The sequence below is a fragment of the Scomber japonicus genome, chromosome 14 (genome assembly GCF_027409825.1).
Source record: "Scomber japonicus isolate fScoJap1 chromosome 14, fScoJap1.pri, whole genome shotgun sequence".
In the NCBI taxonomy this organism is placed as follows: domain Eukaryota; kingdom Metazoa; phylum Chordata; class Actinopteri; order Scombriformes; family Scombridae; genus Scomber; species Scomber japonicus.
The window spans coordinates 16791661-16921248 of NC_070591.1; the positions used below are offsets into that span (position 1 = coordinate 16791661).

The 129588-nt window shown below is 42.4% G+C and overlaps 2 protein-coding genes across 7 annotated transcripts; both read right to left on the reverse strand.

Moving 5' to 3' along the window:
• Window positions 1-247: 247 nt before the first annotated feature.
• Window positions 248-2366, reverse strand: ppifa (peptidylprolyl isomerase Fa). Its single transcript, XM_053333407.1, has 6 exons — window positions 2190-2366; window positions 2035-2065; window positions 1836-1924; window positions 1640-1736; window positions 622-697; window positions 248-529 (listed from the first exon to the last, which is right to left on the reverse strand). Exons 1-6 carry the CDS (start codon window positions 2331-2333, stop codon window positions 394-396), a joined length of 573 nt encoding a protein of 190 aa, XP_053189382.1. The 5' UTR covers window positions 2334-2366; the 3' UTR covers window positions 248-393.
• A 1830-nt stretch (window positions 2367-4196) lies between these two features.
• On the reverse strand, window positions 4197-106850 carry zmiz1a (zinc finger, MIZ-type containing 1a). Of its 6 annotated transcripts, XM_053333397.1 has the most exons (24): window positions 106761-106850; window positions 81433-81544; window positions 68384-68458; window positions 37462-37569; window positions 34519-34632; window positions 31797-31902; window positions 15054-15189; window positions 13346-13460; window positions 12991-13211; window positions 12681-12882; window positions 12250-12531; window positions 11981-12160; window positions 11665-11733; window positions 11382-11547; window positions 11140-11281; window positions 10600-10810; window positions 10303-10408; window positions 9981-10141; window positions 9802-9869; window positions 9637-9705; window positions 9247-9530; window positions 8768-8958; window positions 7616-7885; window positions 4197-7414 (listed from the first exon to the last, which is right to left on the reverse strand). In XM_053333397.1, exons 4-24 carry the CDS (start codon window positions 37528-37530, stop codon window positions 7307-7309), a joined length of 3270 nt encoding a protein of 1089 aa, XP_053189372.1. In that variant the 5' UTR covers window positions 37531-37569; window positions 68384-68458; window positions 81433-81544; window positions 106761-106850; the 3' UTR covers window positions 4197-7306. The 6 variants fall into 6 exon arrangements, 5 of the variants coding, with proteins under 5 accessions (XP_053189372.1, XP_053189373.1, XP_053189375.1 ...); XR_008322933.1 differs by lacking the exon at window positions 7616-7885 and having other exon boundaries at window positions 8768-8951; XM_053333398.1 differs by lacking the exon at window positions 68384-68458.
• Between the last annotated feature and the right edge of the window lie 22738 nt (window positions 106851-129588).

Genomic DNA, 129588 nt, shown 5'->3' on the forward strand with positions numbered 1-129588 from the left:
ACATATTGGATGACCTTCAGTGTGTACACAAAGTGGACGGGTCAAGTTAAAAGTTAGAATTATGAGGAATATATCACAACTGTGGTAAAAATGTCTTTATGTATTATATAGTTTAGTGTATTATATAGCTTTAAATTAGTATTATTTATACGCAAACTCAAGATATAACCATTTTACACCTGATTTTGTGGATGAAATAAATCAATAGATATTTTAACATCATAATCAACAGTAAAAAAAATAATAATCAGATTTTAGTGAGGAAATGAATCACTGAATCACCTGTGACAGTTCCTCCTTGGAAGTGCAATAAAAACATGAGCAAAGGCAAAGTAAATATTAAACTGTTACACGCTGAGTCACTCTACAGAAGTCCATGTGTGAGTTTAGGTGTTACTTGAGTTCCCCGCAGTCAGTTATGACAATTTTCTTTATCACACCGCCATCGTGTAAACCAAAGGATTCCATCTTTGTGACCACGTCCATACCTTCTTTAACCTGCCCGAACACCACATGTTTACCATCAAGCCTGTGAGGAGAAAGACACAAAAACTTTAAAGGCTAATAAGTGATTACATTTGAATGTGGTGAGTAATAATGGCAGATTAAAGAGTATTTTACCAGTCAGTTTTAGTCGTGCTGATAAAGAACTGTGAGTTGTTGGTGTTTGGCCCTGAATTAGCCATTGACAGGGTTCCTGCAGGAAATGGAAAGCCAATAAATAAATCAATTAAATGTGATGCATTCAACAAGATCTTGACCTTTCACCAGTGACCCAATAAAAACTGCATGTTCAGGCTTGACTGCAGCACAATAGAAGCATGACACAAGTTAACAGCTGTGTTAGATGAGGGCCTGTTTCTCTTTTCTGAAACTGACGGAAAAATGTAACATGCAACAGTTTAAAACGAAGCACCAAATAATCAGCATGTGGATTAAGTTTATTCAAGCAAGAGTTATTTTGATTAGTGCCTGTTGACTCTCTAGAAAGTAGGTCATTCACCTGGGGATTGCAAAATCCATATAGCTGGTGGTTTTAGTGCTGCATGAGATTACCACTGCCATCTAGTGGAGAGGTTGGTATATGAAACACAGCCAATACAAAACCTGACAAAGTGACACTCTGCCATAATTGTTCAATCTGCTGAACTTTTTTTTTTTCAATTGACTGATCAAAAAAAATAGTAAGACATTTTAAATCATGGACTTTGACTTGATTGTTCTGTGTGAACAAAGAATAGAAACCTAAATATATTCAATTTACAATTATATAAAAACAGAATAAAGTGGCAAATCCCTATATTTGGAAACTGGTAGATCCTTGGCATTGTTGCCTGATGAATTATGATTAAATCTGTATCAAAACTGTTGGTGAATTTTCTGTTCATCTGGTATTTGTTAAATTCAGTGGCTCTCAAACTTTTTCACATAAAGAACTCTAAACTGACACAAAGACCATGGATCACCTGGTGAGGACCCCTGGGCATCCCCAGACCCTACTTTGAAAACCACTGCTGCTTTTTACCACTACACAAGACACTTAAAAACACAGACGCATGAAAAGATGAATATGAATCATGGATGGATGCAGGGTTGTCTGTTTCATCCTGTAATAGAGATAACTTAGAGATGTAGGTACCTGACTCAGTGTGTTTTAATTTGAAGTTTTCATCTTTGAAGGATTTCCCATATATCGATTTCCCTCCTGTGCCGTTGAAGTTGGTGATATCTCCCCCCTGTGACAGAGGACATGCAGGATCAACACACAATATAACACTAGACCACCACACACACACACACACACACACACACACACCCCTTCACTATGATCTCACCTGACACATGAACTCAGGTATGACTCTGTGAAACACACACCCCTTATATCCAAAGCCATACTCCCTGGTACACAGTGCTCTGAAGTTTTCTGCCAAATGAAAACAGTTATCTGTCCATTAGTATTAAAACAGTCTTTAACTGGTGATTTTGGATATATTTTTGGATATTTTGGAGCATCTTTGGAGAAGTTGAACGTACCTGCAGTCTTTGGCACTTTGTCTGCATTCAACTGGAAGATAATACAAATCACAGTGAAATGAATGAGTTACACTTTGCAATGCACTGCTCATATCTCTGCATGTTTGACTCTACAGCTGCAGGTGGAGAGGCTAATGCTAAAGCTAGCCAGCTACCTCGATGATTATTCTTCCAAGAGGTTCTCCGTCAGCCTCGATGTCCAGAAACACGACCGGGTTCTTGGCGGGACCGGAGGAAGTCAACCTGGCAGCGGCGATACCCAGCGGGCTGTATCTCATGCGGGTTTTAATCTGATACATCACTCATTAGCTGACAGGGTGACCTGCGGCCCATGGGTGCTGCTGCTGCTGCTAATGTTTACCCGTGACGTCACACAGATGCGGTGCTCAACAGCGACACCACGTGGTAGATTTAGAAAGTATAACCTCAACTTTGATCAAGAAATCGGACAGAAACAGAAACCCAGACTGCATTTTCTTTGTTCTGTCTTTGAGTAGCTTGTTGTGTTACCATGTGCATCCTTTAACCTTAATCCTACTGCAGACCCCACAGGTATAATGTTTGACATATCTCATCTATCATCCAAATTGTTCAATTATTTTGTCAATCAGTTTGCTCCCAATTATTTAATACCATTGTTTTAACTATTTCTGTTTTAATTCGTGCTTTTTGAAAATATGATTGAATTGGGGTCATTTGGGGCCCAATTCCCCCTATGCACTTTTGATTGATGGATGTATTATGAGTTAATTTTTGCCATGGGTCCTAATTTAAAGTTTCACATAGTATAAAATAATAATAATCTGTTGTTTTTGTTTTTTCAGATGACATTAATTACATAACTGATACCATTTTGAAAAGAAATAAGTTAACATTGTGCTTTTATGGCTGTTTCTTATGGTAGTTTATTCTTGGGGTCCCTGGTAGTCTTTGTATGTTAAATATATTGGTCAGATGAGGGTTAAACAAGAATATTTTACTTTGTTTTTATAATTTGACAATAAAAATTGAATTAATTCATTTAAATTATATGAAAATTTTAGCAGGTCAATATTTATCTATTTAAATATACTCTCAGTTTTGAGAGACATAAATGCTAGACTGCAGGGATCACTGATAACATTTACAAAGCATTCAATATTTATCTCCCTCAGTCATATTACATTTCACTTAGTTGGCACCAGATGTTTTTTTTTCATTTCTGCTTTGTTTTGTTTTTTTACATTTTTTTCTGTTTTCCTGCTTTAAACTACTGAACATGAAGAGAAACAACTCCTTTAAACTAATTTCATGTTGTACAAATACCAAACCTAACTTGCACTATTTGTGCCTAAAACAGGGTTGGTAATACATCCAAAAGAAGGATTTTACAACTTCCAAGTTTTCCTGTCAAGTGGTCATCAGTATCTGCATCAGAAACTGTACCTGCATCATAACATAATACCAAAAACGCCTCTGTAACAGTTGACACAGTATGTTCTTCTTTATGACCCTTACCCAATACATTTATGATCTATCTAATAATCTATCTTATCAAAGTTGATTAGATGCCAACTATTAGGGAAATGTATCATCAACATCATTAGTCTAGTTTAGTAATCTCAGGTACACTGAACTGATCAAACAGAATATGACACAGACTGATGGTTTTTCACATTCCTCTTCATAGACCTTTTTGGTTTTTAAAATTTACCTCAAGAATCCTGATCCAACCATAGAAAAACTAAGTCGTTTCTCACAGTAGTTTTACAGCTCATGTCTGTGACTCACTACTGTTATCTTATGAATTAATTATTTAAGTGGTGAAATAGACATTTCTCACAGCAGACATTTTGACTTGTAATAGTAGGAAAAGAACAAGTGCATGCACAATACCAGGACCCTGGGACTGAAGCTGCTCAATGGAATTCAGATATTGTTAATTTAATTAATTACTTCCATACTTTTTCCCTGTCACATGTCAAAATGTCCTCTGTTAAAAAGGGTTATTGAAGTTATTCTGTGCTACTCCAGCTTGTAAATATTTTTGGATGTATGTGTGAGTCTAATTGCAAAATCTATGTATCTTTTGTTTTGATGATTGTGGAGTATGTGCTGGCTTAATTATGCTGGTTGCACTTTGTATGTCAAGAGACACAGGACATTGAATATGTTTCATCTGAATACATATTTATTAGATAAATATTAGGATGTCACGTCATCTAACTACATACAGATTTGCAAGACTAAAAATCACAATGTTTTTCTGACCAGTTTAGAATATGAAATGATTGTACATAGAATGTACAAAACCAAAGAGACAACTGCCACTTGTTGTGCCAATCACTTCAGATTGTACCTTTATAGCATATTTTGCCAAATTGCATAAAAATTATAAATTTGACAATTTTTGTTTTTTTTACAAACTGTAAATTTGGAAACAAACACTAGGAGCCACTCAAGGCTCAATGTCTCCAAGTCCCAATTATACCTCAAAAGGTTTTAATAATTTTGTAGCACCTTTATAAAGTACACAGGTAATAGAGAAATACACAGAAGTTTAATATTACACAAAGGAAAACTGTCTTTTTTCTTGGAAACCCCACGTGGAGGGGTACATAAAGTATTTTACATAAATGAACAGGCGTGGTTAGAGAGGTCTGCACAGACGCAATCAAACACAGACTCATTTTCCCAATTCAAAGTCTGACAGGAGGATGCAAGCTTTACAAATTCTAAATACACTATGCACACTCCCCCTGGAGAAAATGAATACATTTCTGTTAATGTGTCTCTATTTGTCATTTACATTATATACACATATCCCTTACATCCCCACCCCACCCTTTGCCACAATCTCCCCTTGTAATGCAAACAGGAGGAAGGCTCCCCCACATTTCATTTTACAATGTTAATTGCATTCTCTTTTAAATCCTCAAATGAATTTCCGCTGTCTGCAATCAGACAGTACCAATTTGTATCGCTCAAATTTCTACAAGTGATGTGAAAGGTTACAGTTACACACTGTGTAGGGAGATAAAATATCCCAATGCGGCAGTGCATTGTCTTTAACAAACATACAAACAGAGAAAAACAACGTCTGATCCTTCAGCTGTGTCATATGCAGGTGATTTGATCAACTTTAAAGACCAGTAAAGACATATTTGGTTCTTCTAAAGGATTACAAATCTCAAACTGGGGAACTTTTTAGCTTCCAACACACAGCATATTTTAAGTTGACTATACTGCATAAAACTGTGTAAACCAAATTATATCTGTCATTAAAAACACTGGACAAAAATAATAACTTAAAACTTGAAACAATATAAAATGTGATGAAAATACATGAATCACGTTCACACATTTTTGCAAAGTATGGTTATCAAAAGTTCATATTAGGCCTCGAAACAATCTGAAGGACATTTGCAAATTCTCACTTTAAATAACGAGCATGTTCCAATGACATTAAACAAATATTTTTGGGATAATTTGGACCTCTAAGCTGCATCAATCAACAATCTTTTTGGACAGAAAAATCAGCTCATGTAAAGATGACATATTTTTAGATACAAAAAAACAAAATGAATAAAAAAATTACTAATTTTTAACTCGCCTGCTGAGTAATTTAAATGTTCCTTTTCACTGATGAGTTACCATAAGGTGATGGAAAAACCCTACACCAATACACAGGTACTCAACACAAGGCCAGTGAGAGTGCATTTGGATCAATTCATTACAATATTGGATTGGTTATCGGGGATTGTGTGCGTGTGTTTGTGAGAGTGTGTGTAGTCCTTAACAGACATACAGTACCGTGTAGTTGCCAGTCATAGATAGGTACAGTACTGTACAGTCACAAAGTATTCACAAAGGGTATATACAACAGCTCTGGAAACACTGTTGGATCATGCAGGATGTTTTTTTTCCCCAAAACAGGATGCAGTTCAACAGTAACAACAAAAGGAAAAGTCAATAAAATCACACAGATGTTTTCTATAAAATACAGTAATTTAAAAACTTCTGTAGATGTCTGTAAGATGTTATACCAACATACTATCCAGGCCCAAACCCTGTACAAAAAAAATAAGAACTTTGGTGATGTGTATTTGATTAGTCTTAATGTGGGACAAAGATAAAACACACAATAAAAGGACAACAATAAAAAAAAAAACAGATGAGTTTGAAATAAAATAATAAATATAAAGACGTGAGAAAACGATTTGATCGAGCACATTTAGGCTGAACAAAGACAACAGGAGCCATTGGCACACATGCACAAAATGGTGCTGAATTGGATGAGGAAGAGCGAAATGTTACAATAAATACCACAAGAACGACTGCAGACCCAGTGGAGAAAAAAAAAGAGGACTGAGACAGCTCTCAAGGTGGATTGTTTTCTCGTTCTTCCATTCAATGTTTTTCTTCCCTTTTCTGTCTCAAACTTTCTCTCCCCGCTGCCTTTAACAATCGCTCGCAGGCAAACCAAAGAGAACACAAATACACACACGCGCACAATCACTCACACACTAGATTGCGCAATGTGCGCTCGTTTTCCTCTGTTGACACTCGAGGACATTTAAGCTCATCCTTTCACTGCTCTGATTCTGATGAGGTCGTGCTGACTTCCAGTTAGTCAACTGTCACACGCACACGCACACACACACACACACACACAGGGAAATAAGGGGTCAAAGGGCATGGCATGTGCCAAAGTTTTGGAAGAACACATTTCAAATAGGATAAAAACACTCTTAAAAAGACGATGTTTTTTCCCCTCAGATTCTTGTCTTTTTTCACAAAAGGAAAATCATGATAATAATATAAAATAAAAAGCTACAACACTTTACCTCGAGCTCACAAAGGCTCCTGTCTCCTCTGTGTTGTTCACACATGATGATTATAGCTGCACAGTTTTCAGTTGAAAAGTCACAAATATCATATATGTATATATATAATATCACTTTAGTGCCCGCCAACATGGCTGTAAATGGTGTGTTTAGAGTCAGAGGCGGTGGAACTGGTGAGTGGAATCTTTACACAAGGACAAAAAGGGAGTGTAGGGGATGAGTGGCATTCCTGCCTTCTCCCTTGAAGTTCCCATACAGGTGCCTCTTTTCAGCCGTGCTCCTATGTCACACATTATCTGTTGAGAGACTGTGTGTATGTGTGTGCGTGTGTGAGCACAGGAAGCTGCTTGAAGTGTCGATCGGAGGTCAGTGACGTGTGTGGACGGACAGTCAAACATGTCATGACTCCTGTAGGTGAGAGGAGGGTTTGAAGGGGAGGTGAGGGGCTAGTTGTTCTCGAAGAGGGAGAGAAGGTCATCGTTGCTGTTGGCGGGAAGGTCGGGAGGATCCAGGTATGATAGTAACTCGTCTGGGTTGGCCAACTCTGGAAGCAGCTGTGGATAAGAGGTAGAAAGAGATGATGAGTGGCCAGACTAAACAACCTGAAAACACCTTTATCTTACTGACGCTGGAGGAGTGTGAATAAAAATTGAGAGTCCACAAACAGAGCAGGAAGCAAAGACGTGACAGCAGCTAAAGCAGACAATGTTAGCTGAAAACAGGTAGCTTATGGTGCCCAAAGCAGATACACTTACATCCAGCGAGGGTTCAGGCATATCCTGGGCTCCCTGACCCATCTGCCCATCTGAGGAGGGGTTAAAGTTCAGATCGCTGTGGGGGTGACTGTTCTGCCCAGGCTGCTGAGGCTGCGACTGGCGAGGCGGCTGCGATGATTGGCCGCTGTGATGCAAGGGCGGCCCTGACTGGCCACTGTGATGCAAGGGCGGCCCTGTTTGGCTGCCAGGGTGGGGAGACGCATGCAAGCTCTGCTGCATGGAGTTATGTGACTGATCGGGATGGGACATCTGCAGGTGCGAAAGGAAAACAGGGAGCGACAGAGATGGAGAGTGAAAAACAAGGAGGAAGATACAGTGAGAGACACAGAGAGAGTGAAGGAGAGAGTGTTAAGGAAGGGGAGGAGGGTGTGTGGAAAGAAAGGGAGGAAAAGTGAAATGATTCCCAGCGTGAGTAATATGGAACAGGCCTTTCGAAATGGAAGCTGTGATCAGCAGACATGTACAGCTGCAACATTATACAGTGACATGAGCATGTGAGCATGACTGAGAACACATGCTGGCTAGAGGCACAGGCTGCACCTTGTTCACATAACAGATCTGAGCCTTAATTCTATTTAGTTTGGAGCAGATTCTTCGGAGATTTGTTCTCCAGATTTATTCTCAAAATAAGCAGAAGAAAAAAGCTTAGAAATGAGACCAAATGTATCTTAAAAATGAGACCAAAAGTATTCCTAATTTAAGATTATTACTACCTCAGCTGATTTATTATCATCCCAGTGGAGACAAAAATGTATCCCCCGATGATTTACGCTGATTTACCAACAGACCATATAAAACATCTAAAATAAAAATAGGTTATTTAAAAAAAGATCTAAGTAAGTATCTAAGCTTTCACTGTCAGCTCTTGTATGACATGGAGATGACATCCAACTTCACATAATGATGCAAAAAGATGACAGCAGTAATAGGCTCCAATAGTAGTAGGTTCCACAATCTATATAGGCTTGCTGTGGTTCTGATTTGGGTTTTTTTGTAATCCACCCCTATCATTTTTTTTTAACAAATTGCACCCTGACTACAAGCTATTGGTCTACTTTTTTCACCACTATTATACTGGCATAGCATAAAGGCAGAGGAAAGGTATCAGCTCTGTAAGTCAACCCTACTTACTGCATCATTCATGCCGTGGCTGAGGGGCTTGTCTTGGGAGAGAAGACCACCAGGTCCATCTGGAGGGTGGGAGAGCTGGGGGCCATGGATGAAGTCATTCATGGGGGGGCCGCCTCCACCTCCTCCAACTCCACCACCAGCAGGGTTTCCGTGAGGGAAGTCAAAGTTCCCTTGGCCATGGTAGCTATTGCCTGTAAGGACCCAGAACAAACACTTTTTTGTCAAAAGGGTAACTGCGGTTTGGCTCTGCTGACTTGTTTGATAAATCCCTAATGTTGCAAAAAAAATCTTTTATGAAACATTTATCAGGGCAATGAGGTTCAGCATAAAACTCTCCCTGGGGCTGTTTCTTTGTTTAATGCACTGGAGACACATCAATAGTTCCTGCTGTAAAATGCTAAATAGCTCACTTTTCCTACAAACACGCTGACTATCCTGTTATTTGTCTACACAGTAGAATCCTGGCTGCTTTTCATTACCTGCTCCTGGGTAATCTACCCCGTTGCCACTGCCATGTTGACCTGGGTGAGGGGGGTAGGGGCTGGGACCAGGGCCAGGGCCAGGACCAGGTCCTGGGCCAGGGCCAGGCCCTAGCTGGGCGATCATCTCCATCACATTGGGCATGGTCATCTGACTGGGGCTCATAGTCTTAAAGCGCTTGGCAAGTGGTCCGTCAGGGTCCTCTTTGATGTGTAGCTCAGACTTAATGGGGACAGGTCGCCAGCTACATGTTGGATCTATAGTGACTTCCTCGAACTCTGAACTGTTGAAGGAGAAAGTGGAATGTGTTCAGAACACTTAAATCAAAGTAAGTGTTCTGAACATACTTTGAATCTGAATTCAGCAGATTAAATGAAATAAAAACCTACTTTTGAATGGCGTTTAGGATTCCCCACATGTACTGGTCCACCTCCAGACCTTCTAATAATGCCGTTTTACTGAAAGTAGACAATAAACATTAGATTTCATTCCTTGGATATACTCTTTAACAATCATTCAATTTTACATCCCCAAAAAGTAACTTTTTCACTTACTTGCATACAGGACACCTCCATGTCCCCCTCTCACAGTTGAGCTGCAAGTAGGATTCCAGATCAAAGCACTGTGGAGAAGAGCACCACAAACACTCATCACAATTAATCCCACTCTTGGGAACATGAGACCATTTCTCATTAACAACAAATGTTTACTGCCTCCTTATATCTGAACAAACCTGGACATGTTTGCAGTCATGCCCTCGTGCAGGTAGCTGGATGCGCCGGAAAGTAATGGGACATTTCAGCGACACTTTAATTGCCGTCTGTTCCACGCCATCTTCCCCGTTAAGAGTGGTGTTGCCTGCTGAGGCCGCTACGCTGCTGAAGTTCCTCTTAACTGAAAGGAGACGAGTTTAAGAGGGAAGGTACAACTTTGTGAGTAGTTGCAGATGTATTTCAAGATATGTTTAAAGAAAACTATGAAAAATGGGTGTGAACTCATGTAATTGAGATGTACTTATGCATTTTAACTATGCTAAGAGACAAAATGAGCCATACTCTTGGTGATGCAGTGTTCTGCAGGAAGGAGTCTCTTCTTTAGGAGCCCCTGGAGGACGGATCGCACAGATGGCCTGTGGACCAGCTGCAGCACAAACAGGTGGGACTGCAAAGCAACACAAGAACATAAAAACAAACAGAATTAGTACAGACAGCTGCACCTCTAGTCTATTTAGCACTATACGAATACCAAGTTAATTCATCTGTGTGAGAATCATCACAGCTGATCTTTTTTGTTGAATGGAATAATAACATACTGCACTTTAAGTGTTTCTATATTTAAGTGTGCACACTCACACAGCAGCAGGCAGTGACGGTTATCTGGATGGTGTTTCTTCCCGGTTGGCAGACGTGCTTCAGGTGCAAGGGTTTGTGGGAGGTTTTGTTGTCCCCCCTCTCGATGGTGAGGGGCGTGGCGTTGACACTGACCTGGACGGAGGCGGGCCAGTTGGTGTTCATCTGCCTGTCTTCATGGTGGTAGCACTTAAACTGGAGCTCAAGGTCTGACCTACGGTGATAGCAGGACAAGTGAGACAAAGGTAAGCTATCATGTATATGTATATACATATATGTGTGTATTTTCAATAGTTTACATGAGATAGTTACATAAGTATATGTATGTACTGTATGTAGCTATGTCATAGTATGTTTTAGGTGAAATGGGAGTCACATTCTTGAATGTTGCCTTCAGAGCAAGTTGTCTTAAAGATATATTACTGAAAGTTGCTTTTTTGCATACATTTTATGATACAGAACATGTGCTTGTGGTGCCGACTGTGCACTGACAGGTACAAATGTGCAAACATAATGAGAATGGAAGGCTTGTGTGTGGCTTACCTCCACATGAGGGTCTGGTGGACGGACGGTCGAAGGTGGAAGACGTGGTTACTGACAGCCAGATTGTGCTCCAGGCGGAAAGGCTCCAGCACCACCCCGTCTCTGACTGGGAACGTCAACCGCAGCTCCTCATTGGGGTTAGCTGGGAGAGAAGAAAAACAAGGTATTCGTTTTCTGAAATGAAAAGAGCATGAAGATAAAACAAATAAGTCATAAAATGAACCAACTGCTGTGGTACTCACATGGAGGGGGCGGAAGTGCTGTCATATTTGGCTTCATGTCGGGTGGAAATGGGGGCTTCACATCCTGGTTTGGCGAAAGGTACGGAGGAATACTACTTCCTGGGGTCATAGGGGGTGTGGGGTTTCCAGGGACTGGCGAGTGAGGGTAGTTACCCGGCCTAGGGGGCTGTAAAAGACAGGAAAGTCAGATGATGAAAACATCTGTATAACCCATTTTACATACATGCCTCGAAATAAGTTAAAGTAAAGCACTTTTTCTTTTGGATAGGAAGTTAAAACATACCCCATTTCCTTGGCCGTAGGAGTATCCACCACCAGAGAAGTTGGTACTTTGACCATTGAAGGGCTCTTGCTGTAAAGGAAATAGAAAGCAATAACAATTTGAAACACATCCTTACAGCCCAAGGCATAAACCATGCAGTTGTTTTTGAAATGTGCTGCATTCAGGGTCAGTACTATAACAGTAACTGGTGATTTTTCTGCCTTTGCTTTACACACAATGCATGCTGGGATAGGCTCCAGCCTCTCCTCAAGTACGAATAAGTGTGTATAGAAAATGAATAGATGATTAGTTGGCATTTATAAAGATGGTTGCAGACCTTGTAGTACTGGCCCATGGGCATGCCAGGTGGGTATTGTCCTTGGCCCTGCTGCCCTGGCATCCTCTGTCCCGGGTAGTTAGGAGAGGGCAGCGGCCTGGTGGCATTTGATGTGGGGTACTGCCCCTGCTGTGGTGGGAACTGACTGTTAGGCCCGTACTGCTGGCCTCCATAACTTGCCTGAAGGAAAGATAAAGGAAAGAAAATGTAAAAGAAGAAGTAAAGCACACATTAAGGTGCTATGTGACACATCAGAGCTCTCCACTCACCTCCCCAGGATATGGCCTCTTCATCCCCTGCATTGGCATGCCTTGTCGAGGTCCTCCAGGATAGCCTTGCTGAGGCATCCTTTGGCCATGAGCACCAAAAGGTCCCATGCCTGGGGTTCGAGCCTGGTTCATGCCCATGGGAGGCCCACTCATATTAGGATTGTTCATAGCTGATCCCATGCTGGCTGGATTCATACCTCCAGGGGGGCCTCGTGGGCCTGGCTGGTTCATGAACTGGCTACTGTAAGCCTGAGTAGGGCCCATTTGGAACGATGAACACATCTGGAGGAAAAACAGAAGGAGTATTTAATAATATTATTTTGAGTCTTCAGCAGGTGGTTGGATAATAGCTTCCTGTGTATATTTGTATTTACAAGCTATTTGGGAAGTGGACACAGCTGTAAACATCTGTCAGCAGGTGTGTGCCATACCTGCCCATACTGGTTCATATCTTTATTCTGGGTCTCCTGCAGAGCTGCCACAGTGGCTGTTGCTGTGGCTGTTGCCGTAGCAGCAGCAGCAGCGACAGCAGCGGCAGCAGCAGCAGCAGCTGGCTGTGCAAAGTCACCAGGAGGACGTGTATGGGAGGTCATCCCCATACCTCCTGGAGGCGGGTTAGGGCCTCCAGAATAACTGCAAAAGAAAAACAAATAACACATGTTTTAATCGTTATACTAAATTTTATTGCTTTCATTTGAAAAAAAAAAAATACAGAAAAGAGAATGGTATCCAGGCTCTTACCTCCCACTGTATCCCCCAGGACCTCCAGGGTAGCCAGGTCTGCCGTACATGCCTGGTTGCATGTATGGCTGGTTGGAGCCTCCTTTTGTGGGGAATTGTTGCTGCTGAGTATTGAACTGGGGAGAGTTGAGGCCTGCTGCACTGGCAGACATACCCGATGCCATAGGGTTACCCCCAGGATTCATGGGGTTATTGCTGTTAGCCATTGGGTTACCCAGCACCTGGATTTAACAAAGCATCAAACAGGTAAATAAGTATCCATTTGAGACAAAGACAAATCTTCAGAGTGAACCATCTGATTGTGTATAAGAAGTGATGTCAGGACAGACTGATGGCAGCTCCTGCAAAGACGTACCTGACTCTGTGATGTATTGGTTACACCCCACACTGTTGTAACCACAGACAATGACCCAGGGGGCTGGTTAGTGTTTTGTTGCCAGGGGACAGAGTCATAGGGAAAGGATCCATCACTGGAAAGTAGATCAAAACACAAACATGTGCCTAATGTCACTTGAAGTTTCAAATGGTCAAGAAAAGAGCCAATAAGAAGGCCAACAGAGTTGCATATCCATCCAAAAATGAGAATTATTTGGGATTTTTTTCTTGCCAAAGTGTTAGGCAATTTGAAATGTTTGGCACTCAATTTCAAAACATGTTTTCAGCCAGGATATGTGCTAATGGCTGCACTGTGAGATGAGTAAAAAGCCCCAAATGAGTTGATAGGGTTGCATGCCCACACACATCACTAAAAACTAAATGTGAGAAAAATATTTCTTTGACTTGTTGAAAAATCTTTGGATATGAATCGTTAGGGTGCAGCTGGAATGTTTAGCATTCAGAATCAAAACAAATATCAGAGCATAATATGAGAGTCGGTTACATATGATAAACAAGCTAAATCCTCATGGGAAGAGGCAAGTGGCCAGTGGAGTTGGAAGAAACTGCTGTTTTTGGAAAGCAGCTTGTTTTTACTCAGAGGTTAGCACTTGGAATGAACGACATGTTCAATATTTCCTCATAAAGGCACAACATTATCCCAAGCTCCTCAGTAGAAGCAAACAGGACTCTTGGCTAAATCCAGACTTTCTTAGAGGGAGAGAGAGAGAGAGAGAGAGAGAGAGAGAGAGAGAGAGACAGAGAGAGAGAGAGAGCGAGAGAGCGAGAGAGAGAGAGAGAGAGAGAGAGAGAGAGAGAGGGAGGCATGAGCACACAATGTTCTCCAAAAACATTACTTCACAGCTCTCTTCCCTGTCAGTTTGTTCCTCCACCCCAAATAACCTCATTTCCCCTCAAAGCAATTCTGGCTCTTCTCCAAACAATGGAAATCCTCCTTGTCTTTGCATGTGAATTACATAAGCACTGAATTCAAGATAATAGCTTAATAAAGACTGACCCACTATTGCACACCGTCTCTAAAAAAAATACTACAGTGAACCTTAAATGAACTTGTCTTTTAGATTTTGTGAGAATGCATGTTCTAAAAATACTTTAAAGGGAAAAGCAGAGAAATAGGGCAGCAAATGCTACCTTAAAAAAGGTCCAGGACTCATTGTCATGAATAATGTAAAATAACTAACTGCATGGATTATATTGTTCAGTCACTGTGTACTGTTTTGATAGGAACCATATGACTGAATCTTCAAAGTACAAAAAGAAAATGAGGTATTCAATCAGTACTACTCCACAGTTGTTATTGAGGCTGTAAGTTGCTGTAGTTTAAAACACAAAAAAACTGTAAACTAGGGACAAAAAAACCATAACACCAAAAGGCTTGTATCAGCCTAAGAGACTGTTACTAGTGGTATTAAAATTAATATGTGTATCCGGTGTGCACGTTCAGTGGGGAAAACAAGTGGCAAATGGGTAGAAACAGCTATGATAATATGCTAACCAAATTTATTCTTAGTTGTCCTTCAGGCTCTTATTTTAACTTTTCTTAATACCCTCTGAAGTGGAAAACAGTAACCTTGACCTGATCTGAACATTATATATATATATGGATAACCATGGATAACCAAAGTCTTGACTCATGTGACAGGAGACAGGACATACTCCCCACTGACCTGTGTGTGAGGCCGGGCTTCATGCTGTTCATACTGGGCTGCATAGGGACTTTTCCCTGCGATTCGTTCTGCCTGCTCTTCTGATGACGCAGCAGGAGGAGACGACCCAGCTCCTCGCACCACGACGACAGCAGGGCTGCAAAGGAAAACATACAGACACACAAACACACGTGTTAAGTCTTCCCCTCAGCACACACACATAATTGCCTGGTGTGTATTTATGATGCATGTTTATGGTCCTATAAGTGAATGATCACATATAAAATCACATTTTCTTCTGATTTCAACTTCAGTTACATCAAACTTTTAAATGAATAGACAAACAAACCTTTGTTGTCAGGTTAACAGCTCAGTACAATGAATTGTACTGTACACAGTGTCCAGAGCCTGAAGATATTACTAAAGCCTCCAGGGGGCAGCCTTACTCAATAAACCTAGATTGATTATTTGCCTGTGTGGATTTCACAACAGCAATATCGCTACCTGCAGTGTAAAATATAAACTGAAATCTATCTGCAGCACAAAGGACCTCCTGGGTTTTTTCTGCCACAGAGAGGGAGAAGCTGAAATGGAGCGTGAGAGGCAAACACAATGATTAGAGTTGAAGATATCATCTATGTAGGAAGTAAGAAATGACAATATCTTCACTCTCCTCCACTCACCACCCACTACTTTATTCTTCTCCTCACCTCCCATGTCACCTCATATCTCTCAGACAGTGCAGCCTTCTGATCCTCTTAATGAAGACATGAGATTTTTTTTGCTCTTGTGCAATATGCCAGTTTTATATATGTATTTGTCCAATGCCAATTAACTTGTCTTTTTTGAGTCAATCATTTTTAAATGTTTAGCTTGTTTAAATACACTTCCTCTTGATTGCAGAAAGTTATTTAACTGAACTTCAATTTAAAAAAGAAAGTCACTTTTAGTAATTAGATAATTTGCCTATTTTAGCATTGTGGACCTAGATACACCAGCATTTACTGTAGGTAGTACTGTTAACAGGTTTTAGGGGCAAACGTTTACAAAGCTACAACCAGCGTCTGACTTGCAAATCAAAATAATAACATGGCTGTCAATGGAAAAATCAACCAATTATTGTGATTTTGAGATTAAAACCTTGTTTATATTTTGCCATCTGTACCCTGTACATCATGATTTATACCACATCTGACATTGCTTCAGCTCATAATGTATGATACTTTGAGTGATTTATAGCTTAACTGAAAAGTGACTATTAACAAAGACAAATAAAAAGGAGAGGTGAGAGGGCATGGAAAAGAATGAAGAAAGAAAAAAGTAGAGTGGAACATTTTCTTGTAGAGGGTGGAGAGAGCCAAGCCTCCTAGTTAAAGAGGAATTATTCCACCCTGCCATTACAGAGAGCTTATCTCCCCACTAAATCACCACCTCCACACTGAGGGACTGTCTCTTCAGCTGGCAACCCACCATTTAGACCTAAAGATCAGCTCCAAGCACAAGTGATGGAGCCACTCTAAGAGACAGGGAGAGAAAGAGAGAGTGAGGCAGAGGAGGAAGGAGAGCTGTGGTGACTTATCATATCAGTGTGACTACGAGCCACCAAATCTAACAAGCTGCCAAGGCCAGAAGTCATTCATAATAAAGCAAGCATCTGCTCTGGGCATTGCGCATATTTAGCAAGCTTAGTACAGTACATGACCTTGTTTTCACCTCACAGTTCCCTGTGTTAAAACCGCTGCCAACACCATCAAATACCCTCAACTACGCTACCTCACTGCTCTCACTTTATCGGTTCACTCTGCATAAACACCCACATTCCTCTCTGTCATTTTTTTTTTTACATCTTATGTTGACAACTGCAACTTCTGCTCTGACAGGTCTGTCTAAACTATTATCAATTAAGATATTTTGTTGACTTCATTAATGGCGAACAAGAAGAGCAGATACTAAGAGCTCAGACAATCCAGCAAACTAAAGGGCTCGAAATTATTAACAGCCACCAATCAAAGGCTGATAAAATAGCGGCTGTTAGATTTGCTTCACTCACTAACCAAAAAAAAAGGTCATCTACTGAGTGTTGGTAGTATCTGAAGGTTCACTAGCCATTTGACCAGTGGACTAAAAGGTTAATTTTGAACCCTGAAGGAAGGCCGATCTCCATTTAATCCCATTTCATTTACACTAAAGACTACTGAAGGCTCTAACAGCTACCTGCTAGAGACAAGCCAAGGTCCACTACTTATAGAGTTCTTTGTTAAAACCTTACTCTCTCTATATCGTCTTTGCATCAATCGCTTCCACAGTCATAGAGGCCCATGGTCCTTTTGACTTTCAAATAAAACTATGCAGAGTGTAAGGCAGTAGATGACAAAATGCTAGAGTTGAACTGTTTTGAACCAAATCCTGTGAATTTATATTCAAAGATTTATTAGTTCAGCATAATCTGCAACAGGCCAAATCAAAGAGATAGTTTGGAGGATGCAGTTAAATGGCGAGTGCATCTTAGCTTTGCCCAAATGTTGGATATCTAGAGGATCAGGTAGCATCTCTGCTGAATGTCAGTGCTATTTGATAATGTGTTGACATGCCAGTTTACAGTTGGGTGGAAAAGTAAAGAGATTGTAGCTACATTATGTAACATAAGGCTTATCTGATGCTTTTGTCAGTGCTGAATGGAGGCACCTTCTCCAGCAACAAGGGTTTTTACTATTGGCAGTCTATATTTACAAAACTTTTTTCTTTTTTTAAATCTCTTGACAAAAGACACAATTGTAACACTTACATTACAGTCTAGAGCAAGTGTCATTAGGAGCCTGTAAGGAGGAACTGGTTGTTTGCGTCTCGTGTTTTGAATATAGAAATGACATAACACTTTACTCAGACATGCCATTGCTCTTTGGAGACGTTTAAAGTTGTTTTTTCCCCTTCCTTTAAAAGATGCAGCTGCTGATCCCACTGAAATCCACTAATAGAGTTTATCTTGGCTAATCTCAGCATTCTAAGCTTTAAACTGTAGGCTGAGACAAAACAGTGTTTTTATGACAGGGTAAGAAGAAAAAGAAAAACTGAAAAAGAAACTACCAACACAGTTCCTGCTCTGGGTGACTAATGTCTACAGACTACAGTGGCACTCCTCTGCAGTGCAGACTAAAGCTACTGTGTGATGTTGAGTTGCCTGTACTTGATTCTTTGTAATAGGCTTTGACCTCTGTACTGTCCACTACCAGTAGAAAGAGAGAGAGCGAACATGCAGTAAGCTGATTTTTCAGGAAACTCTCCGGAAGCCTCTGAGTGGCTTGATTTCTTAGAAGCCGCAGCTTTTAATTGAGTAAAGCCTAGAGACATCTGGGCCATCCTCATCCATGCTGTATTTAATGCTGTATGGCTTACTGATAGCAGTAGCCCCGGCTCAATCTCACCTCACCTCAGCCCCTCTGGGAGCAGCAGGCAGGGAGAATATGCCCTGGTAACAGGCTGTAAGGCCCATTAACTAATGACAGAGTGTGTGTACAAGTCCTCTTTTACAAGGAAACCCCAATGCTAATTACTATGAACTCTGACAGTGCAGTGTGTGTGCAAGCATCTGTGTGTGTCTGTGTGTGGTAAAAGCCTTCTGCTGCTGAGCATATCATTTGCCAGTTAAATCATGACAGATTGCAAACTATCTGATTCTAGGACACTTTAAATGTGTGCACCCCAACTTAATTCAGTTAGAGGCGCACTTGTGACTCCACTTTGTTGATAAACACCTGACACATTTTAAAGGAGCAGTGTGTAGAATTTAGTAGCATCTAGCTGAGTGAACTTGACAGAAATGAAATATAATATTCATAATTATGTTTTAAATTGTTTAATCACTGGAATCACTGTATTTTTATTATCACAGAATGAGCCCTTTATATTTACATAACCACGGAAGCCACCATGTTACACCGCCATGTTTCTACAATAGCCCAGAAGGGACAAACTTAACACTGGTACTAGAGAGGGCCTTTCCCTTTTTTTGTTGGTTACAATCTGCAATCAACTGAGAGTTCCTCTTGCCCCTCAGTGAATAACTGCTATGCCCTTTAAGAAAGGCTCTTAACACTCAACTTGGACTGCTGTTGCCCTGGTCAGTTCCTGTGCATGAATCACTGAACACAATATACTATGTGACTACACAGAAAGCTTAAGTTTAACCAAGCAATTGCCCATACAGTAGAATAAAATACATAAGCTCAAATGGTCTCATTTTGTACCACTGCATGTCAAATGCCAGTGATGAAGTGAATCTACACCCACTGACATGGCAATTTCCCTGGATGCAAACAGATTTTATTCGCACTCAATCAGTAATTTTTTTTTAGGGCAGCAGAACTCTTCTGAAGGGAGCACAGAGCAATTTTAGGAGAAAAAGAAAAACAGTTGGACCAGGTCTTAGTGTAAATGTTGTAAATTTGAAGCTAACTACTATTGACTAACTAAATGTGACATTTTAATAAATGAAATATGACAAATTACAGGAAATGTGGTTATATGCTACTGTATACATCAACAGCAGAACCGCATGACCACAGAATCTTACACAAACAGTTGCATTTGTCTGTTTCTGGAACTCAAACGCAGGAAAAATGAGACACTCCACTGTGGAGTGGGAAGAATCAAATTGACACCTTTCTGCATGAGACCTTCATTAGATTGCTCCTGAATTTGTTTTAGGGAATCAAACACATTGCAGAACCAAAGTGTAACTCAGTGTGAGAGGAGTACCTGTTTCCAGTTAAAGTAGACATATCTTGATATCAATATATCAGTGGTATGATATGTTACTGACATGGTATTATGGAGCAGCTACAGGCTTTGCTCTCATGTTACATAATTAAATCCCATTTTTTAAAAAGATGTTAGATGTTACTGTTGCACTCTCATGTGTTAGCAATGAATGGTGTCAAATCAGAATGAAGAAAGAAATTATGTCTTGTAGCTGCTGAACAAACAAAAAAAGAATTTTGTAAAAAAAAAAAAAAAAACGATGACTAAATATGTTAGTCAACAACCTCTTTTCCATGACTAAGACTAGACAATGACGAAATGGCACAAACATCATTAAACACTGATTAAAAACTGTGACTATATCAACATGAAATAGACTGTTTTGTTGCTGTTGTATCTAAATATCCTCACTGTTTATTGGATGGCATATGTAGCAGTTCTGTTTCCTGTGCTGTACACACCACATTAAGACCACACCAGCACAATGAACACAGTGAGGAGTACATTATCTATTTTATAGAATTCCAGATAACATAAGTGTGTCATGTACAGCTCTCATTGTTTTATAATAGTTTTAAAGAAAGAACTGGGCCCCAGCTGTTGAATCGTGTTGGTTCATGATAAACATGCAAATCACAAAGTGTCTGGAGATATTCCATGAATTGATACCATCAGACGAGACACTTTCTGCAAAGCTGCATTCTTAATCATTTAACCTCAGATAATGAGATAAAATCTTATGTTAGACAAGTTTGAGTAATATAATAAAAATCTATTTGTTTCAGCTTGACTAGTTTAACTGAAATGTTCAATATAATCTGATGGTTAGAAAAGACTAAAACATTATCAGTTTTCATTGACTAAAACAATACTATAACAGTTATGGTTTTCTGTGACTAAGATAAGGCTTTAATTGCCACTGTCAACTGATTTAAAAAACTGTTGATGAAATGTGATAAAAACTAACCAGGACAGTTGATACAGGATTAAGACAAGACTGAATTTAAAAAATAGCTGAAAACATGAGCACCACTGCTGAACTACTACATTTAATGCAACTCTGGGATGTCACTGTTCATGCTCCTCTTCCTTTGATGTCAACAATGTAAAGTATACACTTGAAAGTTTGGTTATGACACTGAATAAGATATTTTTCACAAAAGTTTTTCTCGTATGCACAGCATGATGTTAAGTGTGCAAGAGTCTAAATATATTTTATAAATCCTGGCTCTCATACTCTGCATCTTCACATCACCTTTGGTCGAGAAATAACCAAAAATCTGTCTGTCAAACCAAATTCTTATCACCAGTTCATCAGTGTTTGCACATGTTCCTTTACTTTCTACAGTAACAATATTTGACTCCACAAGCCACACTGGTGATGTCAGGCTTTGATAAAGACATTTAGTACCGTGCATGCAGCTCTACTGTAGTTCCGTCGATAAAATAATACAGACAAAAGAGGAAATGCTACATGAAAAAACACTGCAGCACTTGACGTAGAAGCCTTCTGAGACAATGTGTGGGATGATAAAAAAGAAGCAATTTATAAAAGATAGAAGCGGAGGTCTGTATAACACTGGCAGGTAGGTCTGTGCTGTGTGGGTACAAAATATTATGCAAATGACGAATATGGAGGGGATAGTAAAATCCTGCGAAATAAAAAAGTCATGCTTTTTGCAGAAGAGTAATGGAAGCCATTTAAGCAGTCAATGATATCCCCCATCCTGCCCCCTCTCTGCTCAGCCAACTTCTTCTAAGTGAAGAGCATATCAAATGGGCTTTAGTCTCAACAGCTTGAAGGCAGAACAACTCAAACATGCCCTGCAGAGATAGCTCTGTCAGAAATCACACTGAACCAAAACCAGGCCTAAAATATAACTAACTACTTACAAAATATCAGAATATAAAAAAATCTAAAATGGCTTCATATTAAACTACATTTTATCAAATCCGCTTTTAATTGTCTGTAATTGTTTTGTTTGTCTGCATTAGTAAAACAATGCAGTTTTTTTTTCCTTCATGGCCTGTTTTGACAGAATTTCATCCACAGCTTCTGGTCAGTACACCAGACCTGAGCGGACAGAGGGGGGGAGAGGATGGATGGAAGGATGCTAGACGGACAGGTGGAGATGGAGGGAGTGGGCGGATCCCCTCCTCCCCGGGATGTGTGTGGGGGACATAAGCCAAGAGATGCTGCAGCCCAGAAGAGAGGGTAGCTCTACCTGAGTCACTCTGACATCTCCTGCAGGTGCTGGTTTCTGTGGGGGTTCAAATTACACATTTTTAAACGGGGCAGAGTTATAAGAATCAGCATGAACACCAAACATAATGCAGTATGACGGCTGTATCTGACTAAAAGGTGCGAAATGTTGAAGCTTGAGTGGGAAATGTGGGGTCTCTGTGTTACATGTGGCCAAAAACAAACGATTACATAAGACACTTCAGCCTATTACAGTCTGGATGTATTGTGGAACATATCTCATTGAACTGAGCTTGACTGAGACTCACTGCTCTGATGGACATCTCTTGGCATAGTATTTATAGCAGCTTTTAAAAGGGTCATTCTCATAAATCAAATACTCTAATCTGTGTGTCATACAAGCAGTCAAATGGGCATCACTGCAAAGGACAAGCACTAGGATGCAAAGGTCATTTGTACAGTATGTTATTTAATGTCCATTTCCCTTTTACTTATTGTGAAAAAGAATGAGTGGCCATTTTCCAAGATGTATTTACAAGCCCAATGCCATGTTTATATCCTAAAATGTTCCTTCCATGGAATTATAATAAATAAATAAAAAATAGAGGTAATACAATAATAAAAACATAAAAATCATACTGTGGCCTACACAGTCCCGTTTATATTAGGATTGTGACTGACAATTATTTCCATTATTGATTAATCTGCTGATTGCTGAAACATTTATAGTGATGTCATGTTTAGTGAGACCAACAGACCATAACCAAACTTAATCAAATCATGAAATATTTGCCATTTCTACTTGAAAATAACTTACCTAACCCTAACCCTAACCCTAACCCCCTAACCCTAGCCCAATCAAAATAATTGCCAAGTAACTTCCTTTTGATAGACTAATCTTTGCAGCTCAACTTCCTGTGACATCAGCACATCGAGTGACATATCAGAGCACATCAGCTACACAGTTAGCTTTGGGTACATTTGTAATGACAGGAGTTACGGCACTGACCTATGGACTTGACCTGCATCCTAGCTGCAATATGAAAATCAGGTGGCTGCTGTATCTGAGTCAGATTCTCTGTGAGTCATTGCTTACTGGACACAGAAATAAGCTCTAGGTCACGACATTTCCACATTTGTACTGGAGAACTGTTGCAACATTCACAAAGCTAGATAACAATACTATAATAATTCCTTCATCTTTGATAAAACTAAGTTCACTCAAAAGGCATGTGAAAGCAGGGAATAGGGAAGTAATGCACATGTCGGCACAAAGGCTACGTGCCACACAAGCATATGTGCAAAAAACTGAAAAAAACAGTAAGGTAAATATTGCAAACTGAGGTCTGTATTAGTGAGTAAACAAACACAGTCAGTGTCTGCGTTTTGTGAAGATATGCTTATACAGTAAAGCACTTTGCATGGCTAGAAAGAACATCAGAGAACAGCAAGCTGTGAATGAATTGCTCTTATCAGCCACGCACAGCTCCCCACCACTGGAGGGGAACTAGTAAATATCACATGCCTAATTATAACCAGACATGCTACTTGTCTCAACTTCTACAATGTGTCTTTCATCTCACACTGTTGTTCCTTCAATGAAATCATTAGGGTGAAAAACACAATCAAAAATTCTGAGATTTCCTGGGGCTGCTGTTTCATAATATAAGGGTGTGATTAAAAAGTAATCCAATTCCAGCTGTGGCTCTATTACAGGTGAATTAGTTAAAGGAGAAATCATTGATGAGTGGCCATGAGGAGACGTCAAAACACCTTAACTTATGCTGAAGAGATATGAAAGCCAATAACAAGACTGAGGAATCTTTTAAATGTTTCCTGAAACACATCCTGCAAGAACACTCTATTGCTCGAGGCACTGAGAGCTCCACCCTCGCTGTTATCAATACCTGACATCAGTTTGTCCAACCAGAAATTTTGTTTCTGAATTCTCAAGTGACAAATAAAACTTCACTTGGCCACTTTATTTCAGTGGAAGGATGGAAGGATTGGAAGCATGGCAATGATTCACAGAAAAAGCAGAAACATATTGCGAAAACAAACGCAAACCACACACACACACACACACACACGCACCCACACACACAGACATACACACGCTCACGCAGTTCAAAGTCAAATGTCATGAATGAGTCACTCAACAGCCTGATGGGAAGTATTCAGGAGTGCAATCACAAGAGGTCACTTAAATGTGGAGTAAAGTGATATAAACAAAGTGTTGGAGCCAAAGAGGAAGGAGGAAGGCCAGAGTGGTTGCATGTGGCCGTGAGGTTTAGGATGCAGACAGCTTCAGCAGTTTGCACCCTGCTCGGCCTAACAGGAAGTGCTGCAGCTCCCCCACAGCTAACTGGAAGTCGTACTGTATCATAGTGTTTTCAACATGTCAATGGAAGATTGTGTTATTGCTTCATAACCATTTGCTAATTAGATTGTCAGTTTTAAGGTTAGATTAAAAAGCACTGATTGAACAGCCTGCAGCACATCATCTTAGTTTTATGGCCTAACTTGCTGTTATTCATTCAAGTAAAAGGAAGTGCTGTTTCCCTTTATGAGACACACCTTTGACCATAAGAAGATAATTCCTATTCGGTTGCTGAAATGCATTCTTAAATACTTGAAAACCCCACTAAAATGCTGAAAATCAGGCATTTGCTGCACTGATCTTAATGCTATGTCCTTCTATGACTATACTCCCCCCCCTCCTTTCCCTCTTCCTCCTCCTCCTGTCCTAATGAGTGGACAGGCAGACAGGCTCTGGCTCCAAGCACAGGTCATCAACTTAAAAAAAGAATCCACAGTGGAAAAGTGGGTCATCTTCTCCTGACATAGAAACACATACACTTGCAGTCTTCACACCAACATGGATAAGTAATCCTTCAGGTGCCATAAAGTGGGATAAGTTGTTGAATGTTAAGTGTGATGCTGCCTTGTTACCTGGTCTTAATATTTATTCTTTACATAGACAACCACGATGGAAACAGTTGTGTCATTAAGACATAAAAAGACTAAACTACAACATAGGTTTGTTCTTTTATCTCTTTGAAACCCAACTAATTGTTTTACAATCAAATCTGACTTCCCTAACCTGAAACATAACCAACATACCTCAACATTTAACCCCAACTCAAAGCCCAAACTAAACTGTCTTAATACTCAGCCTTCATACATAACAAGATAGACACACAACTACAACCTCACCTGTAACTCTGACCCACAAAGCCCAGAAATAGCCCAAAAACATATGATTGTGCACTGTGCACACAGACACAAACCCACACAGAGTGACAGTTTGACACAACAGCATGTAGGCCAACCTGTGGTCAGCTGATCCGTTCTGATCCCAGTGGCCAGTGTTTTGGACTACAATCACACAGCAGAAGCCCATATTATTTGTGGCCTAATTTGCAGTTTAAAACAAACACAACAATGTCAAAGCACAGTTGCAATTAATACTTCTAACTGACTAAAAATAATGCTGTTTCTATTACTGCAGTTCAGCTGGACTCTGTTAACCACTCATCCTGCTTCATGAATGCATATATGCTCAAATAATATACTAGATAGTTTTGTGCAGAGATACACACATGGGCAGCCAGCACAGACACACACACTTACCCAGAGCCAAGCAAAGTCCCTGCACATCTCATCTCATTCCCTTCATAGCGCAGCGAAAAGACTCAAGTGTCACAAATGCTCCTGTTCCCGCAGAGGCCAGTGGAAACTCTCAAAGCTTTTGCTGCTTCCAAGCCTTCTGCCTGCACCTTATCACTGTCACTCTCTGCACATATCCTTTACTCTGCTGACTCTTTCTTCCCTTACTTCCTCTCCCCTCTTCTGTCTTCCTCTCTCTTTCTCTTTTCGCTCACTCTCTTTCTCCTCCCCTGCTCTCTGATCTGTCTTTTTCCCTTGTCCGGCGTCTGCACAATGCACATCAATTATTCAGAGGCAGTCTCCCGGTTCCTTCTGGCTTATCCAATCAGAGCGGGGCTCCGCACTAATGGGCTCCTGCTGTACCTGCTACCGGCTCCAACACACTCTCGAGACAGCGGGGGAGGAGGGGAGAGGGGGGGGGATAGACAGAGGGAGCAGAAGAGACAGAAGGAGGAGGGAGGATGAGAAGGAGAGATAAAGACAGCGAGCCGACGCAGACAAACAGTAGTAAAGATAGAGGAGGCAAGATATTCCAATGCTTCTCACCTCTGTCGTAAGGTGCTGTTATTAATGTGCCTGGTCTGTCTAGCGCTCAATTGCCCTGTTTCTCTAAGATGCCATTAGACACTTAGACAATGCACACAGAAATGCACACAAATGTATTCTAGCAATGCGACAGCCATTTGTCAGGAAGGACAAAAAACCTAAGAGAAGAGGAAAAAAAAGCTGACAAACTCAGATTGCAAACTTGCAGAAGTGGGTGGAGCTAAATATGCTAGGCAGGCTGGCTGGAAGCCAAAGCACAAAAGAGGAAGTGGGAGAACAAGACAGTACGAGATGTAAAGATCAATCTGTTCAAAGACAGACAAGTAGTAAGACATCAACCTTATCAGAGAGGCTGATGGGACAATCTAACCTGACAACGTCCCCCCTGTCTTCATCAGAGGCCACTTTGTAAATCCAACTAATAAGACACATCACAGACTACCAGAAGAATATCTGAGTGCAGCTGAATCAAAGGAGGAGCAGGTCGAGGGTGAATCTGAGTTCATCCTCTCGTTGCCTGCCCCTAACATAACGTAACATGCAAAAAAAAAAAAAAAAAAGCAATCTGGATGAAAGAACAAGAAAAGGCCTAACCTGTCATTGTCCTCAACCCTTACCTAAATGTTGAGATGTGCTGTGCAGCTGAGGAGGGGGAAAGCCCACTGGCCTTGTGACAGCAGAGGGAAGTTGTCTTTTGTGTGGCTTTTGTGTGACAGACACACTCAGTCATCAACAGTTTCACAAATATCCCACGCAGAAATGAAACGCGCACAACGGAGGCATTGTTGGACAAAAATATAACTTGAACAGGGTGTGTCAAAACCCCCTGGGGGTATGATGAGTGAGGGGGGGTGGCAGAGGCCTGAGGTGTGGGTGCCAGATCAGTCAACCCTGAACAAAAGGAGGATTTAAGTCATTTGCTCATCCGGTTTTTGACAAGAACAAAGTCTTCTGTGTTTGGAGTACAACTGCAATGCTGGTTCAGCTGGGATATTAGCTAAATGAATTTACTTGCAACTGTGTAAATCAGACCAATTAAGAAGCAAGTGATAGAAGACCAATCAGCCAGAGGCTGGTGATGCAGCTACCCTAATAAGTATTTCCCCATGAGCTTTATTTCTATAAACTTAATAGTGAAGTTCTGAAGGTAGTTTTGTGTTGCAAAGGGATTTCATCATCTAAGGCGAACCGCTGGAGAGTGTCAGAGGAGAGGCCCGTCTGCTAAAAATAAACTCAGTTTCCTGTTAATAATTCAGCGTGCTGCTCTTACTCAGCAGTAATTAAATATAAAAGTCTGTAAGGTTGATTGGGTCAGTAACAAAGGATGCCTACACCTTCCTCTGGTTCTACACACACAGCTCAAAGATGGAAAGAAAGACAGGGTGCGAAAATCAATCAAGTGAAAGTAAATTGAGACAGATAAGTGGAAGACATGTCAGATTGTCAAAGGCCAAAGGTAGAGAGGGAGGATGTGTGTGTGTGTGTGTGTGTGTGTGTGTGTGTGTGTGTGTGTGTGTGTACTTATAGACACTCACACAGTGTGCATTGAGTCTACACAGGGTCTAACGGGAGCACTTACTTTCAGTTGTTCATTCTCTTATTATGGCAGTTTTGGGTTGGTAAACTGCTCTGTGTGTGTGTGTGTGTGTGTGTGTATTTATGTGAATGTGTTTTTCACTCGTGGGGTGAGTTACAGCCACACCCTGGAGGTTTAATGTCACTGTTGACACAGCAGTGGTTGTTTTCCTGATTGCCCTGTGAGCATGCTCTGTCGATTGACCGAGCATTGACAATCCTGCACTTCTCCTGGGACTTTTCTTTTTTTTTTTTCTCATCAGGTGTGTTGTGGTGGGAGGAACAAAGCTTAGGTCTTTCCATCATATTATCCCTATTTACCTTCCCTGCTACCTGGGAACATGCAATGCTAACATAAATGACTGAATCATTATTTCTTGGAGCAACACAGAGAAACAACAAGCAGCAACCTGCGTCTCACTTAAACATTAAAGCAGGTCTCTAAGAACATAGCTATCATTCCAGGAGCAGCTGCCTTTAATCCACAGCGTGTCAAGTCATGTCCCAAAACATAACACACACATTCAAAACAATCTGAGTCACACTTTTATCTAATTAAAACTTTGGGATATTGTCAAGGAGAAGACAGAGAGAGTGAATGGCGACTGACAATCAGAAAACTTCAAAAATATGATAACATCTCCCAATAATACATTTTAGGGTTTATTAGTATAACTGTCGTGAGCTTGGTGATGGTGACAGAGTGTGTCCAATACACTAGAGAAGGAAACAGTAAAACCCTGGATAGATTATGTGGTTAATCTGATTTGTGGTCTGCTCAACTTCACAGTCAACCAACAGCTCAGAGTCCATTAGCGTTGTGTGTGTTTGTAGGGCAGCAGCACACCTATTATCTAATGAACCTCTCAGCAGGACATCTGTTCATAGCTAACTCCGGATTACTACGAATAAAACATTAACAACACCAAAGCTACGTTTTTAAACAGAGTATGAATTTTAAAATGTAACATTAGCAAGAAACAAAGCTAAAAAACCCAAAGCCTAGTGTTCAATAAGTACAACTACACAATAACTGAACTTGGAGAGTGTCAGCTAAATACAACACTGTGAGCTGCTAGTATGCTATCAGCGGTAAAGCCCTGTATCCTCCTCGCTGGTGCTGAGAGTTAACAGTGCTAATGCTAGCTCGCCTAACAGCAGATAAGTCTCTTCACCGGCTGATTCCAGATTAGAGCAACACACTAATCCCCTAGACCACACTGCAGGGTCACAATCTCCAGACAGCTCATCAGCAGCAGCCTGCTGTTGCTAAAAATCTCCCCACTCCACTCGACAGCTCTCGCACAGCATTAGTTCATACTTTTTATACGGGTGTTCAACTTTGGGCATTTTTGGTTTGTTAATGGGCTCAAATGCAAAAAGAAAATTATGGACGCAAAATGTTCTTTCCTCTCCCTGGAGATATAAAAGTACCAAAACTATCAAATGAATCACTGGTCAGTAATTACTAGATGACTTACAGGAAGTATTTTATTACTTTCTAGTAAAGTCTCTGCTTGGTTACACAGTATTTGCATACACTCTGCAGCAATGAGAGGATTTTGTGGTTGCAGTGAGAAATACACGCATGAACTTCATTTTGCAACAACTCAACTTGTCAAACTGTAAAAAATAAAATAAAAAAAATGTGTAGCTTTAATTATTTCCTCTTTAACTGATGCTGTGAAAGATTGATCTGCAATCTTAACAGCCTGCCTCTTCCCCTGAGGAACCCACAGAGAGCTTCCCAGACTCCTTGGCCATCGTCTGGGCTCTCAGGTGTCAGATTTGCGTCCCTCTGTCGCCATGCAGGCTATCAGACAATTGTGCTGGGGCTGCACATTTAGACACACATTTGTGTATGCACACACACATTAAAAATACACAAATATGACCGTACAGCAGTAAAAGCTGCTTGCTTTTCTGCATTTTTGTTAATACATTATATGAGCGCATGCATGTTCCAGTTTGCATCACGTCTCCTCTGTCGCCCTCCTGTCTGCTTTCACAGACAGACGTCCTTGTAAAGGAGGTAAGATGGATGCTCAGTGAGTCAGATCTGCCTTGAGTCACATCTGCCTCCCACCCCAACAGCCTGCCTGCCTCATTTGATGACTGGACGCATCATATCTCCCAACCCCCCCTCCCCCCTCCCCCCCACCCGCATAATTACACTATAGTTCCCATTTGTGCGCCGTGCATAAACAGCCCTTCCTGAAACCCAGTGCTGTCTTCTATTAGATCCCAGAACCATCAGCAGGCCTGAAGATGATTCTGACTGTCAGTCGGGCCCAGACAGCCAGCCAGTCCGAGCCATGGCTGGACAACAATCACATTACCCCAACACAGGAACACAGACAGAGGGAGAAATACGGCAATCAATATTGTACACTGACGTCTGTCTGCCCACTTAAGTTCCTCCCAACAAGATGCTTCCCACCACAACTGAAAGAGGATATTCAGCTTGAGCAAATGTCCATATCATAGGATCATGTGAGCAAGAAAAAAAGAAACTGATATATTTCAGACATTGTAGCTTGTATGAAGAATCATGAGATAAGATTTCAGAGGGTAACTGTCAGTATTGTCAGCGCAGTTCCTGTTATGAAAAAGTGACATGGTCGCTTTGTCAGAAAGAGAAATCAGACAGTTTAAAGCTGGATTGCGGGACTTTTCTGCCCCCATTCTGGCAGTGAGAGTAATTACAAAACACTGTTGACACATGCTTACATCATCCACTGTAGTCTACTCCGTCACTTCTGTTGTGGCTGTAAAACGGTGGACAAAATGACTCATTTCACTATAAGAATTTGATCCATTTAGTCCAATGAATTTGTAAACAGCCGCACGATTAAATTATTTTATCCCCATTCTTGTTAGCAGAGGGCCAACCAGGAGTTAATGGCTCAGCCGGTGGAAATCTCTATTGCACATGCTCAGCCCACTGAGCATGCGCAGTATGAATTCATCCTGCCAGCGCGGGAATGTCAAATCTGCCACCGGATTAAAAACTCTGGCATGCTGTGAGAAACAAAGATATTGATCTGTGGTGATGTCTAATCAGCACTGAACTTGTGGCAAGGGCTTGAATATAACAAACATTTATTTATTAGCATCCGAGGTTTAAACTAAATATCTGACTCTCACTACTGCCACCTATGTACCTGCTGAACAAAGGTTTATCTGTGTTCTAACTGACTCGCTGCAGTTTTGTCAGGCCTGTCAGGCAGTGAATGGTCCAACACACATCAGCAACACCTCTCCAGTCATCCATCTCTTTCCCCCACCTGCGTCTGCACATTTCACTTTGACAGATGTACAAGCACGGGCGGCTCCAGCATGAGCGGGAGGCGGGGATGGGAGGTATGGATTGTAGGAAATTGGATTTGATAGGTAAATGTCTGAGGATAGCATTACTGCTCTCTCTCTGTAGCTGCATGTGCGTGCGTTTGCGGACTGCACATACAAGTGTGAGTGTGGGTTTTGTGTAGAAAGACTGTTGAGTAGACTGTTTTTGTGAGGCTACCCAGACAGCTCATCTCAATAGCACATTAATGTTTAATGGGGACTAAAAATATCTGACATTATAATTCTCTATGGGCTTTTTGTGTGATGTCTGTGGTCACAGTCGTTTGTAGAAATCAAAAATTTCCAAACCACAGATTCATATTAACTTAACAGACACTTTTTATGTTTAAGTATTAAAAGAAAGAAACACAGTCATTTGAAAATTAGCTGCCTGTTGGAACAGTAATGAGATTCTCTGTGTCTTACCAATAAAACATCCTAATAAAGAGCTGAAAACATGTGCAGCTACATTGTGCATTCATAGCCTGAGCAGAGCAATGAAATGGATCAGGACTGCAAGTCACACAATGATTTGATTTGCTTGTAAACACAACATGAAGAACAATGCGCCATGTATCGTCCACTGTCCTGCAAGTCAACAGCAGTAAATGAGATGATGTAAGAGCATGTATCTGCCGACGTTTTAGGAAAGCGGAGGGTCTTACCTGCTGACTTGGGAGTGAATTTATCCCTGTTGGCGGCACATACAGCCAGCAACCTGTAGCCCAGGTCCAAGTCAAACCCCTGCTGAGCAGCAACACGACTCACCACCTGGAGAAGGAGCAATGTATAATGAGTACAATGCTAAAACGATTAGCATTATGTAAATTATTTTTAATTGCATCATTAAAAGCAGCAGCTTAAAGCAGATGTAGCAAATTCTGAATTATATCCATCCATCCATCCATGCTAACTGAAGTAAAGGCATCTTAATCCCTTCTCCTTCTTAATAGTGTTAATATTCTGAGCCAATTCTGTCATTGAAACTTCACTTATCTTCAGACAGACACTTAATATAAACACTCGCGCTCACACAGACACAGTGAGATTAATGTGGAGCCTGCAGTCTGGAGTGCTCCAGTGATCCACGGTCAGGACAAGTCTGATGACTGCATCAACCTCCAAGAGAGGTGAAGGGAGCCAAGCCACAGTCGCTCTGCAGAACGAGCAGTCTCTGAAAGGTTATCCTCAAACAAGCCTGCCCTGGCCCCAAAGAGAACAGAGTTTGTCTCCCAACTAAAGGTTGCTGGGTCAATTACCCATGCAGGACTGGGAAAATGTGGAAATAAAAGGTATTGGGATATCTCTCCGTAGTGTGGATGTGAGATTATGTTCAGCAAAACAGTGAGAGTGCACAAAAAAGAGGGTAGAGTAGAAAAAGACTGAAATTTAAAGTCTCCGCTGGGTGAAAAAAACAGTTAAAAACTGTGTTTCTTCCTCCAATTTTGAGAAGGACCAGTCCCCATCTGTAAGGCTTTAATAATCCTTTTGTGTTAATGACTTCAAAAAGGAGGTTGACCATTTATGGGACATGAGCAGGAGCCTCCCAGACTCCAATATAAAGTTAAAGGGGATGCTGAGTAACGTTAAACAGGGCCCAGGAGACAGGGCTAAATCATTATTAAAAGGGAAACCCCTTTGCTTTTATCTGCTAACAGATGACAACTCCTCTGCTCCCTCTGACCTCGAAACACACATTACTATTACATTACTAACAAGGTCAGCCGGGGTGCTTCTTAGAGCGCCAACATAACAGCTAGCAGTGATCATAAAGGGCCTCTGTCGCAGGTTATATGGCTGCTTGAGCACCGAAAGAAAAATTATGCAGGTTATGCTCAAAAATGGGGTTTTAATCAAGACAGTCTCAGTTAATCATGTTACATTTGTTTGATGCTGTGCAGGATACATGAGGAAACTTCACAACCTAATCTATTCAATCTGACCAACTGATGTGAACGATGATGACTCTCACAGATTGTTGAATCATGTCGTTGTCAGTTGTTTCATTTCCTGCATGACCGTGACTGCCTTACAGTTTGTACAAGGCAGACAGCCAGCTACAGAGGCAAGCATAGATTCAACATGGATTTAAAAATGTTTCACCTCATAAGCCTTTTTCAGCTTAGTCTCCCTGTGAGGATGTACATCCAACCCCATATTCCTGTCAACATGCAAACAGTGCAAGTGCTACAAGAGGGGAAGGAAGGTTACTGGGCTGTTTAACAAAAATCAGCTCTGTTGTTTATTTCTGCTCATTGTAAATGAGATTCAGCTCCTTGTGAACTACATAATATAGATGTCTACATGCACTGACATTATCCACACTCTCAATATATGAGTGAAGAGAAAAAACAGACACACAGAGTTATCAGGACAGCACTGACAGCTCTGTTATGTCATATTTTATTGGCTCTGGAGCTGATGTTCCACCGGGGAATAGAGGATGACCTCCACATGTACAACATGCCACAGGGAACAGGCGTCTCTGCATGAGGCGGTTTCATTCAGCTATGACAACTCTCATGGGCTATAATTTAAAAAGAAGATGCAGAGTTACCTTTACATGTCCATTCAGTGCGTGGATATTGCACATAAAGTAGTAGTAACATCATGAAAGCAAAATCCTTGAAAGAATGTGAGGACTTGTTGCAGGCTGTAAATCTCCTGATAAGAAGCAGTGTGCTCTGTGAGTCTGATGAAACAATTTAGCTGATGGAAACAGCCCCATGCTGAGCAGGCTCTCAGTGGTGGGCTCCATTGTATGGCTCTTTATCAGCCGTTAAGAGGCTTTTATTGTGATTTACACATTAATGAGCATTTATCTGTTTGCTCACGCTACCACTTCTGCTGGGAACACTGTTAACTTCAGTGATTCAAAGGCTGATCGTAGCGATAAACACGTGAAACTTTCAATTATCTGCTTTAAAGCCTCTCTTCCATATATGTGACTGTGTATGTTTGTAAGTATATGTGTGTTTCTTTTCACACACACCTTGTGCAGATCTGCAGACCAGCTCTTTGGCCCAGTGCCCAGATCGATGAGTGGGAGCTGGTGAACTAAGAGGGGATAGCCAATACCCACAGTACTACTCAAGCTCTTTTATTCATGTCTGTGTTTGTATGTGTGTGTGTGTTTGTCAAGCACAAAGTGGAGAGGGACAGTCGGTCACGAAGACTTTGGCACGGCATGAATATCAGCACTTTGCTTCAGCTCCTGCACAGTCACAGGTTCACTTGCAGTAACACAAGGGGATGTAAAAGCCTCAGAAGTGGACACATCATCCCATTTTTCTTTTCTAAGTATCCAAAATGTAATTATTGTTTTGCTCACATCTCCTAAAAAGCACCTGAAAAACCCAGTGAAAACCATAATTAGTGTTTGCATACCGTCAGACATCCCATGAGGCTTTGCTCAAAAGGTCGCTGGAAGGCCCGGGGATCTCCGCACCAGTCTAGCAGCTCTGTGGCTGCTGAGTGGAAGTTGGCCGGGTTCTGTAAGTGCTGTGCAAACACAGGGAAAGCAGACTGCCATTAGAAACAATGGGAAATAATGGGCGTTATTTTTTGTTCACATTAAGTACAAATTGGAAAAACACTGAAACCAAATAGTTCTGTAGCCTTGCGCTCTCCCTCCAAACTCGCCTGATTTAATGTCTTGTGTTTCTGCACAACCCTGTGAGGACCTTGACTCCTTCCAATGCACGCCCACTCAGGGCTCTGTTGCATTGTGGGAAGAAGATCACACCCATATCAACAATGATGCCAGTGTTTCTTGTTAATCTCTCTTGGCAACACCCAGCCCTCACCCTCATGACCCACACAGCAACCAAATCTTTCCCTCCAATCCTCCTCCACTCTCTTTCCCTCATTCATTGCCTGTTTTCAGAGTGTAACAGAGCCTCAGCACCAGAAGTCCACTGGCTGGCTTGGCTGTGCACAAAGAAAACAACCTCGGTCCTGGCAGCTATGTGTGCAGACTCAATACGCGCCGTTGGTGTGTTGTCTAATCTCTTTCAGTCTCTGTCTGTCTCTCTTGCTTGTTCACTGAGGCCTGAAACAGTTGAGTCTTTTCTTCCCAGTGTCTGAAGGCTACTCAGGCTGGCAGGACACAATAAGCGGTTTTTAAAATTGGGCTCCCTTTCTTCACGGCTCAGGAGGTTAATAGCTCTGAAATGGCGCAGAGCTGCAGTGAGTTCAGTCGGTGAGATTGAGCCCACTTGAAAGCATTTATTATTCTCATCTGGGCTGAAGCGTCTTGTTTTGTGTGTTCTTCCAGAGAAGGTAGAACTATTGTCTTTAGGGGGCAGCAGAGGTGAGCGTTTCTGAAAAGGCAGCTTTTTTGGCAGTGAGCGACAAAGGGGCTCTTCGGTGGAAAGCGCAGCCTAACATATCAAGCCTGGGTACCCGCCCACAGAGAAAATCTCTGCGAGCTTCCAATGATATCATGAGCTTCAAGAGAGGCCTTGAGTGACTCATCTTTTGTGATGTGAAGATTAGCCATTATAGAGTTAGCTTGCAGACTCTCACAGGGGTTTGACTGATGGTGAAGAGAAGCAGAGAGAGTGAGAGAAAGCGAGTGATGATCTTGTTGAGTGAGAGGGAGGAGAAGAGCCTGTTCTAGATGAATGATATAATCTAGCATTATTGCTGCTTGATGGGAGGCATATCAGCCTCAAGCGCGAGAGGAATCAGAACTAGCACAGCAGGGGCTGTCTGTCTAGATCTGAACTCACAGCTCCTCCTGCTGCAGCGATCGCCACCGACTCTGCCTGACAACCTTGACTCTGGTTGGGGAGGACAGCAGAGTGAAAGAGCTTCGCTCTGTTTCGGGGGAAGAGAATGGGCCCTGAGCAGTTCTTGTTGTTGTTGCTGTTCAGGGTTGGATGAGGACAAGAGCAGGGAGGTGGAGGGGGGAGAGGGTTGAGCAGCAGCAGAGATGGGGTTTCAGCAGACGAAGAGCCAGACGTTTGACAGACTGTCCTCTGTGAGATGATAGACTGACTTGCGCCTTTTCGGGCCAGCCAAGGATCAGTCTGTTCAGAGTCTACCTGGCTGTATGAAAAACAGCATAACACCTGGCTCTCTGCCAGCGGCTTTCCCCAAACCAAAACAACACCCTGCTGGCAGAGCCGCCACAAGCTCAGAGCTCACAGACTAACTCTGCGCCTTTGAAGTGTGGTTTACTATGAGCTGCAAGTATATAAACCAAAGTACAATTAGTGCATTTATTAAGCTTGACGTGTTAACTCAGGCTATTTAGGGATGTGTCAGTGACGCCTACAAAACGAAGGAATCTTTGTGAAGTGAGTGGTTTCAATTCAACCAAATTTGTTCTTTTGTAAAAAGCTAACATTTTCCAAGATTTTGACATTAAGCTGCCTGCAATCACAGAGAGAGAATCATGGCAATCAGAGCCAGTTTGGATAAAAGGTTATTATAGAGGGTGCTTAGGAGACAAAGTGGGGGTGGGGTGGAAAGAGAAAGGGAAATGCCACCTTACAATTGCTAGCTCAAAGCCCTATCAGTCACCGATTCAATGTAAGGCCTGGTGTCATATGGATGTTGGGAGATATAAAGGATCACACCCACATAGCATAAACAAATAAGTCCACAGCCTGCCAGCCAACCAGCCACTCAGCTCTTGAAGACTATTAATCACAGGCAGAGGCGGTAGCCCTGGGTTATGTCTGTCTGTCTGTCTGTGTGTGTCGCTCTAGCTGTATCTGTCTGTGAGGAGTCTCCTGAAAGCTTGCAGTCAAGGAAGCATTTAAGCAAAACCACAACAAGGGCCTGCATACGTCAGGAGTCAGGAACGTGATGTAAGGGAACACAGGACCAGGGGAGTTGGGGGTGGAGGGCGGGGGTAAGTTGAGTCTGTTATGTTGATAGTGTCTTTGAAGTCTTTTCTTATGTTCACTGCCAGATTTGCCTCTCTCTCTCTCTCTATGACCCTGTGCAACATGATCTGTGTGACTGGAGCTAATGGCCAGAAAAGCTGATGTCCATATAAGGTGCTTAGAAGAGAGGAGAGGAGGGGAGAGGAGAGGAGAGGAGAGGAGAGGAGAGGAGAGGAGAGGAGAGGAGAGGAGGGGTGAGGAGAGGAGAGGAGAGGAGAGGAGAGGAGAGGAGAGGAGAGGAGTGGAGAGGAGTGGAGAGGAGAGGAGAGGAGAGGAGAGGAGAGGAGGGGAGAGGAGAGGAGAGGAGAGGAGAGGAGAGGAGAGGAGAGGAGAGGAGAGGAGAGGAGGGGAGAGGAGGGAAGAGGAGGGAAGAGGAGAAGAGAAGAGGAGAGATTCATGTATCTACATAGTACTGAAAGAAGTTAAAAGACACCTGTTTGATGCACAGCAGCCTGTCATTGGTCTGCTGGATGTGCCGGTCCATTGATGGTAACGTGTTCATCTTGATGTCTCTACCGGGACGCCATTAAACTTCTGTACTCTGAAACACAAGAGGAGAGGTACATCTGTTAGAACACGTTTCTGTCAGGTCGCCCATGTTAAGAGTTTGTAGCCTGTGAAGTTCAAACAGCGTTTTAGCAGCTTGACAAATTATGTTACATCTCAAACAGGGAAGCTAGCTTGTTTATGTACTGACTCATCGAAGGGCTTGATTTGCCTCAAGTCAAGAGCACTTTTTTCTTTTTCTTTTTTTATTGGCGAATGCGTGAATCTGAGATGTTCCACAGCAGCACGGAATCATGATCAAACTGGAAGAAAACTGCTTCATGTTAACAATGGGAGAAAAATCCACAAGAGAAAGGACATCAACTGTTATCTCGTTCAAAGATGCACACCTCCCAGTCAAGGTTATCAGCGTGGCGAGGCAACTAATTCATGTCCACATCTAACAGCAGATAAAGCTTGACTTTACAGCATCTCTTTCTCTCTGCGTATCTCTCGTTTTGATCCAACAACAAGCAACTGCAACAGGACCAAATTCAGCCCCCCACGCTCGCTAACTCTGACCATCTCAAGAAAATGGGCTGAAGCTGGATTAATAGGTATCGTGCTGGTTTGCCAGCAAGGCCTCTGTCCCTCACTATCCCTCCATGTTTATCTCCATCAGTGTTGGTCAGACTCGCATTCCTCCACACAAAAGGCGAGCTGAGAAACCACAGGTGGGGGGGGGGGGGATACAGGCCTGGGCTCTAGAAAGCTGCTCAGTGCTGATAAAGGGTCCCCCAAGATCCCCTGCTGTGAGAAACAGAGCAAGAGAAAGAATACTATGGAAGCAGAGTGCTCAGCCAGGGAGTTTTCATGTGTAATGCTCAGTCTGGTGCGCTTATCTTGGAGAGAGTATTGCAAGTATGTGCACTCTTTCTCTCTTTCACACGCGCTGAAGAGCATGTAAACACAAAAGCTTGAATTCACCACTTTGATTAAGCGTAAAGGTAAAACTTCAAAGGCGCACTTGGAGAATAAGAGTGTATTACTAATCCTCTGAGCTTAAGCATTACCAGAGTAGAATTACCTGGAGTGCACTTCGAAGTCTTAAACATCAGCGGATACATTGCTCATTTGAGTGAAGGGGAATTCTGGAGTGGAAAAACGGGGCAGAACGTGGTCAAATGACGGGCAGCCAAATGTTTCTTTTCAGGTTGTTTAGACATGATGCTGCTGTGGTCGCTGATGTCTGTGAAAAGTCCCTAAAACAGCAAACTTTACATCCTGCAGGGCACAAAGCCACTCTGACCACGGATGATATGACCAAAGCTTGTGGCCTAATTCTGCTATGCTGTGGTGTCGCCTAGCGCCCAGTAGATGTCTCCCTTTCCTGCTGCTAACCAGCATGTCTCGTTCACACACTACACCCAGAGCAAGTGGTCCAGAGAGGGCTCCTTTAAGCCCTGACAAGTGCTACAAATCCCCTTCAGCAGTCAGGCAGCTCCACGGACCACTAACAGGGCACACTCCAACCCAGTGCTGGCTGTCTGACCTTGTGGCTATTGATTAACTGTTTCTCCTCCAGCTCCCCTTCCTGCTGTCCTAACACACCCGCAGCCAAGACCCGAGAGGAAGGAGGAGGGAGGAGGGGGTGGAGATAGCTGCTTCTTTTACCCTACAATCTCCTTTTTCCCCCTCCTTCCCTCTGTTGTGCTTTAACAGGGGCCAGCACGCACGCACACACGCACGCACACACACGCACACACACACACACACACACACACACACACACACACACACACACACACCTCCTCCTATGAGCGAGCAGTGCTTTTGTTAGTTGTTGAAAAGATGGGCCCTCAGGTTCTGAAAGGAAAATGAGTGAGGAGGAAATGTGACTGCGGCCGACCAGGCCGTGTTCAGTCAGTGACGTTTGTCACGGAGATAAGAAGTCAATCCACCTGACTGACTGATTATCCAGGCTGACTCCAGCACCACGCCCCCTCCTAACCCTCAACGTTCAGGGGAAAAAATGTGTTGCATAACAGACGATGCTTCAGTGAAAACACGGCCGAACCCCTCTTCCTGCCCCACATCCTCACCTCCCCCTGTTTACTATCAAAACAAGACGCTAATCTGTCATCTCATCATAGGAAGCTGAACGTTTTACCAGCACAATGTTGACACCTGATTGACTGATTACAGCTGGGCTGAAAAAAAAAAAAAAAAAAAACTTCAAGGAATTGCAGCAGTGTGTGATTTTTCTACTCTTTTTCCAGAGTATTATTTTCTGTTTAAGACTTTCTGTTCTACTGCTGTTGTTATTTGAGCATGCTCACACTGAGGACGGGCCTGCTTAATCTTTATTGTCTTCCAAACATCTTAATCAGCTCCATTCAGCACTGCTTACTGGAGGTGCAAAGCAAAGGATTACACATCCAATTACAGTATGTTGTGCATATTACAGCCTCCCTTTAAACAGTGGTGGGAGGATGTGGCTATGAATGACAGCAGAGTAACAAATCAGAAATAATACTAACATCCGAGGAAGCTTCACTCACTCTCACTCTCTCTCTCTCTCTCACTCTCTCTCACTCTCTCTCACTCTCTCTCTCTCTCTCTATAAAAAAAAAAACCCTCACTTTTCGTTTCCCTCCTTCTCTCTTTCTGGAGCAAAGCAAGCTGGGGGAAGTGGGGCAAGAAATAAGCGCTCAGAAACAAAAGCACAGTAATATGAAAAGCACTGGAGTATGGCAGGAAGGGGGCAAGAAGGGCCAGCCTCAGTGGGGGAAAGAGACAGGGAGAAAGAAAAAGAGAAAGTATTGAAATTATCTCTTAATTATCAGCAGCGGCACGTACACACGCCCACATATTCATACACACACAGACACACACATAGTGTATGATCAGTCATAGCATGAGTGATTTCTCATTTCAGACATATGACTACCGCCTTTGTCAAGTGCGGCTTGCTTTGTCAGTGTGATCCGTGGGTTTGTTACAGACGAGCTCATGATACACTCCAATAATGTGCACTGCATAGGAGCACATGAGGAGAAAAGCTGGGCTACTGTACATACTTTAAATTGATATCAGCATCATGACATTAATAAGGATATGTTCTGTTATCAATACATATGCAAAAGTCACCTCAAATTGATGCTAAAAGCTAAAAATGTGTTCCACTGTGACAGATTATACAAGACTAAAATCTTCATATCTTGGTTTGTTCTAAATTAAAGCATGTTCTGAATCACATCATCAGCCATATCTGAACATCATGACATGATCTTGCTGAAAGCTGATAAACAATGTCCTACAGCCACCTGTTCAACACCGACAGTTCAGTTTAAACATGGGCCAGTTTTTTTCAGGATTTTTCATTCAAAGTTTAGATGGAAACTATGAAAGTCAAAAGTTTTCAGTTTTCATTATATTTATGCTGGAGGGCTGGATTTGGCCCACAGGCCGCTATTTGCCACCCGCTGCCCCAGGATCACATGGGTTACATAAATATTTTCCTAAAATGATCTACTACATTTTTCAAGTGTACTGTTTCACTTGGTTTTACAGGCCCTGAAGGGATCACATGTTTACTGTTTATCAATGATGTTCATGTTAAGGTAAGAAATTAAGGCTTTTCATGCAGAACTGTGGAAAATAATACATTTTGACATGTTTGAATATTCAATCTGCGGTCTATCCAGTATGTAAAGTGTAGAGGGCAGTGCTGAACAGAGTGAAGTCTGGTCATAGATCATCTTCATTATTCATCAACAACAGTCTGAAAAAAGAGAACATAACTATCACTCCTGTTCTCTGGTCACAGTGGGGGATCTTCTCTCCTCCTCCTCCACCTCGTCTTCAGTTATATGGCCAAAGCTTTTTTTTTTTCTCTCCTCTCACAGATACTATGTGCTTTTTGCTCCCCTTTTCTATAGCCCTCAGACATCATTAGAGCCACCCAGCATGCGACTCCTTTCCACCACCGTCCATTTTCCATTCTATCATTTTCTTCTATTCGCTTTACCCTGTCCCTCATATCTCAACCCTCCTGCCACTCTTCCTCCCTCTCTCCCTCTCTCCATCCCTCCCTCCCTCCCTCCTCCTTCCTGGGGCCCCGTGTGGGAGCTGCCATAACAGGAGGTGGAATGGATTCATTTGCTCTAATGTGGTTTGGGCTGCAGCGTGGCACGGCACAGAGCGACACTTTCTCCCAGTACGCCGAGCTTCTCTCCCTCTCTTTCCCTCTCTCTCTCTCTCTCTCTGTCTCTCTCTCTCTCTGTCTACAGTTCATGTGTTTTCAAACAGGCCAATCAACACCACTCAGCTGTGCTGGCCTCTCTCTCCCTCTCCCTCCTACAATCTCTGCTCTCAGTGTGTCTGTAAAAAGCCACCAGCCCTCTCTCATACACACTATTATCTCTAGTGGAAAACTCCCATGGTCAGACAGTCCCCCTTTTTTGCTCTCATTGCCTTTATTTTCTCTAGTCCACACCACTCTGCTCAGCCTCACCTACCACTTCTCCATCTTTTTTACAAACCTACTTCCATTACCATATCTCCGTCTTTCTCCATCTCACACTGCCTTCATTTGTTTTGTTCTTTGCATTATTTTGTAGGCTGTGCTGCTAATCCTCTCCTCCACTAATCTCTCTCCCTCTCTCCTTTTCCCTCCCAGCAAAGCCAACCAACCATTAGTCATATCGCTCCCTCCGGCCTTTATAAAATTCAACCCCTCTACACAGCATCATAGCCACGAGCCTTTATGAAAAAAAAAAGTGAAATGACTTCTCCCAGGGGTGGAAGTAAAAAAACTCTAAATGTTGCTGTTTGTTTATCTTCTGTTTTAATGTGACAACCACATGAGCACCAGGCAGCTATGTGACACCCAACACTGCAATGCAAACAGCTGTGATGTGGGGATATGTGAGCTGCTCTGTTGCCGTCTATAAATATGGAGCTTCAGTTGTGGAATATTGCAGGTATGCGCTACCAGATACCCCCGGGAGCAGCCGATTATTTCACCACTCAATGTGTGAGATCAAAAAAGGAGCATGATGGTGAGCGCAGAGGTGCCTCCCTTTTAGCCAATAGTGCACATTAGGGTTTCAGCTGAAGATTGGCCGCATTATATTACAGTTTTTTTTTTAACTGAATACATCAACATAAGTAGCATAAGCAATACTTTGGGGATGATAATTGATTTAACGAGATACTTACACACCTACGCATACGATGTTACTGAATCAAATGATAATTAGGGCACATAATAATAAAAAATGCTCATCATGACTTTCCAGATTCATGGCATTAAATTTACATAGATACAAATTCTCATATTTGAGAAGACAGAAAGCTCAAGTGTGTGACTAATGACTCTCAATCAATAATCAACACTGCCAACTAGGAGAAATAAAACACAATTAAATAGGTATAATCAATAATCTTATTTAAAAAATAATCATACAGCTACTTGTATTCGTACTGTACATGGTTGCTGATTGTGACCAAAGTGATAGCTGATGGTGAAAATGATCATCCAACTCTGCAGAATGTTTCACTGATCCGCAACTTTACTGTCACCGCTGTCACTGTTTGTTTTCAGCCACGGCAAACAGAAAGTAACACCACAAAACCTCTGATAAACCCTCTGCACGCTACCTATCCAGCACAGACAGAGTTAGTGACAGTCATGTGAAGTGAAGATAATGTTATTGTGTATCTGCTGGATGTGTAAAACCTACAGGTAACTGTGTGTGAAAAGGTAACTGTTAATAAGTTCGCTGCAGCAACTCACAGTAAAAAGGTGATAATATGTCAGTGTTGTGTTTACAGCTTGTGGCCAAAAGTCAGTTATTGCAGCTTTAAGTTCTACCGTGTTATTACTATAATGAAATCCAGATGATGCCTGATCACATACTGTACTATGGTACAATATTTTATCAAAAACTAGTTTCAGCAGACAGACATGTTTCTGTGTGTGGTCCTCTGCTGGTGCATGCGTCTGTGTTTTTGTTTTGATTGTCTGAAGAGCATTAATGGCGAAAGGCCATCTATCAAACCATGAGATATGAAATCAGGTCATCCATGAGCAGAACGGAGCTTGAGCATCACATGATGAATGAATGAACTCCTTATTCCATACAATGTTCCAGTTGCCGAGGACTATAAATACCAGCTGGGGAAGATTGTATGTCCTGGCTGCCACATACGATTTTCCACTGTCACGAAAGGCAAGATTCTATCACTTGTGATGCACAAGGGATGATGTCTGTGTGTGTGTGTGTGTGTGTGTGTGTGTGTAGAACACAAGGCCAATGTCTAGTCTTTATCACAGCAACAGGTCATCAGAGGACTACCTGAAATACTGAGCTCTTTCAGTGAGAGAGTGCATAAATCTCATAACCTTTATTAAGTGGAATAACAGCAGTCTAGTGCATTTTTAAAAGAATTTTGGAGAGGAGAGGAGAGGAGAGGAGAGGAGAGGAGAGGAGAGGAGAGAAGAGGAGCAGAGAGTAGAGGAGAGGAGAGGAGAGGAGAGGAGAGAAGAGGAGCAGAGAGGAGAGGAGAGGAGAGGAGAGGAGAGGAGAGAAGAGGAGCAGAGAGGAGAGGAGAGGAGAGGCAGATTGTGATTGACAGTGGAGTCTGACAGGCTTGTGTAAAGCTAACCTTATGGGCCTGACTCCAGCAGAGCTGTTAGCTCACACACCGCCCCCCGTGACTGCTGAACGGGTAAACTGACAAATTCCATGTCCTTCGGTTTCAGTGCCAGCAAACTGCTGACCCAAACGCAATTAAACAACATCCACCCGGGGTGAGTGTAACACATCAATGTACAGTAGCATATGAATGTGCATGTGATAGTCTATGTGAGGAAAGTGATGAAGTGTGTTCAGCAAAGAGAAACAGGGAGACAGGAGCAGAGAGTGAGACTTACAAAGAGTGAATGTGATTCAATCTGCTCAGTAAGCCATGAAATGGTATTGGTGTCATTAGGGAGAGCAAAATATATCTGTGCCAGTCTGCCCTCCACTCCCCTTGTCTTTGACACTCCAAAAGCAGAATTCTTACAAAAGAAAAGAAAAAGAAAAAGAAAAAAGCAACCAGACGAGCCTCTCTACACTTGGTGGAACAAAACGTCCTACAGTTCTGCAGCTCCTGTCGAGAAACCTTTATTTCTCCCTCTGATCCTTTATGGGACAAATCCAATTGACCATAAAAAAGTATTTCCAATTAGGAATAATTCTGAAATCAGTGTGAAATAATACACACAGTGCCAGACTCTCAAAAGGCTATTACACTGCTTTGCAAGGACAGACATGACAAAAACATTCTCCAAATTAACTGTCAATTAGGTGACTCTTAATTGTTTTCTTCTTTATTCAATAATGATGGGATTATTATTATTATTTATCCCTACAACAGCTTTTCTTTGACAAATTAAGGTGACATCTGCATCGATATGCAAAATTAGGATGTTACCTTTTTAAAAAAGGAGCCATACCCTGCCAATGTAACTTACAAATGTTGCATTTTAGGATTATGTACTGATTTGATCAAGTGATTACCGTGTATTGCTGAATGGCTACAAATGTGAGCTTTAATTAATGGTAGGCAGATTAGGAATATAACTAAGATATTTAAAATTCTAAAACAATTTACAGAAACCTTATTGATTTTTCCACCATCTTGCCTGCAGAATAAGAATATGGGACTTGTTCAAGGATGCTGGAAGAAGACTGATGTTTGCCGGTCCATGAACCAGGTCCTTTGATAGAGGAACAGCCTGTGTGACCAGCGATGCAGACAAAATACAAACAAATCACGCTTTCAAGCCTGGCGCACAAGTTTAATCCTTTGACAGTGGATTTTTACAGAAACGTCTAAATAACCTTAGAGACAGTGAGACCTTACTACACGGGGGCAAAGGGGAGCATGATGCACTCATTCATCTCACTCTGTGTGTGTTTGTTTGCCACTGCGTGCCACAGTAAGGGTATGAGTAGCAAAGAACACAAAACATCTGCTTGCTGTGAAAATGAAACAGCCTAATGGCGTACGCCGAGTACCAGTTTCATTCTCTGAAGGGACAATCCACACAGGTACTATTTGGCACAGTGAGCGCAACAACCAGTGTTGAAAGGCTAATGTGCTTCACTGCAGCTTTTACAAAACACCCTCTTTGTGCCACAAAGCACTCAACTAGTGTGTGTGTGTGTGTGCGTGTCTGTTTGTGATCTCAAATATCGTTACACAAAGTCCATCCTATCAGCTTATCTTTATGCATGCATGTGTGCGTAACATGTCGAAATGATGTTTGACATAGCAGGCAAACACAGAAACACACACATCTTCAACCCTGAAGAGGCTTTAATGTGTCTATTTGTGATCTGATCTACTTTCCCTCTGAAATGTTCTGCCTCTGCTGCTGAGATTCGAGGTATGTAGAAGGGAATGCGGCAGGATGAGACAGACAAATAGATGGGAAAAGAGAGCAAGAGAGAGAAAAACACTCACGCAACATATTACATGTAGTGGGAGGCAGGGAGAGACGTGCAGGGAGAGATAGGGGGAAATGGTTGCAGAGCAGGAGAGAACGATGGTGAGAGGTCATCCCTGGGTAATTTGTTTTGGTCCTCTCAGAGCGCAGACACACAGGGAGCAGGTAAACCAATTACAGTGTGACATGAATCACTAAGACCTACAGGCAGCCACGCAGCTGGCCAGCCAGCCAGCCAGCCAGCGCAGCCAAACAGCCAACCGAGTGCACGCTGTCTCTTTCCCTAAGTGCTGGTCAATCACATGCCACAGCCCTCGCTCCTCCCTTGACCATGATTGCACATCTGGAGGGAGCTGATGAGAGAAAAAACATAATTTCCCCATGGCTTCAGCGCTAAGAGATTTTGTGAAGCTCTGACGGTCTTTTCTGTTCATCTTGAACAAATCTGGATGTTCTTCTTAAGAAAATGCTTGACCCCAGGACAAAAAAACTAGCGGTGAAGTAACAATGCAGCAAGAATCTCAGCAAAACCGACACTTCTGCGGTGATGGCTCCATCTCCGATAAATCTAATCTAATCTGACAGTGTGTTTTGGTTCTTCTACTCCATCCCATTTCCAAACCACAAACAATAATGATAATGATACGGCTCCTTTGAGGAAGCACAAGGTTGGATGTCAGATCCCGATGGATGTCAAAGCCAAGCCAAAGTATTTACAAAGACAAAGACTTAAGCAATTACTTTAATTTCCTTAATCGCCCGATTGCTGTCAAAACGATGTTTTGTTTGGGTTTCAGTCCCATCAATACCACTGGCTATGTAACACAGAGACAGCAGAACAGAAACAACTTGTAAATAAACAATCATCTAAGTCCCTTTCTCTGTGCCAACAGTCCTAATCCTCCAGTTGACGCTAAACTGACAGGAGTGTCATGAAAATCCGCCCGACCATAGAAGAGAATGGAGTTGACAAGGAGAGTGATTGGACAAGGATGCAACGATTTTAGATTCTGATGGTACAAATATAATCTGAGGGGGGGGAAAAAATCACAGTTTCACAGTTATTATGCACTCATTTATTTCACAATACTACGGATGGATAAAATCATACGAGTGTGTTTAGTTTTGAAGAGGGAGCAGAAGACAAACACTTTGCCGAGGATTCTGCAACACAGGGTTGAACTGCAGCAGTACAGCGGAGGTCTGAGGCTAAAAGTGAATACAAAAAATGAAAATTAATAATCCATGCCATGATAGCGCCAACTGGACATTGCAGTAATGACTTGAGTTGAATTCTAATACAGTAATTTTAATTATTATTATTACTGTAAGATTAAGATGAAATGTATTGATCCCCTAGGGGCAAAAGAAAATACTAATGTAGGGAATAAACTGATGTGTTTTATTATCATCCATACCTGCAGTTTCATTTTTAATTATCTGTTTTAATAATTGATCTAATTTTACATGTGCCATGAGAAAATCCTGTCTATTATAGTAAAAAAAAGAAAGAAAGAAATTGAGAGCATCTCTTATGTGGGTTTTATTAATCACTGAAATGTAATTAATTGGATCCCGTGCTATAGTGCTCCTTTTCCTGCTTTGTTGCAGTCGGTTTATGTTGCACTGAAAGCCTAACTCACCTCTACTTTATTGATTACAAGTGACACTTTTATATTTTATTAAGTAATTGTACTTGGTCAGTATAGCTGCATGGTGATCTCACAGTTGTATAAAGATAAAGGTGTTAGGTGTTATAAAGGTGTCCTTTGACAAGTTTTACAAATTGGTGATCTGTCATCTTGAACCTGGCCAGTCTTTACATTTCCAAATACCTCAAAACTTGTTGCGGCATGGCACTTTAAGTTGGTGTGCCAGGTTTGTTTTGGTTCCACTGTGTAACTTCTGCCACTGTGACATTTTTAAAAAGTGTGTTTAATGATGAAATTGGTTAATCGCTTCATCCCTAGACTGTACTGGATTACATATCGCCTTGGCACTTCACTTGCTATTTTGTTTGATGTGGCCTTGGTGCACGTTGTAGATTCAGGAGGGGTAAATATTTGATGAAGGGCGTTATGGTGTCGGGGCCTGCTGCTGCCAGGGGCTGATCTGAGGCAGTGACTAATAAAGACAGCAGAAGGCAGGTTGTCGATCACCGCTGGGGCGCTGGCTGGGCAGAAGTGGCTGGAGTTTACCAAAGCACCAGGTCTTCTAATGTTAGCTCACCAGGCAAAGATAGCCTATCCCTTGCCAGTACATCAGTATGCAGTCTCATGCATTTACACACACACACACAGAGAGAGAGAGAGAGAGAGAGAGAGCACCAGTGGGGCTGTAGTTAGACACAGTTAGAAGAGATTCCCTAAGATGTTAAATCTACCGTCATGCTGCCCCTTGAAATTAATAAGGAAATGCTCTCTGAGAGCCACTAACTGGCCATTTGCACTGCCTGGCTCCACTGGAAAAGACACTCCCTGCTTCCTCTCATGAACCCTTCACTCTGTCTCCCCTTTTTTTTTTTCTCCTCATCTTCTCTCCATCACGCCAATTGCTTTCTTTCCTCTCTGCCCATTTCACCCTAACAATGTCCTATTTTTCTTCCCTCCATCTCTATTGTCTTCCTTCCATCTTCACACTCTTCATCTCAGTCCCCTCTCTTCTCTTTCCGCCACCCCCACTCCTTGTTCCCCTCCCTCCCGCCCTCCCTACTACTCCTGTTTTCTTTCTCTCTTTCTCTCTCTCTCTCTCTCTCTCTCTCTCTCTCTCCATTCCTCTGGCCCTAAAACCAGCCCCTCGGCCGCCCGCTTGTGCTCACTCAGATGGCTGTTACCATGACAACCCTGTTCTTTCAGCTCTCGCAAAATAATGAAGACAATGTGTTTTCCATTTAGATGAGTTTTCTGGCGCAGCGGGGAGATATGGAGTGTCCATCTTGCCTCCTCTTTCACTGCAGAGGAAATGTAATAAAAAAGGGGCTTCTAACCTCTCTCCTTCTCTCTCTCTCTCTGACACTCTTTTTGCTCTGCCTCTATCCCTCTCTACACACTTGCACACACTTGCAGGTTAGGGTGCAGTGTAATCCAGTTGGGTGGTAAAGTGAGCTCAGTGTTTTTACCACCATGGAGAGAATAGCAGCGAAAGGTAAGACATGGCTAGTAGTGCAAGAAAGCAAATCATCTGCAGCAATCTGTAACACATCTGCAGTGTCATGAGTGACAGGTAGAGATGGGACTTTGTTGATTAAAAAAATAAAAAACTGCATGTAAATCATTGTGGCCAACTTGTCTTGGCGATAGCAGAAGCTGATAGATTACAACATCCTGCTCCCTGTTGTCAAATCTGAGCCCTGACAATGATAAACTGTGAACATTTCAAGTCTTATTTGGTGGTTTTTGGGACTTAGCGATGATATTTTCACAGCATAATGCTCCAGCGCGGGAATAAATGACATGACAACTAAAATTGATGGAAAGAGTTTTTTTTTTCTTTTTTCTTTCTCTCACTGGTGCAGATTTATTAACTTGCAGCGCACAAGAGAGGGAACTGTGAGCCAACCACTTGTTAAGGAATGAAAAGTAACATTTACGCTGCTCAGAGAGGTAATTCACTTGCAAAGTAGCAGCATTTTCACCTGGGGGGGGGGGGGTTCAACATAAACCAGCAAATCCTGATTTTTTTTTTTTTTTTTTTTTTTTTACACAGCTTCATTTTCTAGTGACAGCAGTGTCGCAATAAAAAGCTTTGATGTGAAAGGGTAAGTGTTGCATGAGTTAAGGGTAACCTTTTGTCTCTACAAGCTAGTAGTTTGTGTGCATAAAGAGTGTCAGGACTTTGCAAAGCCTTAAAAAGTTGAGGCAGCTGATCCTCATAAATCAGGATGTGGTTTTCTGTATCGCGTACACTGTATGTTCCTCTGAGAAACTATACAGCCTTCTGACCAGGAGAAAGAGAAACAGAGAAATAGAGAGAGGGAGCAGTATAATATGTGTATGTCTGCGTGTTTACAGTGGAAATAGTGAGTCTGGGACATTTTCTTTGGGACTCTTTTCCAGTGTTTATGGAGAGCGGTGAGGAACAACACTTCCTGAGAGGAAAGCCAGCTTTCCAAGCCCAAACCCTCTTCCAAGCCCCGCAGACGGGGAACGCTCTGTCTCCAATTTATGTTTTCCACCCAGTGCCGCGTAAACACGAGAAACTAGTGTGTGTGTGTGTGTGTGTGCGTGTGTTGTGTACAAGCGGGTGTGCGCACACACACACACACACACACACACACACACAAAACAAAGGCAGGCAGGCAGACTAATCATGGACAAATGTGCCAAAACATCTCAGAATGCAATGATAGCCCAGCGCTCCCAGTGTTTACCAGCTGTAATGGACCTTTCTCATGAAAAAGGTGTTACAAGAAGATGACACGCAGAGGGTCAAGCTTCATCTACATCCCACTCCACTTACTCTCTCAAGTTTTCTCTTCCTGACCTGTCAACACCGGCGACAGAGGATTTAAAAAAAGAGAGCTGGCAGGGGAATCTCTCCACCTCTCCTTCTCATTTTCTCTCTCTCTCCGTGCCTGCTTGCCTGCCCTCCGCTCATTCTTAATTACATCCAGATCAGACTATTAATGAAGTCAGTCTGATTTTAACAACACCTACAGGGAGTGAAGGAAGGCTTTCCTCAGCCAGCGAACATATCAAATCAAATCTGGCTCCTGGCCTTGACAGCTTTTGTGGCCAATTAAAATGACACGCTGAAGCAAAGAAAGGCTGCGGCTGAGGATTATTGTCACTGTCGATTAATCTGTCGATAATTTTTATGTGTACAAATTGTCGGAAAATAATAATACACAGTGATGTCTAACAATCAAAACAGAAAGTAAGATATTAAATCTACAGTAATGTGTGTAAAACTGGGATGAAAGACACACTTCAGAAGTTGGGAACAGTGACTGTTTGTTTTGTCAATGTGTTTGATGAATTAGTTGATCATGAAAACTGCGGATTATGTTTCAGCACTAAAGTAGATAGTTGGCTGCACTGTGGCAGATTTTAGTGCACTGTAAATCCATCACTTCTTTGTTGTTTGAAGTGGAGGAAGGTGGTGACAACTCGCCCTGTGCACTGATGTATACGCTTAAACAAACATGATCATTAGCTATGGAAACAGCATCACATCACCTTTCTTTTCTTATGCTGTTTACACGCCTGCTGTGAAGTAAAACTATCTGCGTTTGATCCTCAAAGGGTATACGTCCAACGATGCACAAACAAACATGTACAAATACAAGGTGGGGGTTGTACGTTATAGAGTTCCATATGTATGCATATGGTTGTGATGGCAGCCGTTTGATGAGCAGGTTGCCTGTATGGAGGCTTTAAAATGCTCCAATGATGCAGTTGCTTCCCACACGCATCCATATTTGATGTACGGTATGTGGCGGGAAACAGCCTCTGTGCTCCAGGCGCTCTGATCTTCTCAAGACACTCCTGTCAAAAAGCAGAATGTGCACAGTAACAGGCTCATCTATATTATTTTCCACATATGAACCTGTATGTTTTTCGTGTGTGCCATGTGGTTGTGTGTTTTTGTCTGTGTGCGCACACTCCAATGTCTGCCTCTCTGTGATACCATTGTCCGCTGCCACCTGCAGAGAGCAGCAGCATTAGAAAACCCACATACGTACACGCGCAAATCCCAACAGATCAAAACACTGCACTCCATCAAATCCAGTGAAAAGCCTGTTCACTGATGATCTGGTGTGAAGACAACAGGCGGCTGGAGAGGGAGATGGAGACTGGAGAGCGAGGGAGAGAGAGAAAGGGAGAGGTGAGGGGTGAGAGTGGTTGAGGCAGTGAAGCAATCGGGGAGTGGCCGACTGCAGGGGCTTTATTATCAGCCATTGTAAAGGAGCTAGGTGGGATAATTGGTCTCCTAAGCTCAATGCGCAGCATGCATTTTTAATGAGCCCACACTGTTGCTCATTTAATATATAGGCAAGAGATTGTAGATAAGGAAGAAATGCTGGGCACCTCTATTTTGACCATGTTATTAGTAGTTTGTTGCATAACTACTGTATTAATATCTTTACCATACTAGGAAGACTTATTCTGAACAGACTGCGTGGAATGACAGTGATGAAATATAATAAGTGTGCATACTAACCTTGACTCCAATTACAGTGGGGAGAACAAGTATTTGATACACTGCCGATTTTGCAGGTTTTCCCACTTAGAAAGCATGTAGAGGTCTGTAATTTCTACCATAGGTACACTTCAACTGTGAGACATGGAATCTAAAACAAAAATCCAGAAAATCACATTGTATGATTTAATTTGCATTTTATTGCAAGTTTTTGATCAACTACCAACCAATAAGAATTCCGGCTCTCACAGACCTAAGAAGCCCCCCTGTTCTCCACTCATTACCTGTATTAACCGTACCTGTTTGAACATGTTACCTGTATAAAAGACCCCTGTCCACACACTCAATCAAACAGACTCCAACCTCTCCACAATGGCCAAGACCAGAGTAACCAGTGTAAGGACATCAGAGATAAAATTGTAGACTTGCACAAGGCTGAGATGGACTACAGGACAATAGGCAAGCAGCTTGGTGAGAAGGCAACAACTGTTGGCGCAATCATTAGAAAATGGAAGAAGTTCAAGATGACGGTCAATCTCCCTCGGTCTGGGGCTCCATGCAAGATCTCACCTCGTGGGGCATCAATGATTATGAGGAAGGTGAGGGATCAGCCCAGAACTACATGGCAGGACCTGGTCAATGACCTGAAGAGAGCTGGGACCACAGTCTCAAAGAAAACCATTAGTGACACACCACGCCGTCATGGATTAAAATCCAGCAGTACATGCAAGGTCCCCCTGCTCAAGCCAGCACATGTCCAGGCCCGTCTAAAGTTTACCAATGATCATCTGGATGATCCAGAGGAGGAATTGGAGAAGGTCATGTGGTCTGATGAGACAAAAATAGAGCTTTTTGGTCTAAACTCCACTCGCCATGTTTGGAGGAAGAAGAAGGATGAGTACAACCCCAAGAACATCATCCCAAGCATGAAGCATGGAGGTGGAAACATCATTCTTTGGGGATGCTTTTCTGCAAAGGGGACAGGATGACTGCACCGTATTGAGGGGAGGATGGATGGGGCCATGTATCACGAGATCTTGGCCAACAACCTCCTCATGGGTCATGGCTGGGTTTTCCAGCATGACAACGACCCAAAACACACAGCCAGGGCAACTAAGGAGTGGCTCCGTAAGAAGCATCTCAAGGTCCTGGAGTGGCCTAGCCAGTCTCCAGACCTGAACCCAATAGAAAATCTTTGGAGGGAGCTGAAAGTCTGAAGAAAACCTGCAAAATTGGCAGTGTATCAAATACTTGTTCTCCCCACTGTATAGAAAAGTAGAATATACAACAATTATGCTTCTGTATGTTCTCCATGATTCACTTTGTCACCCACTAAGATTTAATATTATTGACTTTCAGGAAAACCATTGAATATTGATGTTTTCAGACCATGTTAAATTTCAGTCGTCCAAATGAATGAAGAAACATTTTTTGCTGTCATGTGAAGCACATGTGAAGAGTTTGGTCTCATGTACTGCAACAGATTTCAGATTCATGTGGTGTGAGTATTCTGTATACCAAAATCAGATAACAATGATATTATAATTATCACATAAATAATACAGCGATATTGTTTTGGCCACAACTAGCTATTATTTTAATCATCAATTAACCTGCTAATTATTTTCTCAATTAACCGATTAATCATTTAGTCTATAAATACCAAGATTATAGTGAAACATTTCCAGGGTGATGTCTTCAAGGTGCTTCTTTTGTTTGATCGGCAGTCCAAAACCCAAAGATGTTCAGTTTAATATCTCTATTTCTATTTAATATAGAAAAATGACCTGAATGACTAACTGACGATTATCAAAATTATGATTTTTTTTTCTGCTCAATTTATCAACAAATAATTTCAATTCTAACTGATCTCAGCCATGTGGTCTAGCCCTATTCTCCTACTCTTACAGACAGACAGCAGATTATATCAATCATTCTTCCAATAAACTTAAACACAGAAAAAAAACAACAACTTTTCATTATGTTAAAAGGGACAGAGAGGAAGGATTAGCTACTATGGACTTAAGAGGGTGATTGAATCTCTTCAGCAGTCCCAACTCCCTCTGTGACACACTACGGGTCGTGGCCTACACGTACATGTCCACTCTACTATGACACTGCCCGTAAGCCGAGAGGCCAATCCTCCTTAGCCAGACTGTGGTGGGAAAAGTACAGTTAGCAAATAAAACACAGAGGCAGCTCAAGAGACTTCTGACCCGTCAAAGCACCTCATAATGTTCTTACTGACCTCAAAGCGACACAAAGAGCAAACCTTCGCATTACAGTGGTCTGAGGCGAGCATTAAAGGGTTGCTCCCACCAGGAAATTAAGAGGTCTGGTGGTAGGGAGCAGAAGCACCCGAGTTTAAGTGAATTAAGAAAACTAAGTCGCGTTTAGCCCCGGCACAAGTCCATCTCTCCTTGTTCGAGGGCATAGTGCCTGGGCTGCCACCTCGTAATAGCATTAAACACCTCCCAAAGTGATGTTTGAGCGTGAGTACGCTGCCTGCAACTCGAAGGCTGTGAAAGGCTGCTTATAATGGAGGACAATGGAGCACTTGGACTTGGAACAAAAAATGGTTAGGAAGAGGGGGGGGGGGTTAAAATGTGGGTGACAGGATGGATAAAGAGAGGACAGGAGGTAGAGAGGAGAGGTGGCAGGTGGAGGGAGTTTGATTAATGACAGGTCTATTTGCCTCTCTCTCTCTCTAGCCCCCCTCCTTCCAACACTACTTCCTTCAGGGACCACACAGACCTCCTCTAGCATCCTGCTCTGAAGCCCTCCATGAAATCTCCAGTCTGGGACCATCCATCAATCCCGTTCCCATCCTGGATGTATGAAGTAGCCAGCCACAACAAAGAACCCCACTCCCTTTCTAGTAACCCCAACACTGCCTGTTAACACTGCCACAATCTGCTCTATCTGTCTTCACTCCAATTTTATTTCATAAAATATGCCCTTTACACTTTCCCACATCTAACAAAAGAGTGGTGTTAAATCAGATATTGGTGGATAAAACGATAAGAAAAGTACGGCTATGAGCAAGCACTCAATGTCAGCTTTTTGTATTGAAAGTGAATATTGAGATTTTACACTACCATCCTCTGAGAACCTGGAAACAGCAAATGTTTGGCGCCTTATCCTTGATAAATGAATGTTATATCAGTATCATAGCCAGAAAATGAGCCTATAGAGTTCCTATGAATGCCAAAGCTGTTTATAAGTAGAGAATAAATGGCCATGCTGAGCGACACACCATTTGTGTGCTACAAGCATACATCGTTACACATCTTTGTGTATACTGTACACTGCCAGGGTGGCTAAACAGAGCAAGTAGACGTCAGGCCGTGGACGTTCTCTTTGATGCGAGTACAAAAGCTGCCTAGCGGATGTGAGCTAGCCCCCTCCCCACCTCTACCCCACCACACACCCCCCACCCCTTGCCCAGTGGCCAATCCTCTCCTCTGACTGAGCAACACACACACAAACAGAGAGCTGAGCATAAGCATCTGGATCACACAAATGAATTCTATTTTCTGACGGCAGACAGACGGACCCGCCGGACGGCAGCCGCTAATCTTTCGCCCTCCCCTCCTCCTCCTGCCACCACCTATAATCCCTATCAGAGAGACAGGCAACAAGAAAGAAAGAGTTTAGGACAGTGAGAGAAAGAGAGGGACACTTGCATAATGGCGAAAATAGGCTTGATCTTATCCTCGTGCCTGAAATGAAATGGACTGCCCACTGACTAAATAAACACTTGTCGGCCACTTTGCCGATGCTACTCAACACAATGGATGACGGATGATGTTTCATTCACACTCTTGGCTGCCTTGTTTGATTTGCTGGCACAGTGGAGTGTATGTAGCAGGAGAAATAATAAACTTTGCAGTCCGATGCAAGCTGCGGCACTGTAGGTCTCACTCACGTCTTGTTAGGTGACAGAAGACTCGGCTGCAAACACACTCCGAACGAGAAAACACATGCCAAGAGCCATATTTCTTCCAATTACTTGTAACTGACTTGTTATTTAGCCCAATCTCCTGTGGGTCTATGTGTGACCTGCCACAGTAGTGGAAAGGGGAGTGGGACACAAAGATGAGGTGTATGAGTGTGTGTCTTGTGCACTACAATATGTGCTTTGTATTCATTGCAGATAACAGGAGACCGTTGGAGGAGAGAAAACAGCAACCATTGATTTTGTGTGCTGGGCAGGCGTTTCTCCATTCCAAAGTCTGGTCGATACACACACCAAGAGCAGGGAGCACCGGGGGGATGTTGGAGACTGGGGGGGGGGGGGGGGTTGGGGGGTTATACACCACTCTGGACACAGCATACACACACATACATATCTGAAGTCAACAGCGAGTGGACACAAGCACAGGCTGTCAGGTAATCACAGCTATCTTATTACCTGCCGGCACATTCAATTCAAACACACACACATACACACACACACACGCGATCAGAGGCAAATACCGCCACTTTGCAAACACAGGCAGGAATGAAAGCAAAATGAACAAATTAACTCAATAAGGCAATTTCTTTACTGTGAGCAGGGCAGGAGAAGGTGGGGGCATGTTTCAGCATTAAATCCTTTATCAACTAGCCGGCAAATCAAACATTGATTTTCATGAGCCACTGTGCCGGGGGCAATAAGGATCTCCCACATCAACTGAGGCAGCACTGGCCCCACACACACACATACACACACACACACGCAACAAATACACAAAAACATGCCGCCGGCAGACAGTAAAAGAAGTTTATGTCGAATAGCAATTGCTTCAATCTGAATAGGAAAACCATTTGCAGGCCTGTTCTGTTTGTTGGTCAGGTTTGGAGGTAGAGGGAACACCGGTCAGCTTTGACCAAAGCTGGTCTGCCACAGCTGGCTAAGTGGCCGTTATAGGAACACACTGATGAGCGTGACAGTTCAACTCATGCTTATGTTTAATGAGGCTAACACACAAAAAAATGACACTGCTTTCTCTATAATAGCTTGAGTTGAGTTTTTCTATACTGCTGACCAGTGCTTTTCTGCACATGTGCCATAATTTTCCATCAGTGTTCCATAAAAACCTTGCCATCCATGAAATCAAATCCTCAGTCAAAAAGCCTTATAGTATATGATCGTTTGTATATATTTTACAATACTTCTGCAAAGTCTTAAACTACACAAACTTCTTGCGAACTGATGGTTTACTTGAATACCACCTGTTCATGAGTAAATGTGTTCGTGAGATCTGATTGTTTAATTGCCTCCTAATTACTATCATGTCAGGCTACCTGTTTCTCTGCTTGAGGGCAAGTTTCATTCACAAAAACGAGTGAAAAGAAGAATTTGTACTGCAGAGCTTGACATCCTGCTGTTGGAAATTTGAAGTGTCAGTAGCACTATTAGGAGACCCAGAAAAAAAAAAAAAAAAAAGATAAAATACTGCTCCAGCTGTCAACGCTATGTCATTGCATCGCTGTGCCATGATATGAATAAAGACAGGATGGTCTGACACGTGAGATTAGATGCCCAAAATCTTGCTAAAGCAAAAGTGGTTCATGGCTTAGGTGGGAGACAGTCAAGAGGATGTGACAGTTGTGTTGATGGATGACAGAATACCATCTCTGGACAGATTTGCACCAGAGACAGGCGTGTGAGAGAGTGAGAACATGATTTTGGTAACATTTTATCTCAAATCTCTAAGGTCATTCAAATTAAGGCTTCATCAGACTCTATATGACTCATGCAAAAGGCCTGTACTAATTTTATTCATAGAAAAAATTACAAGTCAAAGACTGTAATTGCAATGTGTTGTCATACATAACTTAAAAACAAATCTTTCCATACAACAGGACACTCCAATGTACTGTTAAAAAATGTTACTAATCATTCTGTCAAATATTCTGACCTAGGAGCACGAAGCTGAAAAACTCCAAACCTGACTCAAACTCCACTGAGCTCACTGGGTCATTCTCAAACCGGCTCGGCCCCATGAAATTAAACCGTTGTGACATTTTAAGCTGTTAGCTGAAAGCAAGTCAGACACAGAGGATGACGAAGAGGCACAAACAGAGGAACCCAGAAACATACGCGTGTAAAAGATACATGCACAGGGAAGCCAAATGGAAAAAACAGGCTCAGGAAATTGGCCAGTTCCTGTATGAGAGAGAGGTAGAGTAGGAAAGAGTAGGAGGGGGAGGGTGGAAGAAAACAAGAGGGAGAGAAAGACTGACAGAAAAAGACAGAAAATGTGCCCTGCGTGACTTCAGTGTCACTGTACTCTTATTTTACTGATGCACACACATGTCAGATTGACGAGAGTTTCCACTAATTATTTAAGCCTGCGAGTCCTCTGAGGAAACAATCACTTGTTACAATGAAACTGTCAGGATGTGGCGGCATGTACATTACAGTATGAGCAAGTAACTTTGTACGAGCACACGTTATATAAAAGCCAGATTTGTCAGCTTTTGTTCAGTTGCAAGAACATTTATACATTAAGAACATTCAGACCGAAAGATACATTGGTATGAATGCATCCACCTGCATTCATAGCCTTTGGGATCAAAAACTTCAGAGATCTGAGTGATAAAATTTAATTCAGAAAGACCAAGAACAAATCCAAGTTGGTAAATCTTTGATGAATACCCAAATATGTGTAATTCTCTTTTAACATTTTATACAAAAATAAATGGAAGATGAGTTGAGTCTCAGTGTGTTTCCAGTCCCCTGTGATGCTGAATAAGAATAAGCAATGAAACATTATAAATGAATCGAGTAATGAATGAATGAATGTATGTCTGCAAGGGATTATTTAACATTTAATCAATTACAGTCATTAATTCATCTACCAACAGAAAATTAACCTGCTATAAATAATACTGAACAATTGCAAGTCTCAGTTTCTCCAGTGGGGAAAATGTGCTGCTTTTTTCTCATCTTATATAATAAGTAAGATATCTTGGGGGTTGATGTATTTACTTTTTTAAACATTTTATATATTTAACAACTGATCAAGTAATGAGCATCAGATTGAACCTATACGGAAAATATTTGTGAGTTGCAGCACAGAGATGATTTGTTAAATTTAAGCACATGTAAGGGTAGAATGTGGACATTTTCACCAATAAACTCAAGCTGGAGGACAATATTTACAGTATTTGCGGGGGTGTACGAGTAAATGCAGTGTATTCATTGTAATGTTGCTTTTGAATATAACTTGAACTTACTGTAAACAACTGAAAAGTGGAATAGGAAAAATATGTTTTGTACTAACAATGAACACAAATTATCCATCTTGCATTTTTGGGGTTACACGACTAATTTGACCTTATACATGTTTTGTATTTGTGTATTTTGGGTGTGCGGTCTGTTAAAGGCTACATTTTAGGATCAATTTCAGACTAAGGACCAGTTAATTGGAGATGGCTTGTCTAACAGGGGACAAAAGCTGTGTCCCCAAATGGGAAAAAGCTGATTTTTGGGTCAGTGGGTTATATTAAGGTTAGGGTTCAGGTCTGGGATGTAGTGGTGATGGTTATGAATGCAAGTCTATGAAATGTTCCCAAAAGTGACAATGATCTGTGTGTGTGTGTGTGTGTGTGTGTGTGTGTGTGTGTGTGTGTGTGTGTGTGTGTGTGTGTGTGTGTGTGTGTGTGTATGTGTGTGTGTGTGTGTGTGTGTGTGGCCTGTCTAGCCTGACCACTCCATCCCTCACCATAAATCAACAGTGTAAACTTTAGCTTCAGAGGCCCATGGAGAAGAAGGACAGATGACCCTGGCTGAAATCTGAGACTTTGGATTTCCACTCTGACATGAAACCAGACAGACACCTGACTCTCGGGATTCTCGTTGATGCATGTGGATACAGACACACAAACATAAAACCCCACCACACACACACACACACGTACAAAACACACAGACACACGCAATAACACTGGGCACAAACAATTCCACAGGCACATAAAGGCGCTTTCAGTGACATACAAAACCCGCACTCAAGCGAGTCTTGTGTGTCATTTTATACACACACACACACACACACACACACACACACACACACACACACACACACACACACACACACACACACACACACACACACACACACACACACACACACACACACACACACACACACACACACACACACACACACACACACACACACGCAGCTCTCACTTTAAACAAGCATTTCACAACATGAGCAGCAGATATTAAGATGACTGTCTATTGTGTCTGCTGCAGTGGGCGAGTGTGTTTGGAGACAGTAACAAAAGAGACACAGTTAGAAAGCACTGCTCATGATTCTACAGTAGACATGTCGACTCTTCTATGTAGAGAAAAAGTGGAGGAACAAGTAGCTGAACTGCTGCGTTTTTTTACTTCTGATTCATTCAGATTCTTGGTATTGTTTACAAGATCTTTTTTTTTTTTTTTTTTTTATAAAAAGCTGGAAACAGTAGTTTAAACAAACATTACTCAAACAGGAGTTAACAGCTTATTTATTTGGGACTATTTTCAGCTGCAGATTTGGTGCACTAGTGAGTATTTACAGGACAGTGTGTGTGGAATAGAGTCGAAATAAACCACAGTGCCCAGATTCATGGCAATAAAGGGACATGTAACCCAGGGCAACAGTGTGGCTCATTGATGTGTTTTTAAAGAAATAAGCTGCATGAGGCTTTGGCTACACAGACATCATCAACAGTCGTATTCTTTAATATTCCTGTAAGAAACTAATTGGGAAAAGTATCATTATGCTATTTGTATCAAAGCTCAAGAATTTTATTGACACAATATCTAAACATTTTAAACAATACCAGTATTTGTGCATGACTCCTATCTACTGTATATGTAATTAGCCCTAATAAGGAAATAGAAGGACAGTGGTTAGAGAGCCAGGATGCACGTAAAGCAGTGAAAGCTGCACTCAAAGACTCTAACAGCACATATATTCACTGGATAATGAACTGAAGTTGATAAAGCAAACATATGTACTGTATAAATGGCATGTCTATGTGTGCACATGTATGCAAGCATGTCCTTTTACTTTTCACAGTTCATTAAGACAAGCCACTTCACCACTGGCTGTTGAATGGGGGAGTAGCAGCTCTAGGCTCATTGTGGATCCACTAATCCTTCACTTATCTGAACTACGTCAATACTGCTGCTACATCCCCCACCTTCCACTCCATTCTCTGCTTTTCTCTCTCTCTGTCTGTCTCTCTCTCTCTCTCTGTTTCCCCTCTCTTCAATTCTCCTCCTCACCCTCAGTCTTCCTGCCCTGCAGCTCTCATTCCAGTCTTTACCCCCACCCCCATACCCTTACCCCACAAGGTGCTGCTTGAAATCCATCCTATCTCTTTTCCCTCCTCTGGACAAAACAGAAAAGGTACAGGGAGTAATAAGACAGAACAGCAGGGGTGGGATGGCCATAGTAAGGTTATTAAGCCTCACACACAAACACACGGCTCACCACAGGGACACTGGGGTGAGGCCCTAGGCGGTTGGGGGCCATTCCTGCTTGTGCGTGTGTGTGTGTGTGTGTGTGTGTGTGTATGTGTTGAGAAGGCACTCATGCTGAGAGGGGTGAATGATGAGGCCACCCACCATTTATTGGCACTAACAAACTAGTGTTTGCTTGATATTGTTATCTGAAGGCCAATGCTCATATCAAATACTGTACATCTTTTTACTAAAGCTGCCAATATTCAGTGCTTTGTACTGCTACATTATCTCTTTAAGTAGAATCATATATTAAAGCTGAAAAGGATCCAATCTCTGTAGGTCCTTTAAATCTGTATTCTTAGAAAGGAAAAGCCTCTTACAACAGCATTTAGGCCATCGTGTAATAGCAAAACTCTCCACTGAAACCTAAACAAATTAAATTCATTTAAGTGGGTTAACAGCTCCTTAAGGCAGAATGAGACATGTTTCATTGCAGGTTTTACAGACTGTCAGCCCCTGTAGCTGGTTGAGTAAAAAAAAAAACTCCCACATCATGCTGTGAAGATTTCTTTGGTTTCCTATCTTGAATAAAATACTAAAAGAATAAGTGGAAGTTATTGATGGAGTCAGCTGCATTAAACTGACCTGGACTAACTGTGGTTGCTGTAGGTAGGCGTTTCTGTCATAGAGGTGAACAGAATTTATGGAGCGAGAGGAGAGGTCTAGTTGGAACTAACTCTTTCTTTACAGCAATAGGGATAAAGGCTCTTTAAACAGGATTTGGCCTGACCCACCACTCTATAGCTGGGAGCTGATACAGCAGTGCATGGCCAGCGGTGGATCATTTTTCATCTCCAAATCTGCTTTGGCATGGTCAGGAGTGCCAGTGTGTGTGTGTGTGTGTGTGTGTGTGTGGCTAGGGAGGTGTGCATGGCACATCCACAAAACATTAAGGGGGTTTGAGTGGGGAGGGGCTGCCAGCCAGGGTGCATTGTGGTCCATCTCTTGTGGTTTTTTATTGGCGCAACTCTGACAACACGAGGCTGGGTCTTCCCTCACTTGCTCAGCTGAGCAATCAGGTCACCTCATCTTGACAGACAGTAACACACGCACACCCCCGACGTAAACACACAGACACACACACACACATACACACACACACACACACACGCGTGGACACACAGTGCATGCAGCCCGCAGCTGTTGCCAATGATGTCAGTCCTGATTTGGCCAAACTAGGCTTTTGTTTCACAGCGTGAACACAGAAGAGAGGAGGAGGCTTCATTTGGCAGGGGAGCAAGAGTTTTTCTGGCTTTAAGATTGTTTGGATTAAGGATTAGCTACTGGTTGCTGACATGAAAATCTGAATGCAATATAAAAAGACATTTGTTGAGCTCAAATTAATAAAACTGACAATTTTAATAATCAAGTCATCTTTGTGGTCATTTCTCAACAAAAACGAGAAACATTTGGTTTTACCATCTCAAATGTGAGGATTTGCTGATTTTATGACCTAAATAATATTAAATATCATTGGGCAACAAGCAGACAAAACAAATCAGATTTAAAAAAATCTACAGGTTAATCAAAAATAATCATAAATTAACTTTTTTTTTTCTACAAACCAGGTAAAATAAAATATGATATGTTTTTGCATGTATATTATATTTGATGCCAAAGCACTTCAATGTCAGTAATACTGTGTGTGTCATATCTTTAGATGTGGTGTGAACCATGTTATATAAACGGCAGAGAACACACAGCATAATTTTACACCAGTCTCAGTGCGCTAAACTGTCAAGAGACAAACGAATATAAAAAGCAAGCATCTTCAGCAGGTTACTGACACCTCACTGTAATGAGTTGTTTAAAAACAAGTACAAAATCGTTTCAGTAAAACACAAAGTTAGAGACCGTTCCTCTAGTCAAATGCCCCCCCACATCCCCTCCCACCTCTCTGCCTTCACCAACATAAACACACAACAGACAAACACCCTCTGCCTCCAACCCCTTGATGTCTGTTGGCAGAACTGTCTGAGGAGCTTAATTGGTACTTTCTCATTTTTTCCTCTTTCTCACTCTTACTTTGTCACTCTCTCTCATTCAGCTGTGTGTGTGTGTGTGTGTGTGCACGTGTCTGCTGCAGTGTAGAAAAAAGCATGTATGTCTGTGTGTTTTCATGGCAAGAGGACAAGAGCGTGGGTGCCACTAAATGAAACAGAGGCCGGAGCAACTGCACACTCTGTGGCAATGTGATAGGGTGAGCCAACTCGGTTAACCAAATCTTGGAATGAGCCTCAACTGAATTAGGCGTACGCCACAAACGCACGCGCATACACGCAGGCGTGCACAGACACGCAGAGAAGTTGTCCCGGTGCCCAGGCAGCTTTCCTGCTGCCGATAATGAGGAGGTTTGGAGATGTGCGTTTGTTTGTGCGGATCTAAAACACACACTATAATGGCTAACTCAATGGCTTGCACACTCTGCCAATCACACACCAGTTTCAGTCAACAGAAGCAGCATTCTGCTTACTTCCACATTTGTGCACAGTGGCTTTCATTACTACACACTCAGAAACACACACAGAGTCAGATATCGCACCTGCTGACATGAGATAAAAAACATAGCATGAGGCACTCCTCTACTGAGCTATTATGCTACCAGTGACATTTTCGTAAATAATCCTACTTCTCCTGACATTTCATGCAGCAGCTGGTTACAGTACATACTGCTATACAAGCGAGCCTGCCTCTTGATCTAAGATGTGTCTCGTGGAAGCCCTGCAGCCAGGGCTGCTTGTTGGAGCAATGATTTGATTAGGTTTGCGCTGATTACAGTCTTGTTGGTTACAATAAACGGCACTATCAGAGAGAGCAAGAGGGAGTGATTGAGAGTGGGACTGTCAGTTTGTCAGGCTGTCGAGAGCAATGTAGTATTGTATTTGTGTGTTTAGCAGAGGTGTGCGTGAGATGAATCAGCTGGTATCAACGAGCAACAGCAGTGAGGGTAATAATACAAATCTGTTAGCAGTTACCAGCGCTCGGGAGAGCAATACGATGCCGTGCACAAACTGGGCCCTATGAGTCCAATCACGGCACAGGAAAAGGAGCAGCGTAAATCTGAGCGGCTCCCATTTCACAAATAAGGCTATCACAGACAAACACTTTTAATGGCAAGTGCCTTGTCTTGGCATTGTGTTTGAGAGCTGTAGACGTTGCAGCAGCGGCGCAGCAGCTCAACCGCGGTGTGCAATATTGCCTGAGAACAAATAATCTGAAAAGCTTCAAATGCCCTCTGCCTTTGTAAGCTTTATGAAATATTAACCAAATTAATCTACAGTCTATTTTTTTTTTTCTCTGGAGAACATACTGTACTGCCAATGATTACCTGGAAACCAACAATCATTCCTGAGATTCATTCTAGAAAATGCTCCAACATTTTTGATCTCTGAAAGCCAGGGGTAATTATTATCTTGCACATATCATGTTTTTATTAATTAGGTGTGGGCCAGTTGAGGTGACAGCCACAGAGGCACCGGCATCTCTTAAACACAGTTTATTCCTGACAGTGTTGGGTGGAACACGTCATTATAACATTATAGGGCTTAACAGCCAGCAGTCCAGCATCTGATCGGAGGTCAGATTTGTGTACCCCATGAAGATATTTTTAAAGACTGATATGATACCCTGTTTAGTAAAGCAATTTCTAGAGGCCTCAAGGCAGAACAAAAGGGCAGAGTTCACCGAGAGCAGAAAGCGCTTCAAATATGTGGCCAGAAAAAGAGGGCTGTAAAGTAAAATAGAAAATCATTTGAAGGGATTTTATAGATTGCAGATTTAATGTCCCTCTGATGGAAAAAGAGAGAGAGAGATCAGGATTAATCCTCTTAGCTGTTTGTTTGGTAATCTGATTTAGTCTGATTTTTAGGCTGCTATCTCTGGTTGTGGTTACTGATGCTGTCTCTGGATCGACCATGGCCATTTTCACCTTCAACACCCCCCATCTTCCCCCCTCTGGTATATTAGGGTTTGGGCTTGACATATTAACAAAATATCGGTATAAGTAAATCCCGAGCGCAGATCACCAAATCCAGCAATGTGTCTGCTTATGAAATGATTCCCCACTCTGACATCGCTCCAGAGAGGCACGCTACGGCTGTCCCTGCTCCAAATAAATGACCTACTTTGCACATTAACACACATTTACATGCAGGCAAGATCCAGGGCAGCTTCGTAGTTTCTGTTCCCAGCTCAGACACATCTCGCTTTAAGTGCAACGTGGCTGCTGTCCAATTCTTAGAAAACGCAGCCCCTTTCTTGACTCTCCAGCCATCTTTGAAGGGATCAGTCAGGCAGCCCAGCTGAATGGAGGCAGGGCGAACCATATTTCCTTTCAACCAAGCTGGAAAATAGGTGCATAATATGCGCCAGGTTCTCTGGCAGAATTGTGCTTTTGTTGTGCAAGCGTGTTAATGGAAGGTGAGGCTGGCACAGAGGCCCACCTAAGGTGCTCCCGGCCTAGGCAGAGTTATTTCCAGACCACTAGCCCCTCCCGTCTCCTCCACCTCCACCTCTGGTGGGGAAACCACACCACTGCACAGGCCCCAGTCACAGACATAACTCAAGAATGGATCCATTATTCACACAAGCTGTTAGGGGACTGGTACACAAGGGTGGGATGTGGTAGTGGGACACGAACAATCACTTTTACTTAACTAAGAATTGCTCAAGCAGGCAAAAAACGTAATTAGAGTCAATTTTTTTTGAACAAAAGAAAACTGTTCTCAGCTTCTTGTCGTGCATCTGTCATATGAATATCCAGAGTGTGGTTTGAGTGATGTCAAGTAGTAAAAGACGACCCCTGCAGAAAAGAATTTGCAGTGTGTCCACGTGCATGTTCAATGATAAAATGATATGTGTGAACTATCGCGGGCCATGTGACTGTGGACACACACTGAGACACACAATGCAAATAAACGCAACATCAATAGCAGAATGAAAGTCAACACAGCTTTAGACACACGTCATATCAGCTTTAAAGGACATTTGACGGCACAACACAGCTCCACACAACTCGACATGGATGAAAGTACAGGTGCTCTCTCTTTCACTCACACACACACACACACACACACACACACACATAAACACATACGCACACACAGACACACACACAGACACATACACACACAGGCCAGATTGTATACAGGTTTGCTCATGGACCATGATAAGAAAATGTGGTAAATGCGTAATCTGATATGCATGACTTGAGGTTTCTCTCTGCCTTTCTTTTCCTCTTGGAAATCGCAGGTTGCATCCATAATTTACACCAGCCTCCGTCTGTTTCTCTCTTTTCCACTCTGCTCCCTCCCTCTTTTTTCTCTCTCCATCTCCCCTTCTCTCTCCTGGCAATCTGGCTTTTGCAGCTTTGCTCATTAGCATATTGCAGAATGTGCAGATGCCACCAAAAATTATTCACCTTCCAGCGCTTTGATGCCGTTTCACATGTACACAAACTACACTGTCGACATTTTGCACAGTCTCCCAAACAAAAGCAGAGGGACAAGGTCTCCTTTTACTTTAAAGTGTTGGGAGGCATAATGGGACATCCTTTAGTCTGATGTTTCCTCTCATCCTAATTCACCCCAATTACAGTAGGCATCACGTCAGTCAAAGGTTTTTAGATGCTGTGATGAGGATTGATGGAGTGTTTCTTCGCAGCCAAGGTTTAAATGAACACTTAATATTCATGCAGTCTGAGGGATAACTGAATTTATAATATTCATGCTGTTCAAAGGCTAATTGAACACAGTATTCCTGCATGTTTCTGCATGAAGTGGAGCCCTGTTCTGCAGAGGAAGGAACATGACTGGAGGATGGGGATATGGGGATTTGCAGTTGTCCTCCTTTTGGAGATTGATATTGATATTGATAGAGGCAGATCAATAGCTACACATGGTATCTCACCATTGGCTCAGCTTTGCTAACAGTGCTGTTCAGGTATCACACCCTAGGGACAGCTTGAAGAGCCAGACCAGTATCACCACTGTAGTACACATGCATGGATGTGGACTTGTAAACATCCTTCAAATGGGCTTTTTTCTCCTGAATCGACCACATCAGAGGAAGAAGAGTGATATGGTGAAGTGCGGAATGACTTACTATATCACTCTTCACTACTTGTTATGTGCTCTTGTGACTGACCGCCCTATTACCTGACAAGCACCAGCTGTCTGCCATGCTAAGGGGGAAACAGCATCAATCCCAATCAAAACCTCAATCCCGATCATGTAAATCCTCGTGCTTTCATTTATAACAAATGGCAATGGCGTGGCAATTAATTTAGTATGTAGGGACGTGTATGTGGTCCAACATTGTTCTCAGAAAGCATTTGACAGCGTAGTATCAATTTCAGTATCAAAGGAAAATGGAATGCCTTGGCGCTTTTCTTCAAAGATGATTTAAGTCCTTGTGCCTCAAAACTGAAAAGTCTGTATGTTTCTCGGCTCTTCTGAATCTATATATGTTCTGTTTTTCTTTCATTCTTGAAAGCACATAGCACTCCATCTCAGTTACTGTGTAACACGATCATCAGCGCTTCCTGTCCAAGGACAAAACACCTGTGTGTTTAGCAGCTGGTATGACACAAGAAAAGACCAAATCCAAACTGCAGACATCTTTATCTTGTTTGCAGAAATCATGCTGAAGCATATCTGTGACACCCTACAAGCTGATGCTTGGATGAAAAAATAGGTGATAAATCAGGATCCTTACCAGCGGATGAGGATGTTCCTGTGTTCCCTATTAGGCAAAATCCGTCTCTTAATCCTCATCAATCAGAGAGCGAGTCTAAAATGAAACAAAACAGAATTCAATGCACATCAGGGAGTGTGGCAAAACACAATCTGCTTTTTAGTGATAGGAAAACAAGACTTGGGTGGCATCATTTATCGAGATGTAATAAAGCACCCTGTCGTGCATCTGTCAGATTGGAAGCGAATAACAAGGACTGACAGGGCTGGAGAGAATGTGCATCTCTAATCCCCGCCAAATGTGAAACATAAAATACTTAAATGACAAATACAAGTTGATTTCTCGTCTTCCTCGTGAGTGTTTTGCACCCATCTAGTTGCAGAAGCAGCTGTCTTTGAACTCTCCAGGCTCTAATCATGGAGGAATATTTCTACTGGCTCATCCCTAACTAAAATGTGCAGATTTGCTAATGGAACGACCATTCGCGGACTATTACTGCACTAGCCTACTTTACAGGACTGCATCTGTAACTCACTTATTCCTGTGTTTGAAACTCCCACATTCGTGTCATTAATATTCTGCTAGACTGCTTCCCAAAAAACGTCTGGCTCACAGTTTTTCCACATGTGTACAGTAGACGGAAAGAAAAGACTTGAGCTATCTTCACAGGCTACAGATTGCCCCACATTTAATTACTGTTAACACCAGCGCTAGCAAGCTAAATACGCCCCCATGATTTATTCATTTTCCCCCATATTTCAGTCAAATTAAATTAGTCATATGGGTTTAATTAACTAAATATGATCTGATATTGTAATTTCACACTTGGATATGGGATACAGAGAAGGGTACTTGAGCACAAAGAAACCATGGTAAACCAGTACTCATTAGAGGCTCTTATGTGTAGTCATGTTGGCATTACCAACAGCAGCATTAGCTGAATGATTGCTCTTAATCAAGGTTTACACGCTGGGAGGTTACCTTTATTCCTAAAGAACTGGGATCACTGTGCTCACACCATTATTCATTGTTGCTATTAGTCATTGAACCATAGCTAATACAAGTAGCTCCCCTCATATTGTCTAGGAACCTTCGTTGGCTCATTATTGTTATTGCAGACCACTGAACTGCAATTAAGGAAAATAACTTTTGATTTTTCCTGTTTAAAAAAACACCACAATAAAACAGTTCTGTTAATGGTGTCTCACCACACAGATAGTTTTGCTTTTATTTGCCCACGTTTTGAGATATCTGTATTATATCCAGTTGTAAAAAGAGACTGGAGGGAGGGAGAGATGCTGCTGAACTTTTTAAATGTCACTTTTGTAATGATGGGAGGACGACAATCTAAATTTTACTCCTATATTGTTTTGAGGGTGCAGGCTGAAATCTCAAGAGACAGATATGTCAAAACCTGACCAAATAAAAACCAAAAAAAAATATCTTCATGGCTACCAGCCGGAAGAGGAAAGTGAAAAAGAAATCTTTTGTAATTTGGGTGAGGCAAACTATTTGAGTCAAAGACTTTATCTTTTTCCGTGATAAGAAAAATGGTTTATGCTAAGATAATGTCACACAATGTAACAATTTTCATCCATTGCAAACATGCTTGAGAAAACTCTGGTAAACAGCGTGTCCCTGAACACAGTATTATATCTATTTTCAATCATTTGTCAGTGTTTGTGTCATTGATGCTCACACATTCAACACAGGATCTACTGTGGGGTTTCCTATTCAATTGCACCTGGTTATTTCTATGCCAATGTGTTTTCTGTTGTCTGAGTAGCTCTAAAGCACAATATCTAATGCTGGTGTTATTTCCCACTCATACAAAGGCTCACTGCAGCTAAATGAGCTGCAGTGAGTAATATAAAAAAACAAGCGGTAATTTACTGATCTCCGGTAATGAAACATGAGGCCGGTGTGGCATGTTTTCTCACTCTCACAGAGAGGAAATATGGCTGCTGAGAGCTACGCCTGCTTGCAAAACACTGTCACACCGCCTCGCGACACAGTCAGAATTATCAGAGAAAAAACAAATGGAGGCACTGATTCACTAGTTGTTTATTTACAGCCCTCTCCGGAGAAGAAATAAATTCCCCCGTTGAGGCTTTGTTTCCCCATCACACGACACAACGGGATGCATGAGAAGAGAGGTGAGCAGGCCACACACACACTCAGAAGGAGAAGCACACATACAAATGCAAGTACACACGCACACACACAAATGTCTTACATCTGGATTAATCTCCAATGGGCGTCCTCTTCACAGATGCCATTAAACGTAGCAGAAGGCGAGAATCATGCAGGAAAGAGGCTGCCATCTGAATAATTTATTCAGAGGCTCATCTTGTCTCACACCAGGGGGATTTCTGCTTTCAATTTACACTGTTTTCCTCCCCATATTCAAATCAGGGAGCAGATTTGTTGTGATTGGCACACGGAAGGTCAACGTTAGCGAGCTAGCGTCAACGCTTTCCTTGTGGGCTGGTGTGCTGGTCTATTAGCACACTAGGATAGTGTGTGTGGCAGTCTTTGTTTACCTCAGTGTGTGCTGGGTGACACTGGAGAATAGGCCTATGGAGCGCAGAGACAGCAGTGTGTGTCTGAGCTTATTAGGCTGCTTTCCAAGGACACAGGAGGCTCTAGACATTACACTGGCTGGGGAAAAAACACCATTGCTAATCATGGCAGGAAGATGTTAGGACAGCAGACAAGACAGACAGAGACAGAGAGAGAGAGAGAGACAGAGAGAGAGGAGGAAGAGAGAGAAAGTGGAGGAGTCTGGGATGATAGCAAAAGGGAAGGAGGCAAGGAAGAGTTATAGAAAGCGGGGAGAGCGCAGGATGAAGTCATGGCTCTCATGCATGTCCTCACTCTGTGTGTCACAGTGGGACTGAGAAGAGGACGGAGAATGGTTCAGTAAGGCACAGGTCATCTGTGACAGGATGAGCTGCCATTAGCCGAAGGCGCACAGAGCAACTGACAAGCGGGGGGAGGAAACTCCTGGTGACAAACTGCATTTTCAAGTGGTCTGTTTGAAATTTCCACCATTTGAAGCAGCACAAAGGATCCGTTTTGTTGTTTTGTTGTGTTGGTGCTGTTGTTGTATGATTCTTTGGGGAACAGATCAGTCTATTTTACTTTATACTCAACGTAGGTGGCGTACACGCAACAGAGACTGGACATATCTGAGACATGAACGTGTTTGTCTAAAGAAACTTACTCTGCTTAAAAAAGGGGCATCTCATTCTCGGAAATGTAATCCAAAAAAAAAAAAGGTTACAAGGTTTGCTCGAGGGAAACTGTGCTTACCAAGCAAAATGCCCTTGTCATTTCCAGTAGTAAATTGGTATGTGCTAGCAAGCGCTGATGACAGGACTTGGCTGTTTCTGCCGTTACAGGCATGAATGGCCCTGTAGTAGCCGAGCACAGTGCAGCAGTTCAACAAGGTCTCTTTAACCAGCTGAATGACAGGCAAGCAGACGGGCAGCAAGCCAACCACAGACATTCAGCTCTGGCTGCTGTAATGATGCCAATTCAGCCAGACCAGAGAAACCATGTGACGAGGGCAGAATGAGAGTGGGAGAGGAGAGTTGAAATGTATGAGCGCATCTCGTGTTAGGTCACCAGGCTGTGTCAGTCTTCTCTTCCAAGTATCCCTCCTCCATATGTCTCCACTTTATCATCATTGTCTAACAGTCCGCTTATGTTGAGCCTTTAAAAATGTTATGTTGTCTTTTTGTCACTACGGGTAGTCTATGAATGTGTGGCTTGTTGCCTTGTTAAACTTTAAATGTCAGTGTCCACAGCCCTGAGCGTTGCATCAGTAGCCCTTTGCACCCTGCGCCTTGTGGAAATCTCCGTGCAAACTGAGGGGAAACTCAGCGCCAGTATGACACAGCATGGAGGAATGCACCAGCGGATGTGGCTCTCTCCCTCTCTTTCTCCTTAGCAGTCAACCCCCCCCTCTCCTCCTCCCTCTCCCGCTGTGGGAAGGTCCATATGCACCCAGTAATTATCAAGGTTATTTTCTCCGGAGGGCCAAATCCCTGTTTATGGGCAAGAGCGTGTGTCACACGGCCCTGGCTGTCAACCCACAGGACGCTGACTCTGTAGACAACCCCGGAGAAAATCGGAGTTTCAGCGACACTGCGGTTGGCAGACTGTGTGCAGTTGCTCTGCCTTTGCTCCTGTTTAACAAAAACATTTGCGATCTTCAGTATATGTGTCATGACCTCAAGTGAGACTGCAAAAAAATTATGTTTCGTGTGAGCTTCGAACCTTTGCTCTTGCCAAAACCTAAAAGCTATTTCTGAAAACCACCGACTAAACCGAGAGTATTCAGCAGCAAAGAGAAAAATTAATACTCAGACAGTGAACTTAAAAAAAAGAGCCCTAACCCAACATAAATGTCTTTGATTTAAATCAGTGTTATTTATTTGTTGCAGACATGAGGGTAAAAGAGTGCAACGTTTTATGTTACTAGTTCTACTGAACTGTGAAAGAAAGGGAAAAAAAGGAGAGCATTTTCTACTATTATTAGTTCAAGTCACTACCTTCCCAGAGCCAGACACTCTGGAGAGTTGTGACCTGGGCTACAGAGCACATTTCCTTTTGGCAACAGCTACAGAGGAAGTAAGATTGTAAAAGGCCAGTGGTTAACAAGCCCTGTAAAAAACACTAACCAATCCAACAAGCTAGGTATTATACCAGTTAGTTAGAGGCAACTTTGTCTTGTGAATGGGAAACAGAGTAGGGTTGTTCTCATGCTACAGTAGGCTTGTCAGCAAACAAGAGCCTGGAGCAACCTGAATTGCGAGCTCAAAAGTAAATTTGCATGTAACAAACTGTTAGCCATGGTCAGCAGTGCACCCCTGCCACTCCCCCCAGCTCCACACACACACACACACACAAATTGGCTGCTCCCTTCACAAAAGCTGCTTCCTCTCTGTTTCATTGCGCGGGCCGGGCTTTGTTAGTGTGCGGAAATGCCTCCAGAGGGAATGAAAATACTGGCAAGTCCCTGCAGCTCTTTCTGGAGAGCAACGCAGCGAAAAGAGATGGGCCCTGCAGCTGTAAGATCACACACACACACACACACACACACACAACCACACACACGTATGCCAAGTGCCCATGTAGGTGGAGGGCTCAGGTTACGTTATGTCGTAGGTTATGTCCTAAAGTACATAAACACTGGTGTGTGGTTACAGGGCTGTCAGGGCACCGGAGGAGCAAGAGGAAGCCAACAGTGACAGTACAGAATCTAAAGTTGGGACTAATGTTGTCACGGCTGCCACAAAATTACAGGCAACGTCACTGTGAAAGCTCATAACACTGCTAAAATCAGGGGTTTTCCAGCTTGGGAATTCCATTTAGACGATGAAGTGACCCCTGTATCCTATGTTCATTAAATCATGAGTATTGCCTCGTTGAGAGATTCCACAAAACAATCCGGGAAAGGTCAAGAAAAGTTGAGATGGGGCAGAAGTGACATCTTAACTGCAGATCCTCCATCTATCCATTTTCTATACCCACTTATCCCACTCAGGGTTGCACACATTCACACCAAAGGTCAGTCCAAAGGTCATCTTACCTGCATGAGCACCCTGAGAAAACACAAGCTTACACTTCAGCCGCCCCAGTGGGTACAAATCTTCAACCTTCATCATAACCACTGCGCCACTGTGCAGCACAGTACTTCCCTATGCTCTTAAATTTTTTTAATATTCCATTACCTCACTCCGTGACCATGTCGGTTGGCCATAAACACGTGTTTGTAATCAGACGACAGCCCTCCAACAACAGATGATTGCAATCAAACAGTCAATGGCCAGCACTTAAGGCAAAAACACTCCATATTAGTAAGAAACAGGAACCAGTGATTTAAAGGAATACATCATGTTTTCAAGAGATTGGTCAATTGTTCAAGTAACGAGAGCACACTGAAATCATGCATGTGCTTCACCCTGTCTCTTCAGTATGTTAAATTACAGCAGCCATTATGACTATTATTATAATGCAAGAAGAAAAAGCTTTTAGTAAACAGTCATCAGTCACATTTGGTTGTGTTGCCCTGCAAATGAATAAACCATATAACATTAAATATATCTAATACACACTGTAAAGATCATAGCAGACCAGTGCAGGTTACCTTTTGATACTACTGTGGCTGAGAATCCCCTGCAAAGTGATTTTTCAGCCCTCCACTGTCTCTCTGCACCACCCACACTCACATTCAGTTGACCCAGGAAATTCAAAACAGTACGCTATTTTTGTTTAATATTTCATGTAAATTGTACCTCCTACACAAAACTGACAGACTTAGCCGCCTAACGCCATGTCTTTTCAGTACAGCTGCTGCAAGTTTTTTGGAGATAACACTAGTCGCCTACTATCAGTCAACACTCTGTGTTTTACAACCTGGGTCTTATTGTCTTATTAGAGTTTGACTGATACACAAAATCATTATGTAAACCTGCAGTAGTTTCGTATTGGGAAAGATAGCTGCTGTAATAGACAATTGGGATAAAAACTTTTGATGTATCCTTTCATTAAAAATAACTGCTTTTGATAGTTGGTTTGGAGAGGCTTCACTCAAGCGGTTTCCAGTAAAGCACTTGTATCTATTATCTCTATAATGATGTGGTTAGCAATAGATATGTTGGCTATAAGAATTACAATTAGATCCACTTTCTAAAAGTAATGTTGCTTTTACAGCCAAAAGGTGGACTTTGGACCAAACGACTGACTGCAACTGTCTCACCAGGGGAACATATCAGGGGGAAAGCAGATTTAAGATGCACTGGCAGAGCGGAGGAGCTTTCAAGACAGCTGCTCGAGTTTCTCTCTCTGTCACTCTCGCTCACACACACACACACACCCCTGCAAACACACACTCCACTCCCTCTCTCCTTTTTAGCCAGTGACAGCAGGCACCCAGCGATGACATGAGGAGTGTCTCTGGCAGCCAGTAAGGCAGCACTAAACAGACAGAAATATCTGCTCTGACAGACGGACAGACCGTCACCCACTACGACATGCATGCAGCTGTCACTGAGTTTACCGCTCCTCTTCCCAACCCTCGGGTTTGATTTTCCTTTATGTAACTCTCTCTCTTTCTCTCTGCTGAACAGTGTTTCCCTCTTTTTTTTTCTTTGTCTTTCTGATATCATGAACTATATTGAAAAGCTACTCATGGCCAGAAAGGAGGTGGAGGGAGGTGAGGGGGCGTGGAGGGGTCAAGGGGGTGGAGAATCTGGAGCTGGAAGGACCCAAAGATCAGCAGCAACAAGAAACCACTGCTGCAATGTGCTGCGTCAAAAACTGGGCTGTGGCCGCCTGTGTGTGTTTGCATGGGTGTGTGTGTGAGAGTGTGGGCATGTTGCATAAATCTGCTCTGTGTCAACAGGTTGTCAGTGACCTCTGAACTCTATGTTTAAACACACATGAATATGACTGAACCGCTAATGTTGTGATTGGTGCAGTGCTGTGTCTGCTGGCATGTAGATCTTGTTGCTGTTCAATTTAAAGATCCCGGCTTTAAAACTATAGAAAATCATTTGCACTCATGCATTTGCAGGCACACCCATGCGCCAAATCTTCGCTCCATGAAGAGAGATACTTTAATTGCTTTGTTTCAATGGTCCCCTCTGAATGGGAAGAGAAGCTGGGGGCTGTAGTTTACAAGACACATCTGCAGGTGTTGCATTTCAAACTGAGAAATTCCAGCTGTGAGAAAGAAAACATACACTAACACAGGCACACAGATAGCGGTATATACAGGCAGATTGTCTTTCTGTCTCTTCATCGCTCACATACACACACTGCAGGTGCAGCGCTGTTCAGTACGTTCCTCTGTGGCATCGAGCCTAAAAACGAAATCTCTTAACATCTGTGTCTCTTTCTATACAAGTATTGACTTCAATCTGAGACAATGCAAAATATAAATATACAAAGCTGAAGCAGTATACTGAGCACAAGAATGAGAAAGAGAGAGCATGTGCTTATAATCGGAGCTCAATCAATGTGGCTGACGCTTCGTAGCAAGCTTACAAGCTACAGGTCTGACAGAGCCATAAATACCCCAAAATAATGTGGCTTAGGGTCATGTAGGTTTCAGATAACCTCTCTGTGGCCAGTTGTGGAAAGACTACTTTACTTTGCTGCCATACAGCCACTTGTATCCAGTATCTCACCCATACACACATTATAGTGACTGTTAAAATAGCTCATTTAGAACAATTTGCAACCTTTAAATTCAAAAACCTCTTGGAGCAATGTCTTCTATGAGAATCAAATCTGTTTGTTACAGCTGAGACTCAAGTAGTTTGGAGGATCTTTGGTAGCATGTCTCCTAATTCACTGAAAGAAAGAGCAATCAGCTAAGCTTCAGATGGCATCCGACATACGACGGATTCAATCTCCTTTCTTCAAGCGCCTCTATTGTAATGTTCTCACACACTGGCGTGTATGCCGCATTGCACACATTCTGGATAATCTATGCAAATATGCCACAGATGGACAAGTATGAATCTAATTGAGCAACATATGTGTCGCACTCCTAAAAATAATAATTCTTGCACCTCCCTGTGTTTTTCTCTCAACCTACTTCTGTCATCCTTCGTTCATTCATTAAGAGTTACGTGTGACTGCGATGCCGGCATAATGCCACAACATTTGTGAAATTATTCAAATGAGGACACTATGTTTCCTTTGTTTACTGCCTTGAATAGTGACTCGGAAACAAGCTTGGAGTATTCATGAACAGCATATCTCACTCTCACTCCCATGCTACAACTACCACCCCCTTCTCTCTCCCCCTTTCCCTCTCTCTCAGTGAATCCTGCCACGGCATTGGAGGAACGTCCCGGCCATTATGAGAAGCCATTAATGAGTGTGTGGCGTGGCGTGTTGTGATGCGAGGCATATTACAGCCATTCATCAGAGCCGGGAGACACTTGACAGGCGGACAGCCAACAGGTTGTGTAATCATATAACACAGCCATGTCAGGCCTGCCACGGCTCCGTGTCCCATTCAGGCCTCTAATGTTGTTTTCCTCTGGGTAATTGACGACGCCAGACAGAGAGACCCAGTGATGGATAACATCGTGGACCGACGGGCTCACAAAGATGGCGGTCTATCGGAGTGATGTCATTTCAGATTGCATCAACATTTGGAGAAATTCCTCTTTATTACAACTTCTTTTCCAGTTTTGGCCATCATTCCTATCAGTTATGATAACATTGTATTAATCAAAGTAACTGCTGGGATCTGGGAACAGAGCAACTCGGCTAAAATAAAGTCAGGACAAGAAATACAAGTGGTTGTAAACAAAGACATTAAGCCAGATTAACTAAACCACTTCGCGTGGAGCTGGAACTGCACTCAGAATGTGTGTAATCATCCCTCATTGCACAGGGGACAAATTCAGTTGAACCAGGAATCACAAGTGTGTTGAATGTTAATAAGTAATTAGTAATAATTTTACTTTTCTTCTTTGTTTTCTCTTCCAAATAGGTTGCACAACCTGTCTGATCATGTGACTGCTTTTAGCCTCATTGGGTCTATTTTTCGCAATGCTTTGTTCCCAAAACTCAGCAGTACAGTGTTATTTTTACCAATAGGAATGATAGGTATGATGTATGAAACCTGAATTTAGCTTGAAATAAAGTGAACATGCAAGATGAAAATCCAGGATAATCTTGGTGCATTCTGATCTATTTTAGTCGGGCAATTAATGTAATAAGTTTAATGAGTCATAATTGAGTATAGGGGGGAAAAAAATCTAATCTAAATCTTGCAAAGAAAACCATTATTAGACATTCATCTAAGTTACAACATGAATTATGTCAACACCTGACAAAGTGAAAATGTTGCTGTTGTAATAACAATGTAGTAGGAATGCCATCTGACACTCAATAATGTGTTGCAAATATTCCATCTCACTCTGCACAGCACAACTCTCAGCTGCATCAGATGAGTAGAGGTGGCCCTGAGGCAGTGTTAGACGCTGTTAAAGGATAGCAAGTATCCTCGCGCAACCTGTTCTGCTCTGTCCCTAAGCTGGAAAAGAGAAGACAATGTTCTCTCTCATCCTCCCACTCTCACCACTTTATACCTCTGCTTGTTTGTGAGATGCCTCTCGCTTTGTGTATGGTGGTGGTGGTGGTGGTGGTGGGGGGGGGGGGGGGGGAGGAGATAACCACAATGAATATCACCAGCAAGGATAAAAATACACATTTCTCGAATATCATCACAGTCACCTAAGCTACAGCGCCCTAAGGTGCTACCCTTTAAAGTACGAGTCTTTATTAGACATATGTTTTATCTTTCACCCTCTCTCTGTCATGAGCATGCAGTATAATGTACACATACACAGATGACAGTGGAGAAACACAGGGGCTGCTATGTGCTCTGCCATCCTATGCATCACATGAACACAGTTACCTCAGAAAAACTTCACTCTGGAACAAGAAGAGGAAGAGAAGGGGAACAAAGAAAGAAAGGACTCAAAGTGGAGGGAATGAAACAGATGAAAATGAAAAAGGAAGCTGGGAATGGGATGCTAATTCCTTTGGCGAGTTAATCCCTCAGAGCTTTGACATTCTTTGCTTTATCTAGGAACGCCATGTGGCAATGACAAAATCCAAGCACAACATAGGGAGTTGATTGCAGGTCATGGATGCTAACCAGGCAATTAGTCACTCCTGTACTGAGATGTTGATCAAATCACTATTTGATGAACACAAAGTCGTCATACATAACAAACTGGGCCTCCAACTAGTATTTTCACTATCAACTACTGTGTTCATTATTTCCTCAATTAATCGATTAGTTGTTTGGTCTATAAGATAGACATAAAATAGTGAAATAGGTCAATCACTGTTTCCCAAAATCCAAGATGCAACCTCAAATGTCCCGAACCAACAGTCCACAACCTAAAAATCTTCAGCTTACTGTCAAAGAAGACGAATTAAACCAGAAAAAAATGTTCACATTTAAGAAGCTGAAACAGAACTTCAAAAACCCTTCAAAAATGACTCCAAACAATCAATTGATTATTAACTAATTGATCACTAACACTAAGTTATCGATTATATTATATACACTTCTATAACAAATACAGATTAATGACAACATCTGTATTGAGTTGCCTTGATACTGACATTTTACCTCAGTGACAGGTTAGAGTAGACAATTGTCCCCTTAACCTTTCTACAGCACCTGCTCCACCTGCACCTAAGCATGTCTTGTATTGCATTGTACAAAAGCTACGTTTTTTACCACCACATGTGGCTGGCATTCAAAGATGTATCAGTTTTCAAAAAGCTTTGTTTGTGCATGTGAAAATGCTGTGTGGACAGACAACCAAAACTGAGAAAAAGAGGTGTTTTCAATTTTAGCCAGGTTAAAATAGTCATACATTAATGCAAACATTAGACACACATACGCACATTTATACACACACACATTGACTCTACTCAATCTCAGCCCCGTCGCCTCACAATGGCCACAGTGTTCAGTGTCAACAGTGGCCACACTATGTGGCGCTAGAATTAAAAATGCATCCAATTAAAGCTGCAGGGGAAAACACTCGGCTGTAAACGGCAACAGTCTGTAACATGTTTGCAGCGATGATAGGCTTTCTAAACAAATTAAGCCAAAGGAGCTCTGCATTACTCATCCTGGCTGGCTGTCTGGCCAAATTCTGCCTCAATTGCACAGTTGTTTGATCAACTGTTGGTACGTTGTGTATGTGTTAATGTGAGAGGGGGGGGAGAAAAAGAAATGAACACACATGAGCTGGTGAATAGCAGTCGAGATCAAAACGGTACGACAGCAGCAGAGACACTCAGTAAAAACTTGCCTTCCTATACTTTCATGTGTCTACAGTCGTGTGCTGTCACATTCTGTGGCTCTGTTCTGTCAGCTGGCAGCGCCTCTCTTTCTTTCACTGTGCATTACTTGTCACTCTGCCGATGGTCTGCGCGTGTGTGTGTGTGTTAAACCTGTCGCTTTCTGTGCTCTGACGTCCGTGTGCTAATCGCTTTGGCTGATCCCCGCTAGTCACGCATGTGTGTACAGTATCTGTGTTCTTCCGGCTGCGTATACGTGTGTATGTGCGTGTGTGTGTGTGTGTGTGCATATGTGTATGTGTGTGTGTGTGTGTGTTTGTGTGCGAGGCAGATGTTCCCCGGGCGGTGGCATTGCTCAGCGTTCACACACCGTACTAAGGAAGATTAACCAGGACTTTATTTATTTATTTGCTTCCTGGATTGCACCCACCCTCCAACACCCCCCCCCCCCCCCCCCCCCTTCAGTCCTCATTCTTAATCCCTGGTAGCACAGAAGGCAGTAGAAAAGGCAAAAGTGAGTGTAAAATTCAAGCTAGGTGGTAGAGTTTTTCTGCCATGTTGGATCCTACTTTAAAAATTACAAATCTTTTCTGGTTCAGGCCCATAAGAACAAACTGTGCACATGACTAGACCTTTGAATAAACCACAACAAGCTCTCAATAAACTCTTCAAAGTTTCATTTGGATAGTACAGCACATGATATTGAATTTATCCCCACCTAAAAGTCCTCGCTCAGGACTACGGGTAAATAGTCTTGAATTTTGTCACTATAAATCTGCATTAACACAACAACAATCTTTTTCCCCATTTCACAGTCCTGCATCTGCCAACTGTAAAATGTAAAGTGACAAAATGAGAAATGGAAACAAATAGTTCTTGAACCAAAGCATCATGGTTTTGTCCTATATTCCAAGTATTGACACTGGCCACAGAGAATCTCGTCGGGGACTGGCTGGGCCTTTTTAGACAGAGCCAAACAGGATCCTGCACAGCTCCTCATAAACAGCAGCTGCAGACTGCTCAGTTCCCAGTTCCTCCCCGGCCGCCAGCCCAGGAGGGTCCAATCAAAACCAGCCACATTACTCCCTCACTTTGCCTTTGCGTGCCAAGTCTGCTCCGTGTCGGGGAAAAAAAAAAGCCAGGACTAAACCAGAGAGTGTGTGCGACGCAAACACTGAGCTGTGGATTAAAAGAAAAAATCTTTTTACCTGTGTGAACTCTGACCTTGGTGGTACTGCCGCTGTGGTTCCCCCTCCCCCACCCCGCCCTTCATGTATTCCTCACGCACAGTCCCTCGCTGACCCCTCCTTAAGTGGTGATCTGAGGGGAAGGAAGAAAGAAGAAAAGGCTGTTAAATTTCTTTTAATGGAATGCCAGGGAGAACCTGGTTCAGACAGAGGACAAATGTATCACAGAGAAATACACCCCACTGTTGAAAAATGTACGCAGGAAGCCATGAGGGAGTTTGCTATACTACTGCCCCATTTACTCTACCTCCTAACCCTGCCTAAGAGCCAATGAACCAATGAACAACTGCACCACCTATCACACTGTCATGCCTGTATACTGCAGCAGTCCTGTATATCCCCCCACCCCACAGTGCGACCCCACCCCCCACTGCACAGGAACAATGTCCTTCCTAAAGGTTATCAGCAGCCTGGCGCTTGGTCAGCCTCATCCTGAGTCCATTACACACAGAGCAGCCAGATTCACCGCCTTAATACACCTCTGTAAGTCTGTCCACACTGCTTTGCGGCGCCCTTGAAGGACTGATACAAATCCAGTATATTCCAGTACACAAGTTTTGGGATTAGCTCCCCAGTACATTACCTTTCTGTCTCCAAAACACCCACAATGCACTTATATTCACCTACTTTCTTCAAAACCCATTAGCTTCTGAACATGGAGCACTGAGCATAAAGATAAAAAAGCTTCATATTTTCACCCAGAAATTGGCGGAGCCCAAAACAGAGCTGCAGAAACATGATTCCAAATGAACACACAGTAATGTTGCTCTTTGTGAATTTCTTTTCAGTCATGTTCTTCCACCCGTGTGGATGACGAGCTCCAGCAGATGCACTGTGTTAACTGAAACTCATTTACACAGCAACATTGAGACTACAAAACCCCCCCAATGCAACAATCTCATACAGCAACAGGCACACTTTCTAACACAAGATACAAACACAGGCATCAGAACCATTCAAATGTAACACAAACATAACACAAAATAAAAGCTATAATCTCTATTAAAACACCTCTGTGCTATGTATGATTAAGCAAATATAAAAAGCTGATACTACAAACGATGAACATAACAAAAGAAACTGAAAGGAACAGTTTTACTTTTTACCATCTTTATCTCAATGTCTTCTGGTAAAGACACACCACTGTCTTCTGTCTTCTGTCTTCATTGTTTAGTCACTTACTGTATTATCTCTATCACCGGTGCAACCAAGTATACTTTGTTTTTGGCTAGTGGCCATTTTCAAAGAGGTACAGTACGTACCTGCATGAAAATTTGGCCAGTGGTTTGAAACGTCAGTGGAGCGACACTGAGAGTAAATAGTTTTAGCCTGCTACATGTCTGTGTACACACTGGGTGCAGTTCATCTTTTGAAACGGTGCTTGATCATAATCAATATATTATGACTCCTGAGATTTCTGCATGGTGTGTGTTTGCCAAACTTATGATTTGAGTAAATTAAAAGGTGTTCACACTTGATGTTTAAAAATAAAAACATGGACAAATACAAATATAGAAGTTGGCAAATGTGACAAAATCGCTATCATTTTTCCATCTGGGAACTAGAAAACAATACATGGGTGATTTTAAGAGGAATGGGTGCGTGAATGGGTGCGTGAATGGGTGCGTGAATGGGTGCATGAATGGGTGCGTGAATGGGTGCGTGAATGGGGGTATATATCTTAACACCTGCTCATTCATTTAATCCACGAAGCAGAAGGGACCATACTGAAGAACATACTGTGGGAAGAGCGGGTTGGTTTTGGACTGAGGCCAAAAAGAAGAGGACAGGGCGGAGGAGAAACCCATAAATACGCAGGGAGGCAAGCAGGTGTCGCGGACAAATGTGATTTACAGGGTCTCCGTCCCATACAGTGCTTGACAGGTAAGCCTATTAGGTTGATATTACCCAGCTATAACACGCACCAATGGACCCTCTTAAAAATGTGTGTGAAGTGAGTGTGTTAAGGTGATGGGTTTAAGAGAGAGATTATAATATCCCATTGTTAACTTGGCCATACATTAGCTTCTCAAAATGCAATAATTATATCTTTAGTGAGCTGGTTTTCATTGAAAGGAAACAGCTTTACAAGAAAGGTATTTTCTTTAAGAATGGTAGAAAAAAAAACATGATGGTTTATTACCACAGAAGTTAGATTGGATTCCAGTTTAAGGGCAATATTGGGCAATATACTCTGAAATGACACAAGGCTTCAAAGAGTGTGAGAGGCAGCTAAATACTGGGATGGCAGAGCATTTCTGCATCTAGGAACCTGCCGGGGAGCAATCACTGAAGGATGCAAACGTTTATGAGAAACTAAATGCACTAGAACATCGAGCGGAGGTCTGCAATCGAGTCTTACTTGTAATACTGCATGAGAGACACGAGACTACAAGGAAATTGCTACCACTTGAGCAGCACACTACAGATGGTGTTGAAAGCAACACAGCACAAAGCAATGTGTTCCTTAATAATGTGGTGAATATTGCAATGAAAAGCTGAGTGCTCTGTACTAGCTTCTGCAGACTCCAGCTTTTTTTTTTTTTCCTCTCCCTGTCAGAAGTGTGAACTCTTTCATCCCGGATTTAAGAGGCTGCGGTAAAATCCTCAAAGAAACTAATCGTGTTAAATGAGGTTTGTGTCTGTATCCATGACTTTTCAGTGTGCGATTGTGTGCGTGGGGGGGGGGGGGGGGGGGGGGGGGTTATAGGTGCCTTGGAGAAACTAAACAATTTTGTCAACTTTGAATCTAAACTCTGTGTCAACTCTCCACTACAGCCAGTCATCGTCTCCTGTTTCATAATCTTAGTATTACTCTCTTAACACTTGAGTCCTGGTAATCGTATCTGATGAATGTGGCTGTTCATTGACTGAGATAGACCAATTTTCTGCACAATGTCTTGAGAGTGATTCAAATGCTGGAGATGACAAAGCCAGAGTTTGCCTGATAAAAGCCCTTAACACCACCAGCGTTTATTTTAGCTTCCTGGAGGGAATCCTAGTCTCAAGCGGCTGCTAAACTCATACAGACTAACTCATACTCGCATAGATGCACACACACACACACACACACACACACACACACACACACACACACACACACACACACACACACACACACACACACACACACACACACACACACACACACACACACACACACACACACACACACACACACACACACCTTATCATCCGAGGCTGAGGAAGCAGGAGGGCTATAAAAGCCAACCTCATCTCCTTAAAACAGGCAGGGCTGTCCCTGGGCGTCTTAACACAACTCATCAACTGTTAAACCAGAGAGAGAGGCAGAGCAGTAAAAATCAATGCCCCCCAACACAGCAAACACCAGTCAATGATGTCGGGTGGAAGAGGAAAGAATTTGCAGCAGTGTCTGGAGAGGTAAGGAGAAACCAGGAAGAGCGAGGGAAGCAAGGAGAAAGTCCATGTTAAGCTAAAAGCGGTAGGCTAATATATGTTATTGATTACCTCTATGCAAATAGAAGACCTCTAAAAACCAGAGAATGCAATTTAAAGCAGCAGAGTCTCTGAAATCGATTGGCACTGTGAGCGAGAGAAGCCATTTCCCTCTGGCCAAGATAAAACACTTTACTATGAGCTGTCAGATACTTATCAGGAGGAAATTAGTAGAGGAATACCATTTTCCCAAAACAAACAGGTCAAGTGTTTCTCCTCCTTGAGTGGTCTTTCCCTCTACTTCACTCTCTCCTGCTCTGATATCATCATTTGTTATTTCCTCCTGTTTAAATGCCAACAGTGAAGAAGGCTGGGGCTGCGTTTCATTCAAACAGATCATTTGTAATAAAAAACCCATGCAGGCAGCCCCCGTGCACCGGAAGGAGCAGGCTGTTGTTTGAAATGGAGAGGATGAGGTCTCCGCTTCGCCTCGGCTCCTGGGAGCAGCCCCGGAGCTTGCCAGCACCCGCACGTACACACTGACGCAAGTCCGTTCTGGATCTCAGAGCCAGATCTCACCAAAACAATATTTGTGTTTTTGGCCTGCAGTCTGTGTTCCTGATTGAAAGGAGAAAGAAAACACACACGGAAACAGAGCAACAGAGAGATGTGGAAGCAGGCTGTAGCCCACACAAGGCAGCCTCGTCGGAGAGGGAGAGAGGAGGGCAGCTCGGCGTCAACATCAACACCGGTTCTGCAGTCATCGCTCAGCGGGTAATTATGATAACAACGTGTTCCCTAGGCAGCCTCTCTCTGATTTAGTTTCCGAGCACTTACCCTTCCTAAAATCTCCTCCCGATAACATCTGATATGATTACAAAGTCAAGATCCTTTTCAAGGAGCGCCCACTTATGCGCCTCTAATTTGGTGTATAGTAACTCTCCCTCTTGTGACTACTCAATGATGCTCCTCGTCTTATTGTGTATGCTTAGTTACGATGTTGCGCCATTCTGATTTTCATAACATTTTGAAAAATGCCATGACATAAATGAACCTCACCCTAAAACGCCATCTGTTATTGAGCGCTTCACTGCCTGCTATTACCTTTGATTGTAAACACTGCCTTGCCACATGGGGAAATACATCATTTCATTGTGTCTGTTATCATCCAGTTCTAACAGTGCGAGTTTGGCCCTGAATGGAGTCAGTGGAGTTGACCCTGTGATTACCTCTGCGGTGCGGCATTTTCCTTGGCTGTCAACACAGCCGACCCCTTAAACAACCAGCGCTGTTCTTTAACGGGGCTAGGCTGTTGACATACTGAAGACATTTAAGATAATCCCAGAGATGTCTCAGAGTTTTTCAAGATTACATCTTCAAAGGGGAAACGCGGGCGGCAGCCTCTACTTGAAAGGGAGAGAGATGCGGAGGGTTCTTGTTCTGAAGGAGGGGGGTGGAATAGCTCAAGAATGCAATCATGGTTTTGGAGTGAAGAAAGGCCTGTCCTGGCTAGCTAAGCTGGTGGGAGGGTGAGAGGATAGGAGGGGGCAGGTGGTGGGGAGGAATCAGACATGAGAGAGAAAACACACCTGTTGAATGGGACAAAAACAGAGGGTGGTAAAGAGAGGACTCTCACCTGTGTGACCTGACAAAAAAGCTGTAAATCACACTCTTCATCTCTGGCCCGGCCCAGGCTTTTATTATGTTTGGTATGCCGTCATTTTGAGGTCAAATGGAAAAGTTTGGAGGTAAAACACACACTACATGACAATTCACTAAATGACATTAGTGATTGTGCCCTACATCTGGTCTGTTCTATTGATGTCTTGTGTTTCAATGTCTAAAATAATGTGGTTAAACATGTTGTGGTCACATAAACCAATCACACTAAATATGTATATCTAACTGACATAACTTTCAGACAACTGCTCAGATATAAAATGTTAAAATACTCAATCCTAACATGTGGAAATCAGTATTAGTTTTGGTTACCGTTATGCCTCTGCTACGTCAACAGCTACACCAAAACATAAGTTAATCACAAGCACCCATCAATCAAACCACACTTCCTACCAGGTATCTCTTAAAGGGGAACTCCACTGATTTCACACATCAAAGTGTGTTTACAGTACTAGTTGTACATGTAGCTGCTACTACATGACACATCTGAAACTTTAACTTAACTCTCAACATGAAGTTTTGACAAAGAAGAAGCATGCATGGAATAAAAAGGAAGATATGTCTGGTACTGTTGTATTGATTTTGATCATTTTGCTTAAATTGTCCATCCTCAGTCTGATAAAGTTATAGGGCTGCCTTGCTAAATCTGTGGAGTACTCTTTTCATTAATCAATGCTTCAACAGATAAAGTAAAAGAGGAGAAGGAAAAAAGATTTAATGGAGCACTCCGTCGATGTTGCACATTTAGTATAGTTTACTTGTCATGGGGATCACTTTTCAGCCGGTGAAAATAGTTGTATAATATCCTCTGTGGTTCTGTTAGGAGCTTTCTAAAGTCTGAAAAAATAATCCTGATTATGTCATCGGGGTTATCTCTGTTTGGGCTTGAAGACTACAAATTGATAAAACAAAGCCTGTGTTACAAACTAGGGCTTGCATTTTGAAAGATGTGGGCATGAAACAGACTGCAGAAGTTGAGGGAAAGGATCCAACCTTTTTTTTTTTCAAAGGATTGAAAGTATCCTCTGCTGCATCTAGCCCGACTATTTTTTGCTTTATGTGTCTCATGTAAAGCTCCTGACTTTGTTTAAGTCCAATATAAATCACTTTATCACCCCTTTATTTATGTTTCTATGTTTCTGTCAATACAGTACTGAGGCCAAACTTTTAGAAAACAGTCTGAAATGTATGCTAGTGTGTGCAACCGAGGACAGGAAGCTTTAGAGATCGATTTTTGAGATCCATCCACACTAGAGTAACTGATCTTTTGGATAAAAAAGTAATCAAGTATGGTGTTTCCCAAGTTAAGTGAGGTTATACTTCATGGATTCCTGAGGGGGATATTTCTCTCACTGTATGTGACTTACACACGCTCCCTGGGCAGTGTGCTATGTGTGCTGTAACTCCAGTGATCATGACTTAACTCTTGCATAGCCTCCAGGCGGCTCTCTCCCACAGTGTGCTTTACATACTGCATCATCACAAAGCATTTTTAGATACTTTGCATTACATCTGTGATGAGCTGCTGCCTGGCTACTTTACATCTCCCAGCATAGGATGAGCATTAGAGAGGCCAAATGAAATGTGTCAAACACAAATTGCTTGTGAAGTATTAAATGAAAGCGAGAATTATGACTCATATTTGCAACAAATGTCAGTAGTGACGTCCTCTGTGACTATGAGCACCTCTTAATGACTCATGGAAGTGTTCACTAACACTGCTCTGACGGACACGGAAATCACTCAGCAGTATCCTTTTCCAGCCACTGACCGGCTTTGTGATAACAGCTGTACTAATTATAGGAGAGGAGTATTTTAACACAGCACACAGGGGAAAGCTGTGAAGAATAGCAATCATGATAATGGCAATTTCTAATATTATAGCACATACGTAATCACAGCAATTTTTTCTATTATAGCAAGAAGAAGGCAAAGACTCTATCTTTATGCTTTCTTGCTGTCCAGGCCTCCTTCTTAGCAGTGTTGGTGACATCATCAGTGAGTCAGCGACCAGAGCCCAGAGCTGGGATCAGAAAGCACAGACTGAGGTCTGTGTATTATCAGCTGCACATACTGTACACTATGAGCAGGCACAAAACACCCAGACAAAGAGGCACACAACCACCAGAAGGCTATTTTTGAGCCACAGAAGACGAGGACACAGAGGAAAACAAATATGTCATCAGCAGGAGGCCGGGACTGAGTAGAGTAATCAGTTGAATCATAATTGAGTCTCACAGGAACTTATTTTAGAATGAGCACCGATAAACAGCAGAGTAAGCGAGGACGGACAAAGCGGCAGCATTAGGTACCATACGGCTCCTCTGAGCAAGCTCTGCGGTGGGCCCCTCCTCCGTATCTCCAGCCTCACTGGCCATGGTTGAAAAATTAATGCAGCAAACTGACAACACTTAAGGTCTCCCTCCCTCTCTCTCTTTCTCTCTCTCTCTCTCTCCTCCCATGTACCAAACAGGATCAATTACAAAAGCAGGGCTCCACTCGGTAGCGCTAAAGAAACAAGAGGCACTCTCCATCACTTCTGTGTGTGTGTGTGTGTGTGTGCACGCATTTGTGTGTATGTGAGGTTCAGGCAGGCTTATGATGAGCAGAAAGAGGAGGAGGAGGAGGTAATAGTCTGTTTGCTTCTCTCTAATGACAGCAGCAGAGTGGATTAGTGAGCCTCCTAACCCATCAGCATCACTCCTCCCTGTAAGTGACAGAGCATGTAAATAACCAGTTGTGGCCACTAGCAGGAGGAAAGAGAAGAAGGAAGGCCGGGAGTCTGATAAACCGAGGATGTTTCAACGTGTGTCTAAAGGCGGATACGTGCCTGTCTGAGCGCTTCATCTGTGCTCGGGCATGCGCCTTCATTTGTATGCAGGTGGAGATTTTGAGGAGTTCCATTTCTACAACATCAGCCAAGTTATTCAAATGCAGCACATCTGACTGGAGAGGATAACATAAAGAAAGGCATCAGCAGAAATGGCAGCAGGCAGTAATCCCCCGGCCAGGCCACTTGTGTTTGCCACGAAGGCAAGCAGCGCTGTCAGTGGCAGTACCCATACAGGCCTTATCAGTGGCAGCCATAGGGACCTTCTAATAACCCTGCTGATGCTCTGCAGTGCGAGGACAGACAGGGAGACGGACAAAAAGACAGACAGGCGGACAGGTTTCACTTCCCACTTAAAGAAAGAGCCTGAGCGGCAGTTATCAGTGCATACGTGTGTGTGTGTGTGTGTGTGTGTGTGTGTGTGTGTGTGTGTGGGTGCAGAGGCTGAATGCATTTACTCATTCCCCTCACTTTGTAGCTTGTAATGTTCTGACAGCTTCATACATGCTGTCACTTGATAAGTCCTTTCATCTAAATGGACCCCAGTGTTGACCGGCCCACCTATTAACCCCCCCCCCCACACACACACACACACACACATGTACAAATTCAGCATTTATGTTAGTGTTGTCTAAACTAGTGCGTGCTGGTGCTGCAGCCCCAGTAGGAGTGTATCTGACTCCAGCATCAATATCACCATTCAAAAAGGTCAAGCGCAGTGCTTCCAGCCTCTTCTTTGTGATTTATGCCTTTGTGCTATTACCTCTGTTCACATTAATCTCCATCTGTAAATCTAATCACACTGCCTCACCATCGCAGCTCCTGGTGCTCTCAGGACAGGAGCCGCGGCCGACGGGAAACAGCTTATGTAAATACATCGCTGTTGACACAAGATGGACAGCACACGCTCCCCTGCCGCTATGCGATCAGGGTACAGATAAGGACAGCCATCACTTTATTGTTGTTGCTTTTCATTTAACTTTTATTTTTGATATATTCCTATCTTCAGGTGTATTCTCCTCAGAGGTGGTTGTTACTAAAAAAAAAAAGGAGCCAAAAAAAAAAAAAACTGCAGACACAGTGCTGTAGGGCTCCATTTGTAGTCAATGACTAACTCGAATATTGACACCAGTAAATGAGGGTGTCACTCAGATGACGTGAAAACAGAGCGATGTCGTCAAATAGAAGCGCTTCCAGGTGTCCTCTTGGCTTACGTGCACCAATAATCATTACCTCCGCAACCATTTTAAGTGTCGAGAAAACATCTACTCTCGTGTGCCTCGAAGCACTTTGAGCAGAGTGGCCGAGCTTTGTAGCTGCCACATGCAAATATAAAGACTTAATCGGGTCTCCTGTGCGGAAGTGCGGCTGTGCTTTCTGAGAGAATTCCCTCTGCAAGGACTGATGGCAACCTTGGCAATGACACAGAGAGCCCTGCAGGCCTGTCAGCTCGTCTCGATGGAGCTCAAATCAGCACTCAGCTCCGGAGAACTTCTACTGCTTCGTCGACACGCACTCATACACTGGCTGACACGAATCTCCAGCATCACTTCAAACATCCACTCAGTCCCTCAACATCACACTCGATATGAGCCGTGCGAGTGTGACTCTCGGCATAAACACAGACTGAATCATTCCAGCTATTAAATTAGATATCTCAAGAAAACGCTCACATATGTAGGAGAAGCAAGAGAAATACTGTTTAAAAGGTTAGATAAAGTTTATTTGGCATGAAATGTTTGACGTGTCAAAATGTTTAACTTAATAGCTCAACTTAGCCAAGTCCTAGATAAAAATTCATTCAAATCAATAAAAGATAAAACTGTGATTTTACCAGATGATGTCTAAAGGAGGAACGCTTTCTTTTGATGAGAGCAGCTGACAACAACAAACCGATGATGTTAATGGTTGCAATCATTGCAAACATCGCCTTTAAAATGCACAACGCGCAAGCACAAGGATGAACAGAGTTTCAAGATGGGGAACAAATCAATACAAAGCCCTAATTCCTTTGACAGCTATTATCAACTCAAGATTTCAAGATGGTGACTGATATTTTATGTGCCACCAAAATGCAAGGAGAGAGCTTTTAATAATTGATGGTGCTGGAGCAGGGAGATTTTTAACCGCTCTCCTCCTGTTATCAATCATTAATGGAGTTTCCATCAAAAACACTTCAACCCCTCAAGTATCAAATCTCTCTTGAAGGTGGAGGGCCCACATTCAAACATCCCACTTAATCAAAGGGCACACAATGTGCGCTCCCTTTCTCTCATTTTCGCTTGCGCAAATTAGGATAATAACAGCACAAATTGCAAAATTGTTCACAGCGTAAGTGTAAAAGTAGGGATTTTAGCTGAGGTCTTCTTGTGAGTGATGAGGGTTAATGGGGAAATTCTAAATGTTTAAAATCACAGGGAGGGGGCAGCCTGCCAACTAGCGTTTTTATCGTCTTTCTCTAAAACGTGTATATATATGCAGAGCTGTTTAAAACTTGATCTATCTATCTATCCCACACGCTCTGCACTGTAAAGCTGCAAGGCCTGCCTGGTCAAAGTCATACAGGACACGATGCTCATCAGCGACACTCACAAAGAGCCGTAACACTGCTGCTGCCCTTCAAAAAAAAAAAAAAAAACAACCACAGGGTTACACACAGCGCTGCGCATGCATGTTAAAGATGCACAAACACACACACACCACGGTCAGCCAGAGTTTACTGCTTTTGGACTGACTTTATGGGATCAGCCGACATCCTTTCCATCTCAAAGTCCGTCGCCCAGCTGAGGTTACACTGTGTAAATGTGCACGTCACTGCAGCATCTTCTCTAACAAACCTCCCATACCACATTACACAACATACACACACACTCAACTACATGAGCGTGGCGGGTTAAGTGATAGCAGAAATGATAGAGTATTCCTAATTACCCATCAAGATGGTTTTGACAGTGTTTCTGTGTGCCAGTGATCAGTGTGGTGGCGCAGTGTCAGCAGCGAATCGGTTCGGTTTGATTTGTAGCTGCAGTTGGGAGAGCTGTAACGTCTCTCTCTTACACTTTCTCCTTTTACCACCCCCTCTGTCCCCCTTTTCTCTTACTTTCCCCTCGCGCTGTCCTGTTTCAATGGCCCGTCCTTGCCTGTCATCAGCAGAAAGCTCCTTTTTTTTCCAGGCTGCTGCATAACCAGCACACAGAGGGGACACAGAGGAAACTTTCAGCATGAAGAAGAGTAAAACTGAGCAGGGCAGATCTAGATTTATGAAACAAGGCTCAACATTAATGAAAAACATACCAAATTTGACACAGAGGAATGATAAGTTGTTCAACAGAAAATTACTCAACAACAATCCTGTTAATCATTCAATAGTTTAAGTTATTTATCGAGCAAATATGGCAATCATTTCCTGGTTTGTCAAATATGAGAATTTGCTGCTTTTCTGATATCATCATAAATGGAATATGTTTGGGTTTGGGACACATGGTCAGACAGCAAAAACTATTTGAAGATGTCACCTTGAGTTTTATCAAAATTTCAATTAGCATTTTCAACATTCCTTAAATTTTATAGATATAGAAATAATAATAATAATAATAATAATAATAATATATAGAAAACTTCATCAATTCATCAAAAATCTAATCAGTAAAGTATATAATAGTAGTTACAGTCCACCTCATATAAAAGAATAAAAGCCTATAAAAGCGACGGTATAATGGCATGGAAGGTGTATACTCACTCAGTGATATAATGAGATACAGACTGACAATACAAGATGAGATATATCAAGGTGAATGGGTGTTAATAAGCGCCAATAGGAACCTTTGACAGAGTGATTTATACAATGACAGCACACAGTGAGCAATGGCTACCGTACTGCCAGTGAACACAATTAATGCACAGAGCCAGCCAGCTAATATTTGCTCAGTGAATGTTATCTGAAATTTGCAGACTCATTTTCAATGTATCTAAAGTGTACATTGAGTTTGATCATATATGCTGTTCTCATCTTACACCAGTGCAAAAAAAAAAAAAGGCCTCAGCAGTGATACTGAATACTGATACTGGCCTATACGGTGTGTCAGCAGCATAGACTGACACATATATATACATCCCTAAGTCCTCATAATGACTTCTGTAAACATTTATATGTGCATCTTACTGTTACTTGAAAACACATTTACATTCGGATCATGTGGCTATCATGGGTTTGGGCTCCTGCCAACTAGCTGTCACAGGTCAATTATCTTTCAAAAGATAGCAGCTGTGTCTTCCATTAATCTAATCTGGGCCTAACTTCTATTGCAGGGATTTATACTAAGTAAACAAGATGCTGAGATATTTTAAAAGGGGACAAGCGTCATAAATGCTACTAATCTGCTTGTCATACATTCTAGCCTTTTACTAAAAGAGTGTGCTGACTCACATATGATGAATCGAAGCAAACTCCAGATTGAGTGACTCAGGAATGTTGTGTGCAGCTGAGTCTTCCCGAGGCTTTGAGTTCATCAAATGGGTCAAACTCCTTTATCTTATAAGACCATACTGGTGGTTTTGTAGCCTGTTTACAGACCTCTGAATCACTGCTTACATCTTGGATTTTTTTCAGCAATTCAGAGGTGTTGTGATCATCAGCGATTATTGACAGGCATGCTTGAGGAAAAAGTCAACCGCTTTGTAGGCAGCATTAAGAATGTGAGCACAACTCCCAACATCAGAGCCAAACAAATAGTGACAGAAAAATTAAGGGGGGGGGGGGGGGCAACAAGCATGTGAGAGATCAGTTGTAAAGCTTGATGCAAGTCCTCTAACAGAAAGTACAACTCCTTAGTTTGCAAAGTTCTTAAATCAAGATGATATACACAACATTAAAACCCAACTGGCTAATATAGTATAAGTCCCCCCCTGTGCCACCAAGACAGCTTCGACCCATCGAGGCCTCTGAAGGTGTTCTCTGGTATCTTGCATCAAGACTAGCAGCAGAACCTTTAAGTCCTGTAAGTTACCACTTCGGGCCTCCATTGACTCCAGACTTGTATTTCCATCACATCCCGCAGATGCTCATTTTGGATTGAGATATGGGTCATTTTGAGTCCAAGGCAAAACCGTGAATTCTTTGCTGTATTCTTCAAACCATTCCTGAACATGTCTTACCCATTTGTCCCGCTTCCAACGCATCGACTTCAAGAACTGAAGAACTGCTCACGTGCTGCCTTATGTATCCCACCCCCCTTTACAGGTAATCAATGTTATTCACTTCACCTGTCAGAGGTTTTAATATTGTGGCTCATCAGTTTATGTCAGCATAAATGCTCCCAGCAACCACTAACCTCTTTGGTGTTGACTGAAATTATATTGAGCGAGTTGATGGTTACATAAGATGATGTCAGACAGAATAATCAAGTGAAAACAATATGGCAATTCAGTCTAATTATTATGCCTTGCGGTTTTTCCATGTTGAGCCCATTAAATACAAAACATACTTTAATCATTACCAACCATTTACAAAGTACAACATGTAGAAAGTAAAAAGTTATTTTAGATTGATGATCTACCACAGTGGTTGTCACCTTTATTGCTTTTTTGTAAAAAGGATTGCATTTGTGAGGTATTGAAGTTTCAATCAGGGACTATTTTCAAAACTCTGCAACACCAGAGAGCTGACAATAGGATGCCGAGAAGCAGTTGCAGTGACAAGCTGTGTTGTCAAAATCAAATCAGTTTGGCAAGTGAGTAAACATGGATGTGAAAAGGGTCGTGTGGTTATTTCTTGATTTGTAAAGGTTGCTGTTCAGCGGCTGATTCTTGATTGTTTTAGTATCTTTGAATCCAACATCTGCTGTCAACTGCATCACTACTTTCAGATCAAACTAGAGCTGCCACAATTCACTGATTGATTAGTCCATCTGCAGAAAATTCACCTCAATAATAATAAATAAATATCAACAATTTTGATATTACTTTAATTGTTTAAGCAAAACTTGCACACACAAAAAATCCTGGGATCCAGCTTCTTAAATGAGTATTTTCTGGGGGGGGGAGGGGGGTTTGTTTGTTTTATATAATAGGGTTAGGGTTAAACTGGTTATCTTTGTGTTTTGGACTGTTTTCCACATTTTACACAATTTTCTGACACTGAATAGATCATGTTTTGATTCATGATTTAATAATTGTTTAATATGAAGTATGAGGGGTGTGCCATATAATATCATTCATGACATCCATATAATGATTCATACAGCAGTCACAAACATGGCTAAAAGCAATATTGCTGCAGGCTCCACTGTGTTTGGGAATCTGTTTCAACTTCAGTTTCATGACTTCAGTTGTGTGGAAGTGATTTGATAGCACGGACCTTCAGAGAAAAAAGAGCAGAGGTACTGGACTACTACTTACTCCGTCATCTAGTACATCGACCACAAGCCAAGTCACATCAGGAGCTGACTCAGCTTCAGGTGACAATTATTGATCAACCGTGACAATGCACGTTAGCATTGTGGATTTTTTTTACAGTTCGGGAGACGATATACTTAATCTCTTCAACATTATCATATTATTATTATCAAGATCTAAGCTGAATATTTACCAGTCTTGGCATAAACTCGATTATTTTTAAGAGAAAGCTACTGCTGCAATGCCAATAAATTTCAAAACACTGAGCTGGATCAATATACCAGCATTAATCTCTCACGGAGGTATGTGGAGTATCAAACTTGGCAGACACTGTGTATGTCAGTCCACAGTTACACTCTCTAATACAACCGAACAACCGCAATTAACACTCTTTTCTTCATTCTGTCATTGGTTTTGTCATTAATGGCGTTGCCCCAGGCGCAAAAGATCCAGTTTAACTGTCAAAATCCTCCTTTCAGATCAACTGCACATCACAGCAGCTGACGAACAGCCTGATGTAACCGACATTTCACTCTGCTCCTTGCACCTGTGAGTCTGAGAGAGAGCTTTATCAGGAAGAGATGGGACACTGCCAGCCTGGTTTGACTTGGAGTTACACAGTCCAAGTGACAGACGCACCGCATAGAGACAACAAACAGCTTAATACCCTGGTGTTTGAGTGTGTGTGGCTGTGCGCAATGAGAATTTTAATGAGAAAGACAGACACAGAGGAAGACCAAAACACATACATAGAACGCTCAGATTGTCTCCCATGGTGTCTGGACTGGCGGCTGCTACTCTTCATGACCCCGATGCTTCGAGCCACAGATCAGATCAGGGACACTGTGCGACAGATGTCTGCCCTGGCGCTCTGTTCCAGGCATGAGTGCTGCTGGCACACACACCAAAGAACAGGGAGAGACACAAAAAAAAAAAAAAAGCAAAAAGGGAGAGAACAGGGTGAGCTCAGAGGAGTAGATGGATGGCATGAAAAAGAGAGGATGGAAGAGGAAAACAGAGACAAAAGTGGAAGAGGAAGAGGAGAGCTTGCCTAAGGAAATCACACGTCTCACCGTGCGGACTTCATCAGCGGGATGAGATCTACTCTGTCATGTTTCTCTCAGACAGCAACCAGTTTGGTCAGAAAGTGACACTACAAGTTTAGACAAACCTCAAGCTGTGACTCTCACCCTGACTGACCCGGGGGAGGAACAGGAGACCCCACATGCAGTAAATCACCATTAGTGCTCTTTTTTTCCCCCTATTAGTTCAGCACAAGCCGAGCTGATACACACTGAATAATAAATGTTTGCACAAAGCAGAAAAACACACAAGCGTTCTTTCTGAAGCTACAGTAGAAAGACTGATGAAAGTGAAGCTATTGATGCCTCTGCACAAAACTCAACATATGACCTCCCACTCCACTTCCGCTTTGAGGAGCAACACGCCAAAAAGAAGAGGAGAAAGAAGAAGGGAGCTAATTATAGCCTCACAGCAGGATGGCCAGAAACAAACTTGATTATCATCATCGTCAAGAAGGCACAAAAGGAAACCTGCTGCCTCCCCCTTTCCACCGCAATCCAATAGAGAGGCTTTTAGCCTTCGTAATGATTTACAAAGTGACAAGTCAAACAGATTTACTGTGACAGCCTGAAAGGGACCAGCACGAACGCCATTACTGCTCACGTGACCAGACCTCCTAGCCCTTCTATTCCCTTCTGCCATCTCCCCTCTCTTGAGCCCCCCCTTATCCGCCTGTTCCAGGGGACAGCGAAGAATGGAGCTGGCTAAATAGAGGCAGGCAACAAGCTTATTCAACCCCCGACTCCCCCGCCCCCTCCCAACCCACCCTCGCTCAACACGAGCCCCCTTCAAACAAGAGCTACTGTGCTTTGTGGAAGTTAGTTAAAGCGACAGCCCCCCAGATAAGGATCTGGTCACGGAAAACTTGTGGCGCAGAGTAAATGGAGATACCTTTGTACAATTTTAACACCATTACCCAAGGTTTATCAAGATTTAATGAGCCATGAATGTGAGGTGAAATATTCAGCCTCAGTAGCAGCTGACAACATTGCTCCAGCAGCCTTGGCCCTTCCACTGGCTGTGAAACACCATTAAAAAGACTTATTAATCTGCAAAAGAGGAATCGTTGAAAATGGAAAACATTAGGCAATCCTTGCACCACCCATTTCATTCGAGTCGGAATAAAGAAAGTGAAGGGTATGTTTCAATGAGCTCACTCTCTGCATCCATATTCATTGGAAGGTATCTTTTGTGTCCTGAGTGACAGGATCTACATTTGACTTTCATTTCCGGAGCCCTGAAATATGGAGCAAATTTATGTTTGTGTAGAGTCAGTCCCTCCAGGCCTGAGCAGCTTTGACTGCTGTTGTCATCCTCAGCCTTCTCTTTTTTTTTGGCCTTCTTTCTGGAAGGTTAAAAACACCTTGCCTGTTTCGAGCTTTGAAAACAGAGTCACCCTTTAAACCATCAGAACTGGCGGCGGAGAGATGTAAGCGGAGAATTCTCCAGGAGCAGACCGAGACCCCAAGGCTACATAGATTCAGTTTCCCCCTTTTCTGGCTCCCAAAAACAAAGGAATTCCTGAGAAAATCAGGGCAGGACCTCACCCCAAGCCACCACTGCTGACTCTGCTGCTACCCCCACCTCCCCCTCTCTCTCTCTTTTTCACACATAAACATGCACAAACACACGCCGCAGTAAAGGTGATTTCATGAAACCGTCAATGAGACACACCTCCTTTTCTTGTTATACAGTGATGTTGATTTGATATCCGGTGAGACATGGTTACAGAGACATGACAAGGAGAAGATGATGGGGGGGGGGGGGGGGGGCACAGTAACATACTGTCTGACCCTAATGCATATTTCAGAGCCATGTCTGTCTGCTGTCGTTACTGCTGTTGTTGTTGTTGACCATCGCTAACCGACACAGGCTTACACATCAGCTTGCTCCATTCTGACTGTAGCCACACTTATTAGTGGGACATTGAGCAACAGCCTCAAGATGTTGTGGGTCGGGCTGTGGTATGGCAAACTGCCTCCCTCCCTCATCCCCTCCCTCCTCCTCCTCCTCCTCCTCCTCCTCCTCCTCCTCTTCCTCCTCCCATCCCCCCTCCCCCCTCCCCCTCCCCTCTCCTCAAAATATCTGAGTCAAACATGAAACGTGTGATGTCCTCACGTGTATCTTTAACAATGTCAACACATGCCATTCAGCTTCCACTCAGCTCCCACCGGGAAGCTAAGTAAAGATTATGGGATGGCTGTGAAAGCAATACGGCTGAGATGTGTAATAACTGTATTAGATGCTGCTAATGTATGTAATCTGGACTAATGGGTAGTTATTGGAATAGGAACAGACACAGAGGAGCTCTTAACAGACTTTCATTTTGGTGGTCATTTAAAAGCTGGATGATATTGATAATTTAATACACTGCAGCGGTGCCCAGCTACAAACTCCACTACTAAGTTCCACTACTTCTGCTTTGTAGAAACTTATTTCGGATAAGTTCAAAGAAAAGCTAAAAATAACAGGAATCACACAATTTAAGAGTTTGTTATAAGTGTTTTCTGCGCAGGCTATTGTCCCTCTTGAGTTTTTGGAACAGCAAAAGTAAATGAAGCATCTGATTTGTATCTTAGGAAGTCCACCGTCCCTCCTTTACTTTGTATTCTTTGTTTATCTCTCCTAAATTAGCCATTTTTACAAACTCTATGGTCTGGAATGAATGCTAGGTAAGCAAAAAAAACACATAATTATTATGAACACTAAAATTGTAAGTAGCAAGCAGTTGTTATTTGTCAAACATAATCTAATGCAGTTGAAAAAAATCCATTGCTTTTACTCTTTTTTCTCTAGCACACATCCTGGTGCATAGTAACCCAGAATCCTTTAAAATCATAAAACACAAGGACCCTCGCTGTTTTTGTCAATAATGTTTGCCAGATAATTAAAGAGCCCTGGGAGACAATGATAAACATTGTTTGGAGGCTGATTCCTGGCAAGCACCAAGCAGTGTATCATTGCTGTCTCCGGAATACACACGATTAGCCCGCTCTCATTACTGATATGATAAACGACGACTTCCACTGTGGCTTCGGTTTGCTGGGAGGACGCACTTGTAGCAGGGGGGAGATTAGGGGAAAAAAAGAGTGGTGAAACACATTGCCCCTCTAATAGACCACGGATGAACAACAGAGATGGGATCTGTGTTGTGATTGCAGATAATGCTGGTGATATTTAAAGAGTCAGGTCCGCAGCCAGTTATAGCACTTACAACCATTTACTGTAAATTGCTGAGATCACTCTTTAATAAAGTGGACTTTAAAGTTAAAATTCTTTGCTTATTTATTTGTTTCACTAATCATTATCCTCCTACCTTCTCCATCCTAACTCCCTCTCTCTCTCTCTCTCTGTGAAGTTAATGCTGCAGCTCTGCCCCAGCCCACCAGCCCGTCTCTCTTTACAGTTGGTGTATCTACACAGAGGTTTAAAATATGCCCCTTTATCTGAGCCACCCAGGCGGGAAAATGAAAGGGATGTCAGTCCTCAGAACCCTGGGAATGCGCTTGGCTCAACCGCTGGTGTCAAAACGAAGGGGAGGGCACCAAGCTGGCAAACACACTGCACACAGTAATAGAGTTTTCTGTCACTGTACAATGCTGAAAGCAGTAAGAAAACAGTCTTAGTGGGGCAGTGGAGCTCAAGATTTATATGCCAATATGATTTGGGGGGCTCTCAATATGAACCACAGCTAGGTTTATTAAAAGACTGAAAAGCAAAACTGGAAAATCATCTTTATCCTCAACCATAAAACACATTTTTATGATTTGTCATAAAGAAAAATGAAAGCTGCCATTCGATATCGAGCAAATTTCAGCTTGTTTGTGCTACACGCGCATGTGAGCATGAGAAGATTATGTGAGAGCAGCTATTGCATGACTCCTTCTCCCCTCTAGTAACTAACATTGCAAGCAAAGAATAAATGCTGTCCCTTTTGCATTAGTAAAACCCAGTTAATTTACTTTGTCAGAAAACAAGGAAGTATGTATCCCTGGAGGCCATGTTGGAGACCATTCAACCGCCTTCAGAGAATCTCTGCCATCACTCTCCATCTCCCACGCAACCTCCACCACAAAATCAGCATCACGGTGCACTCAGAGACAACAGTGCCGACTAGACAAGAGTCTGTTTATAGCACAAATGATATTATAAACGCAGCATGTAGCGTATTATCTTTATGAAAACGATTCATTATAGGCTAAAAGCTAGAAAGATTTGCAGCATGCTGTGAGAGGGGTAACTAAAGTGTATGTGGAATTAATCCTAGAAAATGCTTGGATCAGTTTCAAAATGCATTGCTGTTGTCCAAAAGCCTAACAGGTTTTAACTTATTGACTCAACCCAGCAGGTACAGCCTAATACCTGGCTTGAACTCAAGCACCAGGCAAGCTGCATAAGAGTGAGCCCGAGCTCGGTCGTGAGTGGCTGTCTGGCAAATGAACCCATGTGGGACGCTGTGTAAGGTGTGAAGACCTCTTAGAGGAGGCTGCAAGCCGCGCTGGCTTGCAGGCATGCTCCGGTATCAGGAGAGACAAGGCAAACACAGCAGATCAGCGCTGAAACCGTAAACCCACTGACCCAGCATGAAGAGGGAGAGGGGACTAATTAGTGACTGTACTTACAAATCAAACGGAGAGGGAGAGAGACGGAGAGAAAGGAGGGAGCGGGGGGGGGGGGGGACATACACACAACACACACACAGAAAGCACCCAGTTGGAGGAAGAGGACAATGAGTTTGTTTAGCTTAAACAGGATTTACAAGCCAAACAGACACACGCCAACGCCACTCACTCAGACACATATACTATCTATTTTTCCTCTCGAGCGCAACCCCCTTTTTCTCTCCCGTCTCGCCAACACAGACAAACGCAGCCGAGACAGGCTCTGTGAGGATTTCGTCAGCAGTTTAAAAAAAAAAAAAGTGAGGGTAATTGCTTGCGATGGTGAGAAGTCTTGAGTGCAGGCGGCAGCGGTGGGCGAATGGATGGATGGATAGAGGGAACATTTTGTTCCTCCTGTGCAGGTTCCGACTCTCATATTGTTCCCGGTGAGGCCGGGTGTCATTTATGATTCAAGGGCCCTCAGCCTCTCGACGGATGGGAACAGGACATGGCCATTGTGATGTCCCCTGCACTCGTTCCTCAAAGAACATCAAATCAAACATGCATGAGACGGTGACAGGGTGGGCCAGCAACTTCTCTCCTCACTCTCCCTTCTCTGCACTCTGTTTCACTCTCTTGTCTCGGAAAAGCACTTAGAAGACTGCATCTCCCCTGATAATGCAGAGGGGTGGGGGGGACTCAAGGTTGAAGTGACTTCACTTCAGAAACAGGAGTTATGTCCATGTTTTGCCTATATGTACAAAACTTAAACAGATATCCATCATTAGCACAACAATTGACACAGACAAAGACACTGTCAGGTTTCATACATGAGGAAGTAACTGCAAGCCAGAGTGGGATATACTACTTCTAAAATCTTTATTTATTCAAGGAAGGGTTTTTCGCAGAGTGCAAACGTTCCTTCAAAGCACCGCCCTGTTTCACACACGTGGGAGCTGCTCAGAACAGCCACGGTCTTCAACAAACAATGCTATTTTATGCTACTTGAGCTCAACTGCCTTGCTGAAGGACTCAGCATTATTCAAAGTGACTCTCTTGACTTTTCTCAGCCACCTTTAAACCATAAATGTTTGAGCCATAAGGCGAACCGCAGTGCACGGTGGTGACAGGCATGCAACATCGAGGTTTTCTTACCCCCCCTCCACCCCCGCTCCTCACGTCGGTCCACATTTGGCTGCCTATACCAAGCTGATGTCATCACCGTCAGCCCGATGAGTTACATCTGGGTGCTTCATTTTCAACATTATTAGTTACGCCGCCATTACCAGGCTTTGACTTTGAGCTTAACTGCAGACTTATGGGTAGAATTACAACAGCATTTAGGAAGTAGTTAAGTGTCTGACACAAGGGGCACAACCTCAGCTCAAACTGACTTACTCTCAAAATTAGTCTTTAAAACGCTCCGAGGCAACACAAGTTTTTTCCTTATTAAAAGATGAAAATAGGCACATTGAAAAACAAAAGGATCAGTCAAGATGAGAAGTACTGCCAAGCTGAACCACAAGTGAGACAGAAAGAAAGAGAGAGATGGAGAAAAAGAGACAGAAACAAAGGCAGACTTCTGCTCGGGACACGAGTGGGTGGGTTTGGGCTGACGGCGAGACACTAGACATAGAAATCCATGTCAAGCGAACGCGCCGCAAGTGTTTCACAGCACTCCACAAACGGACGCTAACAGTTTAGATGAAATGTCAGGCTGTCAAAACATTGATTAGCGTTTGCCAGGTTTTAAGCATTTAGCAGGCTGCAGCTGTGCCGACACACAGTAAACAGCAGCAAAGACTGAGCAACTTGGTAAATTGCTGAGTAACAAAAAGCTAATTACTCACTATGCAAGTCATTAGTTGCTAGGGCTTTTTTTTCCTTCCAGTACATCTTTCTAAATCAGTATTAGCTGCTTGATTCACAGATGTGCAAAGATAGGCAGTAAGATGCATTCACTACCTTATGGCATTCTGTAAATAATCACCCTGGGAGATCAGTGAATAGCTGCAGGTGTTTGAAACTGATACTCAAACTTGGAATATAACTTGTTGCAGCCTGGGCTATTAAACAAAACTGAATAGCAATAAAGATTTTTTGGAGAATTCAATACTTTCAAACAGTCAGATGGGAAAGTAACCCGTCCATTCTGTCTCTTTGTTTGGTTTACGGAACAAACACACTGTTGCATATACATACGTTTCCGTCCTCATGTTTAGCTTCAACTTGAAGCGCTGCCAGTGCACATGTTCATTGTTTAAAGATCCCCTCCAGCCATATTTGAAAACATGTAAAAATACACTGGTTTGAATAATAATGTATGTCCAATGTGGTTTTTCCACACAAAAAAAATGTATAATTACAACTTTAAAATCTTTAAAATGACATCCACTCCTTCTACCTCATTAAAAATTCCATAATCTATAAATATGCAAATATATTCATGGCAGCACAGCAGTACAGCAGCTTCTCTGGCTGCCGGTTACAGAGTAAAGAGTGCTAGTGTGCCAGTAACACAACCAGTGTAACTAGGTTAAGAAGGTACAGCCCATCCACACTTCTGAACATTATCAATAACTCGCCCGCCTCACTTCCAACAAAGCTTCCAGCAGCGCTTGGCAGACTGCAGCTCACTGGCATAGTGGGGTTAGCGGGTCAGGTCTGTTAGTCCAGCTAAAAGCTAGCGCGACCAGGCCAGCTATCCCATTGCTCTATCTGGTCAATGTTCACTCACTGGATAACACAATGGATCTGATTTTATTGAGACTGAGCATTCATCTTGACATGACCAACTGTTGTGCTTTTCTCCTGACAGAAACTTTACTAATCAGCAACTTGGCTATTTCAACTCAACGGTTTGCTGCTCTTGGTGCAGATCAGAATCGGCAGTTGGGGAAAACCTGGGGAGACTCTGCATGTAATTACCTTTAATGATAAACAATAGGCAGAAATGTTCAGCCATGATGTTGAATGCTTATTTCACTCCTAATGTCTTGTAGCACATGAAAATAACAGCACATGGGCATATTACTAAGATTAAAAACTTGCTTCTCCTTTAAGATTTCACTTGTTTCCCACTTCCCAGCATATTCCCAACATCATCTCCTTCACACAAACTCCACTTCATAACATAGAGAAGAAGACCTCCAGTCTCAGCAGTTCCGTCCTTCATCGTATTGAATGGCTTTTGAAACACTGAAATTTGATTTCAAAGTGAGTCTCATGGAGCCTTTAGCCTGTTTAGTGAATCAGACACTCTTCTGTCTTGTCTCACAGCCTGGCTGGCTGGCTGGTTGGTTGCAGAGAGGCCCCAGGAGGGACAACAGAAGGAAAGAAAACTCACACATACTGTACACACACGCACACACTTATATACACACTTCCAAGTTTCAAACAGTTGCAGATGGCTTTAATTCCTTGCCCTCTTTCTTTCACAATTTATCAGGTAACCACTCTGAAAGCGTGCCTGCTTTTCATGCTTTGCTGAGATGACTTAACGCTGGTTCAGTTTGACAAAGGGGGGAAAAAAAGGAAGAAAAAAAAAACAGCACTAATTAATGTGGTGCAGCTGACAAGTGTTGCTGCTAAAACAATTTCATTACATCACCAATTAAAATTACAGAGGAGACACTGGAGGGTGCACCCATCCAAAATCTGTTTACACACTCTCTAAGACTGGCGTACAGGGAGTGGACACAATAATGTGAACACCTGCAATCTAATGCAATACTTCTGCAACAAACACCCGCCTTTGTTAAGCATGTAATGTTTAATTGTGTCAGATTTCTTATGAAACTGGGCTTTTGTGAATTTTAAAGATAACTGATTTGCTGCAGGTGATGACAGTGTATCCACTTGTTATCTTAACTGCATTACAATGAAGACATGATAGTAAGTAGTATACTGGGGATTATAGATTACATACTGTTGAACATGTTTGGCATTGTGCACTCCACTCTTTAACAATAGTAAAGGACTGCTGATCTGCTCCTAATCATACTCCCTTTTCAACTTCAGCACCTTGCTAATGAGGGCTGTCTCTCACCCCCTCCCAAACTTTAGCTGTCCTGTAGCAGGGTGCACAGTAATGAAAGAGCGGCAGTCTCCTCCTCCTCCTCCTTCTTCCTCCCATCGAGAGCCCCCTCTCTCTACTTCGCTCTGCCCCGGCTGGCCTCACATCCAGACGGAGGAATTTAACGGGGAGGGTCCGCCAGACTTATGGCAAAGGGCTGCGCTGAGTCAAGCAGCTCATCCACTCTGCTGCTACTGCTTAGGAAACGTGGTGCTGCTAGTGTCTACCAAACATTCACATTATGTCCCATCAAGGAATCCAGATTTGTACTGAAATGTGAACAGGTAAGGTTTCAGTGCAGGTGTATCATTGGAGAGGTGACACCGAGGTTACAGTCACACCTGAGCATTGTCTAACCGAGATCATTCACAGTGCCACTGTGACAGTGAACTATTTCTCAGTTTACTACAGAGCCTATTAGAGTCCCATTAAGGGCCCCTGAGCTCTCACTGGGAGCCACTGATCTTTAAGTGATTCCTGAGAGGATCCAATCAAGACAGTAGGTGTTATCAGTGCACATGAAGGAGGCAAATAACACTGAAAACGGCATTACACGGAGTTGTTTAACAGAACACAACAGACTAACATATGGGTATGCCTGTTAATTGCATTACAACAGGTAGCTGATAATAGACTTGAAGGAAAGCCCAGCCTGTTGACACTGTATTCTCAGTTTAGCATCAACCGAGCCGTCAGCTGATCGCCAGAGACACACGCGCGCGCGCGTGCACATACACACTCACTCACTCACACACGTTCACCCAAACACTCACACAAGAGAGCAGCAACCAGCAAAGTACTAGCATATTCTTATCCAGTGTCTTCAACAGAAATGCATGCACATATTCAGAAATAACCCCTGCATACACGTTACGACTCTGGCTATTTCGCTCCAGCGCAACTCGTCCTAACACAAGGCAGAAACATGGCACACAACACACACACACACACACACAAGCCCGGGTGTTGTAAAGGCGCTCCGTTGCTGCTCACGCCAGCCAAAATCTGATCTGCCCCCACTGACACGAGTTCATCAGCGGCTGTTAAAGGTTTCTGGGAGGTCACTCTATTGTTAGCAGGTAGTCTCCGTCCAGCGGGAGGCAAACCCCATCTTGAGCAACCTCGCATACACACATTCAAAACCCCGCTTTCTAACAACAGCAAAATATATATATATATATATATATAAACAACCAGGCGCGAAACTTACTTTCAGCTCGGACCTCAGAGGAAATCCGCGTTATTGTTTCTCCACACCTCGTGTTTACGGTGCTCCTCTCTCCCTCTCTCTCTCTCTCTCAGGCTCCCTCCACTCCACAAAGCCGACGTGAGAAGCCCCGGAGACGGTGCGAGTGAGTGACTGAATCAACTACCGTAGAGCACGGCAAGTTGAAGTGTCAGATTACACTGGCTATTCAGTTACCAGAGAGAGCCTTGCTCGGCGGTCGGTGTGAAAATGTGACCTAGATTCCCGCGGAAGGACACCAAGTGTAGAGGTGTAACTGCGCGCTAATAGGCTGCTCACACCGCATCTGATAGAGGAGTTGACTACGGCTCACTGCTCCAGCTGTTTGTCTCTGGTTCAGCTCATGTCATCAGAACAGCGACATTATTATGCCATTAGTTGAAATTAAAGTCAAATAAACACTTCAATGAATGTTGGTTTTTGTGTTTTAAAAAAAGGCTATGGTAATAATGATAGGGCTACATCTACTGACTTCTTTCATAACGTCATTATGTAATTATGAAAATAATTTTTAAAAATTCAGAAATTGTGATTTTTCTACTCAAATGCCTCAAAAAAGATTACATATATAATAAAACAAATGAAAAGACCATGTTTGTTTGTCACTGATCATTATTATTATTATTATTATTATTATTATTATTATTATTATTATTAGGCTATTATTAGTAGTAGTAGTAGTAGTATCATCATTATTGTCATCGTCATTGTTATTATTTGATCAATTATTTTGCAGTATTAAAATTTCACTATTTTACTAAATCATTTACTATTTAAGTAGCGGAAGTATAAACAAGATAGTAATAATAGGAATATTAGTAGGAATGTTATATAATATAAACAGTCTCATTTTTTGCCCTTTAGCGTGTTTACATTTCATTTACAACTTCCACTGTGTCTGTGCCTGTGTGTGTGTGTGTGTGTGTGTGTGTGTGTGTGTGTGTGTGTGTGTGTGTGTATGTGTGTGTGTGTGTGTGTGTGTTGTGAACCTTTTGCAACCTCCGCCCCGCTCCAGCAGCAGGTCTGCAGGCCGGGCTCCGGGTTTTGAGGGTTGCCGGTCTCCGGTGGAAGCCTCGGAATAACAAAGACGTGTTTGAGAGCAGCGGCAGGCTGGGCTGAGCGGTGACGTCAAGGAACAATGTCTCTCCTCCCGACACGCACACACACGCACGCACGCAAGCAAGCAAGCACACAAGCTCTTCCCCTAGTCAGGCAGGGCTGAACTGCCCAGAGGGAGGGCCGCTCAGCTCACAGTGCATCAGATAGAGTCACTCACTCCTCATGCTGTGCTTGCACAGGATTTCTTCAGAGTGTGTGTATGTGTGTATTTTTTACAAATCAATCAATTAATTAATCAATCAATCAATCAATCAATAATAAATAAATAAATACACAAATAAATTAACACAATGGATTGGTAGATTAGTCATTGTGTGTATTTTACAAACATTTTATTTCCTGAGCGTCAATAAAGATGGCAAGACCTTGTAATACTATTTCCCTCCACATAATGTCATCAGACCAGGAGTCAAATTCCTATCAGCAGCTCCCGGCCCAGGTTCCAGGTTACTCTCCTCTTCGAAAGGAAGGAAGTGGCTGCCATCCTTTTAGCTTCTTGCCTGCAGGGCTCATGACACTGATGCAATGGAGGCCTGAGCAGGGTATCGCCACTGACGGGTTTGGGGGGTTGGATGTGGGAGGAGGGGGGTGGGTGTCTCTATCACAGCCACAGTAGTGTCTCAAGGACACCTCAGCCCTCTGGTCAAAGCAGCTATCTGCACTGATGGGGACAAATGTGGCCAGTGACATCACCAGCTCCGGCAGTCACTCATTTTTATTTCGGGGGAGCTTGTTTCTTAGATGGAGATTGGGTGAGCAGTCAATGTCACACTGCTCTGGCTGTGAACTCATGTCATGATCTGATTTTTTTTTTCTGTCTCTGGAAATGGCTTGTCCCATGTCTTTGTTCTTACCCTGCGTCTGTTATTGATGTTTTTCACCTGTCACTTCGCAACAGCAGTATCAATGTTGACACTGTGATTCACACGTTACACATCCTATATGCAGTCTTCTTTCCCTGAAACCCTTGTCAGACAATTTGAGCCTGTTGCAAGTCATTAGATGGCAAGAGATCAGGACGTATCTATGCAACTATACCCTGAGAGCTTGGGAGCAAAAGCGGAGAAATGTATTGTTGGCTTTCGTCATTTAGGTTTTAGTCTGATCATAATATTATCTGTTCTAGATCATCCATCAAGTTTTTGTTGTATTCTATCTCAAGGCGACAAGGCCTGTTGCGGGTGCTAGGGGGGCCCCTACAGCCGGTCAAGTCACTCTCCAATGACAGCCTGCAGATCAAAGAGTGGCTTGTTGTCAAATGTGCTCACTTTTATTGCAAGGCATTCTCCCCAGTCTCTCCAAAATAATATGGCCAGATGGCTGCCAACAAGATGGATGGATTATAGGTGGGGTGACTTCAGTTTGGCTCTGTGTATAATTTCATACACACAGCATTTCAAAGAGCTGAGTGAATGCATCAAAGGAGAACAAAGGGAACTCTCAGTGAAGCATGCTCCGACAAGGTTAATACATATTGCATTGTGTTGGAGTGCATCAAATTAACATATGAAAACTGTTTAAACCTTAGAACATTAGTGACGATCAAGGCAAGAGACTTGGCTTCCGACTCAAACACAAAATGATGTGTATTACTCTTGGCCACAGTGCTGTAGGCTCTCTGGTGGTGACAAGGCATCTCTCAGCAGAGGCAGCAGGGGGAGAGATGGATGCTACTGGGGCTCCATGTAGCTACATGATGGAGGGAGACTTTCAGTTGTGCTGACATCAGCTCTGCCCTTCACACAGAGGTGTGATGGTTGTTTACAGTGCCACCCTGCTGTGGCCACCATCAGGCTCCTACTGCTGGAAACACTGCACTCAAATACTGATATAAAGTGCCATTGTCAAGACAAGAGTCTGACTGAGTGACTGATACCTCTTTCACAGTGAAGTTAGGATCAAAGATAGTGTGTATAGAGGGTTTTCTGAACCTGCAAAAACACTGCTCCTGACCAGGGTTTTACTCTGTTGCTTTGGTGTAGTAAAGGATGAACATCATTAAATGATTTATATATGGTAACTATAGTAAAATGATAATAATAAAAAATAACAACAACCTTATTCAGTTGATTTGCAGCTATTTGAATTCTGCAAAGACCTGCTTTAACATAATTGTATAGTTTAAAGGTTGAATATGTATATTTATTAAAAGCTATATATTTTTTTTAAATAATACAGCCACGGGGCGTTTTGAGGGGTACAGAATGAAAGTATTGCTTTTCCATAAAAAAAAAAATTTAGTCTGAATTAATATTTTTAAATTTTTTTGACGGGTTCGACAATGACGTTCTGACACGTTCTGTGTACACTGTACCAGCCAATTAGCGGCCGGAATTGCGGGTTGCCAGGGTTGTCTGTTGTTCCGGCGCAGCTACTGTAGGCTGGCACTGGGTGAAATGGAGTTGTAAACAAGTAGAGTCGTGTTGGACTTACTAAAACCAGCGTTTTTTGCTCTCAAGTACAACTTTTCATCACAAAACTTCGAAGGTAAGACAGAATATCTGTTAGTCGCTGTAAATAAGTGGTTGTTTAACTTTGTATTCTTTGGCTGGTGGTTCACTGAGTTTTAAGCGCAATAATAGTGGTACTGTTGAACTCGCCAGGGTCTTAGCTTTCATATGAGATGCTATTTGTTTGTGTACCATGAAGTATCAAAACGGTAGCAATGGAAATGTGGAGAGTGGGTTGACTTTCTGACGCTATTCGGATTTTGATATTTGATCATTAACCTCTTAACGCACGCTGTTCCGTTCACGGGACGGGACGGATGTTAGGAGGTAGCCACACGTTCTTCTGAATGTTTTAAACACCAACCCTTAAACATATATATTCATGCCGTACATTGTTGGAAAGCTTAGATTGTTCTGATTCATTCAAGACCACTCACGACTTATATGGTTGCTCACAGCCGTAATAGTATTAGCGATTAGCTTGGTTAGCCACTCAGCTAAGTGAGAAAAGCTATAATGCTACATACCTTCAAAGTCTTCCCTTTATCCACAACGATCATCTTATGACTCAGCACTTTCTGTACAGCTCGCCAAGTATCCATTCTTGTGAAATATGAAATCCGTTTTCCATAAAACCGGAATACTTTCCTCAATATGTCCATGTATTTAGTCCAACACGTAATGTAATAACACAAATAACAAACCATATACGGTCCGTTTACGTCATTTCCTGACCTGCGCGTCCATCTCAGAGGTAGATGTTTACGACCGTGAGCCTCTTCTGCTTCTGACGACACCACATACAAGCCAATCGGTGCTTAGGATTAGGCAGGACACGCAGAGACATTGCTGCTACTCCCACTGGCGTGTTACAATGTAATGTACCTCGGTGGTTTCAAGTCAGTTACAGCGAGGGTATGTTCGCTTCCTGTTTTCAAAATAAAAGCACCAACTCTATCGTTATGGTTTTCGTAATAATAAAAGGCAACGGGTGTTTTATTTTGTGAAAATGACCGGAAGTGCGTTACTCGCTACGGCTAACTTGAGTGGCTCCGAATTCGCAGGAACAAAACTTTAAACAGATGTTATTTGGACAAATTAGCGTCACATTGTGGATCTAAATGGCTACTTTCTCGCCTAAAAAGGTTAGACATATGGATAAAGTGGTATATTTACAGAGTTAGAGCTAAAATAAAATCCGGCACCGGACCTGGCAACCCGACTGCTGGAATTACTTTTTGGTTGTTGCGACTACGATCTCGAGACATTAGATGGCGTTGTTCTGCTCATTCTACATATTCTACCTTTAAGTCAGAGGTTTTCAAAGTGGGAAGCAGGCCTTCCCAAGGGGCTCCAAACAGTTTCAGAGGAGGCTCAGTGAATGCAAGTGAAAAAATATTACATTGGTTGTCAAAGATCACATAGAATAGCATAAATGTGTGTGATTTGGTCCACAGACAGTTCAGATATACAGGAGTTTTGGGGAATTGTAGTGTTTTTACCCACCAAACAGCAATATCAGGCTTTTTTGGCTCAATTGTTGAGTGTCTATGCGATCAAATAAAATAATCATGATTCCTTAGGCCTCCAAGAATTGAGCGAAACTAAGGTGTGAGGGAGTGCCTTTTTCCAAGCTTTGTCAGAGGGGAGGCCCACAGTCTCAGACTTTGAAAACCCTGGTTTAAGTCAATGCATAAACCTTTTATAGAGTGACCAAAGAAAGAAAATAAATCCATGTTCCACCATGTTAAATCTGCAAAAACAATGCTGAAGCAAGCAGCTTTAATGGCATTGGAAATCCATATTGCTTTTTACAAGGTCTTAGACTTGATGTATAAGAAACATTGGAAATCCCCGGCCCTGAGTTAGCCTTCAACTAGAAATTATTTATTATTATTATTTTTATTGGATTTTTAAAAAGTGAATCAGTTAATTGTTCAGTCTGTAAAATGCTAGAAAATAGTGGCAAACGTCTGTTTTGTCTGATTAACAGGCAAAAACACATGAGAAGCTGGAACCAGCAACAGTTTGGGTTTTCAAACATTTAATTGATTATCATATTTATTGACAATTAATTTTTTTGAGTGACGTATTGCATAACTAATCATTTCAGTGCTAACCTTGAGTTAATAACAATCTGGTATGACCGCATGATCAATAGTCTGTAACGCATGGTTAAACGTGGGCTCACACATGTTCAATATCTTACCTCATACACAGAGGATTTTGCATGTCAAAGTGATATAACTGATTGACAGAGTTACTGAGTGAGAAAAGGAGGAGGAGGAGTGGGAAACAAGGGTTAATATTCAGGACAAGCAGAGATGCAGGGCAGTAAATGGATCATCCCCTGCAGAGAAAAGGCAGAGAAGCACTATTTTAAAATAAGACAAGAAGTCTGGTTGAGCACACCATTGATTGTCTCTGGCTGTGAGAAGAACAAGGAGCTGAGAGAGAGAGAGCGGGACAGAAAACAGATGATACAACTGCTGGCTTTGGGAAGCTTGGACAACCTTTTATAAATTCTCTCTTTCTCAATCTTTCGTTCCATTCCTCTCCTGTTTTTTCACTGTGTTTGTGGACTGAGCGGTGGCAGATAAGGCAGACAGCTGGGGCCCCATGCTGACTGGCCCTACTAGCTGTGGGGAGCACAGAGGCAATGAGTGCTCACAATAGAGCGCCAGCATCTAGATAGCTAACGGTTCCCTGAGGCCATGGAGAAGGAGGCGGAGAAGAGGGGGATGATACAAGTGGTACAAGGGGAAGAGAAAACAGAGGAAAGGCAGAGGAAGGTGGAGGGTGAAAAGATTTTGCGCTTCAACACATGGGTGTCATAGGTTGTTTCCACGGCATTGGTAGAAATAAGACACACATATGAGGCACTGAAGCACATATTCCTTCATGGTTGTTTATGCTCACAAATGTGCAACTTGAGGTCAACATACAGTTCATGAAGCAAACTCTTGGCTGCATCTGAAGCAGGACTCTTCATTTATGAGATGTGAAGTGAAGAGTGGTGGTCCGATGCTCGGGGTGATGGCTGCAGTGATAGTGCTATTTTTAGTTGGCTTCTTCTTCCTCCCATTGTTGCATGGCTTGCATGTACGCGTATGTGTTGAGCCTCTCTTTTTCCCTTTTTTTTTTAATAAAAACATTATTATGCAATGCAGTATCTGACCTTGGGAAGAACATGTGCCAGAGGGATATGGAGAGAGCTGAGTAAATGTGTGACCATTTCAACCTCTGCGTCATCCTTGACTGCACCAACTAGCTACCTCACTAGTCACAGCAGCTCTCATGAGAACTCAGGACATTATTTATACAGCTTTTTCAGTTCCATAGGTTACCTGCTCATTGTGGTGCCTTGATAATATGGTTAAGTGCAAGACTAGAATGCAAAAAAGAGATTTATTTGGTATTATTTTAAATATCATCAGTATTCATCATTTAACCATACCATGTACAAAACAATACTATTTTTTTAAAATGGTGAAAATCCCATTTAAAACAACTACAGTCATGTGACCTGTCATATAAAACAGCTTTCAGTAGCAATCTTTGCACTGTAACAAGGATCTTGTGACTGGAGTTAAAAAGGAAAACAGGCTGGCCCACCTAAGCGAGTGCCTATTTCTCAGGATGACATTAATATAATAGCACTGGTGCCCAAAACAACTTTGTATTGATTGGCATAACCTTTTAAGCCAATCGATTGCTGCACTCTAACTCAAAATGCTTTGGCATTGGCATGTTTTCAAGCAAGGGCTGGTTGCAGTGTTGCATGTTAAATATTGTTTCTTGTGGTCTTTTGTGCTGACGTGTGAGTAATTCATCTTCATTCAGTTTTTTTTTTTTTTTCTTTTTCATATGAAGATGCTTTAAATATGTTAAAAGTGAGTAATTAATCTCCTGTATGACCAATCATTTTATCTTAAGTATTTTTCTGTTATGGCTCTCTTGGTATCAAACCCCCATTTAAGTTTAAAAATGTCTTAAAAATTATACAAATACTTTGTTATGGCATCTGTTGTAATGTGTGCTGATCCTTGCCACACTGACTCATGCTCCCCTGGTTTTCAATGGTCCTGATGCTTCCCTACAAACTGGTCATTGTGACTCATCCTCATATACCGATCCTTGAGATCCATTTAGTGTTTGCTGATCCTGGAGGGTGTTCATGAAAAGGCTGAATGGCCAAAGAGACTGATGTTGTTTATAATTGTGCAGCAAGCTCGCTGCAATTCCCACTTCAGCGTGACTGCAGGTGTCAAGGCAACTTGATTTTTTACTGGTTATAGCAGTTCAGTCTTCTCTATTAACTTCCACTAAAAACATTTACAGTGTGCATGGAAACAGTGCCTGCTCTGAACATGAGATAGTAATAGTCACCACTTAGTTGTTGAGACCCCCATACCTTTTGTGAAACTACAGCTCTTGGAAGAATGTCTGTGGGTTTTAAAATGGCCTCCTGTTTTGAAAAAAACTGTGAGTTTTTCAGTCTATCAAACAAACGTTGGTGGTATGGCTTGTGTGATGTTGGAAGCAGAGGTTGGTTGTGAGCCATTTCTCTGGTTTTCACATTAAAGACCTTTCAGTGCACGTAGATATAGAAAACACATATTAGAATCATGCTGTGAACAAATATATATATTCACTGCTTGAGTATTTTTGGCTGATGTGAATATGGCCTCTTTCACACATAATTCATTCAAGAATATGTTTTCATCATATGTTTTATTTTATATTGTATTTTAGAATCAATTAACATACTCATCATCATAATCATGTTGTACAAAACATTTCATATATATGAATTGTAGTGCTGACTAGTGCATATGTTTCATATGGTGGGGTCTAAAGTGGAAAAGAGCATTCTTAACACTTGCAGTGCAACTGCTCATTAATGTGTACTTAGTATCTTAACAACAAAAACACTTCTTAAGAGCCAAAGCCATCCCAAATCTCTGTGATTATATGCATTATCAATTTTTTTTGTGTTTTTTTTTTTTTATTTATTTGTGGGCATGTTTTGCCTTTATTTGAAAGTACATGGCATAGAGGCCAATAGGAAACAGGGAGAGAGAGAGTGAGAGGGAAATGACCTACAGCAAAGATCCCTTACTGGAATCTAACCAGAGACACTGCCATTATGTGGCATGCGCAGTAACCACTCAACTACCAAGGCACTTTGTTTAATGATGTATTATTGTTGAAGATGTATTAATATTGCATTGAATTTGTTTCTTTTACTTTTGTATGTATGAATACTCCCTGTGCAAAAATGTAATATAGTATATTTAAAAACCTAAGGAATACTGTATACGTCTTCATGGCCCTGGTACTCCATACTACTTGAACCCACTCATGTGGGATAAAACAGCGATGTCACTTTAGCATCACACACCAGCTGATAGGAAAAATCAGTGACATCACTTTAGCGCCACAGTCCAGTTTTCTTTATGATAATTTTCTACCTGTAAGTTTAAAACTCGAAAGGCAAATAGTTGTTGTCCTTTTTCAAATTCAAGATTAGTACTGAGAATCTTCTTCTGATCTACTGAGGGGATCTGTGCACCCTGGGTGCACCTTAGAACACTTAGATAAGCATTTTACAAGTGTAACAGCAACTAACCGGCAGACGACTGAGAGACCTGGGTGGGGTCTCAGCGATAGGGTTTGAAAAATTTAATGTTTGCATGAAGCTGCGCCGTGTGTGCCTATGTGCCTATGTTCTTGAAAATTGGGTTTCTGAAATCTTGTAAATGGTGGCTTGGGATTTTTGTCCAAAGGCGGCAAAGACACTTGAGCCCAAGGGGTCTGGCCTAGCCAGTCCAGTTGAAACACAAATTTCAAGGCAGTATTTTGCAGCCCTTGTACACCAGCATATATTTAGCAGCACTGGTACACTGGCATGTATTCAGCAGCTGAAACACTTAGACAATTTCCAGGCAGTATTTTGCAGCCCTGGTACACCGGTATGTATTTAGCATCCCTGGGACACCAACCTGTAATAAGAACTGCTATGAAAAAGACTGGGGCAGTAAGGAAAGGCAGATAAAAAGAGAAAAAATCAATCAAACAATTACAAAACTAGAATTTTAATCATTAAGACTTTTGCCTTATCTATTTTTTTGTTTTTAGTTACATTTTTTCCTAACAGACATAAAATAAACAAAATTGCAGTTCATTTTATAGGGGGAACTACTACCAATTCACAAACAGGCAATTGCTATATAAAGGTAAAAAGGATGGACGCCTTGAGGCTATAGACCTGGGTTTAAAATTAAAGATAGCCTTTTGTAAAAATGTTGCAGTGGGCATCAAAAAAAGGCAATGCAGATTGGTGATAAAGCTCTGGACCAAACACAAGGTACAAGCGACAAGTTCTCTTCCACATTATAAGCTTATGTGTAGTGATTTTGTGACTGTGCTCTCTGTCTGGGGTTTCATGTCCTGGTACACCGCTCACTACTTTTTGCCCCTTGGATGCCAAGCACTACCTGCAGTCAAAGGGTTTGGCTGCACTCTCTATCTCTAGTCAAAAACTAAACTACTTGAAGCCAAATAACTGAACTGAAAAGACAAAGAACACTGGACATCAGACAAAAAAACTCACACCTTGGCACTTGTCAACATTGTAGATTTATATTCTGTATTTTTGTTGTCAAGATTGTTTAACAATGACTAATCATGTTACACAACCTACCAGTCTTCAGTCCTCCAAAGCACTTTGTGACTGAGCTCACAACCTCTTGTGTGTCTCTGGAGGGCAAGTGCTTTGTGGCTCAGAGTTCAGGATGGAGCTCGGAGCCATGGAGCAGCAGGAGGAGGTATTGAATCTCCTCCAGAAAAAATAAATAACACCCTTGTCTGCAAGTGACCGGTGCTCACTCCCAGACTTTCAAGGCAGCTAGAGTTACTGTGGCCCCTGACAGGAGCAGACAGGTTGTGTCTGAGAGAAATACCTTCCCACAGATGACATCATGGTGCGGGAGAGCAAGGCATAAAGTGAGCCAGGAGTGGCTCCACCACAAAGGCGCAACACTCAATCAAAACTGAAGATCATGTCCTGATCTTTTCTTCCTTTTAACAAGTTTTGCCGCATGATGTTATCTGTGAGAACATTATGTCTCCTCTCAAAAGGTTTTGCTGCATCTCTTACAGATCAGGACCCTGATTAGACTGTTATATGCCCATGAAGAGGAAAGCTTCAATCTTCAGTTATTAGTATTCGAGAGGCATGAAAACATGACCTTAATTCCCCAGAGTGCCCATGCTCAGACAGTACAGTTCTCCATTTAATGTGTATCCCCACACACACGCACGCACACATACACTTGCATACATACACAAATACACACACACACACACACACACACACACACACACACACACACACACACACACACAACACACACACACACACACACATCCACGCACATACTGTCTTTTATACAAAGAAATAGTGTGATCTAACACGGCAGTCTTACAGATCAGTCTATTGTGTGGGTTGAAATTAGCTCCCACCACCCTGCTCCCAATGAGTGTGGTCTCCCCTGGGCGCTGTGGATGACATTAAAGGGATTTGTCCGTGAAGATCTGACTCTATTAGTGCAGATAATGCACTGGTAGACAACCACAGAGATCAGAGAGGAAAGTGTGTTGCTCACAACTTGTAATCATGTGTATCTCAATTATCTAAAATGGCCTCATCTACTTCATCTTCGCTGATTGTAGAGCAACACAGAATCATGAAAGGTTTACTGAGAGTAGTGGTATGAACAACACACTCTGGATTAATATTTAGTGGCTACAACAGGGCCTTAATATTTAAACCAAGGAAAACAAAATGTGATACCACAGATGGCAGCACCACCTGCTGGTTGTGAGTGGTCAGTGGTGTGGGGTAAGAGGGCTGGGGGTTATCCGCAATGTGCACATACAGAGATCACTTAAAGAAGAGAGCTGAGTGAATTTCTAGAGTCTATAGTCCATGGATGTTGTGGCTTGTGATGTGTTGCCAACTTAAATCCCAGCAAAAAGGAAAGTAAGTAATGCTCTTCAGTCCATCAAGTATGAGCAATGGCACCAAAACCCCAAATGCTCAGTGGCTGAAAGCAGATAATTGGAAGCAGGATGAAAAAGTGTTTCCAGGACAAACAGGTTGAAAATATTTGCAGTTTCACAGCGGCCATTCATGCTCTCCATGCTCTCATTCTGTCGTGGACACCCTTCTGTGATATGACGCAATAAGTGCTGTTTTAGCTGTGCAAACATCTTTGGACTCTGGACCTCGATGACCAGTGAGCTGTAAACTTCCCAACCACTACCCACCCACATGTTGCCACATATGGGACCTACTGTACACAAACACAAAATGACTCATCCTTGTCTAAGAAGGGAACCGCCCAGGTGTGAGCAGTATCAGTGTGCCAGTATCTCAGCCTATAGAGTGCCTGACCCCACACTCAACTCAGCGCTGCTCCCTTGTCCTCATATCCTAATACTGTTTGGAATGTGTTGCCAGGCAACAGTCTCCATAAACACAGCACCTGGCAACTTCAACAGGAAACCTCCACGGCTCTGTGGAAAATGAGATGCCATTACTCTGTGCATACCCATTTTTTCAGATAACTGTGCATGAGCTCTTTCTCTGTATCTTTTACTCTGTCAGTCTTGATACTTTAAAACAGTGTAAAACAGTACCTGTTTTGTGAACAACAGCTGCCGTGACTTTTCTAAACAATCAACGACCTAATGTCTATGTGTTGGTTCATGAACTCTCAACATCAGCTCTTATTCCTCCTCTTTACTACAAGCAGCCTTTCACCAATTAACTCCCCCTCTATTTGCATAACAGAGGTGACGAAGGAAGTGCCATTACTGGACCTCCACACTGCTTACTCTGTCCCATCAATTTCCTGTTATTGTTGGCAGTTGAGCTGAAGCCCCAGTATTGATCCCTCACCCCGGGTGAAGATAAGGTGGGGAATCGAGATGGATTCCATATCTATTATCTAATGGAATTCCTCCTCCCAGAAAGGGCTATGGATTTTCTGCCATTGAAGCTGTGAAAATGTGTGTCTATGTGGGCCTCTGCTGTGTGTGTGAGTGTCCTCTCTCTCCAAGCATAGAATGACACTTTTGTAAGATGGATTAATGCGGTAAGCAGAATATGATGGAAAGTGGCACTGAGGCTTTACAGACTGTTGAAGCATTCAGGGAAATGCACTCTCTATGAATGTGTATTGACCTGCTGCTCTCCAAATGGCCCTCTCAAAGAAGTGTGCATACATAAGCTCTCATGTGTGGAGTATTGTATCAAACACACACACAAATATTGCTGCGATGGGGGCTTTCTTTAGATTGCAGCATATATATCAGAGGGGCACCACTTTCTCATAACAAAAGGCTTATAAGTTGTGGATTGTTAATGATTAATACATCTCAGTCATCTGGAATGAGAAATGTTAATAAAAATGGGTTCACCAGCTAGTTTCTGACATTGCTCATCTGATATTCAGTGTTTGGATAGGAGGTGTATAGGAGGATTTTAGACCTTTTCATTGTAAACTGTTGGCTACCGAACCTGGAAAAGACATTCATCAGAGCAGTGACATGGAACACTATTAGCAACATCATTCACATGCATGCAATAATTTGGTTCATTTTTAATGATGAAATATTGATCAAGATCTCTCTTTTCCCAGAAGTCATAGGTCAAATGGTCCATTGGAGGTGTCTACTTGATGAACTAAAAAGACAAAGCAAGTGTATAACTGATCTATAAAGAATAAGCACATCATTTATTAACCATTACTAAAGCCATTAATAATATCTTACCAATCATATGCTAATTAGTAACTAATTAGAAAGTGGTACCTATCAGAGAAAACATTTTTTTCAAAGAAAACAGAAATTATTTTTAACAAGTTGTATCTATGACATCATCACTGTTCACTACTTTCTTTCTTTGTTGCCTTCTTTTCTCCTAGTGTCATGCATGCTACCTTATCAAAGCATCAGATAAGCTGTGCAGATCATCTTCCTCCTTAATCACAAACAGACACAGGCAGACCCTGCACAGATAGCAGTACTGATTTTCATTTCCTAATATTCCATATAGACATTAAGAAAAATTTCATCCCCAGAATTGCAAGCACACATGGGCGAGCTGGGGGAAGCTGAAACCGTTCTATTTCTACATCCCATTATGATTTGATTATCTCCCAGAAAACCTGGAGTCGTCACAGTGGCAAAATGTGTTTGGAATGCATCGGAAATAATGAAGAATCAACAGCCCGTCACAGTGATAGCTGTGTGTCTAGTAGCTCTGAGGCCTCGCAACAATATCACATGCAAGCTTAAATCAATGTGCTATATGCAGCAGAATGCAGGTGGGCCTATGGTATGTTGTGAGATGATAAGTCCCTGTGTAATCAAGATGTGGCACAGTTACATATAGTGAATACTGTCATTCTGAGTGACTGCTGATAAGAGGGCGACTGCTTTTACAAAACACAAGGGACAGAGATGGAGTGTTTTGTGTGTGCAGTCAGGTTATTATTGTGCATGAACAGTAGTTATGTAGGAATATTAGTACTGGTTACAGCAGCAGGACAATTACCATCATTTACCTTATTCTAGTCTGTATTGAATGGATTCTGGTACACACACATACATGTGCAAACACACCCCTCTATGGCACAGGCTAAAACCCAGAGACAGAAGCCATTTCTGTAATGGAGAAGGTGATAGCCTTAGTGGGTAAATGAATGTCAGTGGCAATTAGTGGCATCTAATAGAATAATAGCATCTAACAGAGAGGCCACAGTGCAGTGGGGTCAGGAGTTTACCCTGTATCACCAGGAATACATCCACACAGACCAGACACTTTCAGCCAAGGACGTCTTGAGGGCAGAGCGACAGTAGGACAGTCATGAATGGGTGCAGAAAGAAAGAAAGAAAGAAAGAAAGAAAGAAAAATAACAGCTTTTTATGTCCTTGAATGAAAACGAAGGCACAAAACCACATACAGCTTGTAACAAGTAAATAAAAAAAACATTTTACAGACACTTCTTGCACCATCCACCAATCAAAACACACACACACACACACACACACACACACACACACACACAAGCCTCCACATTCAGATACAGAGACACTCCTCCAAGTACAAACAAGTGCGTCTATATGCCAGACTTCTGAAACTCAATATCATTTACTAGACTGTAATAAGCAAATTCAGCTTAAAGGCATGCAGAGACCAACCCCTTCAACATTAAAACCGGGTCTACCGGCCCACAGTCCTTCACTTTATTCCTCCTTATGAGCCAAGTAGCCAGTTTAACCTGCCCAAACAGAAAGTTCATAAGCACACTCTTTGTTTTGTTTTGCACAGAATACAATGGTCACAAATGGTACAAAGCATACTCAACAGAGGAAGAACAGGTGACACATGGATACATTCTGTGACGACAGGTAAATTACAAAAACGAAAGTCATTACTCACATTCTTATCTGTTTTGGGCAGAAAAAAATTTGCAGCAGCACCCTCCATCCTGGAAAGAAAGAAGTAATTTGATAAAGTGATTGTGTTCATGAACTGGCTCAAGGCTCAGATGAAGAAGGAGGGAGAAAGCACAGAAGTTTGTAGGTCAAAAAATGAAACAATTTATTAAATCAAAGTATTTACAATAAAACAGTCAATAACAAGCATCAGTAAAAAATCTGCAAAATCAGTGATGTACACGGTTGAGTGGGTGAGTAGAGAATAATGCATGACGGTTGGATGCTGAAAGAAAGGACAAATTAAACCACTAAAATCAGGAGACAATGTGGCAGCATGACAGCTGGCCAGCTATAAAAGCTCTCCAAACCAGCAATCCAGATGAACCTCCTCTTTCTGATAACCCCCACTCTGCTCTTGACTTCCAGAAATGGGAGGTGAAAAAACAACTGGCCCAGGCAGAGTCGAAAAGCAGGAGGGGTCATCCCATACTGCATATTCAGAGTTTTTCCCAAGAGCTTGTCACACTGGGCTAATCTCATCCCACACTGATACTGTCTACCAATGGAGAGAAGGTCCAAGAGTAGAAAAAGGGAAGACAGTAGAGGGAGTACGATGGGAGGTGTTGAAGGACGAGGTGGGGGCCTGAAGGGAAGGTGGATGGAGGGACAGCGAGAATCAGGAAGGTTGTTAGAGACTTGTAGCACAGTGAAGGATGCATTTATGCTTTCCATCTCAAAAAAATCTTCCCTAATTTGAATCAGAGAAAATCACCTAAAACAATACAGTACATGCATTCCAGAAGATCAGACAACCTTGAAGGAATGTAAACCTGTGGTGTCTTTTGCTTCAGTTCTGCATTTTCCATTATTTCTCCCAAACAGATGCCTCGTGTGGTTGTTGAAGTGTGTGGGAGGCACGGTTTGAAGATGACATCAAGCTTAATTAGATATAATTATCCCTCTCTGTATCTTCAACCTCCAGACCTCAAGCTTAGCTACTGTGCACTCCAAACACATCACACAGCGCCCTCTGTTGGCTGGAAGGGCTTTTTATCCTACAGTAAATATTGAGTATTTACTTGCGGTCAATGGGTCATATGGAAAGTGGAGAGGTTCCAGTTTTGACACCATTAACTTTAATCTACGTATGTGTCCCTTGGTGCAAAGTGCCTGAACACACATTGTACTCTGGCGCCAAGCAGGATAGTTTGTCACCTCTCTCACGTTTAAAGCTGACTCTGGCTTTGGAGGAGGATGAGGGTTTTTTTCAAATGTAACAAAATGGTATGAAGCTACAAAAGCCAGCAGCACAGGAAGACTGTATCCTCTGAGAACAGCTTACCATATGCCAGAAAGAGGCTTTATAAGTGTAAACATGTGATTTGATTGTGATGTGAGACTTTTAATCTCCCTTCTGTCATATGTAAGTCTGTTCCCATTCTTATTAATAACTACACTACATGTTACTACTACAGCAGTTACATAGCAAACTGTGGCTGGACAGGATGCTGACATACAGGATTACATTATTTGTTTTCATAGTCTACTGTTATAATGAACTACATTACTCTTTTCACATAACTGAGCGTATGTAGGAAGATAATATGTTTGAGAAAATGCAACTGAAGAAAATCTTTTGACATTTGTAATTTGCAAAGGTTAGTTTACTGGTTTAAATTGAAATACAGTTTTCCTTTCAAGCAGTGTTAAAGTGATCATTTCCAAAATGCTAGAAGATGAAACTGTTTGCATCCTATAATAATCTCCTGTGTCCATGGCAACCATATTTCCTGTGGTACTAAGGAGCTCAGGTGCACACATACACACACAGATACACACGCAGTCAAGATAAGGGCTCCCCTGACAACAGTGCACAGCTTGCATGGAGTGAATGAAATGAACACCAGAAACACCCAGCAAACTGTTACATCAACCCTTTCTGGCAAAGTCCTCCCCATCACATCTGCTTTTGTTATCGGCTCATCGGAGCTCCCTTCTGCTGGCTTAGGGTTTGAGAGAAATTTGTCTCTCCCTGCACTGTTCTTGCTGCATTATTATTTTTGTTTGTTATCATCCACAGGGAAAAATAAAACATACAGGTCTCTGGCTGATATAGGCAAGTATGGTGCTTTAGCTATATGGTGTATACTACTGTATACCTCACTGAACAGAGTAGAGGTTTGTAGTACCACACCCTTCCAGCACAGGTAGGATTATAGAGGATTTTAGGTCACTGTGGTCACAGGATGATGAGTGGCAGTCAGAAGATTGATATTGTCTTAGCTAAAAGGGTCTGTGTCACACAGAATACAGAACATTATATTATAATGCTCCTCGTGTCTGTTTGCCAATACGACCTTGCCTGTCAAAGACTCCTAAGTGGCATAATTGCTTGTACAACCTTCAGGAGGTTGTGCATGCTTGTCCCCCCATTAGATTCAAGTGTTTCTGGACAGCACATGGACAGTGCACATTAAGGGCAGGCTGAATTCCCTGCTTCTCCTCCTCTTCACCTTTCATCTCTCCATCCCTCTGTCTCTCCCTTTTTATGAGAACTGTCAAATTCATTCCCCTTGCTCTCCTGCTGCAAGTGAAGTCCAAGCCAGCCGCCAGTCTTTGCCTTAGGGTGTGTGATAGAAGAGCTTTCATTTATTAACGATTATATCACTAACACAAACCAGACCAAAGAGCTCCTTTTTCTTCTGCTGACTGGAACACAGGAGCAGCGCTGGTCATCAGAGGCAACAGTGGAAGTCCCCACATGGAAGAGATCTGAAGGCTTCAGACAAATTCTCTGATCAACACGTCAGACTCGAATGGAGAGTTAATAGATTCAACCTACATGCTTGTATCTACAGTTAAAAGCTGCAGGTTGACTGGCACGCTGTGATCAAATTGTGTCAAAAACTCTTTCTTGTGTCGATGCATGCGATCAGTCTAACATGAAGGTCCCATGAAATAATGTCTTGTGACCCTGGAGTTACAGTATCATTCTGCTATCCATTACTATGTGCTTAATCACTGTTCACTGTGTTTATTTACATCTCTTCATCCTTCTCCACCTCCCCACAAAAGGGGAGGTGGGTACTGTCTCTCACTTTTGGAAGCTATGAAAGTTGTTTCTTACTTTTAAGAAAAAAGTGTTGTATCATTTGGTTCATTTTTGTCATTTAGTAGACGACAATTTAGACAACCTCTATCCTGATATCCAATTTTTCTTTCTTTTGGGTTTGTTTGAATGTTTCTCAGTTTTTTTGCAAAAATAATAAATAATTATGAGGATTATAGGTGGCAGGTGAGTGACCCCTGCCACCAGTGTAATCTTGCAGTATTTGTCTCACCTAGTTTTAATCCTTACAATCAAGCACCTCTTGAAGTCCTGTCTGATTGCTCTGTTTCATGCAGACATTCTTTTAACCATGCAAGATCCTTGTGACCTTTAAAAAAATTTCAATCAGGAGATAGTGAAAGAAGTAAAGATATTTGTTTATTTTAACTGATGACGTAGGGTAAATCTTGGCCAGGAAAGTCTTTGGCTTAAATCTTAACAGGCAGATTTTTAATCCATCCATCAGCCCTGAGCAGCAGCAAGATAAATGCCCCCATGGAGTCCAGACACTGGTTGTGGTGGCTGGTGACTTCTGCTGGAGACTGATAAGGCTGATGAGGCTGATGAGGCTGATGAAGTGATGAAACTGATTAATCTGAGAAGACCAGGCCATCATAGGGAGGTAGAGGGATGTGCTGAACAACAGCATGAAGGCACTAAAGGCAGAGAAACATATTTAAATAAGTCAGTAGTAAGATGATAGACTACTATAAAAGTGTGACGCTATGCTATTGGATAGATGTGATATATGTGAGGAGCTGATGTGAAAAGCTAATAGCTAAATTGAAGGGAAATTATGAGTGAGCATGTGTGAGAGATGTGAACAGCAGGCAAAAATGAGAAATATCACTAAGGCCTAAGCATGCAAAAGGTAGATTTCCTGACTGAAATTTCCCTAAAGCTCAATAAATTTGCATGATGTAGTTGGGAGCATAATATTTTGGAGTGTGCTTGGAATCTGGTGATTAAACTGTTGGAGAAATACACATAAACAATAAGCACAAGTCACCCAGCATGTAAGCAATTCCAAACATAGCCACTGATGCAAAGAGATGGTGAAGTAAACATGTACTTAGTGTTTTGGCAGCGTGTCTGGTCACACCATTACATTACTTACCAGGCAAAGGTAGCGCCAAACACAAAGACATGTTGGCTTGCTGGCAGACTGGCTGATCTAATGGTTGCTCTGTTAGCCTGCAGTCATCCAGCCCAGCTCCCCTGTCTCAGCAGCCCTCCATCTGTCATTGGAAAGCCGCAGTGGTCCCCCAGGTGGGAGCGTTGTGTCAGCTTGGCAGGATCGTTACAGCAGGGCCTGGGAGTGCCGCTGGTGCAGCCTGCTCCTCTGCAGTCCCTGCCCAGCTCTAACCCCTGCCAGGTAGCAAGATCTCACACAGACCTAATGTATTCACACTAATTAAACTGTGCCAGGCACCACAAGTGCCCAGCCGTTAAAATAGATACACCAACTGTTTGTATCAGAGGATGGTAATGTCCATTCCTACCTCCAATGCCACCTGGATCACCTGGATCTGAGGGCAACCAAAGGGTGGCAAAAAATACATTTCCTGGATTTTTTTCCTTAATTAGATTGTAGAGACAGCAGGGAGCTGACGGGCAATGAAGGGGGAGATATGAGGGATCAGATTCAACAAAGGACAAGGCCAGGCTTTGAAGTTGTGATTACATGGTCAGCATCCACTACATATATGAATTCTAAATATGCAAAAACATTACAAGGCCATTATGAATTTGACATTGAAACGAACTTAAACATGCAAATATTAAAATATTTATTTTAATTTGAGAATTTCACAGAACAAAAATACAATTAAAACATGACATTAGGAAAAGAACAATATATCAATTAATCAGTGACAAAAAGGGTATAGGCCAAAATGATGGTGGTGGAAGGAAGAGAAGAGCAGGAGCAGAAAAAGAGGGAAAAGGAGGACGCAGATCAGTGCGCGCTGGCAGTGAGAACATACTCCTTGGAAGCACAACATGTGTAAGTGAGCTACAGTGATGGAGAGGGCTGAGGGAGTTAATGGCAGATGCCAGTGGTTGATCATGTGTTTATTAATCTAATGTCTTCTACTCCTGCAACAGATGCGTTATCATGACTTGTTATTTGGTCCCTCTTTAGTGTTTTATTAAATAGCACAGTCCCGAAATCCCCAGGACGATCCTCCTTGGAGAGATCGCCACGACCATAATGCACCACTCCAATACTAATAAATGAAATGACAACCAAGTTATGAAGAAGAGGGAGCCGCAAAGGGAAGACCTGTGATCTTTGATAAAAACATGTTTAATGACAGAAATAGAGAGGGGGAAGGATACACTTCTTGGCAGCACTTAAAATGATCAGTGTGACTGTGGTGAGGCAATAGCTGCTGTGAGGTTGCTTGTGAACAGTGATATGAGCAGAGTTTTATGCAGCAGTCCAATATGTTTGATTGCTTATTAGTGTCTCCTTCCAGAAGTTTTGTATGGGTGGACAGCACCAGATTGCACGCAAGTAATCATCTTTAGTGTTAAGGGAACAAAGTGAGCAGGTGTTTGATTGGGAGAGACCCATTTGAGACAGATTTGAATGTGATAGATTTTGAGGTGTGACTGATAGATATTGCTCTCATTTTGTGTTCCGGAGAGAGATCGAAGGGTTAGGGTTCTGGAATGGTTTTCACTTTTGACCACTTTGACTATAGTTACAATGTAATTGCAAATTGCAATTAGATGCAATAATAAAGAGATCCCCATGTTTGAATGAACAATGAGTGATTATTACTAGAGATGGCTCTAACAATAACAAAACATAATGCTAAACACAGACAAACTCTTGATAGTATGCACTAGCAATTGTACAGATAAATATTTTATACTGGATAAACAAACAAATTACATCCATGGTTATAAATATGACATTCATTTTCATCTCCAGACAGTGCCAGGGTGTCGTCAAAGTGGAAGTAATTGAGGTTTGTTCCTGCACCTCGTTGGATGAGGCCTTTATCGCAGCCTTCAACATGACATATCCTGAATAACTTAAAAAGACACTGACCTCTTTCTAGAGCTACATTGCACACATCATGGAGGACAGAGATAAATCTCTGATAAGATAAAGCCGGCAACAACTCAATTGGTTAACCTTCTTGACTGATCATGCTTAAAAAACTGATTGAGCATATTCAACTTATACATGCCCACGAACCTCATTTCAGCATAACCTGTGGGATAAGTAACTGCCAGTCAGCGTTTTCCAAATATCAGTCTTTAAGGTGGTATGCTTATATTTTATGTTCTATCTAAATATATACCTTGAATTATAATGGCTAAATATGCTGAAATGACTGTTTTGTTTATGCATATCGTACATACAATACAAATCAAAGGAAACACCCGAATGTGCTGTGGGGGGGGGGGGGGGGGGGGGGGGGGGGGGGGGGGGTCAGATGGCTGCATTATTATCACTAAAAGTAACTTTTTTATTGATTTGCAGTGATCCTTAGATCAAGGGCTAATTTGGGCTCCAAACCATGCCCCCAGGTCCCCAGAGAATGATAGAGCTATTAAACCCCTTTAAAGTAAGGGCTAAGCATCCAGGTGTTTACCTTAATTTGTCCCTCATCTTTATATTGTTGTACAATCTTTCACATTTAAAAAGTATGTTTCTTTTTGAAGAGACGGTGGGTGTGTGGGTCAGTTGTTGCCACAAAGTATTCAGTCTAAAATCTTTAAAATATGCAGTGTATAATGTTCATAATTTAAGCAATATTTACTTCTTGCTATTTTATACATTGACACGGATACATTTTATGTGTAGCTATATTTGCAATGACTTAACTTTTTATATACCACCACAAATGCTGATGATGACTATGGTACTATATTACAGGATACACAATTGTACCTAAACTGGTACAATTTGATAAGGTACAAAAACAGACCGGAAAAAGGGCACCACCTCATTGGCAATCATTTGAACACTTCTATTTTTGAGTGTGTAATTACTTGATGTATTATTACATCATAAAAACGTAGATGTTTTTTGACATTCCCCTATGAATAATTTATATCACTGTCAAAAATGTAGTTTCATATACTTTTTTTTTTTTATCATTTATGAATCACTTTCTACAGTTGCTACTGGTATACACTCCTGGTTACACAGCATGACTGCTTCTGTTGTCTTGCCTTTGTACACTGTCCTGATGATAGTCTTACCACATATCGTGGCTGACCCACAAGCCCTTGCCTGCCAATTTGCATAAATCACAGTCTTCATCTGACAGTTACTAGGCAGCACAGGCAAGGAGATGCCCAGCCCCCGTGCAGAAACCAGGCCACCAACCCAGAGAATGGGAGGCCTGTCTGCCAGAGTGACAAATGTGTGCAGATCCTACTCTAACTGCCTCCTCGCGCCTGTGTGTGTGTGTGTGTGTGTGTGTGTGTGTGTGTGTGTGTGTGTGTGTGTGTGCGTGCGTGTGTGTGTGTGTGTGCAGCCATTTCTTCATCTGTTGGCACATGTGTGGGTACGCCCCTGTGTGACATGACAAATAAAGGAAAAAAGGTGCTCCGGGGCCTTGAAATACAGCAACTT

Coding starts and splice junctions, on each gene's coding strand:
- zmiz1a (XM_053333398.1), bottom strand. CDS start 37,530: ATGAACACGTTACCATCAATGGACCGGCACATCCAGCAGACCAATGAC. Junction 31,903..34,518: donor GCCTCATGGGATGTCTGACG/GTATGCAAACAC, acceptor CTCCTTCTCCAG/GTGGTGAGTCGTGTTGCTGC. Junction 10,142..10,302: donor AGAACACTGCATCACCAAGA/GTATGGCTCATT, acceptor GTCTCCTTTCAG/TTAAGAGGAACTTCAGCAGC.
- ppifa (XM_053333407.1), bottom strand. CDS start 2,333: ATGTATCAGATTAAAACCCGCATGAGATACAGCCCGCTGGGTATCGCC. Junction 1,925..2,034: donor CAAAGTGCCAAAGACTGCAG/GTACGTTCAACT, acceptor TTCATTTGGCAG/AAAACTTCAGAGCACTGTGT. Junction 698..1,639: donor ATTAAAACACACTGAGTCAG/GTACCTACATCT, acceptor CATTTCCTGCAG/GAACCCTGTCAATGGCTAAT.